Source organism: Crocuta crocuta, unplaced genomic scaffold (assembly GCF_008692635.1).
Source record: "Crocuta crocuta isolate KB4526 unplaced genomic scaffold, BGI_CrCroc_1.0 scaffold32, whole genome shotgun sequence".
Taxonomy (NCBI): domain Eukaryota; kingdom Metazoa; phylum Chordata; class Mammalia; order Carnivora; family Hyaenidae; genus Crocuta; species Crocuta crocuta.
The window spans coordinates 9,216,892-9,329,205 of NW_027529424.1; the positions used below are offsets into that span (position 1 = coordinate 9,216,892).

Here is a 112,314-nt window from a genome sequence, read left to right on the forward strand (position 1 = left end):
AAAAGAACGAATGAATGAACAAAATAATAAGAACGAAGGTCCAGTCTCTAGGAAGAGGCAACTTGGCTTCACTCACCGCGCTGTTGCCAACATGCCTTGAGAATTTCCATTCCCTCTTCCAGGTCACTGCAGCGAGCCCCCACCCTGGGAACATGAACACTCGAGGAGAATTTACCATTTTGTGGTGGGGCAGACAGTTCGCTACCAGTGCGCGCAGGGATTCAGGGCCGTGCGGAGGGGACCTGCTGAGAGCATCTGCAAAATCACCTGTGGGAGGACAAAGTGGACGCGGCCCCAGCTCAGGTGCATAAGCGAAAGGAAGGACAGCCGGTTTCCAGGTATGGTGGCACCTTTGTGGCTCCACCACCCCGTTTTTTCCATCAGGCTGATGGGGGTGGAATTCCTGACCAACCAGCCGTGTGACCTTGGGCAAGCTGCTTCGCCTCCTCGGGCCTCTGTTTTTGCTCATTCTAGAAAATAGACCAGATGAAGTAAGGTCTCTGTCACCTAAGGTTCCCTGTATGCTGAGCAGGAATAAATGGCCAAAGATGGAAGAGGAGGGAAGCCCTCTCCAGTGTCCCAAAGCATGCCAGATGCTACCTCACTGGTGATAATGCTGCCCCTTCATAGCTGATCCTGAAATTCAACTTCTTCTAAGCTACCAACTCTTCCTCCCGTTCAGAAGGCGGTTTCAGACCTGGACCTGCCACCCACGCATCTGACCTGAGTGTATGATGTAAACTCATTATTCGCACAGCAATCCACTGTCAGCCGGGCCCTTCTTTTGTAACCCCCACCTGCGCTTTGATAAAAAGTGCAAACGTGCCGGGAAGGGGCCTATTCAAACACACACGTGTGCATGCGTGCACGTGCACACACACGCTCTTTCACACATGCGTACAACCCACCTAGGCTGAGGTCTGCTATTTTCATTCTGAGAGCGCATTACTATTTTTACAACCAGAGCCGCTTACACGTAACCAGCCTTAAGTGTTACAGGTTTCTTAGCTCACCACCTGTCGGTTGGTAACCCTCCCGGGGAGTTTCCCTGGGTGAAATCTGAAACCGCCCCCATAAATGGAGTGCGGCAGGGAGAGACCCAAGAGAGAGGCAGTCCGCTGTTGGTAGGTGGCAGTTGTCACAAGCAAAGGAAACCTACACATGAGGCTTGTCCTGGGCAGCAGCGAGGGAGTGGATCGCCTCACTCACTGGTCAGATGTTACGAGTGTATGAAGACGCCTTCCCTGGGCTCAGTCACATGTACCACGCAGGTGGTTCAACACCACATCGCCTTCTCAAGGCTGTGCCCTTGGAGTAGCCTCTGGGAGCGGGAAGGGCAGGCGGAACCCATATCCCACACATGGCGGGGGTGGGGGGTAGGGGCGTCTGGGTGCCCGGGCCCAGCCCCCAGGTCAGTTGGCAGTCACATCTCTCTGATGATGTCCTTGAACACTGCCACTTCCCATACCCCGTGTCTTCCTCTTGGACTCATTGGGGATGCTGTGCTTTCTTCCTGCAGCGTGCCTCCACAGGGAGCCACACGCTGGCCAGGGTGTCTGTCGCTTCCGGTGTAAAAGGAAGACAAGGCGGGACAGTGTCCCGAGTAACCGGAACCACCCACAGGGAATGGGGACCCTGTCACAGAGAAGAGTTGTCCTGTGCATTTCCACTTCATTTGGTGTTTCAGGGGTACTTGTATGATGATGGCCAGTTTCCAAGCCACAGATGGAAACCAGGGCTCAGGAGAAAGCTTGGGGACACGGAGCTGCTAGAGCTTCTCGCAGCCAGGATCCTGGGCAAATTCCCTGTCACTGGCTGGGATGGCTTACCCCCTTGCTGGTGACTCTGATGGAGGGCTGCACGCGGTGGCTCCAGACAATGGGCCAAGAATGGAGATTCACACCTCGCTCCGGTTGTCTGGGGGTCAGCTGAGGGGGGCGGGGTGGGGTGTACGTGAGACCCCTGCCCTCTGCCTCCATCCCCTCCTCTCTCCTCCAGATGACGAAGAGCCTCAAGCCAGCACTGATGCTCCCCCTGGGAGTGACACTTCCTGTCCTTCAATGACAACAAGTACTACAGGTACATCTAGAATTTCTGGGAGGGTAAAAGCTTGACCCTGAAACTGTCATGCCCGAGAGGGGGAAGGCAGGCTGCCCAGAGCGGCCCCTCCAGTGGGCGGCTGAGGGATCGTGCACCCTGATCCCGCCCCTGAAATGTGTCAAACAAAGTGTCGGGATGAGGACAGAACAGGCGGAGGCTGGTATCTCGAGGCAGAAACGTGAAATGCTGGTCTTCCACAGCTCTTCTGTCAGCCTCCGGGGTTCCCACTCACTGAAAATCCTGACGCGCTCCAGCTCATGCCGTGTGATCACCAGCACAAACTGAGCATTTCCTCCTCTCTCTTCTGCACAGATTTCCAGAAACATACGGAAGTAGCTACAACCACGGAGTCCTTCGTATTCACTACCGAGTATCAGATAGCAGGTGGGTAGGGGCTGCTATTGACAAAATGTACCCCAAACAGAGACCATGGGATACGTTGGTTGATTGGTCTGGTGGGTTGGTTGGTTGGTTTAAAATGACCCCCTCCTTACCCTGTATAGTAGTTATACGAGTAAAAGACTAATCCAGATATTAACAACATCAACTCACAGTAATCAGTTAGAGTAAGCTGGGTGTGAAGTCCCAAACCAGCCCCCAGAAGTTCCTCTTGAATGGATCCTAAATGACAAAATACTCTGTGGCCTGTGGGTGGGACAGGGGGGAGGTGAGGGAGGTAAGGGGAAGAGATGCAGTATAAGCATGGAAAGAGACACACACACACACAAAGCTCCCATAAACAGTACAATTGTTTCCTGGTAGAAGAGAAAAACAGGCTTTGGGGGAGGAAAAAACACCCAAGCTCATAGAAACAGAGAGGGGACTGTGGCGAGGGTAGGGGTGACGGAAATGGAGAGACGTTGGTCAAGAAGCACAAACTTCCCGTTAGAAGATGAATGAGTTCTGGGGAACTAACGTACAGCATGGTGATTACCATGAACAATACTGTGTTGTATACTCGAAATTTGCTAAAAGGGTAAATCTTAAGTGTTCTCACCACAAAAAAGAAATGGTAATTATGAGGCCTGGTGGAGGTGGTAGTTGTTGCAACCATGATAATAATCTTGTAATATGGACTCACATCAGATCCATACTTTGTACACCTCATATGTAACAAGGTTACATGTCCATTATATACCAATAGAGTGTGGAGGAGAAAAAGAAAACTAGACCGTGTCAGGCACATCTAAGACAGATGGTTAGATGGGTAGGCAGGTAGATAGGTAGTAGGTAGGTAGATAGATAGGTGGTAGGTAAGTAGGTAGGTGGGTGGGTGCATAGATAGACAGACAGGTAGGTAGGTAGGTAGGTAGATAGACAGGTAGATAGATAGATAGATAGATAGATAGATAGATAGATAGATAGATAGATAGATAGATAGATAAGGTGAATGAAGGGATGGATGGATGGATGGATGGGTGGGTGGATGGATGGGTGGATGGGTGGATAGATGATAAGCAAGCAGGTAGAAAGGTAGGTAGGTAGACAGATAGGTAGGTAGGTAGATGGGTAGTTAGGTAGACAGGTAGTTAGGCAGGCAGGTAGGTAGGTAAATAAGTACATAGATAGGTAGGTAAGTAGATAGGTAAGTAGGAACATAGGTAGGTAAGTAGGTAGGTAGGTAGGTAGATAAGCAAGCAGGTAGGTAGGCAGGTAGACAGGTGGGCAGGTAAGTAGGTACATAGGTAGGTAAATAGATAGACAGCTCCAGTACCATAGGAAAGCAGCATTTGGGAAATATGAACACTTTCAAGAGATGCTTATGTGTTTATCATTTATCCTTGTATTTCGATGTTTCTTTTACCCATGGTAGCCCTCACTCATGGTCTCCTTAACTGAGACCTCTGAACCTTTCTGAAGAGAGTGCCTGTCCATTCACCCCACCCCCAGAAAGAGCCAGGCTCCTTGAGGCAAGGTGCCATGCCCTTTCCCAGCTCCCCACCGCTCCCGCCGGATCCCTGACCCCCCAGGATTCCACATCCGCAGGAGCTGCATTCTGACAGGAGAGGCTCTCCTCTTAGGGAAACCCTTGCTCATGGGGAGACCGTCAGCCTGCTCTGCCCCCTCACCCAGCACCGTGGCTGAATTGTTTCTCTGTTGACAGTGGCCGGCTGCATCCTCCTGCTGATCAGTGTCCTCCTTCTGAGCCTGCTCACCTGGCAGCGGAGATGGTGAGTCCCGTGCAGTCACGAAACCCCTGTCCCAGCTAGCAGGTGGGACGCACAGTGTGGGCAGCGCTCGTGGGCAGAGACCCCCCCCCCATTCTCCTACTAACCAGCAGCAGCTGGGGGAGGGGGCACTAGAGAGAGAACTGGCCAGTCCACATCCCTACACAGAGCCCATCAGCAAGAACGAAAGTGCAGGAAATGGGAAGGGAAATGGGAAAGCAAAGGGCGCTGGCGTGGGTTGAGCGCCTACTGTGTGCCAGGCTTCCTGCTTCTCCAATGAACGTTCCCATGATCCACCATCTCGGAACCTTCGAAATAGCTACAGGCCAAGCGATCAGGGAACACGAGCAGGGTTGCTGGGCAGAGGCCAGAACCACAACCTGAATCTAGAGCCTGACCCCTTTCTGCCCCATCCCTGGGACAGGAGACCGGTGGGCACATCCACCTGAGCTCTCCTGTCCCGGCTCCCCCTACGCCGAGGCAGACACTCGCGCCAGAGCCCCCTCCACCGGATGCGACCCACGTGTGCCTTAATTTTCAACTGTGGCTGCAGGTTAGAACACCCAGGAGAGATTTCGTGTTCAGATACCAGTGCTTGGTCTCCACCCAGAACCTCTAAGAGGGAGGCCCAGATATTAGTGCTTTTTGTGTTTTTTTTTTTCCATTTGAGATAAAATTCATCATCGTAACATCTTAAAGTGCACAATTCAGCGGGTTTTAGCAATGCTGTGTCTATGCCACCACTATCTCATTACATGTTAGAATATTTCCGTCACTCAAGGAGAAAGCTGTACCACACAATTCCCATTTCCCCCGTGCCCTGGAAACCACAAACCTACTTTCCAGCTCTGCAGATTTGCCTGAGCTACTGGCTCCATTTTAAAGCTCCTCAGATCCAATGAATACATATGCATCTAGTTTCTTTTAATGTTTATTACTTATTTTGAGAGAGGAGGAAAGAGCGCAAGCTGCAGAGGGGCCGAGGGGGAGGGAGAGAGAGAATCTCAGGCAGGCTCCACACTGTCAGTGCAGAGTCTGATGCAGGGCTCTATCCCACAACGCTGGGGTCATGACCTGAGCCAAAATCAAGATATGGATGCTTAATGGGCTGAGCCACCCCGGTGACCCTGCATCCAGTTTGAACAACTGTGTGCTGGGCCAGTGGTTCTCGAACTTGAGTGCACTTGTGAATCAGAATCTCCTGGAGGGCTTGTTAAAACATGGACTAGCNGAGGTGGAGCTGGAAAAGTGACATTTCTAAAATATTCCCAGGTAATATTGATGCTGCTCTTCCAGGCTCCCCGCTTGAGAACCATTGCACTAGACAGACAGTATCGAGGATCAAGAGAGCGAATTCATTTCACACACAAACTAAAGGGCCCGTCTCTCCCTCGCTTTAGACAGTGGAGTGTAGACCTACTCTGTAACTCACCCGACTACCCAGGGCATCCCTAAAGCATTCCCCCCTCCAGGGTGTAATGTAACCAACCTTGATATAAATTCCCCGGCAACAGCCTAAGAAGACACAGATTCACTCCCCAAAATGCAGAGTGCTCTTAGATCCTATAGTTAGCCCAGGCAGAGAAAGACCATCAGATTTCTTTTGCTGTTATGCTGGTCATCAGGCCCACAATGTACTCCTGATTTTCCTCGTGTGAATTAAAAGGTGCAAATTAAGCCAAGAATCCTCTATCCAGCAAGCCTGCCATTCAGAATAGAAGGAGAGATAAAAGTCTTTCCAAATAAACAAAAATTGAAAGAATTTGTCACCACTAAACCAGCCCTACAAGAAATCCTGAAGGGGGACTCTCTGAGGGAAATGTTGTAAGGAACGCAAGGTACCAGAGACATCACCACAAGCATGAATCCCACAAAGGACACGATGACTTTAAACCCATATTTTTCAATAATAACACTGAATGTAAATGGGCGGAATGCCCCAATCAAAAGACATAGGGTAGCAGAATGGACTTAAAAAAAACAAAATCCATCTACTTGCTGTCTACGAGAAACTCATTTTAGACGGGAGGACACCTTCAGATTGAAAGTAAGTGGTTGGAGAAATATGTATCATGCTACTGGAAGTCAAAAGAAAGCTGGAGTAGCCATATTCATATCAAACTGGACTTTAAAGTAAAGACAGTAAGAAGGGCATTATATAATAATTACAGGGTTTATCCATCAGGAAGAGCTAACAATTATAAATGTCTATGCACCGAATATGGGAGCACCTAAATAAATAAAACAATCACAAACAGAAACAATCTTATGGATAAGAATGTGCTAATAGCAGGGGACTTTAATACTCCACTTACAGCAATGGATAGATAAACCAGATAGAAAATCACTAAAGAAACAANCACCAGAAGCCTACTAGAACTGATCCATGAGTTCAGCAAAGTTGTAGGGTACAAAATCAACATACAGAAATCAGTTGCATTTTTATACACCAATAGTGAAGAACAGAAAGAGAAATCAAGAAATTGATCCCATTCACAATTGCACGTAGAAACATAAAATACCTAGGAATAAACCTAATCAAAGATGTAAGAGATCTGTATGATGAAAACTATAGAAAACTTATGAAGGAGATTGAAGAAGGCACAAAGAAATGGGAAAACATTCCGTGCTCATGAGTTGGAAGAATAAATATAGTTAAAATGTCATTACTACCCAAAGTAATCTACNCTGAATCTGAGACAGGAAACCATCAAAACCCTGGAAGAGAAAGCAGGAAAAAACCTCCTTGACCTCCACCGCAGCAACTTCTCACTTGACACATCCCCAAAAGCAAAAGAATCAAGAGCAATAATGAACTACTGGGACCTCATCAAGATAAAAGCTTCTGCACAGNATGCTGGCGAGGATGTGGAGACACGGGCACCCTCCTGCACTGTTGGTGGGAATGCAAACGGGTGCAGCCCCTCTGGAAAACAGTGTGGAAGCTCCTCATAAAGTTAACAACAGAACTCCCCTAGGACGCAGCAATAGCACTGCTAGGAATTGACCCAAGGGATACAGGGGTGCTGATGCACAGGGGCACATGTACCCCAATGCTCACAGCAGCACTCTCCACAAGAGCCAAAACATGGAAAGAGCCTAAGTGTCCATCAACAGACGAATGGATCAAGAAGATGTGGTTTATCTATACCATGGAATACTACATGGCAATGAGAAAGAATGAAATCTGGCCACGTGTAGCAACATGGATGGACCTTGAGGGTGTCATGCTGAGCGAAATAAGTCAGGCAGAGAAGGACAAATATCATATGTTTGCACGTATAGGTGGATTATGAGGAAGGTAACGGAGGACCGTGAGGGAGAAGAAGGGGAAAAATAGTTGGGGAGAGGGAGAGAGGCAAACCAAGAGAGACTCTGAATGCTGAGAACAAACTGAGGGGTGGGGGGGAGGGGAGGTGGGCATGGAGGAGGGCACTTGTGAGGATGAGCACTGGGTGTTATATGGAAACCAACCTGACAATAAACTATTTCAGAAAAATAAAATAAAAAATAAAAAGTGCAGATTACTGCGATACAGAGGGCAAGTCCCTGAGGGTTATGATATTGGGAGTTGGTCACGTACCTGGCCGTCTAGCAACTTCTCTATGGTATTAGCTGATTCCAAAGGCATTATTTTAGGATTATGTGGGATGAACATGTCAAGTAGCCAGTACATTGTAGGAACTCGACACGCATTAGATCCTCCCCTCCCTGTGCCGCCAAGACTTAATAACCTAACAAGGAACTTGAGGATTTACGACCTTGAGGGTTAAAAGCCTTCAGACACAAAGGGATGACGCTATTTGGGAATGGTAAAGGTTTGGAATTTATGTTGTAAAATAACAAACGGCCTGAATCTGTATGAATTCCCACAAGCTCTCCCAGAATTAGTTTTCCAGGAGACCCAAACTCATTTCTCAAACTGAGCCTCCTACCAGAGTTAGAGCAAAAAAAAAAAGAAAAAAAAATTCCTAGAATCTATGTCATCCGAGGGCGCCTTCTTGTGGCCACATGAAATCCTACATTTGACTGTTTTTTTGGATTAATTACTAGGAGCCAGAGATGAGCAAGATCTGGCTTACATTGTCTCCTGACAGCCAGAAGCTACATTTTCACGAGTTCTGTGAACTATCTTTAAATGTAGCCATTATCAAAAAGTGAGTACATAAACATAACTGAGTCAGTTATATTAAAAACAAAGTTAATAAGGACTCCTAGTTAACCACTTTCTAATTATTTTACTAGTTTATTTGTTCTCAGAGTTATTTGTGCCTATTGGGACTGTTTTGAGGAATTACGCAATATGATGGTGTGTTACTGCACCTCTCTTCCCAACTGTGTGTTCAGTTATGTCACATTGGTAGCTCGAAGCTGGGCGTGGTGGGAATATTTACACCATGGAGATAGACCAGTTTTTCAGAGAGCTGGGTATTAATCATTCACCAGCACGCCGTTCCCACATCCATGCCCCATGGGAGCTCTGAACAAGGTAGGAAGTAATCCGATGTTCCTGTGGACTCAGTAAAGGCTGGGGAAAGTCTAGGACCATACTGTCCTATATAGTAGCCACTAGCCGTATGTGGATACTTAAGTTGAGACATAAATAAAATAAATAAGATTAAGAATTCAGTTCATCAGTTACACTAGCCACATGTCAAGTGTTTAATTGTGTTTAATGTGGCTACTTTATTGGATCACATGGATGCAAAACATTTCCATTCTCATATGGAAATATAGTGCAATGCTGGCTAGAAACTAGGACTTTTCAATTCATGAAAATCACTTTGCACAGTTTGTTACTATTATTATCCCTTTTCTGCACCTACTGTCGTCTGTATAGTTCAAAAAATATTATAGAATATCTCTTATGTAGATATTGGTCAAAGGGCACAAACTTGCAGTGAGAAGATGAGTAAGTTCTGGGGATCAAATGCACAGCATGGAGATTACAGTCAAGAATCCTGTATTATATGCTTCAAAGTTGCTTAGAGGCTAGATCTTAAATGTTCTCACTGCAGAAAAGACATGCTAATTATGGGACATGAGAGAGGTGTTTCTAAGGCTATGGTGGTCATCATGTTGCAATATATAAATACAATATATTAAAAATATACAAACATGTCATGCACTGTAAACTTACACAATGTTACATGTCAATCCTATCTCAATTTTTTAAAAAAAACTATTATGGGAATATCTTCTGTGTGCCAAGCACTTCCCTCGGGGCCCGAGCGTGAATACAAATAGGAGCTCACAGACTAGTAGAGAAGAGGGGGGAAATCCAGATTTCAAGTACAATTTCTTAAAGATGTTATGGGAACAAAGACAAAGGACACTTAACCCTACATGGGGGTCCCAGCAAGGCTTTTAGAGTTGATGGTGCCTACGGCCAGATTAAGAAGGGCAGGAGATGGCTGCCAGGCAGGGGGAGCCGGGAGACAGGTAAGGTGAGGTGAAAGGCGACGACCGTGTCCGGGACAAGTCGAGCAGTTCTGAACACCAGGACGTGGGGTGCGTGGGCAGTGGTGACCGTGGTGCTGTACAGATGGACAGTGACCACATCATGGATGGCCAGGTCAGCCTGAGGGGCTCGGACCCTCTCCTGGGGCCAACAGAGAGACACAGTAGCTTTACCTATGGGACAAATGGGAGCATTGGCCTCTGTCTACAACAAAGGCTAGATTTAAGGGACCAAGTAATCATGGTGGCAGCTTGATTATGTTATGATGGGACAAGTTCACACGAGAGACAAGGTGAACATGAGCTAGGTCAGTGGGCACACATTAAAAAGAGAAAAAGAATCAAGAAATAATACATAAGGGGGTCAAATTAGCAGGATTTGCCAGCTGGTTGGAAATGAGGGTTAAGGAAGACAGATGGTCCAAGGTTGACCCCAGGTTTTCGAGTGTGACAGGGAGACCCCTCGGCCACTATACACCAGGACGAAATGCAAAGAGCAGGACACGCTTGGGGGTCAGCAGGAAAGCAGAGCCCATCCTGGAGTGCATTCCCCGAGACCCGCTCGGCCTCCACACCCGTTACTGGAAGGAAGTGGAAGAACTCCCTCAGGCTCTTTCTCAGACCCGCTCAGCAAACAATGACTGAACTATCCTGCTGTAAGGACCTCGGGGCAGCGTCGGGGCTCCCAGAGGCTTGGAGAGGCCTTGGGCCGGATTTCAGGATCTGAGATGTGGGAAGGGAAAGCGATCTGGAGCAGGGATTTTAAGTTAGCAGGTCGACGGGGGCTCCTGTTGAATGCTCGTACACGGCGGTGCAGGGAGGGGGTCACATTTTTCTTGGCACAGTATTGCACCTGTGACTGTGACTTCGCTGTCTCACACAGGAGGAAGAGTAGAAGGACAATCTAGAACGCCAGGAGTGGGAAGAAGCCAAGAACAGCTCACAGAAGTCGTGGAGCACAAGCAAAATCCAAGAAGTCGAACACTCACCCAGGTCGCGTCTCCTGTGAGAGCTCTTGGGTTTCGGAAAGCTCGGAAGTCACGTGCCAGAGCCCCAGGCACCTCATTACCAAAGCCAGCGCTCTAGTGTCAATGACTGAACGCGACCTGCTTCTGAGCAGCAACTCCAAGGCCACGGAGGAGTAGGGAGGGCCAACCAGAACTCCAGGTCTTATTTTCACGTCTACGTGATCATTAAAGCTGGGACAGCAGGGGACTCTCTCCACACCATATACAGGACAAAGAAAAGCAGCTTCATGTTCATTTCATCCTAACCTCCCAGTTTAGAAATCCCAAGGAAAGCCCTAGCATCGTATGTAAATAGACACACGCGCGCACACACACACGCACACACACACACACACTCCCTACCCTCCGTAATTGGACTCTCCACTGATTGATGCAGATCCCTTTCCCAGCTTCTGGCTGACTAGCCCATTCTCCTGGTCACATTCCATCATGAACACCTTCCAAGAACTCTGAATTGGTAACTCTGAATCCCTTTGTCCTTTGCTCCGTTCTCTAAACTAGCCTCTTTCCATGGAACTTCAGTTGTGAATTTCTAAACAGAAGCCGTGGCCGAGTAACCTTTGGGTAACCCCGGCAGAGAGCAACCAACCCTTGGGGTCACAGAGCTTCAGTATTTAAAGGGATTTTACTGGAGGTGAGCTGGGAAAAGAAGGGTAAACTAAGTGCCAAGTAATGAACTGTATCCATGAAAAAGCTCTACGTGTATATTACTAATACGCCCCTTGAAGAGTTAGTTTCTGTGGGATTGCTATAAATGAGTCTCTGAGTTTGGCCCGCATGAATGTGATGTGTAGAGACAGGCGCATACTGTGTGGATGTCTACGTTTCCAAATCAGCTCCATAAAAATGCTGACAAGGGATTAAAACGTTCGATGTTTATGGACGGAAGGAAAGAAAAGGGAAGTGGGGATCAGATAGGGAGACGACACTGACGGGATGTAATGCGGGAAAGGTCACCCCAGTCGTCCTCAGAGTGTTAGCAAGACGGTCAGCAAATCGGAATCACCTGGAGGTCATTGGACCCCAAGGCCCATGTCAGGGGTTCTGAGCCGCAGGTCTGGGGCCGGGCCCGGGTATTCCTCTTCTGACAAGTTCCAGGTGATGCTGCCGCTGCTGGTCCGGGGACCTCACTTTGAGAACCACTGGGTTATACGTCTCCATGCCCACCCGCTCTCAAAAATCACGCGTGTAAGGAGATTCATGAAAGGTTAAAAGCAGCCAGCTTCCGTTTCTGAAAGGCCAAAAAAAGTGTTATTTAAAAACATGGGCAGGCGGCAGCAGGTCCATTCCCGGATTAAAGAACCATTTTCTGCCCTTTCTGTGACTAACCAAGTACAATCCAGATTCCGGTGTTCACATCCCCCTGTCTCCCAAGTACATGTTTTCTGAATTGAGAGAAATCTCAGACCAGAAAAAAAACAAAAAAAACAAAGAAAAAAATGTTTAGTGTTATTTATCTTCAGTAAAATTGAATTATCATTATTCATTTGGGGGAGGGAGATCTAGGAGATCAAATTTTTTTTAATAATAATTAAGATGTTATTTACCTTTTTCACCCTCATTCTCTTAGAAGTGCATGGTGGAGTTTTCCAGAAGCTACATGATACGTGATGATGTCATTGCTCTGATGTTAACATATAATGAACTTATTACTATTGTTTATAAGAGAACTAATAAATAATATTTTTTAAATTTCTCGGTTTTAGTGTCTAAATATGGTATCACGAGCTCTAACTACACAGATTAAAGTTTGGGGGATCCTCAATAGTTTTTAATAACATACAGAGGTCCTGACAAATAATTAACCAGTGTGTCATCATTGGTCATTCCAGAAATGCAAATCAAAACCACACTGAGATACCACATCAGACCCATTAAGATGAGTCTTAATAAGACTTGTTGCTTAATAAGCAAGAAGGAAAATAACAAATGTCGACAAGGATGTGGAGAAGTAGGAATCCTTGTATTTGGCTGGCAGAAATGTAAAATGATGTGGCCACTGTGGGAAAAGGTTGGTAGTTCCTCAAAACTTTTAACATACTGTGACCACACTGACCCAGCAATTCCACTCCTTGGCGGATACCCACAAGAGATGAAAACCTATGTCCACACAGAAATTTGTACATGACTATAATAGCATGGTAGCCAAATAGCCAAGAGTTGGAAACAACCCAAGTGCCCATGAATAATAAATGGATAAGCAAACTGTGGTCTATCCATACACTGCAGTGTTACTCAGCCATAAAAAGGAATAGAGTATTGATCCATGGTACAGTGTCAGTGAGCTTCAGAAACATTGCAGTAAGAGGCACCGAGGTGGCTGAGTCAGTTGAGCATCTGACTCTTGATTTCAGCTCAGGTCATGATCTCACGGTTCATGGGATCGAGTCCTGCATTGGGCTTTGCACTGACATTGCAGAGCCTGCTTGGGATTCTGTCTCTCTCCCTCTCTCTCAGCCCCTCCCCCACTCACGCTGTCTCTGTCTCTCAAAATAAATACAATAAACTTTAACAACAAAAAAAGAGACATTATGCTACATGAAAGAAGCCTGACACAAAAGGTCACATGTTGCATGGCTCTTTTATGTAATATATCCAGACAAAGGAGGCAGATCAGGGCAACAGAAAGTACCAGGGTGACAGAAAGTACCAAGTCAGGGGTTAACTGTGGTTGGAGAGAGTGATTAGCTAATGTTCTACTCAACAATCTGTGAATACGCTAAAAGACACTCATGTGTACACTTTCTATGGTTATGTGAATTTCATTCACCTCAATTAAAAGAAACAAACAAACAAAAAAAAGAGATCCTGAGACCAGAATATTTTCTTCTAGCTGGTTCCATTCATGATTCTCAAAGAACAGTCCTCAGCTCACAATAGAGGGCCAGGGTCTACCTGAAGTTTTTACGGTGATTTACTTTCTAATATTCTATTAAGTGAGTTATTTATGAGACCCTGAATTTTTTAAACTAAAATTAATACATGACTGAAGTTTCCTGAAGACTCTTAGTATTCTACTGAGAATGTGAAATGTGCATTGCTCCCAGGAAGAATGCTGGGAGCATTCTAAGTTACTAGAACCATCTTGGGTTGGTTCCAGTGTTTGACTGGCATTCTCTCAGCTAAATTATAACTAGCTGTCAGTACTTTTCATATAGGAGCTGTGTTTGATGGCCCCCAAAATGGGCCCATCATAATCAATATAACTTGTAGGTTTTCTGACTTATTGATCATGCGCAGTGATAGTTCTTTGCATCAGTTGTGTTGTTGGCTTATAATTTTCAAATAACTTGGCTTTAAAGCATGAAAGTGGTCTCTTTTTGGGGGAGGGGGGAAGAGCACAGGTGGGGGAGGGTCAGGGAGAGAGAGAGGGAGAGAGAATCCCAAGCAGTCAGCACAGAGCCCAGTGCAAGGCTCCGACTCCCAAACCATGAGATCACAACCTGAGCTGAAATCAAGAGTCGGACATTTAACCAACTGACGCACCCAGGCATCCCTAAAGCACAGATGTATTCTTATTTAAAAGTAATCGTTGGGGCACCTGGGTGGCTTAGTCGGTTAACGTCCGACTTCGGCTCAGGTTATGATCTCACAGTTCGTGGGTTCGAGCCCTGCATCAGGCTCTGTGCTGACAGCTAGCTAGAGCCTGGAGCCTGCTTCAGATTCTGTATCTCCATGTCGCTCTGACCCTTCCCTGCTCATGCAGTCTCTATCTCTTCCTCAAAAATAAATTAAAAAAAAAAAAAAGAAAGAAAGTAAGCATTACGGTTTCCAGTTTCCAGTCATAGACAGACATAGAAGGAACTTGGAAGCCATTGCTCCCTTCCTACCAAAAAGAAAAGCCCTGAACAAGGTGAAAATCAACAACTCTTCTTAGATTCATCAGACAGCTGACATCTGGCCAAACCTCTGCTTCCAAAATGAGGAGCGAGGCAGGCATAGTGAATCACAGTGTACCTGGAACAAAAGGCCAAGAGCAGATACTGGGCTGGTGCCAAATTGAAGGACCAGTGTGGACAAGTTCCCGGAGCCCTGCCCTTTCATGAGTTTTACCTCCAGAAGGCATCCGAGGTTCTCAGGTTGAAGATCAACCTGAGATCAACCTGCTTTTGGCAGGGGAGGAAGAAAGGAGCCATTTTGAAATACCTCATCAAGGCCTGTCCTCAAGAGAAAATATTCTCCCAACTATCTTGGGTTTTACTAGAACCTAACCCACCAGAGGGAACAGAAATACCCAACTCTGACCTGCTCTAGCCTTCCACATGGGAAAGGAAATTACGCAGCTCCAGCCCATCTGAGGGGGGCAAGAAAAGAAGCCAAGGGCTTCTCTGGCTTCAGTGGTTCAAATGAGGCCTCACATCTGCACCGTGGCCACAGGACATAAGATGACACTGATTCCCTTGGTCTGAGCCATGTACCCTACCTCTAGAACCAAGAGTAGAATCAATGTCCCTCATGAGTTGCTTGGAGTGGACAGAATAGTAAGACCTGAAAGAAAGTTGGTCATTACCAAGAGAAGGGAGAATGGATGTTGACCCTTTTCTTTGTGGCTTTGCTCATAGCAAGTGTTATTCTACTGAAGAGTGTCCTAAATGTTCACATCAGCCATACCATTAGAAAGCTTCAGAAGAGCCAGGTCAAAGCTCGGTCATGGGAATGGGAAAGAAAATGTGGACAACAGATTTGTGGCACTGGCACAAAGGAGTTTTTAAGGATGTAGAAAGGATTTTTGGGCACGGCAAAGGAAACAACCCACAAAACTAATAGGCAACCAACGGAATGGGAAAAGATAGTTACAAATGACATNATGTTCTTCCATTGACAATGGACAATGGCATCCAGAAGAAACTGGGACTCAGTATCTGAGCCGGAGCAGTAAGGGCTGGAAAGGAACTGCACGGGGCGGGTGGTGTTGAGCTGGGGCCGGGGGAGGTCACCGAGAAGACATGACTGCCAGCTGACTTGTGAATTGGCCCCAAGTGGCTGGAGGCTCCTCATTCTCTCCTTTGCCCTTGGAATGTGGATGCCACATGTCTTTCTGCCTCCCAGTAGCTGCTCCAAGGACACAGCCTTGAGATCGTGATGTGGTGGTAAAAACGTCTACACCCACTTCAGGCTCCTTTACAAACTCTTAAAATGTGGGGTGTGTGTGTGTGTGTGTGTGTGTGTGTGGAGATCCACCCGTCTTGCCCCTGCCCAGTCCAAGTCTCGTTTGTAAATTCTCCTGCCCATTCAAACCGCCACCTGACACCCTGGACCCAACAGCCTTTTGCTCTCCGGTCTCTCCCTGCCCTCCGCCAGCCTGGAGGCACGGTTCCCATTTCACTGGAGAAGCACCGGAGGAAGCTGCAAACCAGCAGCCGCTGAGCCGGCCAGGCAACAGGGTAAATGGTCTTAGGGATGAGGCATCGCAGGAACACCCTGGGGCGGCCAGTGAGCTCTGTGTGTGCCGGGTGCCCGTGCACTGCCGCGTGAGTCTGGGGTGCCCTGAAAACACCGGCTGCTTTAGGGGCTCGTCTGACAAACCGCACACAGTGCACTGGGCGGAGACTGGACATGCCAGGCTGTGCAGCGGGCTGGCGTCTGCCACGGAGAGTTCTGCTGGCCACCGGCGCCCGTCTCGAGTCGGGGAGCGAGAGCTGTCGGGGAAGGACGTGCAGGTGTCACAGGTGTCACTAGCCTATGGGTGTCCAGACAACGGCTTCGGAGAGGACAGACAAGTTGGGAGAGCAGGTAACAGGGGTCTCAGCGTGCCCCTTTACAAAGCTAGGAGGGCTCCAGGTGCTTTGGATTAAGGATCTGGGCACTTGGTGGGGCACCTGGGTGGCTCAGTCAGTTGAGCATCTGACTTCGGCTCAGGTCACGATCTCACAGTTGGTGGGTTCGAGCCCCACGTCGGGCTCTGTGCTGATAGCTCAGAGCCTGGAGCTGCTTCACATTCTGTGTCTCCCTCTCTCTCTGCCCCTCCCTCACTCATTCTCTGTCTCTCTCTCTCTCGAAAATAAATATTTTTTTAAATTATAAAAAAAAAATAGATCTGGGCACTTGTTGACAAAGACTGAGTCGGCCGCTGAGAGATGGAATCTGAGAGAAAGTGGTAAGAGTGAAGAGAAAGATGCTGTGGGAATTGATGAGAAACTGGATATAATGCCCCAAACCTCCTGACCCCCTAATATGAAATAAAATTAGTTTTAAATTGCAGTGACCCCAAAACGCCTAGGGGAAAATTTGCATTCTTTCACTGTCCCCTGAAGTTGTAAATCTTGACCTGTCTTTGAAATGTAAACAACCCAAGAGATACCAAAACATTGCTCACAGAGACTGAAGAAAAGAAAGGAGGGGGCTTAAGTATATTTATTTATTTTGAGAGAGAGAAAGAGCACACAAGCAGGGGAGGGGCAGAGAGAGGGAAAAAGAGAACCCCAAGTAGACTCTGCGCTCTCAGCCCAGAGCCCGGTGTGGGGCTCGACATAGGGCTCGAACTCAGGAGCTGTGCAATCACGACCTGAACTGAAATCAAGAGTCAGCTGCTTAACTGACTGAGCCACCCAGGTGCCCCAAGGGAGAGAGAGGCTTTTTCAAAATACAGATTGCTGCAGAGTTCCCAGAATCTAGTCCACAGCCCCCAAAAGGTCACAAATATCAGTAAAAGGCTTTAGCTGTGGATGTGGGTACCTGATTATTGGCTAGAGATAGGGAATGAAAGCTGAGTAGATATAGAAAGTTGAGATCTGTGGAAAAGTAATATTGAAAAAGAAATTTTATACGCAATTGAGCTATGATTAAAATAGACTTACATAAGTTAAAAAGAAAACAGTTATTCAATCAAAAGCACACTGGTACTAAATGAGAATTTACTTCTCTTTCTGTCGAAGGGATAAAGTTTTCTTAGATTATTGGTTTGCTTTTCATAAGAAATTGTAAACAAAGGCTTGTCTTTACCTTTGATATATGGAAAACAAAGACTCTGTGTTTTGTCTCTTATCAGGTCTTTGATTTCTTAAGAAACTAAGTCTTCTCTGTTAAAAAAGCCAAGTTGTTTACAACGATGTCACTTTTGATTATATGTTAAATTTCATGGGAAGTACTGTCAAATAGGAAGTGATACTAAACTTTCTTTAAGGTATATTTGTATGAAATTCCCCAAACTCTAATATGTCCTAGTATAACTATGATCTAGAACCATGTATAACCTAGCATAGCCATGACCTATAACCATGGCCATTTGTAAGACTTTTGTCATTTGCAGACACTTATTGTTTTTTCCGATGCTTTGGCAAAAAGCATTCCTGCAAAGCGTTCCCAACAGTTTTCTAATAACTAAGATCAATTTGCCTTCTTGTGGGAGGAATAATAATAAACCTTCCCAGCAATCCCCCAAGACTACCTGCACAGCCTAACCACATGTGATGGGATAGTACCGGGGTCCCTGGCCCTATTCTCGTCAGTGACATGGGCCATGACATGGATAATATAACGTTACTCTCTGCTGAAGGACACCCTCCAGGCTTTGCTGGAGCATCTCTGAGACAGAGGATGGGCAGTGAACCCACAGAAAATTCAAGGTCCACGGACTGCAGTAAGGTTTTAGGTGTTGTCTAGCCAGGTAAACACCTGTTGTCCCAAAAGCTGGGATTAATAAGGTGCAGGTTTATCCAACTTCTAAGAACATGAAAGAAGTGTAAGCCATGGTAGGGATTTGTGGTTAATGGGCTTTGCTTCCCCACCTGACACAGTGTTCCTGTCCCTTACACCACCTGGCAAAGAGAGGGCACCTGTGGGACAGGGGATCAGAGTAGCAAGCCACCTTGAGAAGGCGAAACTACTAGTAAAACAGATTAAAGTTCTGGGCAGCTCCTGAGCAGGACTGCTAAGTGAGTGAGATGTGTCCGTGACTCTGGAAGATACGATCAGGCGCCGTGACAGAGATAGGAGAGTGTGCCCCTAGGGCGTCGGTCCCAGCTCTGGAAGGGGACAGAAACTTGGTCTGCCCTATAGAACACAAGCTCCCCTCTCACACAGCAGCCAGTGCAGTGGCCAGGGGCCTGGGCTCAGAGTGGGCTGGCTGGCGGTCACACAGGAGCCCTGGCCCACTGCACCCATGGCCTGGTGCACTGACAGCGGGGTGGGATGCTCTAAAGGAACTGACCCTATGGTTTGGACAGTGGAAAGCAGGGGGTGGAAGATCATGAATAAGCCCTTGTGGGGCCAGGATGTATATGGAAAGACATTTGGGTCCATCTGCAAGAGTCTGAGGCATCTTGACTGGTTTTCATGTCCAAGTTCATAACAGACACCCCCTGGCAATCAGGAAGCTGACACCTTAGCTCAGGTATGAGCCCTAGTTACTGACTTGGGTGCATACTAAGTATGGCAACTGTAGCCCAAGTAATACGGCCTATTGCCAAAAATTTCAGAATGCCCATGGGGTGCCTGGGTGGCTCAGTCGGTTAAGTGTTCGACTTCGGCTCAGGTCATGATCTCATGGTTTGTGGATTTGAGCCCCGTGTCGAGATCTGTGCTGACAGCTAGCTTAGAGCCTGGAGCCTGTTTCAGGTTATGTCTCTCTCTCTCTCTCTGACCCTCCCCTGCTCACGCTGTCTCTCTCTCTCTCTCAGAAAGAAATAAAAAAGATTAAAAAAAAAAAAAGGCAGGGATCTTTGGGAGACTTCTCCAAGAACAAAAGAGCTAGGGGCACCTGGGTGGCTCAGTCCGTTAAGCATCTGACTTCAGCTCATTTCATGATGTCGTGGTTTGTGAGTTTGAGACTCACATCGGGCTTTGTGCTGACCACTCAGAACCTGGAGCCTGCTTTGGATTCTGTGTCTCCCTCTCTCGGCCCCTTCCCCGTTCACACTCTGTGTTTCTCTCTCTCTCTCTCTCTAAAAAAATAAAAATAAACATAAAAAAAAAAAAGAACAACAGAACTGGAGGGTGCCATTTCCATCCCCCACCCCCCCTAACCTAGATACAGGGACACCTGTGGGAAATAGCACAGTACAAACACTCTCCACTTGGCAATGGCTTGCCCCGCCCCCATAGTCTTCTGCAGACCTGCCCCCCCATCCCAGCCTGGGCAGGATTTTCCTGTGCCGCTGCAGGCCCCCTCCCACAGCAGACTAGATCTGTGAGGACCTTGCTGGCACCACATGCCCCAGCCCTGTGTTCCTCTGTGGATCCGCCCCCCCACACACACACACAACACGCCTTTGGCAGGAGTCCATCCAAAGTGGCACCACAAGCCTGGTGGTGTGCAAGCAGCCCGGACAGGGGCCAGCACCACTCCAATGTGATCCCAAAAGAGAGGGGAAGACAACCACCCCCACCAATTCAACTGCAGTCCCGGAAGCAGGCTGGAGGAAGACATCCGGTCCGACGACAAGCCCCACTTACCGATGAAAGCTTCTCAGGGACGACAGGGGAGAATGCCCGCAGCTCTGGCAAATGATGGTCTGACTTAACTCAAGTCCAAGGTCGCCCTAGACTGGCCCCCTGGCAACACAGGGACTGAACCCTGCCTGCAAAAAGGCAGAGAAAGCCATTGCAGACAACTGGACTGGAGGCAAACACGGCTCAGTCACGACAGTAGGACAGGGATGACACACGTGGGAGACACCCCTGAAGTCCCAGCTTCTGGGGAACAGGGGAGCCTGCACTGCCGGGCATAAAGGGACCTCTTCTTCATAAGGACACTCAGGAGCAAGACATACAGCTGACCTTCTAACACACAGACACAGGTATAGAAGGATATACAAAATAAGCAGAGAGGAAAATATGTCCCAAATGAAAGAACAGGACAAATATCACAGCAAGAAAGCTAAATGAAACACAGGTGAGTAATATGTTTGATACAGAATTTAAAGTAATTGATGAGGTTTTGGAGCGGTGGTAGGGGTTCGGAGCCAACGGCCAAGAAAGAATTTTTAAAGATGAAAAAAAAGATGATTTCATGAAAGCACGGGGACAGGACGGGTGGGCAGAAAAGGCTGCACGGGGGTTGTGAAGAGTGACTGCTTATATACTATGGAGTTGGGGGAGGTAAAGTCCAGAGAAGCTTCTTAAAGGGACTTCCATATGCTAAAGACTCACAGGCTACTGGAGGGTCAGCTATTGTCAAGCTAAGGTTGTTTTTCCCTCTAGCAAAGCATTATCATTAAGACAGTAGGGAGTTCCTGGAGGTTAGGCTATTGATAAGATATTTATAAACTGATGGAGACTATCAGTTTAGCCATTTGTTTTCTGTCCTTTCCTTTGTTCTTGGGCAACCAGGAGAGGCTGCGGAATATCACACATATCCCACCTGGGGTGGGGGGTAGTGGTTTGTGGGGTGTCAGCTTGACTTATGCTTCCTCTCAGTAATGATCATAAAGATGCTCACCAGACTTGAGAAAAGAGTGGAAGAGCTCCATGAGCCTCTTAACAAAGAGATGAAAAAGAACCAATCAAAAATGAAGAACACAGTAACTGAAATTATGGTGGGGGTGGGGTGCCTGGGTGGCTCAGTTGGTTCAGGATCTGACTTCGGTTCGGGTCATGATCTCACAGCTTGTGAGTTCGAGCCCCGCATCAGGCTCTGTGCTGACAGCTCAGAGCCTGGTGCCTGCTTCAGATTCTGTGTCTCCCTTTCTCTCTGCCCTCCCCCTCCCCCCCCTCACATCTGTCAATCTCTCTCTCAAAAATAAACATTTTAAAAAATAAGAAAAGAAACAGACTACAAGGAATAATAGTAGACTTGAATAAGCAGAAGAAAAGATCAATGATCTGAAGGAAAAAGTAATGAAAAGCTAAAAAGCTGAACAGGAGAAAAAATAATAATAGTAAATGAAAATAGATTAAGGGAACTCAGCAACACCATCAAGTGTAATAACATTCACATGGGTCCCATAAGGAGAAGAGAGAGAAAAAGAGGCAAATTTATTTGAAGAAATAACTGCTGAAAACTTCCCAAATCTGGGGAAGGAAACAGAAATCCAGATCTAGGAGGCAAAGAGAGCCCCCAACAAAATCCACCCAATGAGGTCCATACCAAGACACAATATTTAAAGTGGCAAAAAGTAGTTGATAAAGAGAGAATTTTGAAAGCAGCAAGAGAAAACAGTTATCTACACAGGAAACCCTATAAGGCTATCAGCAGATTTTTTTTTAAAGTTTATTTATTTTGAGAGACAGAGAGAAAGTAAACAGAGGAGGGGCAGAGAGAGAGAGAGAGAGAAGGAATCTCAAGCAGGCTCTGTGTCGTCAGTGCAGAGCCCTCAATCCCAGGAACCAGGAGATCATGACCTGAGCCAAAATCAAGAGTTAGAAGCTCAACTGACTGAGCCACCCAGATGCCCCTATCAGCAGATTCTTCAGCAGAAACTTTTCAGGCCCGAAGGGAATGGCATGATATATTCAAAGTGCTGAAAGCAAAAACCCTGAAATCAATAATGTTCTATCCAGTAAGCCTACCATTCAGAACAGATGGAGAGATAGAGTTTCCCAGACAAACAAAAGTTAAAGAATTCATCACAACTAAACCAGCCTCACAAGAAATGTTAAAGGGGATTCTGTGAGTGGTAAGGAAAGACCACAAGCAGGAAGCACAAAAGCAGTAAAATTAAATATATCTATAAATCAGTCAAGGATTTTATCATAGGTATATGATACCATACACCTAAAATGTAGAGATGGGGGAGTAAAAACTTAGTGCTTTTAGAATGGGTTCAAACTGCAGATACAAACTTTATATAGACTGATCTATGCATAGGATGTTGTATATAACCCTAATGGAAATCACAAATAAAAACCTGGTAATAGACATGCAAAAAATAAAGAAATCCAAGTATATCAGAAAGCCAGCAAACAAGGAGAGAAGAGAGCAAGAGAAGAAAGGAAAGGTAAGGAACTACAAAAACAACCTTAAAACAAGTATAACAATATGGCAATAAATACATAAATATCAATAATTACTTTGAATATACATGAACTATATGCCCCAATCAAAGGATATAGGGTGATGGAATGGATAAAAAAGCAAGACCCATTTATATGTTGCCTACAAGAGACTCATTTCAGACCTAAAGACACATACAGATGGAAAGTGAAGAGATGGAAAAGCATTTATCAGCAAATGGAAGTGAAAAGAAACATGGGGTAGCAATACTTATATCAGACAAAATAGACTTCAAAACAAAGACAATAATAAGAGACAAAGAAGAACACTATATATAATAATCATAAAGGGAACAGTCCAACAAGAAGATATAAAAATTAAAAACACTTATACACCCAACATGGAGCACCCAAAAACATAAAGCAGCTAATAACAAACATAAGGAGGTAATTGATAGTAATACAGTAATAATAGAGGACATGAACACACTACTTACATCAATGGATAGATCATCTAAACAGAAAACTAACAAGGAAATAGTGGCGTGGAATGGCACATTGGACCAGATGGATCTAACATATATTCAGAACACTCTATCCTAAAATAGCAGAATACATATGCTTTTCAAGTGTCCATGGAACATTCTCCAGAATATATCACATGTTAGGACACAAAACAAGCTTCAACAAATTAAAAAAGATTGAGGGGCACCTGGGTGGCTTGGTCAGTGTCCAACCCTTGGTTTCAGCTCAGGTCATGATCATGTGGTTCATTGGTTTGAGCCCTGCATTGGGCTCTGTGGTGGCAATGCAGAGCTTGCTTAGGATTCTCTCTCTTCCTCTTTCTCCACCTCTCCCCTACTTGCACTCTCTCTAAATAAATAAATAAACTTTTTAAAAAAATTTAAAAGATCAGGGGCGCCTGGGTGGCTCAGTCGGTTAAGCATCTGACTTCGGCTCAGGTCATGATCTTGCCATTTGTGGGTTTGAGCCCAGCATCGGGCTCTGTGCTGACAGCTCAGAGCCTGGAGCCTACTTCAGATTCTGTATCTCCTTCTCTCTCTACCCCTCCCCTGTTCATATTCTGTCTCTCTCTATCTCAAAACTAAATAAGCATTAAAATTTTTTTTTTAATTTAAAAGATTGAAGTCATACCATATACCTTTTCTGACCACAATGTATGAAACTAGAAATTAATCACACACACACACACACACACACACACAATCCGGAAAGAACACAAATACACAGAGGTTAAATAACATGCTACTAAATATGAAATGAGTCAACCAAGAAATCAAAGGGGAAATGAAAAAATATACATAGAGACAAATGAAAATGAAAACACAATAGCCCAAATTTTTGGGATATAGCAAAAGCTGTTCTAAGAGGGAAGTGTATAGCAATATAGGCCTACCTCAAGAAGCAAGGAAAATCTCAAATAAATAACCTAATCTTATGCCTATAGGATCTAGAAAAAGAATAACAAACAAAACCCAAAAACAGTAGGAAGGAGGAAATAACAATGATTAGAGCAGATATAAATAAAATAGAAACTAAAAATACAGTAGAACAGATCAATGAAACTAAGACTGGCTCTTTGAAAATATCAGCAAAATTGGCAAACCTTTAGCCAGACTCATCAAAAAAAAAAAAAAAAAGAGAGAGAGAGAGAGAACTACAGGCCAATATTTTTGAGATGTGAAAATCCTCAACGTACATTGGCAAATTTATTCCAAAAACACATTAAAAATATCATTCACTACAGTCAAGTGAGATTTATTCCTGGGATGCAAGTGTGGTTCAACATTTGCAAAGCCATCAACATGATATATCACGTTAACAAAAGAAAGGATTAAAAACATATGATCATCTCAATACATGCAGAAAAAGCATTTGACAAAACACAACAACCAGTCAGGAAAAAAAACACTCAAAAAAGTAGGTTTAGAGAGAACATACCTCAACATAATAAAGGCCATAGATAAAACACCCACAGCTAACATCATACTTAATGGTGAAAAACTTAGAACTATTCCCCTAAGGTCAGGAACAAAACAAGGGTGTCTACTCTCACCACTTTTCTTCAATATAATACTGGAAATCATAGCCACAGCAATCAGACAAGAAAGGGAATAAAAGGCATCCAAACTGGTAAGAACAAAAACTGTCATTATTTGCAGATGGCATGATATTATATATATATAACCCTAAATACTCCACCAAAAAACTACTAGCACTGACCAATGAATTCACCAAATGTGCAGGATTCAAAATCAATATACAGAAGTCTGTTGCATTCCTATACACTAATGACAAAGTAGCAGAAAGAGAAAGGAGGTGAAAGACCTGTACTCTGAAAACTACAAAAAACAAAAAACTGATGAAAGAAATTGAAAACAACACAAACAAATGGAAGGATATTTCATGCTCATGAATTGGAAGAACAAATAATTTTAAAATGTCTATACTAACCAAAGCAAACTGCTGATTTAATGCAATCCACCAAGTTACTAATAGCATTTTTATGGAAATAGAACAAAATTTACTAAAATTTGTGTTTTTTTAACATTTATTTATTCTTGAGAGACAGAGAGACTGAGAATGAGCAGGGGAGGGGCAGAGAGAGAGGAGACACAGAATCTGAAGCAGGTTCCAGGCTCGGAGCTGTCAGCACAGAGCCTGATATGGGGCTCGAACCCACAAACTGTGAGATCATGACCCGAGCTGAAGTCAGTTGCTTAACTGACTGAGACATCCAGGTGCCCCCAAATTTACTAAAATTTGTATGGAACCCCAAAAGACTCCAAATAGCCAAAGCGATCTTGTAAGAGAAAAACAAAACTGGAGGCATCAGAATCCCAGATTTCAAAATATACTACAAAGCTGCAGCAATCAAACCATATAGTACTGGCAAAAAAGCAGACACACAGATCAGTGGAACAGAATAGAGAGCATAGAAATAAACCCATGAGCATATATGGTCAGTTAATCTTCAACAAAGGAGGCAAGAATATGCACAATGGGAAAAGGACAGTGTCTTCAACAAATGGTGATGAGAAAACTGAAGAGCTACATGCAAAAGAATGAAACTGGACCACTTTCTTACACCATACACAAAAATAAACTTCAAAATGGATGAAGAACCTAAATGTAAGGCCTGAAACCATAAAAATCCTAGAAGAGAACACAGGCAGTAATTTCTCTGACATTGTCCATAGTAACGTTTTCTAGATATGTCTCCTGAGGCAAGAGAAACAAAAGCAAAAATAAACTATTGGGGGGGGGGGGGTATAAAAAAATAAAAAGCTTCTGTACGGTGAAGGAAACAATCAACAAAACTAAAAGACAACCTACCGAATGGGAGAAGATATTTGCAAATGACAAACTGGACAAAGTGTTAGTATCCAAAATGTATAAAGAACTCATACAACTCAACACCAAAAACCCACAAATAATTCACTTAAAAATGGGGAGAAGGCTTGAACAGACATTTCTCCAAAGAAGACATCCAGATGGCCAACAGACATATGAAAAGATGGTCAACATTGCTCATCATCAGGGAAATACAAATCCATCCACAATGAGATATCACCTCATACCTGCCAGAATGGCTAAAATCAAAACCACAAGAAACAAGTATTGAGGAGGTTGTGGAGAAAAAGGAACCCTCATGGGGCACCTGGGTGGCTCAGTAGGTTACGTGTCCAACTCTTGGTTTCAGCCCAGGTCATGATCTCAAGGATCATGAGTTTGAGCCCCACATTGGGCTCTATGCTGAAAGTGCATAGCCTGCTGGAGATTCTGTGTCTCCCTCTCCCTCTGCCCCTCCCCTGCTCACTTGCGCTCTCTTTTTTTCTCTCTCTCTCTCTCAAAATAAATAAATAAATTTTAAAAAGAAAAAAAAGAAAAGAAAAGAAAAAGGAACCCTCATGAACTGTCACTGGGAATGAAAACTGGTGCAGCCACAGTGGAAAACAATACGGAGGTTCCTCAAAAAATTAAAAATAGAACTACCCTATAATCCAGTAGTTCCACTACTGGGCATTTACCCAACGAGTAGAAAAACACTAATTAGAAAAGATATATGCACGTCTATGTTTATTGCAGCAAAATTATGGAAGCAGTCCAAGTGTCCATTGCTAGATGGACTGGATAAAGAAGATGTAATATATATATATACACATTTATATATATATTTATATATATATTTATATTTATACTTATAAATATATATATAATGGAATATTAGCCATAAAAAGAATAAAATCTTGCCATTTGCAACAATATAGATGGATCTAGAGGGTATTAGGCTAAGTGAAATAAATCAGAGAAAGAAAAATATCACATGATTTCACTCGTGTGGAATTTACAAAACAAAACCAATGAACAAAGAAGATAGAAGACAATCGAAAAACAGACCCTTTAACATAGCGAACAAACAGAGGGTTACCAGAGGGGAGGGAGGCAGGGAGATGCGTCAGATAGGTGAAGGGGATTGGGAGTAAACTTAGAATGAGGTGTCACTGAGAATGTCCGCAATTGTTGAATCACTGAAACGAAGGTAACACTGTATGTTAACTGGAATTTTTAAAAAATGTGATGTGCCTGAAGAGACAGCACGTATCTTGCCACAGCAAGTTTCCAGGTAGAGGATTTTCTGTGAGCCTGGATACAGCGAAATCCCAGAGCCGAGTCTTAGGCAAACTTGGATAAGTGTAGCTTGAATAAGAAACAAACCTGGGTTGTTACAAGCCCCTAATACGTAATGGCTGTTTGTACTGAAGCCGAACCTGCCTGATTCTGATTGATACACTACCATTCAGAGATATACAGGAATTGTAGCTTCTGTATTTTTTTCGTTTGTTTGCTTGTTTTTTTGAGAGAGACAGAGTGAGTAGGGGAGTCACAGAGAGAGGGGACAGAGGATCCAAAGTGGGTTCTGTGCTGACAGCGGCCAGCCCAATGCGGGGCTCGGACTCATGAACCGTGAGACCGTGACCTGAGCCACCCAGGTGCCTCTGCATTTAATCCATAACAAATCAGGCCTCACCCACTAGTTGGCAGGAAAATTAAAACAAAGTAAACAAAATATCCTATCCAATTTAAACAATTCGGCGAGGTTCAGCCTCTCTTTAATAAAAAGGCTCAGTGTCTCAAATACCCTCTCTCTGCTCTTTGCCCAAAGATGGCTTGCAGGCTCATTCAATTCCATCACCATGGGAAAGAGTCAGGGTCCCCAGAATCTACCCTCTGCTTCCTCCAGACCCCAATACTGATGGCCCAGCCGGAAGTTTCAGCTGCAGCCGCGCCGGTCATAAATTGTGCCCCTAACTTTCTGGGGGTGAGCACCGCCCTGATATCTCCTCCCTGTGACCCAGACTTACCTGTGTTCCAGCAGGCTTTGAGACGATTCTTGCGGGTCTGAGACCCGCCTAAGCCGTTTAGGCTTCCCTCACGACACCCAGCCAGACTGCAATGATTTTCTGGGCCCCGACTACAGTCTCTTTCCTCCTCAACACACTGACAGCCCGGGGTGGGGGGACACATGGCTGTGCCTCATGCTGCTGCGGGGATAGATCAAGAAGCACATCTTACGCAAGCCCCAACTGCGGAGAGCAGCCAGCCTTCTTTCTCAGAATCCCCACATCTGACCCCATCCTGCACCTCCCTCCCTCTCTGGCCTGTCTCACCATGTCCTGGGGCAAGAAAGGGGCAGACACCCGCCCCCCACACTCCAATGCCAGTTCCTGGTGTCTGTACTTCACATATAAAACTCTAAAAAACTAGCCACCAAACCTAACAATATGCTAGACAGGCCACAGATGGTGATTCTTTCTCAAGAACATAACCTGGCCAAACCCCGTGTAATCTTTTGCTCCAAAATCTTATCTGGGGATAGTTTTTGGAGCACACAAGAAAAAGTGTTTAATGCCATGCAGGGAAGGCTCACACCTACTCTGTCACCAACTAGCCAATGACCTTGGAAAATTGATGTAAGTTCCCTGATATTCAGTGTCTTTATTTGTAAAGTGTGGGTATTAATCTTGTTGATGCCTGAATGAAATGTCTGTATGCAAAAAATTTAGTATCCTTGACATCTAGAAAGTACTTAATAAATGGTGGCTATGAAAATTATCATCAATAGTGGTGACAATAATGAATCAAGATCAGCTATTTAAAAGCTTGAATGCGCTCCTACCATATAACTCAGAACTTTTACTCTTAGAATACTTTTAAGAGAAATTTATATATACATAAATATATATGTTTATATAAATTTATAGACAGAGACAAAAACATACATATGTATACACATATGTAATATATATAGGTATGCATATATAATTTATATAAAGATACATTATACATATGTATACAATATACACACTTATATGTATGCATATATAAATATATGTACACACACATACACAAAGTGTTTGTACAAAATGTTCATAGCAGCTTATTCATTATGACCAAAAACTGGGAACAACTCAATGGCCACCAATAGGAAAGAGATGAAAAGACTGTATATTACAGCAATAAATCCAACCCCTCAATAAAAAGAAACAAATTACTGCTTTACACAAGATAAACTACAAAAAACACTATGCGGAGCAAAAGAGGCCAGACGTGAAAGACCACACATTATAGATTATATTTAGATGATTTTAGAACAGGCAAACTAATGTATTATACAGGGAATCAGAACGGTGTCACCTGGGAAGGGACTCCAGGGATCTTTCTTGGGTATTGAAAATGCCCTATGACCTGAAAGAGATTTGGGTGTGTGCTTTTCTCAAAATTCATTATATAAAGTATATATCAACTAAAAATGTTAATCTTATTTTGGATATCAGAAGATATCACCATTTTTCACTAAATCCAAGATGCTATCAATTGTAAGATTCATCATTATTTTATGTATCTGAAAGAAAGAGGGAGAGAGAGAGAGAGAGAGAGAGAGAGAAAGGGAGGAAGGAAGGGAGGAAAGAAGGGAGGAAGGAAGGGAGGGAGGGAGGAAGGAAAGGAAGGAAGGAAGGGAGGAAGGAAGGGAGGAAGGAAAGGAAGGAAGGAAGGAAGGAAGGGAAGACATTACCACTAAAATAACAACACACTGTAGGCTGTAAAATGTATCTACTTTAGAAATGTGGAAAACGTGGGGCATAATGTATATTTTAGAATCAATGACCTTTGGTCACTTTATCTTTTCTTTGCATTTCTCCTATAACAATCCCAAACTCTCATTTCCCCACTCCCCGTGAAACACGTGGATACCCCAGGCCAACAAAGGTAAAGATCGTGGTCTCAGAAAGACAACAGAAAAACCCATTAATTATTTTCTAAATACTATTCCTCTCAAAAGGCACATTATTGATCCATAGGTCTTAACTTGTCGAGGTTCAAAGTCCTTAATGGTTAAATGATGTGGCCTTTTCTTCTTTCTCTTCCTCTTTCTTTCTTTCTTTCTTTCTTTCTTTCTTCCTTCCTTCCTTCCTTCCTTCCTTCCTTCCTTTTTTTCTTCCTTCCTTCCTTTCTTCCTTTTTTCCTTTCTTCCTTTCTTCTGTTTTTTTGTTTTCTTTTGTTTTTTGTTAAAGAGGCAAGAACACACTTTAGTCTTGACTTTTAAGTCAAACTTGTTGTACTCACTGCAAACTGAACTCCATAATGATGACACTTAGATTCCTCCTGTGGAAATCTCCTTAATGGGTTTCCTTTCTGTGAGAGGTAAGGGAGGTGATTCATTTTCAGAAATACCAAATAAAAGCTGTGCTGTCTAATTAGCANCACGATTCTTTACCTCAATACTTGGGGTTCTTTGTCTCACTGCTTGGAAGAATGAAGAGGTGAACACAGAATAAAGTAAGCAGCAAGCAAGAATTTTATTAGAATATAAAATCAGAAAGTAAGAAGAGCACGGTAGCTCTCTTTACAGAGAGGGGACTTAGGCAAGGGACGTCGTTATATAGGGTTTGGGTCGGCCTCTTTCCTTCTCCCGGTTCCTTCTCAGGTTCTGCCCGTGTTGGCGAGCTGACTCTAAATGCCTACTCATTCGTTTTTGATTGGCCCGTTTCCATTGTAGGGGCGGTGGTCTGGGGCCATACCAGTCCTGGTGGGTCATACCTTTTATGGCCTACTTATTTTTAGTCAGGTCTTTTGTCCAATTCCTGAGAAAAACCTGAGGGGGTCTAAGTGGTGTCTGTTACATTCTCAAGAGAACTTTAAGCCTGAGGGAGTCTGCTCCAGGTCAGATGCTCCCCAGAAGAAGCCTCTTAAAATATGTGCTTTCCCCACTCAGGGACCTTCAAGTAGCCTCTCCCTTTCTGCCCACCGAATCCTATCTTTCCCTATCATAATAGTTTATGAAGAATTTGTGCATCGACTTGGTGAAAACCATTTTCTTTTCTTGTGATGCTTTTGCTCCTGTGGTATCGGGGTAAAAGTAGAACTTTACAGAAGCCACCAGTGCCTGGAGTTTTCTTCGTGGGGAGGTGCTTAACTAACTTCCTTTAATAAATATAGGCATATTCAGGCTATATATTTCTTCTTGGGGTAACTTTCAGCAGTTTTTGTCTTTCATTGAATTTATTCATTTTATCTTAGTTACCAAATTGTTGCTCTTAATATTTCTAATTATCCTCTTAATGTCTGTGGCATCTGTATGACATGTTATTTTTTAATTCGTATTACCAGTAATTTGTGTATTTTGTCACTTTAAAAAATCAGTCTGGCTATAGGTTTATCAAATTTACTCCTTGTTTTCAAAAACTACCTATTAGTGTCCCTGATTTTCTCTACTGGTTTTCTGCTTCAATTTCAATGGTTTGCTGATGTCTTTATTATTTCCTTGATCCTGCTTCCTTGATATAATCAATTTGAGATCTTTCTCTTTTTTTTAATGTTTATTTATTTTTGAGAGAGAGAAAGACAGAGCATGAGCAGGGGAGGGGCAGAGAGAGAGGGAGACACAGAAACCAAAGCAGGCTCCAGGCTCTGAGCTGTCAGCACAGAGCCCGATGTAGGGCTTGAACCCACAAACTGTGAGATCATGACCTGAGCTAAGTCTGGTGCTTAACCAACTGAGCCACCCAGGCACCCTTCTTTCTTTCTCTCTAATACAGGCACTCTGTGTGATAAATTCCCCTCTAAGCTCCTCATTAGGTGCATCTCACACATTTTGAAAAGCTGTATTTTCATATCCTTTAGTTACAAATATTTATCTCATCTTGTGTCTTCTTCCTTGACCCATAGATCATTTGGAAATATTTTGTTGAATTTCCAAATATTTCAGACTTTTCCAGGTATCTTTCTGTTAATGATTTCCACTTAAATCATGCTGTGATCAGAGAATATAGTTTGTGTGGTACGAATCCTTTTACATTTATTGAGGTTAAGAATAAAATATTTTTTTCTGACCCAGAAAAGGACCTGTCTTGGTGGAATATCCCATGTGCATTTGTTAACCATGTGTATTATCCTCTTTGGATGGAGCATTCTATCAATAGTGATTAGGTCTAGTTGGCTGCTAGTCTTTTCAATCTTCTATTGTCTTAATATCGATTTTTTGGTCTCATCGTTCTATCAGTTACAGAGAGAGGAGGCACTCAATCATTGTAGGTTTCTTTCTCCTTCCAGTTGCTAATGTGTTCTGAAGCTGTTATTAATTACTTTCTCATTTAAGACTGCAGGGTCTTCTAGGGGCCCTGGCTGGCTCCGTTGGTTAAGTGGCAACTTTGGCTCAGTTCATGATCTCATAGATCATGGGTTCAAACCCCGTGTCCGGCTCTGTGCTGACACATCAGAGCCTGGAGCCTGCTTCAGATTCTGTCTCCCTCTCTCTCTGCCCCTCCTCTGTTCACGCTCTGTCTCTCTGTCACTCAAAAATAAATAAACATTAAAAAAAATTTAAGACTGCAGTATCTTCTTGAATAATTTATCCTGTCAGTATATAATGCCCTTCTTTATCTCTTATAATATTCTTTGTTCAAAACAGACTTTGTCTGATATTAATTAATTAATATAGCTCCAGTTTTCTTTTTTTTTATTTAAATGTTTTATTTATTTCTAGGAGAGAGAGAGAGAGAGAGAGAGAGACGGAGTCACAGACTGAAACAGGCTCCAGGCTCCGAGCTGGCAGTCAGCACAGAGCCCGATGCGGGGCTCGAACCCATGAACCGCGAGATCATGACCTAAGCGAAAGTCGGACGCTTAACCGACTAAGCCACCCAGGCGCCCCGCTCCAGTTTTCTTTGATTAGTGTTATGATGTTATGCCTTTTTCCATTGTTTAAACCCATTTGTATCTTTCTATTTAAACTGAGTTTCTAATATTGATAATATAGTTGGGTTTTGCTTTTTAAATCCAATCTAACAATCTCTTCTAATTTCTTGGATTGCTTAAATCATTTATATTTAACTATAGATATGGTTGAGTTTAAATTTATCCACTTGCCGTGTGTTTTCTATTTATTCCATGTACTCTTAGTTGCTTTTTTTCTCATTTCCTGCCTTTTTTAATTAATTTTTAATGATTGTATTTTATCTCCACTATTGGTTTGTTAGCTACACTTTTTTTCTTTTTTAGTGGTTGCTCTAAGTTTTATAAAATAAATCTTATTTTACTTGTCACAGTCCATCTACAAATAACATTGTAGCTGGCTCTCTTGTTAGGGGCTAGTGAAGCTGGTGACAAGCTGGTGCCCATTTGCCATTCTAAAAATTGTAAGACCCTTAAGAATTATGCTAAATCTAGTCTGCCTGTGCTCTATAAATGACAGCACTTCTGTTTATAACATATTTACTGTATGTTTTAAGCCCACTATTGAGACCTACTGTTCCAAAAAAAGGAATCTTTTCAATATATGACTGCTCATTGACAACGTACCTAATCACTCAAGAGCTCTGATGAAGATGGTACAATGAGATTAATGTTTTCATGCCTGCTAACACAATACTCATTATGCAGCCCATGGATCAAGGAGTTATTTCAACTTTCAAGTCTTATTATTTAAGAAATACATTCATAAGCCTATGGCTGGCTCTGATGGATCTGAGCAAAGTAAATTGACAACTTTCTGGAAGGGATTCACCATTCCCAGATCCCATTAAGAACACTAATGATTCATGGGAAGAGGTTGAAATATCAACATTCACAGGAGTTTGGGAGAAGTTGGTCCCAGCCCTCGTGGATGACTGTGAGGGACTCACAGCCTCGGTGGAGGGAGTCGCTGCAGATGGGGTGGAAACAGCCAGAGGCCCAGGATCAGAAGCGGGGCCTGAAGATGGGACTGAACGGCTGCAATGTCAGGATAAAAGTTGAACAGATGAGGAGCTGCTTCTCATGGATGAGCAAAGAAAGTGATTTCTTGAGATTGAATCTACTCCTGGTGAAGACACTATGAAGGCTGTTGAAATGACAACAAAGTATTTGGAATATTACATACACTGACTTTGATAAAGCAATGGCAGGGTTTGAGAGGACTAATTCCAATTTTGAAAGAAGCTCTACTGTGGGTGAAATGCTATCAAACAGCACTGCATGCCACAGAGAAATCCCTCATGAAAGGAAGAGTCAATCAATGAGGCAAGCTTCATTGTTGTATGAGTGCATCTGAGTTACAGAGTACAATTGAGTGAGCAAGTAGATCCTGCTAACAAGATAGTGGTCTGCAACAGCCACTCAGATCTCATCTAGAAATGGAACATTATAGGCTACTGATAGAACCAGATGTTGCCTCAAAGACCTCTCTCAGGTCATAGGGCATTTTCAATACCCTAGAAAGATCCCTGGTGTCCCTTGCCAGTCCCTTCCCAGGTGACACCGTTCTGATTCCCTGTATAATACATTAGTTTGCCTGTTCTAAAATCATCTAAATATAATCTACAATGTGTGATGCTTCAATGTATACCTTTATTTTTACCTTTTCCCGCGTTTTTTTCCTTGAAGCAAAATTGACGTACAAGATCCTACTTGTTTCTGGTGTACATCATAGTGATTTGATATGGTATTCTTTTGTATGCATGTTACATAATTCATCCAAACATTTCCCTATTGATGGACATTTGGATTATTTCCACTCTTCACAAATTATTAAGATGCTTTTTAATATATTCTTTATGACATAGCTGGAGAAATCACTTGGGGAAAGAGAAAGAGAGAGAGAGATTACTCTAACCACAACACTAAATAAAATAAATAGAATAATTTTAGTACTAGGTGTTGTATGTAAGCCAATATGACAATAAATTATATTCACAAAAAGAATAATAACTTTAGGCTCACAAATAGCTTATGTTTCAACTCAAATATACAGACTTGAGTAAGTTTGTTTTTTAAATTTGTTATATTTAAGAAATGCAAATTTGTTACATTTGTTATTTGTAAATTTATGTTTAAGAAACTATAATATCTATTACACATTATAGACATTTTATTCCTAACAGGTTCAGTCAAGGATTCTTTTGAAAAAGTTGATGAAAATTATGGGTCCTTTCAGCAAAAAAAAAAGTGCATGCTTGCTCATAAAAACTTCCGCAAAATGTTCCAAAAGGTTGTGGTTTACCTGTTGTGATTGGTCATAGATCTAAGGTTTTAAAATTCATGACTCAAACTCATTCCAGGAAATTACTATTCCCGATTTCTAGCATGGTGAAAGAAGAGAAACATTTTAACAGCTGTCTGAATAAAAATATTACTAGATGGTAGGTGTCGCAAAGCCAATGGAAGGTCTTTGTTTGGCTTGTAAGTTGTCTTGATTCTTCCCCCCAAAACAACAGTCACTTTGTATGCTGAAAGATTTCCCATGAGGACCTCTATTTTCAAAGTTTCTTCAAAAATTGAAAATCTGGTGTCACTGGCCACACCTTGCTCCCTTACAGTCTGCAAGCACTTTCTCCCCATGCCCTCTGGTCTCCTACCCACCAACCCAGCTTTCTGGCTCTTTTATGGGCATTTGGGTTTGAGACTCCCAGATGAATCTTGGGCTTGCAATCTTTAAAGCCTCAGGTTCTATCCCTTTCTTCCTTGGCTTTATCCTGAGTTATTTAGGGATGAACCAAAAAAGAGTGCTGAAAGCAGGAATTTCTTTAAAGGTTGTGCTCTTCTTCCAAGTTCTCCTCAGCAGGAGATGAGATAAAGTGGGCTTGGGGCTGGAAGAGAAGGGCAGACAATCTTCTGTAAAGAGGAAGACATAATCCCATGGGTGAAGGACAAGCTGGGCTCCTGGGTAGACCAGGGGATATGCATGGTGCTTGGAGTCGAACACGAAGCCGCTTCATCTTGGCCAGTTCACTGTACGAGGCCTTAGTTGGGTGTGGTCTCGCTGTGGGAAGTGATAGCAGAATTGGGAACATGGGTTCCAGCTGTTGGAACTCACACAGGGTGGGGTGTCTGTCCTCACCATCTGTTTGCAGGCCCTCCCCAAGGATCTTCTTGGTGCTCTGGCATCTTGCCTTGACAGATGGCTCTGGCTTCATATCACAGATAATTTCATGGACAACTTTCTCTGCAGTCATCTTAGGCAGCTTACAAAGAATAACATATGCCATCGGTGTGTATTGGAGTTGGGATAAGAAAAACAAGTCTAGGTCCATAGAGTGCAAAAGCCAGCAGTAAAAAAAAAAACACAGTAAGCAAAGAGATCATTACAACACAGTGCAATACATAGTATACACTGAGAGGGGCCGACCCCAGATGGGGAAAGGGGGTCAAGGATTGTCTTCGGAAGGAGATTCTTGAGCTGTATCTTAAAGGATAGGCAAACTACAGTAGATGTGGAGTAAAATATTGCCAACAAAAGAAATAGCACAAAGGCTCAACATCCGTGTGACAAGAGGAACGAGTGGAGTAGTAATAAGATATACTATGTGAGGAAGATACAGGGATCGGATCAGGAAGCTTCCACTCATCACCACATTCAGAAGCTTTGATTTTATACTGAAGTCAGTGGGGAGCCACTGAAGCATGGGGAAGTGATGAAATTTAATTTTGTTTTTTAAATTAAAAAATTTTTTTAATGTTTTTTTTTTTAGTTTTGAGAGAGAGAGAGAGGGAAGCAGAGTGTGAGTGGGGGAGGGGCAGAGAGAGAGAGGGAGACACAGAATGCAAAGCAGGTTCCAGGCTCTGAGCTCTCAGCACAGAGCCCGACACGGGGCTGGAACTCAAAAACTGTGAGATCATGACCTAAGCCAAAGTCAGTCCTTAACCGACTGAGCCACTCAGGTGCTCCAAGAGATCCTTTAAAGACATAAGTCCAAGTGCATTGCTCCTCTTCTTAAACCCATACAGAGTTTCCCCATCTCACACAAGGCAAAAGCCAAAGTCTACAGCAGCCCCACGTGGCTGTGTTCCATGATACCTCTGGTCTTTGTCCTAGTACTCTCCCCGCACTCACTGTGCTCCAGTCAGCCTCTGGAATTCACCAAGCACACCACTTCTGCCTTAGGACCTCTGCATAGGCTGCCACTCTACCTGGAGATCCCCCACCCCCATCCCTACTCCATTATCCACATGGCTAAACACCCTTGTCTCCATGTCTTGGCTCAAATGTCATCTTCGCAAGGCGAACATATTTAAAGTTGTGCCTTCCCCCTAAAAGATTCTTGATCCACCTTACCCTATTCTTCTTTTTCTTTCTATGTAGTATTTTACAATGTCATATATAATTTACTTATTTTTTATTCAAAATAATCTATTTTTACGAATGTACACTAAAATGTTCTGCATAGTTATAAGCAACCACTTTGTCTTAAAAATACTATTTATATCCCATTTTTCTTCTATAATGTTATTTCATACAAATAATAATATTGTTTTATATCCATCATGATAGGCCACAGGGCTGTGGTCTCAAATAGTGTTTTTGTGGGCACCTGGGGGGCTCAGTCAGTTGAGCGTCCAACTTCTGCTCAGGTCATGATCTTGCAGTTCGTGAGTTCAAATCCTGTGACAGGCTCTGTGCTGACAGCTCAGAGCCTGGAACCTGCTTCGGATTCTGTGTCTCCCTCTCTCTCTGCCCCTCCCCCACCCCCCAAGTCTGAATGAATGTTGCGGGGAGATCCAACATGATGGAAAAGTAGGGGAACCCAAAGTTCCCTCATCCCTCAAATACTGCAGTGTTAAGTACAAAGGACTTTGAATTCCAAGAGTCCAAGCTGCAGACTGACAGAGAGTCTCCGGGGGCCCACGGGACAACCTGGTGGGCCATAGGTGCATGATTGTGAACTGGGAGACATAAAATGGGTGGTGTAGGCACGGAGGGGAGGGTTCCCCTTCTGCAGAGAGACAAAGGGAAGAGAAAGAGAGGCTGGGGAAGTGTATGACTGTATTTGGACAAGAGAGAAACCATGGACTAGGATGAAGAAAGATCCAATCCCTAAGTGTGGGGCTTTCTCTGGACTGGGGCTGGCTGCCCTGTTCGCACACCTGGGGAGGAGGGGAGCCAGCCTTGGGTTTGGTAACTAGTTCAGAGGTGCGGCCCACAGTGGGAGAAAGCAATCCCCTCCCTGGAATGCTGTGGGAAGAAGGTGTATAACCTTTCAAAGGACAAAGACTACCTGTGTCCTCCAGCCAGAGGACATACATCACGGGGGCTGAGTGGCACTTCCCCAGAACCAGGGCATGTGGAGCAGGACCCTTTAAGACATTTGAGTTTGAATCCCAGACAAGCCCCAGGGAGGCACAGAGACTGTGGAGCAGGTGGGGGAAGGAGGCCCACTCGGGCCTGTGCAGCACTGTGAGGACGGCCTGAGCAGAATGGTTTGGGACGCCAGGTCTGGGGCGGAGAGACTGGAGTGTTGCCATTTTTCTCCCCATCACCAACAAAGTGGGGCTTCAGGGAACGACAGCGGGCCCACGGTGGAGGAGGGACCCGCCCACACCAAACCATGCCCTTCCACACCTGGTGATACCAGAGCGGGACTGACACGGAGGAACCAGAACAGCACTGCCACTGGCTCCAAGGCACCCAGCGGTTTTGCATTTTCTGATTTAATTCTTGGACAATTCTTATTAAATATATATTTATTATATTACTATATTATACATATTATATTATGTGTTATGTATCTATTATATCATATCATATCATATCATATCATATCATATCATATTCTCCTTCTTATTTCTTCCCTCCTCTAGCCTGGTTTTTCCGCTTATTGGTTTGTTTAAGCAGACGTATTTAATCTATTGTCTTTATACCTGTTCTACAGCTCCTTCTTTATTTTCCGCTCTTGATTAAGTGGTATAGTTTCTCTGCCTGGTCAATTTTCTTTTCTTTTTCCCCACCACTCTAATTTCTCTTTGTATGGGAGAAGGCCTCTTCCACCAACACCACCCCCCACCCCAGTGTTTTTATTTGTTGTTGTTTTTGTTATTTTTTCCCCCCACAGGGCTACTTTAATGAACAAATCAAAGCAACCTGGTGGAGTGTCCAAAACATCACTATGAGTAGGGAGATTAAGCATCCAAAGTCACAACAACAGAGAACAAGTAACACACTCCAAAAAAACGCCTCCCGAAGGGCCAGGCTATGAACAGTGTATGAACCCTTTTTAATATAGTAGTGCTTGCAGGTACAGATGACATAACAAACTTTTAAAACACATAAGAGACAGAAAAGTAGACAGAATGATGAAACAGAAGAAAGAGAGATAAAAAATTCTAGACTATGAGGGGAGAATTAGAGAACGAAGTGATTCAATGAAACATAATAAAATCAGTATCATAGGAGTTCCAGAAGAAGAAGAGAAAGGGGCAGAAGGTTTACTTGAACAAATCATAGCTGAGAACTTCCCCAATTTGGGGAAAGAAACAGACATTGAAATCCACGAGGCACAGAGAACTCACTTCAGACAAAACTTGAATCCATCTTCTGCACGACATATCATAGTGAAACTGGCAAAATACAAAGATAAAGAGAGGATTCTGAGAGTAGCTAGGGACAAACAGGCCTCAACTTACAAGGGTAGACACTTAAGAGCAGTAGCAGACTATCTACTGAAACTTGGCAGGCCAGAAGGGAATGGCAGGAAATATTCAATGTGCTTAACAGGAAAAATATGCAGCCAAGAATCCTTTATCCAGCAAGGCTGTCATTCAGAATAGAAGGAAAGATAAAGGTTTCCCCAGACAAAGAAAAACTGAAGGAGTTCATCACCACTAAGGAGGCCCTACAACAGATCCTAGGGGGACTCTGTGAGTGGAATGTTGCAAAGACCACAAAGGACCAGAGATGTCACTACAAGCGTGAAACCTATAGATAACACAATGACACTAAATCCATATCTTTCAATAATAACACTGAATGTAAATGGACTAAATGCTCCAATCAAAGACACAGGGTATCAAAATAGATTTAAAAACAAGACCATCTATTTTCTGTCTATAAGAGACCCATTTTAGACCTGAGGACACCTTCATATTGAAAGCAAGGGAATGGAGAACCATCTATCATGCTACTAGAAGTCAAAAGAAAGCCAGAATAGCCATACTTTTATCAGACAAACTAGATTTTAAACTAAAGGCTATAACGAGAGATGAAGAAGGGCATTATATCATAATTATGGAGTCTATCCATCTAGAAGGGTTAACAATTATAAATGTTTACGCACCCAGTTTGGAGGCCCCAAATACATAAAACAATCACAAACATAAGTAATCTTATTGATAAGAATGTGCTAATTGCAGAGGACTTTAACACTCCACTTATAGCAATGGACAGATCATCTAGGCAGAAAATCAATAAACAATGGCCCTTAATAATACACTGGATCAGATGGACCTGGCAGATGTATTCAGAACTTTATGTCCAAAAGCAGCAGAATACACATTATTCTCGAGTGAACATGGAACATTCTCTAAGATAGAGAATACTCTCTCACATACTGGGTCACAAAACAGCCCTCAATAAATATAAAAGAATTGAGATCATACCATGCACATTTTCAGATCACAATGCTATGAAACTTGAAATCAACCACAGGAAAAAGTTTGGAAACCCTCCAAATGCATGGAGGTTAAAGAACATCCCACTAAAGAATGAATGGGTCAACCAGGCAATTAAAGAATAAATTTTAAAAATATATAGAAACAAATGAAAATGAAAATACAACAGTCCAAACCCTCTGGGATACAGCAAAGGCAGTTCTAAGAGGAAAATACATTGCAATCCAGGCCTATCTCAAGAAATAAGAAAAATCCCAAATACAAAATCTAATAGCAAACCTAAAGGAACTAGAAGCAGAACAGCAAAGAAACCCCAAGGCCAGCAGAAGAGAAATAATAAAGATTAGAGCATAAATACACAATATAGAAGCCACACACACACACACACACACACACACACACACACACACACNGGAGGTTAAAGAACATCCCACTAAAGAATGAATGGGTCAACCAGGCAATTAAAGAATAAATTTTAAAAATATATAGAAACAAATGAAAATGAAAATACAACAGTCCAAACCCTCTGGGATACAGCAAAGGCAGTTCTAAGAGGAAAATACATTGCAATCCAGGCCTATCTCAAGAAATAAGAAAANATCCCAACAAGTAAGAGTCCTGGGCCCGATGGCTTCCCAGGGAAATTCTACCAGACATTTAAAGCAGAGTTAATATCTATCCTTCTCAAGCTGTTCCAACAAAAAAAAACAAAAAACAACCAACCAAACAAACATAAGGAAAGCTTCCAGACTCATTCTATGAANGAACAAATCAATGAAACTAAGAGCTGGTTTTTGAAAAATCAAACAAAATTAATAAACCCCTAGCCAGACTTCTCAAAAAGAAAAAGAGGACCCAAATAGATAAAATCACAAATGAAACTGGACTTATCACAACCAACCCCTCAGATATACAAATGTCAGAGAATACTATGAAAAATTATATGTCAACAAACTGGACGGAAGAAATGGACAAATTCCTAGACACCCACACACTACCAAAACTCAAATGGGAAGAAATAGAAAATTTGAACAGACCCATAACTAGTAAAGAAATTGAATCAGTTATCAAAAATATCCCAACAAGTAAGAGTCCTGGGCCCGATGGCTTCCCAGGGAAATTCTACCAGACATTTAAAGCAGAGTTAATATCTATCCTTCTCAAGCTGTTCCAACAAAAAAAAACAAAAAACAACCAACCAAACAAACATAAGGAAAGCTTCCAGACTCATTCTATGAAGCCAGCATTACCTTGATTCCTAAACCAGACAGAGACCCCACAAAAAAAAAGGAGAATTACAAGCCAATATCCTTGATGAACATGGATGCAAAATTTCTCAATAAGATACTAGGAAATCGAATTCAACAGCATATAAAAAGAATTATTCACCATGATCAAGTGGGATTCATTCCTGGGCTGCAGGACTGGTTCAATATTTGCAAATCAATCAGTGTGATACATCATATTAGCAAAAGAAAGAATAAGAACCATATGAGCCTGTCAATAGATGAAAAAAAAAGCATTTGACAAAATACAGCATCCTTTCTTAATAAAAACCCTCAAGAAAGTCGGGATAGAAGGAACATACCTAAACATCATAAAAGCCATTTATGAAAAGCCCACAGCTAATATCATCTTCAATGGGGAAAAACTGAGAGCTTTCCCCCTGAGAGCAGGAACACGACAGGGATGTCCACTCTCACCATTGTTGTTTAACATAGTGCTGGAAGTCCTACCATCAGCCATCAGACAACAAAGTGAAATAAAAGCCATCAAAATTGGCAAAGAAGTCAAACTTTCACTTTTAGAAGATGACATGATACTCTACATGGAAAGCCCGAAATACTCCACCAAAAAGCTGCTAGAACTGATACATGAATTCAGCAAATTCACAGTATACAAAATTAGTGTATAGAAATTGGTTGCATTTCTGTACACCAATAATGAAACAACAGAAAGAGAAATCAAGAAATCGATCCCATTTACAATTGCACCAACAACTATAAAATACCTAGGAATCAACCTAGCCAAAGAGGTAAAAGATTTGTACGCTCAAAACTATAGAAAACTTATGAAAGAAATTGAAGAAGACACAAAGAAATGGAAAAACATTCCACACTCATGGATTGGAAGAAAAAATATTGTTAAGATGTTGATACTACCCAAAGTAGTATACATTCAATGGAATCCCAATCAAAATTGCACTGGCATTCTTCTCAAAGCTAGAAAAAACCATCCCAAAATTTGTATGGAACCGCAAAAGACCATGTATAGCCAAAGTAATGTTGAAAAAGAAAAGCAAAGTGGGAGGCATCACAATCTCAGACTTTAGCCTCTACTACAAAGATGTAATCATCAAGACAGTATGGTATTGGCACAAAAACAGACACATAGACAATGGAATAGAACAGAGAACCCAGAATTGGACCCAGAAATGTATGGCCAACTAATCTGTGACAAAGCAGGAAAGAGTATCCAATGGAAAAAAGACAGTCTCTTTAGCAAATCGTGCTGGGAAAACTGGACAGCAACATGCAGAAGAATGAACTAGACCACTTTCTTACACCATACACAAAAATAAACCTAAAATGGATGAAAGATCTCAACGTGAGACAGGAAACCATCAAAACCCTAGAGAAGAAAACAGGCAACAACCTCTTTGACCTCAGCCACAGAAGTTTCTGGTTCAATATGCCTCCAAAGGCAAGGGAATTAAAAGCAAAAATGAACTATTGGGACCTCATCGAGACAAAAAGCCTCTGTACTGCAAAGGAGACAATTAACAAAACTAAAAGGCAACTGACGGAATGGGAAAAGATATTTGCACATGGCATACTGGATAAAGGGTTAGTATCCAAAATCTATAAAGAACTTACCAAACTCAACACCAAAAAAACAAATAATCCAATAAAGAAATGGGCAGAAGACATGATTAGACACTTCTCCAAAGAAGACATCCAGATGGCCAACAGGCACATGAAAAGATGCTCAAGGTCACTCATCATGAGGGAAATACAAACCAAAACCACACTGAGATACCACCTCACAACAGTCAGAGTGGCTAAAATGAACAACTCAGGAAACAACAGACGCCGGCATGGATGTGGAGAAACGGGAACCCTCTTGAACTATTGGTGGGAATTCAAACTGGTGCAGCCCCTCTGGAAAACAGTATGGAGGTTCCTCAAACAATTAAAAATAGAACTCCCCTACAACCCAGCAATAGCACTACTAGAAATTTATCCAAAGGAGACAGGAGTGCTGATGCATAAGGGCACATGCACCCCAGTGTTTATAGCAGCGCTTTCAACAATAGCCAAATTATGGAAGGAGCCTAAATGTCCATCAACTGATGAATGGATAAAGAAGATGTGGTTTCCCTATACCATGGAATAGTACTTGGCAATGAGAAAGAATGAGATCCTGCCATTTGCAGCAAAAAATGGAACTGGAGGGTATTATGCTGAGTGAAATAAGTCAGTCAGAGAAAGACATTTGTCATATGTCTTCACTCTTATGTGAAACCTGAAAACCTTAACAGAAGACCATGGTGGAAGGGAAGGGGAAAAATAGTTACAAACAGAGAAGGAGGGAGGCAAACCATAAGAGACTCTTAAATACAGAGAACAAACTGAGGGGGGATGGGAGATAGGAGAAAATGAGTGACGGGCACTGAGGAGGGCACTTGTTGGAATGAGCACTCGGTGTTGTGTGTAAGCGATGAATCACGGGAATCTACCCCCCAAAACCAAGAGCACACTGTATACACTGTATGTTTGCCATTTTATTTTAAAAAATGAACAAATGTTAAAAACATTTTTAAATAGTGTTTTTGTATTGAATTTCTTTTCTTTCTATTCCATATATAAGAGAGATCATACATTATTTGTCTTTCTCTGTATTATTTCGCTAAGCATAATGCCCCTGAGGTCCATCCATGTTGTCACAAACAGCAAGATTTCATTCTTTTTTGTGGCTCAATAGTATTCCAGGGTGTGTGTGTGTGTGTGTGTGTGTGTGTGTGTGTGAAATACATAATATATACTGTACATACATACATATATATGTATGTTATACATATAACAATTTCCTATCCATTCATTCACTGATGGACACTTAGGTTGTTTACATATCTTGGCTATTATAAATAATGCTGCAGTGAACATGAGGGTGCAGGTATCTTTTCCAGTTAGTGGTTTTTTTCCTTTGGATAAATTACCCAGAAGTGAAACAGTTGGTGACCTTGGGGTATGTCTATTTTTAATTTTTAAAAGAAACTCCATACTGTTCTCCATACTGACCAATTTACATTCCCCCCAACATGAGGGTTCCTACTGTTTCACATCCTCACCAACACTTGTTATTTCTTGTCTTTTGATAATAGCTGTTCTAGAGAGAAAAAAAAAAGCTATTCTGACAGGTGTTAGCTGATACCACATTGCAGTTTTGAGATTTTATATAAACACACCAGACTCTTCAGCATCATAATTCTCACCCATAAAATTTTGTGCTCAAAAACAGATAGCCATAGGAGTCCCGCGGGAGAAGTGCAAACAAGGCATTACCAAAATAACAGGTGGCAAAGAGTGGCTTTTAACAAGTAGACGAGGATGTAACTCAGTTTTTCTAGAAGACTCAGAAGACATTTGAGAATTACTCAATGCTGCTGCTTTATCTGCATGACATCTGTTCGCTGTTGTCTTTTTGTGTGTGTGTAAGTGCTATGAAAAGAGATATCTGGCCAATAAAATGCAGAACTGGAGGGAATATGGCTTCAAAGTCAATTAAAAAGTAAAATATCAAAGCAACTTTGAGTTCAAAAACGGAACAGTTTTAAATAGTTGTTAAACTCACTCTACTCTGACATGTTTAAATATTTAAAATTCAAAGTCCATTTCAGGGCATATTTTTTTCAACTACAAAGTGATTAAAATTACGGTTATGAGGCTCCAGATTAATATAACTGGGTGAGTTATCAAGAAATGAATTGGCCTCTTAGGGATTTTTGCTCCCAAGACTAATCATAGGGAAGAAGGTAAGGGGTGATTTCCCCCAAGACCAGGCAAAGTTTAGTATTCTAGACTCTGGGGCTTTCCCTCCCAGGGATGCAATTTACTGACTGTTTATTTTCTTGCCTTTTTTTTTTTTTCAATTTGATTAGGAAACTAACCCAAAGAGGTCTTTTCTGGAGGAAGACCTAGGCTAATTGAGATAACAGGCCTAGATTGTGAGGATAACTGGATGCACAAAAAGTGTTTTGAGGGGGGTGGGTGGGCTATGAGAACGGGGGTCAGGGAGGTTTGCTGAGACCAGAGGCCAGGGGGTGGGTCTGGACAATGACCCTCGGGAGTGACCAAGAAGACACAGGACACAGTCCTCTCCCTATTTTTCCTGGATCCTGGTGAAACCCAAGGGAAAGGAAAACAGGACCATTTGCCATTGTGGGGGGAGGGGGCAGGAGAACACTATCAGATTTTGATTCCTCTTGGCAAGCGGAAGCTTAGAGACAGAGAGATGACATGACTCACAAAAATAAGGAGATAGGATTCTTTTATACTTTGAGTACCAATAAGTACTTCTTTCCTCTTCCATCTGTTGTTTTTGTGTCTTTGGTTTTTTCTGCTCTTTCCTTCTACAAGTAGAGTAGTGTTCTTTCATTCCCTCCGCCTAACTTTCACTGCCTTGGTTTCCTCAGGGTAGCTGTAGGAGCTAGATGCCTTTATGCTGGTCCCTTGGGTCCTAAGTCAGTATCTCCCCAAACCAAGTACATTTTCATTTGGTGAGCACTAGAAAGCATCACCCGCCAGTCTGATGGGACACCAATTGTCCCTGCTTCCTAAGCGGCTCCATGAGTCTCCTTGATGTCCTTCAAGAATCGGAATTATCGCATGACCCAACGATTCCACTCCTAGGTACACACCTCCCAGAAATGAAAACATGTTTATGCAAAATCTTGTGCACAAATGTTCACATGTATGACAAAACTGCATGGAACTATATGTGTAACACACACACGAATACACAGAAAACTGACAAAATTTGAATACGGTATATGCATCACACTGATGTCCATTTCCTGGTTGTACTACTGTATGATAGCTATTCATGTTAGCCCCCAAATGAAAATAACTCGAATCATGAGCCAGTGAATGAAGAAACAAAATGTGTAATACCTATTTGGTAGAGTATTATTCGGTCATAAAAAGGGATGAAGTACTAATCCATGCTACTTTGAAACATTGTGCTGAGACCAACCAGACCCAAAAGGACATCTTTTATGGTTACATTTATAGGAATTATTCAGAATAGGCAATTCTACAGAGACAGAAGCAGGTTAGAGGTTCCCAGGGGCTGGAAGAACAGAAATTGGGAGTGACTAATAATAGGCACTGGGTTTTGTTTTGAGGCGATGTAGATGTTCTGGAATTAGATGATGGTGATGGTTGGGCAGTATCATGAATCTACTAAAAACTACCAAATTATACACTAACAAATGGTGAATTTCGTGTTATATGAATTTAAAAGTTTAAGATAAGAAAGAAAGAGAGAGAGAAGAAAGAGAAGCAGAAAGAAGAGTCCATTAGCCTTCAGGCAGAGCCCTCCCCTTCCTGGTGACACAATCTGACATCGTACCCACAGCGACAGCCTGTGACTGAGGACCCTGCCGCCAGCATTGTGTGTTCTGACCCCACAGCACTGCTCCCAACACCAGCTCTGCTCTGAGTGGTGGCTGCTGGCCAAGCTCCCCACCTCTGTATGGGCGTGCTGATTTGGAGCCATCAAAGGAACCGCCACTCGCATCGCTCCTGCAGTGTAGACACTGCACCTCAGAAACTCAGCTGCTCTGCAGTCAGTTCAATGTCCTTTGGCCAGAGAAAATGGGCCTTGGACTTTGTTGGCAGAAACAAAGCTACCACGTTGCCAAGGGCGGAAGTGGGCCAACCCCCAAAGTTACGGTCATCAAGTTAAAATGAGGTTATTAGGATTCGGGTGGGTGGGTCCTAATTCAATATGGCTACAAAAAGGAGAAATTCGGACACTGCACACAGAGAAGGAAGACAGCGTGAAGATATACAGGAGTGGGTGGCCATGTGCCTGGAGGGACGCATCTACAGGCCCAGGGACACCAAGAATTGCCAGCAAACACCAGAATCTGGAAGAGGCAGTGGAGGACGTGCCCGGAGAGGCTTCCAAGAGACAGGGCCCAGCCAACACTCCTGGCCTCAGAACTGTGAGAGAATCAACGTGTTGTTTTAAACCACCTGGTTTTGGTACTTTGTTACACCAGCCCCAGGAAAGCAATGCATGAGTGATGGCACAGGGCTGTTGCATGCTGGAGCTCCTACATTCAAAAAAAGAAACCGTCGGGGAACCTGGGTGGCTCAGTCCGTTGAGCGGGTGGAGCGTGTGATCTCTCTGTTTGTGACTTCACAGCTCAGGTCATGATCTCACAGTTTGTGAGTTCGAGCCCCACATCAGTCTCGCTGTTGTCAGCACAAAGCTCACTTCAGATCCTCTGCCCCCTCTCTCTCTGCCTCTGCCCCTCCTCTGCTCCCTCTCTCTCTCTCTCAAAAATAAATTTAGGAAGGAAGGAAGGAAGGAAGGAAGGAAGGAAGGAAGGAAGGAAGGAAGGAAGGAAGGGAGGAAGGAAGGAGCGCGCCATCATGAGTGCTATTCAGAAATGAACTACTCATAGGGCACCTTGAAGGGATCTCAAGGGGCTCGTACTGAGTGGGAAAAGTCCACCTCTTACAAGCAGTCNAAGGAAGGAAGGAAGGAAGGGAGGAAGGAAGGAGCGCGCCATCATGAGTGCTATTCAGAAATGAACTACTCATAGGGCACCTTGAAGGGATCTCAAGGGGCTCGTACTGAGTGGGAAAAGTCCACCTCTTACAAGCAGTCTTCAAATGACAAAATCACCGAGATGGAGCAGAGATCGGTGGTTGCCAGGACTTAGGGAGGGGGTGTGAGAGCACGGTGGCTCTGGCTATAAAAGCAACGAGGACAGTCCCCTCCTGTGACCCGCGCGGCTCTGTGTCACACCTGCACAGAAGCAAACCCACTCACGAAGGGATGCGTGGAAACCTGACCGAATGTGACTACGGCCTCGGGATCACGTCAAGGTCACCTTCCTGGCTGGGATACTGTGCTTCAGCCGCTGGAGGTGTTCCCACCGCCCAAGGGACTGCAGCCCAGAGTCGTCCCTCCCGCAATGACACCCCTGTCACCGGCACTTTCGGGGCTTTCTCATTACAGACCGGTTCTACACGTCAGGCTCCACTCGAGATCCCAAGAAAGGGGAGACCCCGCCCGCCAGGAGGGCAGACGGCAGGTTGGGAGAACCTGTCAGAGGCGAACCCGGAGCCCTCCCGGCCCCCTCACGTGTCTGGGGCGTCCCCGGAGGAGACGGACGCAGCGGGATGCGGACGGAGCGCAGGGGCCCCGGAGGCAGGTGAGCTCGGGGCCCGCGCCCGCAGCGACGCCGGGGAAGCCGAAGTCGCAGCGCCAGGCGGGGCCGCGCGGCAGGACGCAGGTGCGAGCGCCCAGCGGCCGCGCTCGCGGGTAAGGGTGCGCCTCCTGGGGCTGTGCCGACCCCCGGCCAGGGGACCCGGGAGCCGGCGNCGGGGGGGCTCCGGGTCTGAGGTTCCCGGCCGTTGGGGGAAATCTGTGACGCTGGTTGTCCGAGCCCCCCAGGGAAAACCCAGCCGTCTACACCGCAGGCGGAGCCCGCGGGGGCCCGGGNACGGTACCGGAGCGCGGCCGCAGGACAGGGTAAAACCGCGTCCCGGGGCAGAGAAAACGTGTGGTGCCGGCTGCATTCCCGAGGGACCTTGGAAACGAGTCCAAGTTCTTAAGCTCAGGAAACCGCGAAGGGCGCGGGAGCGGCGGCGCAGCCCGGAGTTCGCGCGCCCGGGCCGGGGAGGGGGCAGACACCAAGTCGGCGATGGCTCGGTGTGTTCCAGACGATCGCAGGTCGTTAGATGTAATCTCAGCAGGAAGCACCGGGGGAGTGACTCATGGGTTTTCATCCCGGGAGCCAGAGAGGAGGGAGGGAAAAGGATCCATGGCTCTGACTTTGTCCTTGTTGAGGCTTCTTCATCCTTTGACGGTCCGGAAGCGACCTGAGGCTCTGATGAAGCCTCCGGACCCTCTCCCCAGAAAAATGCATCGATGCGCCCGCATAGAATTGGGGGGCCAGGGATTCACTGAAGGCCATCCATCATAGACTCTCCGAGTGTTGGTTAACTCCATGATGCGTGTGTGAGAGGTGAGACTCCCCATCATTCACACCCAGGACGTAATCCGGGCTCTCGGCTGTGGCTCTGCGGGGTTTCATGAAGTTTTATTTTCTTCACACTATTGGTTTTCCCCACATCTGAGCGTCTGACTTAGGCTGGTGACCTCTCAGTTCCTCTCACCCCGCTAGCCAGGGTGCCACGCGGCCAGCAGGCCGGGGCAACTTTACCCGCACGACGTGAACGTGACGCAGGCCGCTGAGTCAGAGCCCAGCCAGGCTGTGCGCGTCCAAGTGCGGACGACGCTGAGGCAAAGGTCCCCAAAGCTCACCCACCACAGCGGGGTCGTTGGCCTCACCAAGGTATTGCTGCCACTCAGCAGCTCCTGATGTTTCCTCCTATTTTCTGCACCGTTTTTACTGAAACGCAATACATAATAAGCTTCATACATTTAATTGCACGATCCGATAAGTTTAGAGGTAAATGTATACAGTCAGGAAACCATCATGATCAAGAAGGGCAATATAATCATCGCCACCAAAAGTTTCCTCTTGCCCTCTGTGATGCTTACCTCCCAACCAGCCTATCCCCCAGGCCACCATCGTGGGCTTTCAGTCACCGGACTTGCTGCGATTTCTAGAATTCTCTGTATATGGAGTCATCCAACGTGTACACTTTCTTGTCTGGTACTTTCACTCAGAGTAATTATTCTGAGAATTCTCCCTCCATCTTGTCATTTGTATTAACAGTTCACTCCTTTTTATTGCTGAGTAGTATTTCATTTCATGGGTATCACATCGTTTGTTGATCCGTTCAGTTCTTACTGGACGTCTGGGTCGTTTCTGGTCTGAAGGTGCTACATTTAAAGCTGTGATGAGCATTCATCTGGAGGTTTTGTGTGGACATGGGCTTTCCTTTCTCTTGGGTAGAGAAGGTGGGAGTGGAGTCGCTCGATCACATCAGCAAGGGTCTGAGTTCCAATTCCTCCACATCTTTGTCAGCACTTGGTGTGGTCAGTTTTTTTTTCCTTTAAAAATTTTTCCCAGCCTTATTGATATTATTGACATATAACATTGTGTAAATTTAAAGTGTACAACACAATGATTTACTATATGTACTTCTTAGGAAGTAATTACCACCATAAGGTTAACACTTTCATCACCTCATATATTTACCAAATTGTGTGTGTGTGTGTGTGTGTGTTTCATCAGTCTCTTTAGTTGTACCCATTCTAATAAGGTGGGTAGTGGACCCTTGTAATTTTAATTTGTGTTTTTCTAATAACTAATGATGTTGAGCATCTTTACATGTGCTTATTCACCATCAATGTATCTTCTTTGGTAAAGCATCCGGTTAAAACTTTTGTCCTTTTAAAAACTGAGTTGCTGAATTACTATTGAGTTTCCAGAGTTCTTTATATATTTTGGATACAAGACCTTTATCAGATATGATTTGCAAATATTTTCTGAGTCTGTGGCTTGTCTTTTCATTCCCTTAACAGTGTCTGATGAAGAACAGAAATTTTTAATTTTGATAAAGTTCAATTTATTAATTTTTCTTTTATGTATAATAGCTTTCAGTGTCATCTCTAAGAAATCTTTGTCAAACTCAAGGTCACAAAGATTTTCTTCTAGAGATTTTATAGCTTTAAGGTTTTACATTTATGTCTGTGATTTGTTTTTGAGTTAATTTTCTATATAATATAAAGTATGGATTGAAGGTTCCATATTGCCTTGGTTTCAGGTTTTGTTTTGTGTATGGATATACGATTGTTCTAGCACTATTTGTTGAAAAGATGATCTGATCTGAACTGCGCTTATACTTATTTTGAACATCTGCTGTTCACATAAGTGTTGGTTGCTGTTGACAAAACATCAGTCCGTGAAAATTATTTACATTTCTATACATTAGGAATGAGCAAATGGAAATTGAAATTTAAAAAATATGTATCATTTTTCAATATCATCAAAAAGTATGAACCACTTATGGATAAATCTGGCAAAAGGTAAGAAAGACCTGTACACTAAAACCCACAAACCACTGCTGAGAGAAATGAAAGCAGACCGAAATAAACGGAGATATATACCATGCTCATGGAATAGACAAACCAATATTGTTAAGGTAACAATCCCCTCCCCCAACCCCAAGTCAAAATTTCAGCAGGCTTTTTGCAGAAATCGACAAACTGATGGCAAAATTCACATGGAAATGCATAAGACACAGCGTAGCCAAAACGAATTTGAAAAACAACTGAGTTGGAGAATAACCCTTCTGACTTTGAGACTTATTAATAAGGTTACAATAATCAAGACAACAGAGTATTAGGGTAAAGATGAACAGAGAACTAAGAGACTAGACTGTGGCTAATGTTTTTAAATGATCTAGGAAGGGAATTGGATACAAATTATTAAATTTGCTACTTGGTACTAGGATCCTGGTCAGAAATTATAGAGAGAAGCCCATTCCTTATCACCAGCTAAGCAAATAATACAGTCTCAGATATGTTCCTACTAGTTTACAGTGCTAACAGACACCGCAAGGGGCTGTTATCTGTTCTTATTCAAAAGGCATGATTTGGAGGGGAAACCCATCATTTTGGCAAGAAGTCATTTACTTCTTAAAGATCCTCACAACCTGAAATGTTGCAGGTGATTTGCCAAAAGCAGCTGGAGAAAATGATGATTTGTTTGAAGATAAATATATCTCACCAACTTGGGTTTTGACTTTGGGGTGGTTTTACAATTTATGTGTGTTTAAACATTTTTAAACCATTTTTCAGAATTCTAGGGAGTTTTGCTCAAAGCTTTCATTTTTTAAATTTCAAATCCATCTTCTCTAGCTATTATTGCTTTGTACTGCTACTCATAGCCAAAACAGTGATAAAAACTTTAATGCACAAAATGTGGGGTTTATTGAAATCAGCCTAAATGTTCAACAGTGGAGGACTGCATAAGTAAAGGGAAGTTGCTTCCAAATAATATGCATCATACTATTCAGTTTTTACTAGAAGATCTACAAGTAGTTGTCATTGAGCAGGGAGATATTATGGGTCGTGTGTGTGAGTGTGTAACTGCATTTTCTAATTTTTCTGTCATAATTCAAATTGCCTTTGTAAAAAAGAAAATCAAACTACAAAAAGAGTAGCACAAAAACGATATAGAATTTGGGGATTTTCTCAGATTCATTTTTAATCAATTATAGCTGATCTTGCTTGGCAGTGTTTTCATGACTTTATAAATTTTGCAAATTGGTTTTATAAAGTCACCATATATAACATTTGTTCATAGTTTTATATATATTATAATATTTTATACATACATTTTATAATATTTTAGTTTGTTTAAACAGTTCCTTCTTTCTAGAGATGTGTGTTGGCTGGATATTTAGGTCATTTCAAAATGTTTCATGTTCCAAGGCACCTGGGTCAGTCAAGCAGCCGACTCTTGATTTCAGCTTAGGTCATGATCCAGGATCGTGGGATCGAGCCCTGTGTCAGGTGCTGAGCATGGAGCCCTCTTACGATTCTCTCTCTCTCTCTCTCTCTCTCTCTCTTTTTTCTCTCCCTCCCTCCCTCTGTCTCTTTCCTCCTCTCTCTCTCTCTCTACACACACACACACACACACACGTATGTATATATATAATAAAAGTTTTTTTTAATGTTTGATGTTCTAAAAAGCACACAGTGGGAATAACTGGATGAAAATGGATGAAAATAAGCTATACAGAGCAAAACAGGCAGGGAAAATACCTCAGCATCTAAAAAGAAAGTGAAAGAAATGCTTCTGGGGATATTCTTTTTCAATCGAATCATCACTTCAAAACTAACTTGTTTTGGGCTAAATCACCTGTGCCAAATTGATTCTACCAAAAAGCGTGTAACTCAGTGAATCCATGTATAAAATCCCCCATTATACACACTGGGAAGTGATATCCAGGTTACTCATTAAACATGGCTGATGTTATTTGAATGTCTTCTATTAGGAAAGACTTGATCTTCTGAGCAGTAGGAAGCCACTGAAGGTCTCTGGGCAGGAGGGACATATTGGACCTACACAGTAGAAAGACTGCTCTTGTAAAGAATGTGAAGAGTCAACTCTAGTCAGGAGGGTCTGGAGGAAGGAAGCTAAGTTGAAGACTTTTGTAATAGTTCCAGTAAGTGGTGATGAAATCCTGAACCAAGACAGTGTCAATAAGGAATAGAGGAGGCGGCAGATTTCCACTTGAGTCTTACATGTATAGAGTCTATTTCATTCTTTTTGTTTTTAATTTTTAATGATTTATTTATTTCTGAGACAGAGAGACAGCATGAGCAGGGGAGGGTCAGAGAGAGAGGAAGACACAGAATCTGAAGCAGGCTCCAGGCCCTGAGCCAGCTGTCAGCACAGAGCCCGATGTGGGGCTCAAACCCACAGTGAGATCATGACCTGAGCCAAAGTCAGATGCCCAACCAACTGAGCCACTTAGGAGCCCCCATTTCATTCTTTTCCTTTTGTTTGCTCTTTACCTTATAGCCACTCAACTATTCTCATCCCTCAAAAATCAATATTTTTGGACTTGAACTATGATGAATTCATCTACCACACAAACAGTGGATTGGGAATTTCAGTTAGTGAGCCTTAGAGAAAAAGAAAAGAATTGATGAGGGGCACCTGGGAGGCTCAGTGGTAAAGCATCCGACTTCAGCTCAGGTCATGATCTCACGGTTCATGGGTTCGAGCCCCACGTAGGGCTCTGTGCTGACAGCTGGCTCAGAGCCTGGAGCCTGTTTCAGATTCTGTGTGTGTGTCTCTCTCTCTGGCCCTCCCCTGTTCACGCTGTATCTCTCTCTCTCAGAAATAAACAAAACATTTAAAAAAGAAAAAAAAGTATTGATGAGTTAAAGATAATGACCTGGGTAGAGTGTGTACGTACAGTGAGTGCCTAAAGGAAATGAATGTGTTGGCTTGGCTGGCATTTCAGCTAGAAAAATAGTGAAAGAAAATGGATTACTGTGAACATGAGGCCTTTATGCTTTTGTTGTGTCCGCATCACAGTGAGCTTCTTGAGGGGAGAAATCACATCTTATTCTTCTTTGTATCTTAACGCACTTAGCATGCCATACATATATACATAGTAGAATAAGAGGGAAAAAACGGGAATGGATTCTGACTCTCCTTAATGAATGGACAGAGCATGCTAACAGGATACCTTTTAAACTCTGAATATGAGACTGGCCCAAGGATACTTAATATATTAGACTGTGTAAGTCAACTTGATAAAGAAGTCTGATTCACAAGTTCTGTGAAGTAGAGAGAGGTGTGGCTGACACACCATTTTGGTGACTTCATTTGTGATCACTAAGACTTGTATGTTTTTTTGGCTACTTAAGAGTTTTTAAAATCCCAGAACCTTAAGTTTACTGCTATTTTCATTACTTCATCTGTTCCTCTCTGTGTATACATAAGCCACTAACCCCATAAGACACCTATCACCTACCAGGCCTCATACTGTGGGAGAAGCAGAGAATTGTGAAATCCTTTCACCACCTCCAAGGAGCTCACAATATTGTAATTGAGGCAAGACTTGCTTACATGGAATATCTAACAGAAAATGTTCTGAGAGAATATATACAGAAATTATAACTGAAGTATCAAAAGATGTGATTAAGGCCTCTAGAAAGAAAGGTTATTGATACAATCAAATGTATTATCTTTAGTATATTTATGAGAGAGTCTAGCTTTATAAACTGGTCATTGTGTGGCTGACTGGGCTGGCTTCAGTATCTTGATACCCTTGTGCATTCATATATCAATTATTATCTTTCTATGAGGCCTGTTCACAATGGAAAAACCACTAGTAGGTTTCCTTTTTCAGCAAAATGACGGAGTAGTTATTCCAAAAACAAAAAACAAAACACTCAGAAATGATGAATAATACAGGGCAAGTATCTATTAAAATCTATAGCCAATAAACTAACCAACTGTTCAAAGCAAAAATATTACTCTATTGTGATGTTTATAATATACGTGAAGGTAAAACGTATGAGAACAATAGCACAAAGACTAGAAGAGAAATGGAAGTATATTGCTTAAGGTTCATAAGAGCCTTATGTAAAGCAGTATAATGTCACATGAAGGTGCACTGTGATGAGATAAAGACACTATAAACCCTAAAGCAACCACCAAAATAATGCAAGAAAGAATTATAGTTAGTAAGCAAATGGAGTAGATAAAATGAAATCATGAAATACACTCAGATAATCTCATAACATGATCATCTCCACAGAGAGTCCTATGGAATCTACAAAAATGCTCTTAGAATAAGTGAATTTAGCAAAGTTTCAGAGTACACAATTAACTCACAAATAGCAATATATAAAATACTAGCAATAAGAAGTTAGTAATTGAAAAAAATCATTTGTGTTGACATACAAATAGGAAATATTTAGGAATACATCTGACCAAAAAATATGCAAAATTGGTAACCAAAAACTATGTAAGATTTCTGAGATAAATTACTGAAGATTTAAATAAATTGAGAGATACTATTTATAGATACTGAGGAGACTCAATATTATTACGATGTCATTTCTTCCCCAACTTGATCTATAGATTTAATACCATTTCAATCTGACTTTCAAAAGGATTTCTTTTGGCAGGGGCGCCTGAGTGGCTTAGTCGGTTAAGCGTCCGACTTTCGCTTAGGTCATGATCTCGCGGTTCGTGGGTTCGAGCCCCGTGTCGGGCTCTCTGCTGACTGCCAGCTCGGAGCCTGGAGCCTGTTTCAGAGTCTGTGACTCCCTCTCTCTCTGACCCTCCCCTGCTCACGCTGTCTCTCTCTCTCTCTCCTAGAAATAAATAAAGCATTAAAAAAAAAAAAAAAAAGGATTTCTTTTGGCAGAAACTGATGTACTGATTCTAAAATTCATTAAAGGACCAAATTCAACTTTGAAAATGATTAACAAAGTTGTAGGATTTATACTACCTGACTTCAAGATTTATTATAAAGCTACAATAATAATCAAGACACAGCAGTACTGATGTCAAGATTAACAGACAAATATATTGATTGATGGAACAGAAGACCACGTCCAGAAACAAACCCACACATACTTGGTCCTGGCTCAGGATCCTATCCCAATTCCACTGGAGGCCCACTACTGTGGGACAAAGGGGAGGAAGCTTTTTTTTCCCTACCAAAACCCATTAAAGATACAAGGAAGAAGTTGTCTGCCATGACCCGACCCTGAGAGCCAGATACACAGGGCATCGTAAGACTGGGACAGGACTGGGACAACAGCAAGCTTCTCCAGATCCCACCACCTCCAGCAAGAGAGCACCAAGCACCAAGCACAGCAGTCAGTCACTGAGGGTGTGGTGGGCAAGGGTGTGGAGATGTCCTCTTATAGCTTAGATACAAAGAGGACAAAAGATGAGGGAGCATTAGGGACACAGAAAAATCCTCTAGCACTCCAGCCCCACCCTAAACACAAAATAACACTCGAGGAATTTGAAGCCAGTGGTGTTCTGAAGGTAACCATAAAACAATAAAATCCAACCCAACTCAAAAACTGACTAGACTGACTAATTTAGTTTATATTAGTTTAGTTTATATTTAGCTTGTTTAGTTTAATTATAATTTATAATTTAGTTCCAAATCCGAACTATGAGACTGAAAGTTAAAATAAGTATCATCCACACGTCAAAGGCTCAATGGAAAGGATGGATGGTATTTCTGAACAAATGTGAAATTTCAGCTGAGAGGTGGAAACCATATGAAAGTGCCAATAGGAAATGTTAGAAATTAAAACCAGTAATAGAGATGAAGAAAGATTTTGACAGACTTGACACAGCCAAAGAAAGAATCAGTAAACTTGAATATAGGTCAGTAGAAATTACTCTAACAGAAACACAAAGAGAAAAAATGAGAGAGAAAAAAATGGAACAAAGTATCCAAGAGCTGTAGGACAATAGAAAGCAGGCTAATATACGTATGATCAGAATTCCAGAAACAAGAGAGAATGGAGCAGAAGAGATCATAGTTGAGAATGTCCCCAAATTTATAAAAGATATTAAATCATAGATCCAGGAAGTTCAGAGAACACCAAGCAGGATAAATGTCCACCCCCCTCTCCCACCCAAAAACCCTCATCCATAAACAAATCATACTCAAACGACTGACAAGCAAAGGTAAAAAAAATTATGATAAAGTGGATAAATAACAAAGATAAGAATTTTAGCAGATTTCTTATCAGAAATTATGCAAGGCATAAGAAAATGGAAAAACATCTTGAAAGTCCTAAAACAAAACAAAACAAAAAAATCTGTCACTCCAGAATTCTATAACCAGAAAAATTATCTTTCAAAAATAAAAGCAAAATAAAGACTTTCTCTGAGAAACAAAAAGTAGAAGGATTCATCACCAGCAGACTTATGCCAAAAGAAACACTTTAAAAAGTTCTTTGGGCAAAAGAAACATAATTCTAAGCAGAAACTTGGAACTCTAAAAAGAAAAGCTCTAGAAATGGTTAAAATGGATATAAATAAAATATATTATTTCTTTTAAATCACTCTAAAAATATTTGGCTGTTTAAAACAAAAATAGTAGCAAAGTACTACATTTATAGAATATATAAAAGTACAATGTATGACAGCAAAAAATGGGGGGGGAGAAATTATAAGTATGCATTGGTAGAATTTTTAACTATATGTGAGGTGCTATAATATTATTTGAAGGTAACATCTGATAAAATAAAGACGTATATTCTTTACCTTAGCAAAACCACTAAAAATAATTTAAAGTGGTACATATAATAAGCCAATGATGAAGATAAAGTGGCATAATAGATAATAATCCAAAAAAAGGCAGTTAAGAGGAAAAATGAATGATGATCAGATGGAACAAACAGGAAACATCTAGCAAAATGGTAGGCTTAAATCCAGCCACACCAAACATTACATTAAATATAAGTGATCTAGCCACACCAATTAAAAAACAGATTGTTCTATTAAAGTTAAAAAAACCAAACATTCAACTATATGCTGACTACAAAATAGCCACCTTGGATATACAGGGAAAGATAGGTGAGAAGAAAAAGGATGGAAAAAGATATACCATGCAACAATAATCAGAAGAAATGTGGAGTATTTGTATTAATAGCAAACCAAGTAGACGTCATAACGAGGAATATTACAAGAGGGACATTACATAGTAAGGGGCTAAATTCACCAGGAAAACATAGAAAGCCTAGTTGTGTTTGCACCTACATTATGAAGCTTCAAAATTCATAAAGCAAATGTGATAGAACTGAAAGAAGTAAAATACAAATCCAGGATTATAGTTAGAGACTTTAACACTATTCCTCCAGTTAAAAAAAAAAAAATAGGAAAAGAAGCAGTAAACATATAGAAGATCAAAATGTTAATCTAATCGGCACTTACAGAAGACACCCCCATCCAACAACCAGAATATACATTCTTTTCAAATACGTATGGAACATTCACCGAGACCATGCTGCGGACTCTCAGTAAAGTAAACCTTAACAAAATTCCAAATCATTGAAATTACCAAAATATGTCTTGTAACCACATGGAATTAAAGTAGAATGCATTAACAGAAAAATATCTGGAAAATCCTCTGGAATGTCAAAATTCAACAAATTATTATATTAGTAATTTTATTATATTATTATAAATAATCTGCAGATCAAAAAAGAAATTAGAAGGAGAAGACAGAAAGTATTTTTAGTTGAATGATAATAAAAATACATTTAAATAACTTTTAATTTGTGGAACTCAACTAAAAGAGATCGTAATCAGAAATTAATCACATTAAGTGCTTATATTAGAAAAGAAGAAAAGTCTCCAATCAATGAGCTAAACTTCCGCCTTAAGGAACCAGACAACAATAAACAAATTAAACCCAAAGTAAGCATAAGGAAGGGAATATAATGATAAGAGCAGAAATCAATGAAATTGAATGCAGAAAACAACAGAGACTATCAACTAAACTAAAAGCTAGAATTTCAACAGATCAATAGAATCCTAAACCTCTAGCCAGACTGATCAAGAAGAAAAGTGAATAAACATTGATTCTCAACATTAGGAATGAAAAGGAACATCACTGCAGATCCTACAGATATCCAGGGGGTCATAAAGTTTTATTATGAATAACTTTATGCCTGTAAATATGACAACTTAGATAAAATGGACAAATTCGTTGAAACACAAATACCAAAGCCCATTCAGGAATAGATAACCTGAGTTGTCTTTCATTTTAAAGAATTAAAATTGTAGTTTAAAACAACTCCAACAAAAAATTCCAGACCCACATGCCTTCACTGCTAATTCTTTTTTTTTTTTTAAGTTTATTTATTTATTTTGAGAGAGAGAGAGACAGTGTGAGCTGAGAAAGGACAGAGAGAGAGAGAGAGAGAGAGAGAGAAGAGAGAGAATCCCAAGCAGGCTCTATGCTACTAGTGCAGAGCCTGATATGGGGCTTGAACTCACAAACTGTGAGATCACCACCTGGGCTGAAACCAAGAGTTGGACACTTAACTGACTGAGTCACCAGGCACCCCTTCACTGCTAATTCTTAAAAAAAAAAAAAAAAAATCAACAAAAGCATGCAAATTTGAGTACTGGCTGAATCCTCAACAACAGCAATGAAATACGGAAGACAGGTAATGATAACTACCCGCTACTGCAGAATTCTATGCTGCACAAAACTGTCATTTAAGAAAGATGGTGAAATAAAGACTTATTCAAACCAAAAGAAACTGGTAACGGGTGATGACATGAAAGCATCTCTAAGGTTCTTGTATTGCTGGGGAGGAGGCTATGGCTATCAACTAACTTTTACACATTAAGGATGCATGTTAAAGAGGTTAGTGTAATCACTAAATGGAGACAGATCACTCAACACAGAATGGTAACAGTTCTAAACCTGTGTACTTGTAAAGCATAGCCTCAAAATATATTAGGCAAAAATGATCAGAACTATTTTAAAAAATTAACAAATACACAATCGTGGAAGCTTTTAACATACCTCTCCAAGTATTCGATGGTCAAATGTGGAAATAAACCAGTAAGAACATAAAACTTTTGAAAACAGTTAACAAGCTTGATCAAATATGGAATACTATGTCTAACAACTGAAACACACAGAGAAACATTTATAAAATCTGACTATGTGTTGCCAAGTCATTTCATGCCTCAATTCATTTCAAATGATAGGGATCATATAAACCAACTTCTCTCATCACAAGGAATGTAAGTCAGAAAAACAATAACACAAAATATTAGGACAAGACAAAACAAAAACAGTATCTTTTGAAAACTTAGAACCATAAATACTTACATTAGAAAATAAGGAAAGTTTCACATTACAAGCAACGGATCCGACTATAAACATTACAAAAAGGCAGAAATAGGTCCAATAGAAGAAGGAAGAAAATAATAAACATAAAATCAGGTGTAAATAATACTGAAAACAGATGTACATTAGAGAGATACAACAAATCCAAAACTTGGTTCTTCGAAAAATCTACCAAAATGAACAAACCTCTAGCAGAATTAATCAAGAATAAAAGACAAAGCATACACAATAATATTAGGCATGTAAAAGAGGAGATAAATAAAACATTTAAAATACCTTCATGCTCATAAGTTTGAAAGTATAGGTAACAAGTCCTTATTTTTAAAAAATTACCAAAACTAACTTAGGAAGAAATAGATAAACCTGAATATTCCCTTTCAAAATAAGAACAAAGTTTCACAGTATAAAGCCTACTCTTCAGCCTCCTACAAGAAGTCCTAACGAAAATAGTAAGACAAGAAAAGCAAACATTATACAGATTGGAAGTGTACTTTTAAAGCTCATTTTTCTCAGATATATGATTGTTATTTTATCATAATAATATACAGATAAATTATTAAGGATGGAGCTGAACTGCTGAATTAAAAGCCAATATTCAAGAGTCAATATTCTTTCTGTGTACCTGCAAAAAACATTTTGATAATACAGATTTTTAAAAGATAACATTTAGGAAGCACACCTCTTCTCCCAAAGTTAAGTCACTAGGAATAAATCAACCAAAGATATGTCACTCCTTTAGATAGAAAATTCTAAAACTTTTTGAAAGAAACTTAAATAAGTAGAGAGCTATACATTGTTTTTGGATAAGAAGACTCAATATCTTCAAGATGTCATTTCTCCTCAAATCTTTCCTTGGACTCAATTTAAAAGTTTTAAAAATTAAGACAGACAAATGTTAGTGGGGTTGTGAAAAAGCAATTCACCTACTGCTGGTGGAAGTGTAAATGGTGCAGTCACTTTGGAAAACAGTTTGGTATTATCTCACGAAATTGGGAATATGCGTGTGCTATACACCAGCAATGCCATTGCTAAGAAAATATCATAAAGAACCTCTTTCCCATGTGTATTAAGAGACATGTGCAAAATATTCCTAGCATTATTATTTGTAATAGCGAAACACTAGAAACAATCCAAATGTCTAACAACAGTAAAATGGATAAACTGGCATATCCACCAATACTTGAATACCAAAAGGGATGAACTCTAGCTACATGCATCAACATAAATAAAAAACATAACACTGTGTGAGAAGCATAATAAAGAAGAATACATGTAATATATTCAAAAACATAAAAAGTAGATATTATATTATTAGGGAATACTTACTTATACAGTAAAACCATAAATAAAATCAAAGGAATGATTATTACAAACATCAGCATAGTGCTTGTTTCTTGAGGAGATAAAGGGGAGACACGCATCTGGGGAAGACACTCAAGTGGCCTCTAAGTTACCGGTAATACTCTATTTCTTAAGCTGATTGGCATATACACGAGTCTTCATTTTATGATTAATCTTTAAGCTGCACATAAACATTTTATATACTTTTGTATGTGTGATTTTCACAACAAAAAGTGTTTTAGGTATGTGCAGAAGGGGAAGAGGGTACTGAGTAGGAAGGTGCTCTGAAGCAACCATTCTTCTCAAATACAAATTCTGTAACTGATTATTGACTCACTCTGGTAAATACTTGTTAACAATAAATGAATTTAATCAACTACAAATATTCAACATTCAAACATGTATTCAAAAAGTCAATGGGGAAGTTAAAGTTCAAATTACAGCCTGCTAAGGAGAATTTAGTGAACTAAAAGATGAGCCTGAAGCTATTACTCAGAGTATAGCACAGAGAAATGGATGGTGAATCAGAGATTAAAGATATAAAGGACAGAGCTATGAAATGACTGTTTGCATACTCTCAACTTCAAATGTTGAAATCCTAATCCTGAGGGTGATGATATTCAGAGGTGGGGCATTTGGAAAGTAATTCCATTTAGATGAGGTCATAAGGGTGTACCCATAAAGGAATTAGTGTCCTTATAAAAAGAGGTAAAGGCCAGAGCTCTCTTTTTCTCAACGATGCGATGATAAGGCAAGAAGGCAGTAGTCTGTAAACCATGAAGTGGGCTCTCACCAAACCCATTCATGCCGGCACCTTATCTTGGATTTCCAATATCTAGAACTGTGAGAAATAAATGTTTGTTGTCACCCAGTTTTATGGTATTTCATTATACATAGCAACCCGGACTTAGACAGATAGAACAAGGACCATGATTGGAGTTCCAGAAGATGATAATAAGGACACTGATAAAGAAGTAATAAGGAGATAATGGCTGAGTACTTCCCAGAAGGGATCAAGGGCCAAATTTGGGGAATGACACCAGGCAAGAAAAACAAAAACAAACCCATTCCAAAAATCATTGTGATAAATCTGCAGAGCACCAAAGCAAAGATATTAAGTATCCTGAGAGACAAGATAAATGTCTGGTAAAGAAACAAGAATTAGACACACAGTGGGCTTTTCAATAGAACACCAACATTAAAAGCTAGAACACTTTGGGGAACCTCAATCGTTCAGTCAGTTAAGCAGCTGACTTTCATGATCTCAGCGTCCATGGTTTGTTGTTGTTGTTGTTTTTTAATTTTTTAATGCTTTTTATTTATTTCTGAGAGAGAGAGAGAGCATGAGCAGGGGAGGGTCAGAGAGAGAGGGAGACACAGAATGTGAAACAGGCTCCAGGCTCAGAGCTAGCTGTCAGCACAGAGCTCGAACCCACAAACTGTGAGATCATGACCTGAGCCGAAGTCGGATGCTTAACAGACTGAGCCACCCAGGCGCCCCTCAGGGTCTATGGGTATAAGCCCCACATCAGGTTCTGTGCTGACAGTGCAGAGCCTGCTTGGGATTCGCTCTATCTGCCCTTCTCTCTCTCTCTCAAAAGAAATAAATAAACTTAAAACAAAAATTCTAGAAAGCTTCAAAATGCTAAGGAGAAAATCATGTGCCTAGAATTGTATGCCCAGGGAAACATTTCTTCAAAAAGGATTCTGGGAAGATGGTAGAGTAGGAAGCATCAGGAATCTATTTATTCACCTGGACAATACTTGCCCTGGAAGAATCTACCTGATAGAACTATTTTGGAATCTGGAATCTATTGAAAGTTTGCTTCTTCCAGGGGAGACTGGGAAGGTAAACTGTGGTCAGTTTCAGCTCTTTACACAGGATCAGCTACCCATCCCTCACCTCCAGCCCCATGGCAGGCAGCTGTGCATGTGTTCCTGGAGCAGCCTGCACACAGCTTGCAGGAGCCAGGGTAGGGCAAAAAGGACCCTGTCCTATAAATATGAGGGATCTATGCTGCAATTGCCGATTAGTGGTTCTGATCACAGATGTGCTGCCAAAGAGGTGGAAGGCATAGTTCTATCTCTCCCTCCTGTTGCAAGCCCCTCTCAGACAGTTGAATGACTTCCAGGGAATTTAGAGAGCTAGTATCCTTCTTCCCCTTCTCCCCTTCTTTTTTCCCATTTCCTCCTTTTTGGAGCCAGACATTAAAGACTAGGACATTCACAACAATCTTACATTTAGGGAAAAATAGAAGGTGACCATGCAAGCCCAGAGTAAAGTTTAAAAAAGCCCTGAGAAACCTTAAGTTATACCACAGGCTGACCCATGGCACAGTGACAGCCTGCAACAATGAAAAAATAAATAGGGTGCCTGGGTGACTCAGTCACTTAAGCGTCCAACTCTTGGTTTCAGCTCAGGTGATGATCTCATGATTCATGAGATTGAAACCCACATCAGGCTGTGTGCTGACAGTATGGAGCCTGCTTGAGATGTTCTGTCTCCCTCCCTTTCTGCCCCTCCTCCACTCACGCATGCACTCTCTCTCAAAATAAATAAACAAAACTTATAAATAAATAAATAACAGCAAGCTATGAGAGATGAGCTTCTAGATGGTTTCTAGAGTTACCACATTATAGGTTCAAATGTCCCATTTTCAACAAAAAAAATCACAAGTCATAGAAACAAGAACGTATAACCCAGTCAAAAGGAAAAAAATAAATCAACAGAAATTATCCCTGAAGAAAGACTGGATGGCAGATATACTAGACAAAGACTTTAAAAGAATGATCATAAATATGCTCAAAAAACTAGGAAAATGTGGAGAAAGTCAAAGAAAACAATGTACAAAACAATGGAAATATCAATAAGGAGAGAGAAAATCGAAAAAGAAACCAAAAAGAAATTCTAGAGCTGAAAAGTACAATAACCTAAATGAAAAATTCAACTAGACAGGTTCAAAGACAGATTTGAACAGGTAGAAGAAAGAATTAACAAATTTGAAGATGGAAACCATAAAAATGATCAAGTCTGAGAAATAGAAAAAATACTGAAGAAAGGTAAACAGAGCTTAAGGAGTCTTTGGGACACCATCAAGAGACCAACATTATGTGAGCCTCAAAAGGAGAAGTAAGAGAGAAAGGAGCAGAGAGAATATTTCAAGAAATAATGGCTGTAAATTTTCCAAATTTGATGAAAGACATGAATATAAACCGCGTGAAGGAGCTCAATTAACTCCAAGTGAGATGAACTCAAAGAGGCTTTCCCCAAGACACAACAGAATCAAACTTTCAAAAGTCAGAGCCAAAGAGAGAATCTTGAAAACAGTGAGAGAGAAGGAAATCATCACATATAAGGGATTCTCCAATAAGATTATCAGCATATTTCTCATCAAAAACTTTGGAGACCAGAAGGCAGTGGGCCAATATATTCAGAATGCTAAAAAGAAAAGAACTGTCAACCGAGAATCCAGAAAAACTGGATTCAAAAGTCAGGGGGAAATTAAGAAATTCTCAGATAAGCAAAAGCTTATTACCTGACCTGCAACATATGCTCAAAGAGTCCTGCAACATGAGACAGAAGGACACTAGACCATAGCTTGAAGCTGGATGGGGAAAAAAAGAGCTCAATAAAGGAAAATAATTCATGGGCAATCATAAAGCTAGTATTACTGAATAATGATTTGTAACATCACTTTTTGTTTTCTACATGATTTAAGAGACTCATGTATATAAAGGAAAAAAATACTAGTATAAATGGTAATATTATGGTAACTTTGGTTTGTAACTCCAAATCTTGTTTTCTACATAATTTAAGAGACGAATACATTTCAAAGAATCATTAGATTGTGTTTTGGGGCACACAATGTATAAAGATGTAATTTTGAGACATCAACAACAGAGATAGAGCTGTAAAAAAGGAGTTCTTATATCTCATTGAAGTTATACTAGTATGAATTCAAATTAGAGTGTTATAACTTTAGGATGTTAAGTGCAATCCCCATTTAATCTATTTAAATTTAAAGGAATTACTGAACATCACAAATAAAATAACTTTAGAATATACACAAAAGAAATGGAGAAATTTGTTTCACGACATAAAATTGACTAAACATTTAAAAAAAGACAGTGATGCAAAAAATGAAGGACAAAAAAGCTATAAGGCATGTAGAAAACAAGGATCAAAGTGATGGAAGTCCCTCCTTATCAGTAATTTCTTTAAATGTAAATAGATTAAACTGTTTAATGGAAAGACAGATTGGCAAAATGAATAAAACACTTGATCTGATTATATGCTGTCCATAGGAGACTCATTTAAGGTCCTAAGTCACAAATAGACTAAAAGTGAAAAGATGCAAAAAGATATTCCATGCAAATAGTAACCAAAAGAGAGCAGGGTGGCTGTGCTAATATCGGACAAAACAGACTTTAAATCAAAAAGGTTTAGAGACAGAAGCACCTAGGTGGCTCAGTTGGTTGAGCTCAGGTCTTGATTTCAACTCAGGTCATGATCTCACTCTTTGTGACTTTGAGCCCTGTATCCGGCCCTGTGCTGAAAGCGTGGAGCCTGCTTGGGATTCTCTCTCTCTACCCTGACTCCGCTCACATGCATGCACATGTGTACTCTTTCCCTCTCAAAATAAGTAAATGTTTTAAAAAATTTAAAAAATCATTTACTAAGGGGCGCCTGGGTGGCTCAGTCGGTTAAGTGTCTGACTTCGGCTCAGGTCATGATCTCACAGTTCGTGGGTTTGAGCCCCGCATCGGGCTCTGTGCTGACAGCTCAGAGCCTGGAGCCTGCTTCAGATTCTGTGTCTCCCTCTCTCTCTGACCCTCCCCTGCTCATGCTGTCTCTCTCTCTCTCTCAGAAGTAAATTTTTAAAAAATCATTTAATAAAAAAGTTTAGAGACAAAGGACAGTATATATTAATAAAATGTTCAATATGGCAAGAAATATAACCGTTATGAGCATTTATGTACCAAATAACAGACCACCAGAATACACATCCTTCTCAATCCACATGCGACATTTTCTAGGATGGACCATACATTAGGCCACAAGTTAAATCTCAGTAGATTTAAAAAGATAGATATCATGCAAAATGTCTAATCTGTTCATAGCAGGGTGAAGTTAGAAATCAATAACATAAATAAAACTAGAAAATTCACAAAATTGTGGAAATTAGACAACACACTTAAATGACAAAGAAATCAAAGAAGAAATCATGAGGGAAATTCAAAAAGACCTAGAGATGAATAAAAGTGGGAATACACATACTGAAACTTATGGAACACAGTGAAAATGGAGTTAAGGGGGAAATTTATAGCTATACATGCTTACATTAAAAAATAAGAAAGATCTAAAGTCAACAACCTAATTTTATACCTCAGGGAACTAGAAAAAGAGCAAACTAAACCCAAAGCTAGCAGAAGGAAGGAAATAATAAAGGTTAAACCAGAGATAAATGAAATAGAGAAAAGAAAATCAATGAAACCAAAGGTAGGTTCTTCAAAAAGATCAACAAAATTGACTAACCTATAGCTAGATGAACTAAGAAAACAAGAGAGGTGACTTAAATTACTAAAACCAGAAGTGAAAGTGGGGACATTACTACCAATTCTACAGAACTAAAAGGATTATAAGAGAATACTATGGACAATAGTACACAAATAAACTGGATAACCTGGATGAAATGGACAAATCCCTAGAATACCAAAGCCTGTCAAGAAGGTAGAAAAACTTAAAGAGGAGGGAACATTTCCTAATAGTCTGTGAGACCTGTATTACCCTGATACCAAGGCCAGACAAAAACACTGTAAGAACAGAAAATTACAGACAAATATCCTTTATGAATAAATATCCTTTTAAAAATGCTAGCAAACTAAATTCAGCAGCATATTAAAAGGATCATACACCATAACCAAGTGGGGCTTAGTCCTGGAATGCAAAGATGGTTTGCATATGAAAACTGATCAGTGTAATGCACCACATTAACAAAAGGAAGGGGGAACAACACATGAGCATCTCTATTGATGCAGAAAAAGCATTTGACAAAATTCAGCATCCTTTCATGATGAAAAACACTCAAAATACTAGGAATAGAAGGAAATTTCATAAAAACCCACGGTGAACATTATACTGTATGGTGAAACACTGAAAGCTTTTCTTCTAAGATCAGGAACAAGGCAAGGATGCCTCCTTTCACTATTTCTATTCAACATAGCACTGGAAGTTCTACCACAGCATTAGGCAAGGAAAGATATAAAAACCACCCAAATTGGAAAGGAAGAAGTAAAATTATCTCTGTTTGCAGATGGTATGATCTTATATGCAGAAAACTTTAAAATTCCACCCCCCCAAAAATCTTTTAGAATTAATACATGAATTCAGTGAAATAGCAGGATACAAAGTCGACATACAAAAAAAAAATCAGTTGCATTTCTATACACTAACAATGAACAATCTGAAAGAAGATTACAAAAACAATTCAATTTTCAAAAGCATCAAAAATAATAAAATACTTAGGAGTAAAATAAAGTATTTTATTATTACACTTATTCCAAGGAGCTAAATGACATATACGATGAAAACTATAAAATATTGCTGAAAGAAATGAAAGAAATTACAAATAAATGGAAATACATCCCATGTTCATGGATTGAAAGACTTAATATTGTTAAAATATCAATAGTACCTAAAGTAATCTACAGACTGAATGCAATTTCTATCAAAATCCCAATGATGTCTTTTGCAAAAAGAGAAAAACCCATCCTGAAATTCATATGGAATCTCAAGTTATCCCAAATAGCCAAAACAATCTTGAAAAACAAGACTGGAGGACCCCTGCTTACTGATGGGTCAAGACTTACTCCACAGCTACAGTAATCACAACAGTGTGGTACCGGCATCAAGAGAGACATACAAATGAATGAAATAGAGAGCCCAGAAATAAACACCACATATATGGCAAAATGATTTTTTACAAGGATGCCCAAACCATCCAATTGGGAAAGGACAGTCTTTTTAACAAATGATGCTAGGGAAACAGGACATCCTACATGCAAAATAATGAAGTTGGAAGCTTACATAACACCAAATGCAAAAGTTACCACAAAATGGGTAAAAGACCTAAGTGTAAGACATAAAACAATAAAACTCTTAGAAGAAAACATAAGAAAAAAAAACTTCATGACATTGGATTTGGCATTATGACACCAAAGGCATAGGAAACAACAACAAAAATAAACAAATTTTTACAATTTTGTGCATCAAAAAACCCTATCCACAGGGTAAAACTCAAGCCACAGAATGGGAGAAAATATTTTCAAATCATATATCTGATAAAGGATTAATTTCTAGAATATATAGAGAACTCCTAAAATTCAACAACAACGAAATTCAACAACAATAACGAAAACAAATGGCCCAATTAAAAAATGAGCAAAGAACTGGATTAGGTATTTCTCCAAAGAAGATACCAAAATAATGTTCAGTTAGCACATGAAAATGTTCTCAACATCACTAATCACTAAGGAGATAAAATCAAAACTTTAATAAGATATATCTCCTACCCATGAAGATGAAAAAACAAGAGCATGTAGAGAAAAGGAACCCTGTGCACTGTTGGTGGGAATGTAAGATGGTGTAGTCCACCATGGAAAACAGTATAGCAGTCCCTCAAAAATTAAAATCAGAATTACCATATGATCTAGCAATTCTACCTCTGGGTTTACACCACAAAGACTTAAAAGTAGGGTCTCAGAGAGGCATTTGTACATCCATGTTCATAGCAGCCTATTCACAATAGCTAAAAAATGTTATCAACCCAAGTGTCCATCAACAAATGAATGATGGACAATCAAAATATGGTATATACATACCAATGGAATATTATCCAACCTTAAAAAGAAAGGAAATTGTGTAAGGGCAATATTCTAAAGTAAAATAAGCCAGCTACAAAAGGATAAATACAATTTTGTGCAAGACATCTTTGCAATCCCCCCAAAATGGACTGGTCTTGAAAGTAACTGTGGGTGTGGTGTTTGGAGTGAGATAGGGTTTCTTAGGCCCTCCTTCCCTTCCGAAGTTTCAGAATAACCCATGGAAGGGGTCATGAGTCCTCCAAGAGATTGACTCTATGATCTCACAAGTTCCTCTGGCCCAAGATAACAATGCTGTTGGCATCAAACAGCAAACTTGGCTTAAAGAAGGAAAGGGGTAAGTGAGGAAAAACCAGTTAAATACACTCCTACTAGCTAAATCCAGTCTTTGCCTAGCCTTTCCCTCTGGGGACTTCTTGTCTCTCATGTCCTCTGGCGTCACTGATTCATGGCTTAATGGAGACTGTCCAGTCACCAATGATGTAAAATTACTTGAGACATCCAAAGGTATACAATCAATTCAGGCTCCCTCAGAAGGAAGGAACATTTTATTATAGACCGGAGTCTAGTATTTTTATGGGAGTATCCCTTCTGGTCTACTGTTAAATATTTCTAGACTGGAGTGTTTTATGATCATTCCTCCCCATTCCACCCCACCCTCCATCTCTAAGTATTTTCCCATATATGTTAACATACAGCAAAGCACCACAAGCACAGATTTAAGATTTTGGTAGCATGGAACTAAACCCACGGTACTACCAAGCTAAACACACACACACACACACACACACACACACACACACACAGGCATGTACACGGGGAGTAGGTACATTTTTTAGGTGGAGGTAGGGGGATTGGGTCTAATTAAAAACTGTTAGAAGAGAAATTCGGAGGTGCACAATCAGGAGGAACCGTAAAAGAAATCTTCACTGATGCAATAACACCATGGGAAGTTATTAATAACTTCAAGAGAAACTTTAAACGCATGCAAGAAAGTAACTTGCGGTGATGCCGAGAGACCTTGCACCTGTAAAGACCATGTAGCATGGTTCTTGGATGAGCAGTATCACCATCACCTGGAACTTGCTAGAAATGCAGATTCTCCAGCCCTGCCCCAGACCAACGACTCAGGAGCTCAGAGAGGAGGGGCCAGCACGCTGGGTTTTAATAACCCTTTGAGGTAGCTGTCCTGTACACTCACATTTAGGAATCAGTGACAGGGAGCGCCCAGTAAGACAGTAGAGGAGCAGAACTGATGTAGCAGAATGAGGACTCCAACATGGCAACGATAAACCTGAACGACCAACCAAAGCCACGGTCAAAATACTGAACGCAGAAAGAGTGGAAATGCTACTCTTAGGCCCTGGAAATGGAATAAGGAACTCTAAAAGGTGAGATTAGGGGACACGACGAGAGGGAAAGGCAGCACCATGAAAACCACAGGTAGGGAAATACATAAAGAACATTTTTCTAACCAGATTATAATCAAGGGCTCTTAGAGTTTCCTTCAAGAGCAATCCTTAAAGAAAGGGACCCGGGCGCCATTCTCCAAGTGGGTTTTTGTTGTTGTTGTTTACTTACTTTGCTTATTTTTTACCTTATTTATTTGGACACAATCTCAAACTTAATAGTAAAACTGCAAGAACAGGAAAAAAGACCTTCTGAATACCCTTTACCCAGATTCACCAACTGTTTACATTCTGCCCCATGGCTTTATCACCCCTCGTTTCCAACCACATTGATTTATTACACATGTGCGTTTTCCTTTAAAGTATTGGAAAGTAAGTCGGAGACACTAAGCCCCTTTATACCTAAGCACTTCAGTATATATTTCCTAAGAATATGTTCTCTTAATACCTTCCTAAAATACAACACTCTTGCATAATCACAGAACACTTATCAAAAATCAGGAAGTTTAACCTGGACACAATACTATTACCTAATACTCGGGTCATGTTCAAATTTTGTCAATTGTCCCAGGAATGCCCTTGTTAGCCATTTCCTCCCTAATTCCAGATCTAATCCAGGACCACACATTGCATTTTGTTGCCATGTCTCTTTAGGCTCTTGCAGTCTGGAACATTTCCTCTGCCTTTCTCTATCCTTCTTGATCTTGAATACAGGCCAGCTACTTTTTAGAATGTCCATCGGGATGCCTGGGTGGCTCAGTCAGTTAAGCATCCAACTTCGGCTCTGGTCATGATCTCATGGTTTGTGGGTTCAAGGCCTGCATCAGGCTCTGTGCTGACAGCTCAGAGCCTGGAGCCTCCTTCAGATTCTGTGTCTCCCTCTCTCTCTGACCCTCCCCTGCTCGCTCTGTCTCTCTCTCTCAGAAATAAATTAAAAAAACAAAAAAAAAGAATGTCCCTCGATTTAGGCTCAACTAGTGTTTCCTCATGATGAGATTAAGATTATGGATCTGGGGGAGAAATGCCACAGGTGTGATGTTGTTTCCTTCTCAGTGAACTGTATCAGGAGGCACATGAAACTGATTTGTCCCAAGACTGGTGATTGTGCCACAGGCTAACTGGTCACCATGCAGATTTGAGGAATGTGTGTCCTGCTTAGCTAAACTGACAGAGTGGAATCTACCACACCACATAAATATCCTGTCCCTTATCAAACTTCATTCCACTCATTCTAGCATTATTTCTTCCCTTATGCCATCATTCTTTCTCTATTAGAATTATACTGTGAAGAGGCCTTTCTCTTCTCCCCCTAATTACTTATTTATTCATTGATTTATTTATATTAGTACAGACTTATGGAATTTTGTTTTATTTTGTTCCATAATCTGTTACTGTCTTTGTTTCGATACTCAAATGGTCCCCTATGTGGCCAGTGAGAGCCAGTTCAGCCTTCACCCTATATCCTTGTGACATGTTGCCATCATTTGTTGAGTATTTCCTTACTTTCTGATACAAGATATTCCAGGTTCATCTGGAATGCCTTCTCCATCCTAGCCCTGGGATCAGCCTTTTCCCCAAGTAGCCGTGGTTTTTTCTGATGGAAACCAAGATCTGGGCACCAAGTACATTCAGTGCTAAAATGTCATTGCTTCTAGGCATTGTAAGAAGACAGAGCTGGAACACACACACACACACACACACACACACACACACACCTGCACATATACATTCCCATGTACAGACACACATACACATGCATGAACACACATACAATGGTTATATATTGATATCTCTGATCCCAATTCTCTTTAACATCATAGGGTATTTTCTAGTCATCCTCTTCCCCTTTTCCATAGTTATAACTTCTTCCTCCAACAATGGGAAACCTGGGCTATGTTTGTCTTCCTCATTGATGATAACTGGTTCCCATAGATTATCAAGAAGAAAAGGAGCATTGACAGTGTCTCTAGACCTTTGCCCTATGATTTAATAGCAGCAATGAGCTTCCAAGGAAAATCTGTAGAGGCTCTAAATCTGTCACTGTTTACACAGCATCTGTCCTTGTTTGCTTTTCCTTTCAAAGAAGTGGTTCTCAACTGTGTGCATAGCATGCTTCCTGTGAACCCTGTCCTAGTTGCTGTGTCTGAGTCATTGCTGCTAAACTGAATACACCTGTAATAACACCAGTATTTGGCAGAAAGGGTGTATTGAGCTGAGAGAGGTACTATGTGGCATGAATCTAAGATAAGGGGAAGAAGTCAAGCTACCACAGAGAAGACTGTATATTTGTTGAAATCTGTAAGAACTTTGAGTTCCCATATATTCAATAAACTGCCCACACACATAGCAGCCAGCTCCAAGGGGCCACCAAATGAGCCACACGTCAGCACTGATGCCTTTCTACTGTAGCACTGATTCTTTGTAACTCTTACTGATATGGTCACCAATGCCTTCACCTTTTAAATCCCCCTGAGTGACAGGTCACATATGTTTCATTTCAAAGTGTGCCACAAATGCTAAAAGTTGAAAACCACCTACATGGAGGAGAATATTTTAAGACGTAGAGGATGTAGAGTAATCTGGTGAGAAAAGAGATCTGGAAACAACACAGAAAACAGCAGAGACTGAAAAGAGATGAGAGAGGGAAGATCAATAGATTTGGAATATTACTTGAAATTAAAAATGGAACTTGAGGACTACCTGGTGAATAAAAATATTTTGGAAGGACTCAGGTGAACAAGATACAATCCAAAGACCAGATGGGAGAGAGAGAGAGAAAGACAGGGGATGGTAAAAGAAGTAAATCTAAACGGATACATTTCTTCTCTCTATTAACTTTGTTTATAGAAATGAGTAAGAAAATAATATCTTAGAAAACTGTTAAGTTTAAATCAAGATTATCTTATATCCTCACTGAAAAGGAAAAGAAAATGTTTGAGTCCACTCTAGAAGCCACATAAATGAAGGGTGAGCATTGAGACTACCAGCACGGAGGGATAAAGAACAGTACAGAGGTATATTCTATTGTACAAAATCTTAGATTCTCAGTGGGATTTTAAAAGAAAAGTTGGTGGCTAGATTGAGAATGAAAATCAAACAATCCATTTCCTCTCCTGAGACTAGGAAGACCAAACTAAGGCCTGTGCTTTACTGATTCATAGGGCTGTCACAGCTCAGGTGGGCTCAGGTGTGAGGCATGCTGGAGCCTCGGCCGGGAGAACCTACTTCCTGAAGGAGGAGGGGAGAACCCAACAGCTCATCCACCGGCGGGCTGTTCTATCTGCAGGCTGCCAGGCATTTACAGTAGATTGTTCTGACCACATTCTAAATTGAGAGGTGCATCTCTCCGATTCTAATGTCTAAGGAAGCCCAGCTGCAGGGGTACATGGCAAAAGGGGCCCGGGCGGTGAGTTCAAGGCCAGGTGATTCTGGCAGTTGTTCTTGGATGTCCAAACCTAAGCCAGCAGCTGGGGACTGTGGCAGTCCAGGGATGGCTCTCTGGAGGAAAATACAGGCAAGACCTGGACAGAGGGATTAGGGATCTGGTCCCGAAAGCTAGGGTTCCTGGGAAGAGACAGGCCAGCCCACAGGAAACAGGTGAAAAGGAAGGAGAAAGCTCCCATTTGGGGGCCTGTGGCTAGTCAAAGCTGACCCCAGATCCTGCCCAACCAAAACAAGGCTCAGATTGCTGGAAAACAGACACACACGCTATGTGGGCAAATCAAATGAGACTGGCTGATTTGAAGGATGCAGAAGGAAGCCAGCAACAGTTAGAACACCAGGTTAAGATCAGAGACACATTACACTTTCTGGGATGGAGGGGCACTCATGTTCCAGAATCCAGAATCCTCACTATGACATGGAGAGCTGCACAAGATGGTTGTATTTTCCAGACTCTGTCCCTCTCAGACCTGGCACCAAAGTCTACTATGGACAGGTGACTGAACTCACCTCATTTATTTAGGATTTAGACCATTTACAGTATTTTCAAGTAGTTAAATCATCAGACTTGCAGACTAGAACTGTCTGTTCCTGGCATATATCCAGATATGAGGATCAAGAACTTTGGTAGGTATCATGCCCACAAGCCATTAGACTAGGTCTGGGGCTTACCCTGCATATCTACTGAGCACCTCTCCGTAGAGGTGCCCAAAAATGGAATCAACGTACATGATCCGGCCAGTCCCAGGACATTGGTTTTAGCTAGCAAATTTCATACCTGAGAAAATCTTAGGGTCTAAACCTTGCTCAAATCTTTCAACTTCTAATTAGAAAGGAAGGGGGCATTTTTAACACAGTAGCTCAGATTAGAGAAAACTTGAGTCAGTCTAGCTCTGGCTCTTACCTTCTTTTGGTATCATTCTTCTGATGAAAGGCATGTTAGTTTGCACTGGGCAGGCACTCTGTCACATCCACAGTCTGCTGGGAGTGACTGGGGGGCTGTCTCCCAAAAGGGGGTCCAGAATCCTCCCAGATGGCCTTTCAAGACTTCTTGGCTTCAATTTTACCCCAAGCTGCCTTAACTTGCTCAGAGGAAGCCAAAAATTCCTAATTCTAGAATCTTCTGCTTTTCTCACATTTATTTAGCAGGCAACATCTTACAATAGAAGCACCAAACACTCACATTGGCATGATTTACCCCTCTCTTGCCCTAGGCTCAACTGAGGTCTGAGTTCCATGGCAGGGTACCCCCAAATCCCTCACCCTGACTTTTTTATTACAAACAATTTCATGTATTTTAAACTATATAACATTTAGGCACAACTAATATTCTGCCAGCCCTCATCAGAGTGGCCTTCCCTCTGTGGCCAGGGGTCAGCCGCCTGGCCCCCATGATTGCCAGCAGCTATCCTGACCGTTCAGCATCCGAGTGGCACTGGTTATTAACTATTTCAGTTTTTACCCCGGCATCGATGTAATCTATGAAAAGGAAAAACATCAATTTACAAAACAACTGAAGAAACAGAGCATTACAAAAACTTTCCGAAGCATTTTTAACAGGTAAAACATTTGTACTACTAAAAATTCAGAAATTATGAAAATGAAAAAAGGAAAAAGGAAGGAAGGAGGAAGGAAGGCATTCAGTAAAAAGCCTCTATCTCTTCCAGCTGTCTCTCCTCCAATGTTAATAGTGTCTTGCATCCGTTCAGAGATTTTATGTACAGACAAAAATTGTGGATAGGTACCATTTCTTCTTTTTTCACTGATGGCAGCATATGACATGCAGGGTTCTGCTCCTCTTGTTCCTAACCTAACAGTGTATCTGGGACATCTTTCCACTTCAGCAGAAAAGAGCACCCTTTTGTCTATTACAGAGAGCTGACTAGCACTTCTTCAGGGAGTAGCTCTGAGTAGCTTCATGGAGTAGCTTTAGTAAGTTACTAAATTAGTCTCCTGCTGACCCCATACGAGGTAATTCACACAGATACTGGCTATTATAATCAATAGTTCTGTACATGTTCACATCATAAACATGCCAGTATATCTGACAGGAAAATTCTTAGAAGCGAAATTGCTTGGGTAAAGGGCATGTGCATAAAAAAGGTCATTCTCTGAACAGCTGTTTCTTGAACACCTTCTCTCGCCAGCTATTGTACTGGGCTCAGGGAAGGCGGAGTCGGGCAAAACAGATGTGGCCCCCACCCTCTACAGCTCACAGTGCACATTATGAGACATACAGTCATTATAACATCTCAACGTCTTCCACACAACCATGAAGGCGGCTGACTGTGCAGGGAAAGAACACGGAACTATGGGGCCTGGCTGCTTTGAGGGGGGAGCGGCAGGGAGGGAGGGCCTTCCTGAGAAAGTCATGTTCAAGTGAGGAAGGACGGCAGGAGATGGGCTGGGGAGAGCGGTGGGGGTGGTCAGTGGCATGAGGAGACCGAAGGCCAGTATGGCCAGGGGGCAAGAATAGCTGGGGAGGAGGTGGGGGCCAGGTCCAGCAGAGGCTTGAAGACTTCTTGAGGATGTTCGTTTTTATTCTAAGAGCAGTGGGCAACCAGGAAAGAGTGAAGCCATCAAATGCGCTTCTGAAGATGACTGGCTGTGTTACAGAAATGGCTGACAGGCCTTCAGGGAGAACAAGCAGAGAGAGCTATCGCAGGGCTCTTGCTGTTTTCCGGCAAGAGAGCTCAGAGGCTGGGGCAGTGCAGGCCAGGAAGGCTGATGGGAAGGGGAAGGCAGGGAGAAGGGTTTCCATGGATGGCTCCCCAGTCCCTGGCCGTGCTGGACGGCGAGCATCTAAGGCAAGGTTGCTGGGAGCCCTCTAAATGATGAGAGCTCTTACTGAACGTTTTCCACATGCTTGGAATATGGGGTGTATCCTAAGGGGTCCCCAAGAGAGCCAGCCCCTGGCTCCGAAGGTGCTGAGTGCCACCCGAGTGACCCCGGGAGCCCCTCTGAGCCAGCTGAAGTGTGTTCGCCTCTCCTCTCTCATCTGCACCTCTGCAGGTGTGACGTGCCCTCCCCCGACGTCTGTCAAACATGCAGACATCCGGGTCAAGAGTTACGACCTGAACTCCACGGAGCGGTACACTTGTAACGCTGGCTTCAAGCGGAAAGCCGGGACGTCCAGCCTGACGGAGTGTGTACTTAACATGACCACAAACACTGCCCACTGGACAATTCCCAATCTCAAGTGCATCAGTAAGTAGCCGGCCCTGCATTGTCTCTCTGTCCCCCTCGCCAAGGCTGTACAGAGAGCAGAACCGCAGTGTAGAAGGCTGAAGGGGCCCATCTGGGGTGGAGGGGGGCGGTGGGGGGCAAGACATTAGTGGGAGGTCTGAGGCTAACTGAACCATTGGGCTTCTAAACAACACCTCGGGGGGTGAGAAATATACAGGATTTAGGGCCACACAATTCTGAGTTCAAACCCTGGCTCTGCCCCGCACCACCTTGAGCAAGGGCCTTCCTACCTTGGAACTTTGTTCCTCAGCTGGAAAATGAACCTGATGTCAACACTGTGAGTTGTAGCGATGTTAAGTGAGGCCCAGTCAACATCAACTACAGCCACATCTCACTGTGGTGCGCTTTGCTGTATTGCCATTACACATAATTGTGTGTTTTGGGTTTTTGTTTTTGTTTTTGTTTTTTTTTTTTTTACAAACTGAAGGTTTGTGGCAATGCTGCCTCAAGTGAGTCAGTCTATTGATGCCATTTTTCCAACAGTAATTGCTTACTTTGTGTCTCTGTATCACATTTTAATAATCCCCGCCATATTTCAAACTTTCTTGCATTTGCTACGGTGATCTGCGATCAATAGACTTGGGTGTTCCTACTGTAATCGTTTTGGGGTTTGACAACCCACATGCACGGAAGACAGTTAACTTCATCAACCGATGTTGTACATGTATCCTGAGTGCTTCCATCGGCTGGCCATTCCCCTATCTCTCTCCCCCTCCTCGGACCTCCCTATTGCCTAAGACAGAACAATGCTGAAATTAGGCTAATTAATAACTCTGCGCTGGCCTCTAAATGTTCATGTGAAAGGAAGAATCACTTCTCTCTTTAAATCAAAAACTAGGAATGAGCAAGCTTAGTGGAAAAAAAGCATGTCAAAAGTCAAGACAGGCCAAAGGCCAGGCTCCTGGTGCCCAACAGTCAGCTAAGTTGTGAATGCAAAGGCAGCGGAATGCTAAAAGGAAACTGAAAGTGCTACTCCAGAGGTGTTTCTTTCTGGAGAAAGTGTGAGTGGTCTGGACAGAAGGTCAAACCAGCCACAACATTCCCTGAAGCCAGAGCCTCATGCTGAGCAAGGCCTGGCCTCTCTTCAGTTCTGTGAAGGCCGAGAGCAGTGGGGAAGCTGTAGAAGAAATGCCTGAGGCTGGCAGAGGTTGGCTCAGGAGATTTGAGGAAAGAAGTTGTCTCTCTAACATAAAAGCGCGGGTGAAGTAGCAAGTTATCTGGATGATCAATGCAGAGGAAACAGCCTGAGAGTGAGAGAAGACGCCATCTAGGACTTTCATAGGTGGAGAGAAGTCAATGCCTGACTTCAAAGCTTCAAAGGAGAGGCTGACTCTCACATTACGGGCTAATGCAGCTGGTGACTTGAAGTTGAAACCAGTGCTCACTGACCTTCCAAAAATCCTAGCATCCTTCAGAACTAAGCTAAGTCTGTTCTGCCTGCGCTCTGTGAATGAAACAACAGAGGCTGGATGATAGCACATTGGTTTACAACATGGTTTACTGAGGGCTTTTTTTTTTATGTTTATTTATTTTGAGAGAGAGAGAGAGCACGAGAGAGCACAAGCAGGGGAGGGGCAGAGAAAGAAGGAGCGAGAGAAAATCCCAAGCAGGCTCCACACTGTCAGCATAGAGCCCACCATGAGGCTCGACTCATGAACTTCAAGATCATGACCTGGGCGGAAACCAAGAGTCGGTCACTCAACTGACCAAGCCACCCAGGTGCCCCATAGTTTGCTGAATATTTTAAGCCCACTGCTGAGACCTAGTGCTCAAGAAGACCCCTTTCAAAATATGACCACTCACTGACAACGCACCTGGTCACCCAAGAGCTCCGATGGAAATGGGTAATGAAATTAATAGTTTTCAACCTAGCACAACACCCATGCTGCAGCCTATGGATCAAGGAATCATTTCAACTTTCAAGTCTTATTATTTAAGACATACATTCCAGGGACACCTGGGTGGCTCAGTTGGTTAAGCATCCAACTTAAGCATTCATCTCAGGTCATGATCTCACAGTCTGTGGGACCCACAGCAGGCTCTGTGCTGACAGCTCAGAGCCTGGAGCCTGCTTCAGATTCTGTGTCTCCCTCCTTCTCTGCCCCTCTACCACTCGTGCTTTCTCTGTCTCAAAATAAATATACATTAAAAAATGAAAAGAAGAAGAAAGAAGACAACGACGATGACAACGAAGCAGGAGGAGGAGGAGGAGAAGAAAATACATTCCATAAGGCTGTTGTTGCCATAGACAGTGATTTCTCTGATGGATCTGGGCAAAGTAAATTGAAAACCTTCTGAGAAGGATTCTCCATTCCAGATGCTATTAACACTCAAGATTCATGGGAAGAAGTCAGAATATCCACATTCATAGGAGAACAGGAGTTGGGAGAAGTAGGTTCCAGCCCTCATGGATGAATGTGAGGGGCTCACGGCCTCAGTGGAGGAAGTCGCTGCAGATGAGGTGGAAATAGCCAGAGGATCAGAATCAGAAGCGGGGCCTTTAGATGGGATTAAATGGCTGCAATGTCAGGATAAAACTTGAACGGATGACGAGATGCTTCTCCTGGGTTCCTGAGATGGAATCTATTCCTGGTGAAGATGCCGTAAAAATTGTTGAAATGACAACAGAGGATTTAGAATATGACATAAACTCAGTCGTGAAGCAGCAGCAGGTTTGAGAGCACTGAACTCAATTTTGAAAGTTCTACTGTGGGTCAGATGCCATCAAACAGCACCACCTGCTACAGAGGGGAAGAGTCAGTCACTGCAGTAAACTTCACTGGGGTCTTTTTTTATATTTATTTATTTACTTTGAGAGAGAAAGAGCTCAAGCAGGGGAGGGGCAGAGAGGGAGGGAGTGAGCGAGAAAGAATTCTGAGCAGGCCCCACATTGAGCCTGATATGGGGCTCAAACCCATGGACCGTGAGACTGTGACCTGAACCAAAACCAAGCGTCAGATGTTTCACCAACTGAGCCACCCAGGTGCCCCCACTGGTCACTTATCTTAAGGAATCGCCACAACCACCCCAACCTTCGGCAACCACCACCCTGATAGTCAGCAGCCATCACCATCGAGGCAGAACCCTCCACCAGCAAAGAGATTATGACTCACTGAAAGCTCAAATGATGCTTAGCATTTTTTAGCAGGAAAGTACTTTTAAATTAAGGTATGTATATTGATTTTTTTAGACACGATGCTATTGCCCATTTAATAAAGCAAAGTATAGTGTAAACAACTTTTCTCTGGTTCAGGTTGTGCACATTGTTGTGTTAATCCTCAGATCAGTTTTCCAGGTGTGCAGGATGGTTTAGTGTTGATCTGGCTGCATTTCAGGGAGAGAGACGCAAAAACCACTTCCATGCTGTTCCGCCATCTTGGCCCTTCCCTAAACATAACTTTTCTATGCACGGGAAACCAAAATATTCATCTGACTTGCTTTATTGCTACATTCACTTTATTGTGGTGGTCTGGGACTGAACCCACAATATCTCTGAGTTGTGCCTATATTATCACTATCACTGCTTTAAGATTATGATAGCAAGAATTTGGCTACAGAAAAGGTTGTGCGCTCACAGCATGCTTACTTTCCAGAGATCTTTCCCAATTTCCTCCTAGAAGATAGCCTGCAGGGAAATGATTACTGTCCTCTGTTGTTACCCACCCAGGAGAATGGGGGTGCCCAGCCAGCAGATTCCCTTAGCCTGGTCACCCAAGGCTGGTGTCCAGCCAGCACTCCAGAGCACATGTGAGGGAAGGGTGTCAGAACCAGTTATTTTTAACCATCCACAACTGGATAACTATGCCAGAAGAAGCCAACAACCTTGGAGTGGAAGCCAACAGTGCTATTTCCAGGAATACTAAGCCCCTTACTTTGGAAAGATAAAGATTAGCTCACGGTTTATTGCATATTGGGTGCGTGTCCAGCTGCAAGCTAGATGTTTTCTCATATAACATTTGTGACCATTCTCAACTGCTCTCTGGGGAAGGGGACCAAAGGGGTTGCTCTAGAGCAAACTCCCTCTGCTGTAAGATTCCTTGAAGAGTCAGACTTCCTCATTGAATTTGCATTCCTTCTTTCTCCCCCTGAACGTCCGTCTCACAGACATCAGGGCAAGGTGGAAGCCTTCTATTTGTTTCAAGGGAATCACTGAGCTAGGGAACATAGTACCACATGACATGAAATGCCACTCAAATGATGAGCTGGGTGAGGACAGGTATGAGCAATAACACTGTGGCGAAAACACAGAGTACACATCTTACTCTGTCCAGTCCAGGCACCCGCTGGTACCTGTAATCCAGGGGCAAAAATAAGGGCTTTCCACTGCAGGGAAAGTGACTATTTCTTCGAAGTTCCAATTCATTTGGATGAACGAATCCAGGATGGAGAAGAGTTATAGGCTCTGAACCGGCTGGTGGGGGGTGGAGGGAGCAGAGGAAGGGTGCTGGAATTACATACTTTTAGAACCTACCAACCAGAGGACCTTTAGGCTTCACTAGCACATAGACATCTCAGGCTCTACCACTAACAACTCCCTCCATTACTTTTCCTAACCTCCTGTGCTGGCAATGCTTTTTTTTTTTCCTTCCTTACAAAACAACTAAAGATACTGAGTAGTCATGTATTTTCCCATGTAAAAGACCATATTATAAAACTGACTTGATCTCACAGATACCCTTCTACCCACCAATAAAAGACTTTTGATACCTGTGCAGTTTTGTGGAAAGGCTAGAAAAATAGTTGACAGTCTGTTTGCATTTGCATGGGAGGGGCAGACTGGGAGACATTGCTTGTCATCTATTTCTTGTGCTTCTGATCTCTCCCAGGAAGCCAGATATCTCCATTTTAAATTTAGATTATTTTTTTATTTATAGCCAGTTCTGAAGCAAGGCTCTGCCATTAGGCTTATAAATGCCATGTGGTTATGCTCTCTCTAGGAGACCCCTCCCTGACTCATCTAAAGCCATCCTCCACAGAAGTGCCGACAAGGGTGACCCCAGAGCCAGAGGGCACCTCCCTTTCTGGAAAAGGTAGGGACATTGGAAACATTTTAAGGGCTCCCATTGTCTGCCACCATTCAGGTCCCCACAAATCCATCAGATTCTCGGGGCCCTGGTGGAGGCCCACTGCAGACTCCGCCAGCAGAACACACTTTTTATTCGAGTCAAAATTAAATTTTATAGTAGCTTCATTTTCTCTTTCAAATCAAAGGTGCTTGATATCCAGGTTTCATTGGACTTACAGTAAAACCTTGGTTTGCAAGCATAATTCATTCCAGAAATGTGCTTGTAATCCAAAGCATGTGTATATCAAAGCAAATTTCAAGAACCGTTGGCCCAGTTCTGATCACGTGACGTTCAACATCACCTATGACTCGTATCGCAAGACATCATTCCTTTATCGAGTTGCATTTTATTAGAAATCTTTGCTCATCTTGCGGAACACTCACAGAACAGGTTACTTGCAATCCAAGGTTTTACTGTGATTAATAATGGTTCCAAATCCACTCTTCATATCCCGCATCAGACTTAGTTGCAGACGTATTTCCTCATCAAGAATTGGGGAGGATCTGAGGTTTTTGCCTGCCTGGTCTGTTAGCCCCTCCAAAACCTCCAGGGTGCTCCCCACTTCAGAGACCAAGGACTCTCTCACAGGGCTCAGCAGTCAGCGGAAGCACTGGCATGTTTGTGTCAATTCCCTCCTCCCTGTGTTGCACGGGGGCCACAGGGATGGGTCTAGAAGATGCCTGTACATCCAGCGGGCTGCCCCACAGGAGAGGAGGCCTGAGTTCAAGAAACGGGAGTCTTTTATAACTGCTGACCATGTCTGGCCTTCGCTCCAGAGGGAGACACGGTCTCCCCCTTCCAAGACTACATGAGCATCCTTGAAAAGTTAGTCCCGAGAAAGGGCTGTCGGGGCCTCCGCTGACAAGGCATGCGGAAACAGGAGGGACCCCTGCAGAACTGTCCCCCAACCATCCCAACTCGCTCTAGTAAGGAGCTGCCAACATCCTGCACTTCCCGGGTCTGTCTTAGGTGAACTTCTTTCTAACCCAATTTCCTCGGCACGGTCCTGATGTTAAGAACATTGGAGATCTTAGCTGCTGGGGACAATGTGCTCTGTATCCTGGGAAAGCCTTACTTGACACTTAACTCTTGAGTTTTCATGTGCAGCCATCCAGTGTGGCTTTTCCCAGCCCTTGTCTCCCCCTTTCGGGCCCAGGCGTAGTCTATGTGCTGCCGTTGGCTGCTCTGAGCTAGAACATGGCTTCTTAGCTGCGGATGCACATTGGAATCTCCTCTGAACCCTGGTGGTCTGGGACCAGTCTGGGAATTAGGGTTCTAGAAGCTCCCCCAGGTGATTCTTAGAGAGCCAAGGCTGAGAACCAGTGCTGAAGGGAAGACTGACCACAAGGAGGTTTCCTCCTAGTTAGTTGATTACAAACAGAAGGATATAGTGGAGTACTGGCTACATTTAAGTAAGTTTGGGGTAATTCCAAGACCCCTTTGACCCAAGTCATACCTAGAACACCAATTGATGAGAATAATCAAGGGGTCTCTTGCCTTCGTGCATCAAACACATGGTCAGATGAAACCGTGCCTTCAAACTCTCAGACACGAGAGTGTACTGGAAGACCCATTTTTCAGGGAAAGAGAATGGTGAAGTTTGCCACCTTGCCTCACAGTTTGGGAGCAGCCATGTGCCAGGTCCCACAGGGAGGGTGAACAGGGGGGCTGCCTTCCTTTAGGTCAGGGCAAAACCAGGACACTTTCTTCAAATACTGTAAAATTCAGTCAGGCTGAATCTCAGGCTTCCCCTTATTTCAAAGTTGTGTGCAAACATGCAGAAAAGAAACTAGAATCAGTATCCCAGGTATCTTTGGCAAAAACAGTTACTTTTTTTTTTTTTTGAGATTGGTCTCTCACGGCACCTTCCATACCTTCTCAAGTAAACAAGCCAGGAACGACTCAGATCCTCAGATCTTTAGTTTACATGCACTGTGATAACTGGCTGTAGATCCTCTCCTGTTCTCAAATGTCCCTTGGCCATTCCGGATGGAGGAATAAACTACCCACTTAAGGGATTTCGCCCCCAGAGCCCTGGAGGAGGGCGCTGGGGGAGGGCCGGCCCAGGGTGGGCTCACTAGAGCAAGTATTAAGTCCAGTCTCTTCCAGAGCCGCACAGAGACACTCTTCAAAGTATTTATGTTCTCCATATCTTGCGCTTTCCTACAGAGCCAGCTTTCACTTCCAAGTCAGACAGCACAGTGGCCACAAAGGCAACTACTGAGCCAGGCTCCAGGCCGATACCGTCCGAGCCTCCTGCCGCAGAAACCACAGGGGTAATCAGTAATGAACTCTCCCAAGCCCCAGCTCAGACAACAGCAAAAGCCTTGGAACACACTACCTCTGCCTCGCAGGAGACGCCAGGTTAGCACTGGCTTTGCCTACTGTAGGAGAGGTCAGCAGTCCACGTGCTTCTGAGATGTGGGTGGAGACCTCGAGTGAGCTGGCTGCATAGCATTATACCGTCCAGTCCAAAGTCCACACCACTCAGCAAGCCTCTGCCTCCCGCTCTGTGCCACAGCCTCCTTGCTCCTCTAACCTCTGTGCTCTCTCTTGGCTCCGTCCAGCTGGAAAAGAAAGTCCATCACCCAGATGTGATAAGGCTCTGCGTACTGACCTGCATGGCAGAGGCTTTGCCAATCTGAATGGTATCTGCCCTCTCCCAACGTGGGAGGGTGGTGGAAGCTTCCTGCAGTCTGGAGTCACAATCAGTGGGATGAAAGAGCTCTTGGTAATCTGCATCTTCCGTAAAAGCGTATCTGATCCTTTGTGGGGTTTTTCCTTGCTACTACAATACCATTGACTACTCCCCAAACTGCACCTTTCATCCGCATCACTTACACAGCCCGTCACTGGAAGCCAGTATCTCCTGCTCCTCTTCACCCATCTTGCCTATCCCTCCACACTCCTCCCCTCTGGCAACCATCAGTTTGTTCTCTGTATTTATGCCTGTTTCTGCTTTTGTCTGTTTGTTCATTTGCTTTGTTTTTTGGATTCCATGTCTAAGCGAAATCATATGGTGTTTGTTTTTCTCTGTTTGATTTATTTCACTTAGGACGATACTGTCTAGGTCCATTCGTGTTTTTGCAAATGACAAGACCTCGTTCTTTTCCATGGCTGAGTAACATTCCATTGTGATTATGTACACCACCTCTTCTTTATCCATTCATCTATTGATGGACACTTGGCCTGCTTCCATATCTCAGCTATTGTAAATAATGCTGCAATAAACATACGAGTGTATATATCTTTTCAAATTAGTATTTGTGCTTTCTTTGGGTAAATACCCAGTAGAATTACTGGGTCCTAGGGTAGCTCTATTTTTAATCTTTTTGATTAAAGATTAAAGATTAAAGGAACCTCCTGTCTTCCACGGCAGCTGCACCAGTTCGCATTCCCTCCAACAGTGCACAAGATTCCCTTTTCTCCACACCCTCCGTAACACTTGTTATGTCTTCTTTTTGGTTCTAATCATCCTCACAGGTCTAAGGTACTATCTCATTGTGGTTTTACACTTGCATTTCCCTGATGATCACTGATGTTGAGCATCTTTTCACGTGCCTGTTGGTCATCTGTGTGTCTTCTTTGGAAAAATGTCTTTTCAAGTCCTCTGCTCATTTTTAACTGCATTATTTGGGGTGGGGATGTTGAGTTGCATAAGTTCTTTATATATTTTGGATATTAACCCCTCATCAGTTATGTCACTTGCAAATAGCTTCTTCAATTTAGCCTTTTTATTTTGTTGATTGTTTCCTTTGCTGTGCAAAAGGGCACATGTGATTCTTAAGCATGGCCCAGCATCTAATAAACTACCCTTGTTCTTTGCTAAAGAAAATTTGGTTTTGCCAGCCATGACTCTCTCGGGCTTTAAGATGGGAGCCAAAATGTCCAGAATTTGTCCTGCTTAATGAGAAATGAGTGCCTTTAGGACTACAGCAATAACTGAACTGCAATCTCTTCTCTACAGGTACATATTCATACAGTTCCAGAACCGTGACTGTGACTGGTAAGTTTTTTGGTTTCTGTTTTTTTGGTCCTACCAGTGCTTCTGCCCCAAGGATCTCGGTCTCAGGGTCCCAACAATCCTGACTTAGGCCCGCTGCCCCCAGCACAGCCACTAGCAGCAGCCCTTTCGCTCTCAAAAGTGGCTCAGTGTAGAGAATAAGGGATAGGATCACCCTACTTAGGGGATTCTACCATGACTGTTTATCTCAATACTGGTAGCTTCTCTCTGTCAGGCTACCAGTGTGGGAGCCAGAGAGCCGACACATCACAAAAGGGCCTCCTCATTCAGCTACTCAGTTCCACCAGGCCGGGCTAGACTTTCATCCCAGATTTAGCAGAAAACCACAAGCATGTGTGCAGCTGTCATTAACATGATGTTCTTCATCCGTCGGCTGTACTAATCTCTCACGGGGAGTTAGCCCCATGCCCTTTACAGCAAGTCTCACTCATCTCAGTATAAAAGGCGGCTGTTTACAGAAGACGCACACAACACTCAGTCTAGGAGAGGAAGAGACCGTCCCGGTGAACGTTAAGGAGAGTGGAAAGGTGTTTGCAAGGATGAAAGAAAAAGAGGAAGGGAGCAGAGGAGGGAGAAGACAAGAGAAAGAAGGCAGAGAGAAATGCAAGTAGTAAGAAAGACTAAGACTTTTGTCTGTACAAGTTTTCAATAAGCCAAAAAAAAAAAAAAAGCAATGCAATTTATACACACAAAACACAACTTATTTCTACTTTTTTTTTTTTTTAAACGTTTTATTTATTTCTAAGAGAGAGACAATGTGAGCAGGGGAGGGTCAGAGAGAGAGGGAGACACAGAATCTGAAACAGGCTCCAGGTTCTGAGCCGTCAGCACAGAGCCTGACCTGGGGCTCGAACCCACGAACTGCAAGATCATGACCCGAGCCGAAGTTGGCCGCCCAACCGACTGAGCCACCCAGGCACCCCTTATTTCTACTTTGCATTTGCGAGTTATCAGCTTAGAGAATGACCCATATTTTTGTGATTATATTTTATCTGCATTAAGTGTCATCTTGAAAAATTAAAAAAAAAAAACGAGCGGCTTTGGCCATTCCAGCAGCTTATATGCAAAGGCAAGACACCAACACTAAAATATGTGTAGCACGTAAGAGGAGGCGACCAGTAAGTAAAGTCATCAGCTGAGTTTTTCTCCTTGTGTCACATACTACGTTCACCTTTCCACAAAGTTTAAAACTTTTTATTCATTTTTTTTTGAATTGGTAATATTTGCACGGGGCTTTTAAATGACAAATTACAAAACCATGTACAGCAAAAAGCCCCGTCTCGGACTGAAAACCCCTTTGTAGAAGGAAACACTCCTGCTACCAGTTTTCTGGCATCTTTTCAGAGAGTCGACCTCAAAGTAGCTCATAGAGGATCGATGCATAATGCCAATTAGGTATTTTATGTTCACTGTTTTGCACCTGTGTTCGTTTTCAACTAATGGGATCTTGTGGAAACCCTTCCATATCAACACATAAAAACCACCTCAGTCTTTAAAACAGCTTCAAAATATTCCACTGTATACATCTGCCACGATTTGTGTAGCCAACCCGCTATGGGCATGTGACTGTTTACATTCTTGGCTACATTACAAACAGTGATTAGTTGGAAAGCCTCTTATCACTTGGCCCTGTGCAAATAAATCCATAGGAAAAAAAATCCTACAGATAGAATTTGGGGGCCATATTTTCTATGTAGATTTTCAAACAACCACTTTACTATGGGATATCATCTTATGATGCATTTTTCCAGTTTGTGACTTTCACTGGACTAAAACATCAGAAACTCTCTCCCAGATTCTGAAGTGTCCTGTAATACACATTAACTCAACACCTGCAAAGATCGGTCCGTGCAAGAAACTGTGGATATATAGAGAATTAAAAAAAAAAAAAAACACTTTAAATCTTTGCTGTGATATGAATAATGTTTCTTTCTTCGAGGGCAGTTAAACATAAACGTGTTAGCAACTAACTTACAAGACAGATCCAAAAATTGTCAGCAAAGAAATAAAAACAAGTTATATTTCACTGGGTGTTAAGTCTTACCTGCTAAGACGGTGGAAGCTAAAATGAAAATCATGCTAGTTTTCTAAAGACACTCAGTGATGGTGACTTTGACTGTGTCATATATACCCCAGCACCTGTGGACCAAGAATATACCCATCAGATTCAAATAGCAGAGACGCTCACTGGCTCCCAGGGCATCAGTAAGTGTTGCTATTTCTGCATGAATAAGCAATCAGTCTATCATGTTTGTAAGGAAATATAAACGCTTTACTGTAGTAGTTGCTCAGCAAATGTTAACATTTTAATCAGCCCACTGATAACTACTGACATCACAATTTTTTAACTTAGCTATATAAATGATTATCACAGCTTCTAAAAATGATTAAGTTCAACAGAATATGGTAAATGGAAGATGCCTAATAAATAGCAAATGAATAAGTGAGGTTGAGGACTTGAACATTTATTAATAAATGCTTAGGAAGTGTGACTCATCATTTCATTGTCTTAAATATCTACAGTCTCACTTGGCAGCCTTTTTAATCAATAATTCCATTCAATTATTCTAATATCTGGTCTCTGATCGTCAGCTAGGGTATTCCTGAGGACTCCTGATTATAAAAGAAAAGGCTAGAATATCACCTAGGACACTGTTCACTGGCCATGTCCCTTTAATATGCTGGGAGGGAGAGTTAATTTTTCAAACTGTTTAATCTCTTGTCTTTCAGAAATAAATTTGGTTCACTTGATATGCTCAGCCTTTAATACAAGCTATCTCTCTATCATTCATCTGTTTATTCAATATAAATTGAGTTCTACTCTGTGCCACATTGGTCCTAAGTTGCAATAAAATGCAGATTTCTCACTGAGAAGCAAATGGAAGGTCAGAAGGACTTCAATTTATGGACCCTTAAGGGTTTAACCCAATCAGTTATGTGTTTATTGAGTTCCTACTCTGAACCCAACACTTAATAAGAGACAGCACAGAAACACTGCCCAGGAATAATGAATTGATATTCTTACTTCAAAACTGCCTTCCTCAGACACAGGCACACCAGCACTCTGGTCATGGCCACATGGCAAATAGCACCCCTTGGCTAACCTAGTTTGCAGCTACTACTAAGGAATGGTGAGTCCCCATACTCTCAAAGGACATTTTCATCATCCACATTGAACAGTGGCCCCTGGCTGCCAAGGCCACCTTCTTCACCTTAGACCCAGCATGCACTGTAGGTTGAAGCGAGGGCCGGGAGTTACTGGCCCTTCTTGGCCTCCAGAGCAATAATTCACTTGTTCTCCTTCCTCCCCCAGACCCAAATCCTCCTCTGTGGTCCTCCAGCTCACCAAATCTCTCTCTCTCTCTCTCCCTTCCTTTTTCTCCAATCCATGCACCCCCTAGGAAATACCAAAGGTGGGGAACTTGCCAGTTGATGTGTTTACCTGTCATTTTAGTGATTTTGGTTTCAGTTTCTTAACTCAGTTTGCCTGGATATAATTGAGGAAGAAGCCAAGCGTCTGAGTTTGTCACTGAATTCAAACTGCTCGGTCGTATCATTGGCTCGAGAGCCCTCCGCTCACTGGACTTGGAGTCTGCAGATTCTATTCTCATTCAGAAGAAACAGGAAGCAGCATTATGACAGTAGAAACATAGTTAACATCAACTGGCCTCTTCCAATAAATCCCTCTGTGGACAGTAAATGCATGCCAAGCTGATTAGTCAGTGTGAAGAAATAGTTTACCCTAGGGTATACCATCTCTGCTTAGAAATTTATTTCTGGCTCTTAGTCATAATGATGATTAATGTTAAGTCTGAAAACTCAGAACATCCCTCACTGATTGACCGTGGTTCCCATTATTTCCTTTGGGACTTTTCTATTCTAGTTTGATTTCCTTAAGCACAGGTAGTTTTATTTTTACAACTTTACTAGTTCTTCTGATAACAGCGTCATTCATGTCAAAACATCAGGAAAAAAGCAACTTAAAAAAAAAGAAAATAAAGATTACCTACAATCCCACCATTACTTAATACTTTGGTATAGAGTCTTCAAGGCTGTCCTGTGCACGTGGGCACACACATGGCCTACTGGCGATCCTTTTTTGGTTCATTTTTATCTCAACCAGCTTTTTTCACTAAAGATATTGTAGACATCTTTCCATGTTAATAAATATAGATTCATTTCATAATTTTTTAAAACCTGAATGATGTTCCATTGTATGGATATAACATAGTTTATTTAACTAATCTTCAATTAATAAGTGATTGAGATTAATTTTAAAATTGTTTTAAACAATACTCCGGGGGCACCCGGAGCTGAGCTGTACTGATAGCTCAGAGCCTGGAGCCTCCTTCAGGTTCTGTGTCTCCCTCTCTCTCTGCCCTTACACTGCTCGCTCTCAAAAAATAAATAAACATTAAAAATAAAACAATACTCCAGTGAATACTCCTGGATATATTTGCCCATTTCCTTGGAATCAATTCTAGAAGTCGGATTAGAGAGTCAATGGGTATGGGTCTTCTCTAAAGGTTTTGTTATATGTTGCCGATCGCCCTTGAGAAAAACTGTCCCACCAACACCCCTACCCAGCGGAGAATCTGGGTGTTTCTCCAACCCTTGTACTTCACGGGTTTTCAATAGAGCTGTATTTTGAAGCCCAAGCCATGGAAGATTTATCCTTGCACACAAGGTCATGCGCTGGTGGTGCAGGCGCAGGTCCAAAGTGCTTAAGAGTGTAGGAGATGTGACTCGTAGTCCACAGTCAGACTACTGGCTCTCCAGATGTTCAGTGATCATCTTTCATGGAGGACAAGGAGGTGTTTCTTTGCAGGGAGATTTCACAATATGAAGGCAAATTGGCCAACACTGCCAGGAGCTTATTACTGATGCGTTTTAAAAACAGGTTTCCATTTAATTACCTTTCGTTCGTAGCATTAATTCATGTTTTGTGATGCATTTTCTACAAAATGTATCACAGCTTTGCCAAAGGGATGTTCAGATGACACCATTCTATTTTTTTAATTCTATTTTTAATAAAAAATCCAGATCCTCTTTTTCGCTCGATAGCACAATAGATTTGTGTATATTGATCTTAAGTCTAGAAAACTTGCTGTACTTCCTTTTTAATTGTAATAATTTGCCTGAATTTTCCGTGCCTTAATCAATATTATTTTTTTATTTTTGGAACTTGTTTCTTTAACTTTTTATGATTAGCCAGTTATTGCACTGTTGCATGTATTTCATAATAAAAGGGTTTCTTTTTTTAAAAAAAACAGGATCAAAAAAATAAAATTAAAATAAAATAAAATAATAAAATAAAATAAAAATAGTTAGGATCACTGTGTCCTCGGGCTAAGCCGTCTTGCTTCCAGTTGAACCCGCTGTTCCTATCTTGTCTAATAAACCTCAAATGCCCAAGGCCTCCTGGTCTCTCACCACTCCGGACCGTGCCTTCCAACTCGCCCAAAACAGAATCTTTCCCTTCTCTTCAGCCTTTACCTTATTCTCTTCTTACCCATAACACCTCTCTTAGAACACTGCCTGGTTCTCCTTGCCATCTTCCTCCGCCATAAAGAGTTGCCAATAAAAAACAACAATACAGGCAAATAAAAAGACAATATGGGTGAAAGCAGAAGATACACAGCATGGTTTCCAAATCAGGATTCTGTGAAGCTGACGAAAAGGGAGAGGTTGTCCCCGAGACAACTGAATAGGACCCTCGCCCTGTCCACATTCCGGCTGTGGCTTCCACAGCAGATATGGCTTCTCGGCCGCAGAGTCCCACCCCAGCCTTTGAACTCTGAGACCTCTGCTTTCCCCTCTCATCCCATCACCATGTCTCTCTCATCTGGATTGGGAGCCGGGGAAGGGGACAACACGAGCAGATACAGTTCACACTGGTGGTGGTGGTGGTGGGAAAAGAATGAACTTTTGGCCCAGAAGTAGAGTGCATTGGGCCGTGCGGACCTTGAGAAATGTTAACAGTAAGCTGGCTGGGAAGGCATCCAGTCCTCCCTGCCTGCAATGTGAACTGTACATCGTCAGATTTGTAGAAGTGGGTCTGCTCCCGGGACTTTGAGCGTGACAGCTCGCTTCTGCTCTCTTACAGCGGCCATCTTCACGCCTGTCGCTGTGCTCTGCATCGTAGGTGTGGGACTTCTGGTGTGTCACAAACGATCCAGGTGAGTAGAGCAAGAGAGTCATGCTGGATGGGACTCTGCCCTTCCTCCCAGAAAAGAGCAGTGCCGTAAAGACTCCGGGTCAGCCCTCACAAAGGAAGGATCATTCCCTTTCTGGGCCACTGAGGAAGGCTCTCCCATGCGCCCCTTCTGTACTGCCCCAAAGGGGAGCCACCCCTGGGACGCCCTTTATTTTTTCCAAGGCAGTTCGCAGGCCCACAGTCAGGAACAGAAAAGTTTTTTTTCCTCTCTGGAAAGAAAGCGTGCCAAGTAACCAATTTGATGGGGATGAAGTTGTTACACTACATTCCTGAGTATATTTTCTTGCAATATATCCATTTCATGGGTAGTGTATACCTTCTGCCACTTGCTGAAATTTAAGTTATTATTTTTCTCTTTTGAATGTTTATCCAGTTTTGAGAGAGAGAGAGAACGCGCGCACACGTGCATGAGTAAGTGAGGGGCAGAGAGGGAGGGAGACAGAATCCAAAGCAGGCTCCAGGCTCTGAGCTGTCAGCACAGAGCCCCATGCAGGGCTGGAACCCATGAACTGTGAGATCGTGCCCTGAGCCAAAATTGGATGCTCACCCAACTGAGCCACCCAGGTGCCCCAAAGTTTTTATTATTTTTCTAATCTTTAGGCACTTTTGCCATTTTCGTTAAAGCCTCAAATGGCACATTAGCCTTAATTTTACACTTCTATCAATTAATAACCAGTGTTTCAGCATTCCATATTGCTATGGCTGTCTGGATCCTTCCTCAGCATTACACAACAAACAATGGAAATCAGATTTGCTGAAACTAATTTTTTAGTTACTACTCATAAAATATTCTTTGCTAAATATATCAGTATAAAGATTATACCATCCTTCAAGCCTGACTTTGGCAAAATGAATGTTCCATGAAATGCTACTATAAAGCCACAATGAAAAAGTCACCTAAATATTCACATCAATCTTCAATATCTGGTAATACCACCTGAACCAAAAGAAGTGCCATAAACCTCACAGATCATTTAGAAATTAACTAAATTTGATGTGTTGCTCAAAAATCTGTTAAAACAATCCCCCAAGTGCTTAAATGTTGGCAAAATCAAAAATGACATGGGGCGCCTGGGTGGCTCAGTCAGTTAAGCGACCAACTTCGGCTCAGGTCATGATCTCATGGTTTGTGGGTTCAAGCCCCGCATCTGGCTCTGTGCTGATAGCTTGGAGCCTGGAGCCTGCTTCAGATTCTGTGTCTCCCTCTCCCTCTGACCCTCCCCTGCTCACACTGTCTCTCTCTCTCTCTCTCAGAAATAAATAAAACGTTAAAAAATTTTTTTAAATGAGTTTTAAAGGATTTTCAGAATATCACTATCACTAAATTTCCACACAAGATGTTGTATTTGGAGATACATTCTTAAGAGATTATAATAACGGACTATGATCAATGACTTAAAAAATGTACACAATCTTTTTTAAGAATACACTAAAAATAGGATCTTAAAAGAATTTGTATATTTGGTATATATGGCCACATGCTTATAAGATGAAAATATCAATATTCACTGACTATGGTGAAGAAATATTCATAAATACATCTTTAAGAAGAATTGGTAAACCTGAAAAGCCTAATAACTAGTTGGTCATTTGGTGAATCAATTCGTTGCCATAAACTTATTTTTTGCAAGTGGGTTATTAGGTAGATATCACTCAACAAATTGGCTTTTAGCAAATTATTTTGAGTACATTGGCCTAGAGTCTTGGTCCACAGTCTAGCTCTCACTCCAAGGAACTCAAAGTGCTTATGTACTGTATTGTTTTTTTATTGAAGTATGATTGACATGCAATATCCAATTAGTTTCAGGTGTGCATGATAGTGATTCAATATTTTTATGTATTACGAAACAATCTCCATGCTAAGTCTAGTTACTACCTGACACCGTACAAAGTTCCTACAATATTATTGACTACCTTCCTCGTGCTATATATGACATCACGATGATTTATTTAATTTGTAACTGGAAGTCTGTCCCTCTTAATCCCCTTCACCTATTTCATCTGCCAACCACTATCCCCTACCTCTAGCAACCACCAGTTTGTTCTCTGTATCCACAAGTGTGTTTGTTTTGTTTGTTCGTTTTTGTCTTTTAGATCCCACATATAAGTGAAATCATACGGTTTTTGTCTTTCTCTGTCTGACTTATTTTACTTAGCGTAATGCCCTCTAGGTCCATCCAAGTTGTTGCAAATGGCAGGATGTCATTATTTGTATGGCTGAGTAATATTCCATTGTATATACAGAGCACTTCTTTATCCATTCATCAGTCAACGGACACTTCGGCTGCTTCTATATCTTGGCTATTGTAAGCAATGCTGCAGTGAACTCAGGGTGGAAATATCTCTTCAAATTTGTGTTTTTGTTTTGTTTGGATTCAAAGAGTTTACTTTGAAATGCCCTAAAGAGTTGCCTGTCCTCAAGAGGTAGATGATACAATCCATGGATGAAAACTGCTGACCTAGAAACTCAGGGCCTTAAAAAAATGAGTTGTTCAATGACAGGGAAACATGTGTCATCAAGACTCTGCCTCCCTGTACTCTGGCTTACTCAGGAACTGATTAATGTATTTGTTTCTTTAACACATACAAAGTGCCAAGAACTGTTTTTAAAAACTTTATAAATTATCACATCATTTTTTTCAAGATGATCTTGTCTGGCTTTGCCGGGCTCCCAGGACTCTCCATTTTGTTCTGCCATTGGGACTCCCGCTTTTTTAGCAGCGGGAAAAGAGGGGGTGAGTTGCTCCAACAGTATGGTGAATCTTTAGTGGATGAGGGGGTTTAAATACCAAAGTAAGGCTTAAATTCCATCTGTGAATGGAAGCAGTCTAGGCCTCCTCCATCTGAGTGTTCAATAGGAACTATCTGTTGACTCGATTTGCAGGCAACCTTCCCCTCTTTTCAAAACCTGTGAATTACCTGCTTTACAGGCAAACTTCGCAGACACCCGGTGTTGAAATGGAGAACATGGAAGAGATGCCAATGACGGGGGGAACCAACGGCGGAGAGGAGGATGCAGCGGCCGAGGCTGAAACAAGGGCACCACCCCTGCCCTAGCCGAAAAGGACTGAGGAAAGACTCAGGTGCTGGGTGCCAGCAAAGAGCCCATCAGGATGATAAAACAAACATGTTGGCATCATTTTATCGACAGTGGCCAGCCAAGACACGTCCGGTATTTGTAGGCTCTCCAATCTCAGGATGCCCTGTTTGAGGCCCAGGGCTGACTTCCCAAAGTCCTGGTACTTGAAGCTTTCCTGGGAGTGGCTGAACACCTCGGCTTTCCTTTTCTTTCATTATGACATTTTTTCAGGAGAACTCATCAGCCTGACTTGCAGTTCACAACGAAATAAATACACCTGTGGCTGGAAGAGAATTATGACGCTTCTCCTGGGTTAAGAGATGTCTGAGAGGATGACAATGTTATTGTAGCTCCAAACCACTGTCTCTCAGGTTAGGTGCTCTGTGTGCACTGAAAAGGACCAAAGAGCTACTGTGCCCAATGAATCCTCTTAATTTAAGGATTCAGAAAGAAGGAACTGAACTCTGTGCCATTTTCCAGATATACATATTTCTATTTATACTCCTTGTCTATTATATCTACATATTTTATATGTTATTTTGAAACTGTGCCTTGTATAAACAAAATGTCTATTTTCAATACAAAAAATAGTGCATTGAAAGAATCATGGAGGAGAAATGTACCACAAAGAGGGAAAAAAAAGAGAAGAAAGTGGGGGAATACAGAGTGCCAAATGGTAGAGCTTGGCCTTTCTTTCTAAAAGTACGGGGGAAAAAAATCTTGCCTAGAGCTGGAGCTGATCTCAGTTCTGGAAAATCCCTAAGATTTCCGTGAGAGAAGCAACAGGTCGTGGCCCAGGTGCGCCTGGCGCACACACTGTCTCTTCCCCTGCATTGGTCTCTTTCTCTCCTTTAGAATATGTATTTATAAAATCATGGGCCCCAATGTCACCTCCTCATTTTATCGATGAGAAAACTGAGGCCTATAGAAGTTGACTTGCCCAAGGTCACATGGCTCCACTGATGCTAGCTTGAATGAAGTTTAGGAAGGGCAGTGGGGTAGGGGTGGAGCCGTCCCCACTATAAATGGAACATCAGCCGCCTCACACACAGCAGGGCAGCCAGGCAGCCATCGCCAGCATCCGGGATTCAGGCCACGGATTAGTAGCCACCGTGTGCCGCCAGGAGCTCTCAAAGTGCCCATTCCTTACCAACTTCTTCCCACCCCCACTTTAGATGGACTCATCAAAAGTGAAGGAAGCGAAGGAATTTCAAATGGCCAGTGTCGGGATTTTAGAGCCACTCGCTGAGATTCTCCTTTTGAACGAGAGGAAACTCATCGTCACACACGAGCTGAACCATGCTCGTTGCTGTTCGCCTTCACACTTGATTATCCTGAACCTGCCTGCCTGTTTCAACTTTTTGCTTCTCTCTTCAGCCCTACATTTCTAGAGTTTACCATTGACTGGATCTGTTTTGTTCTTTATAAGAAGTTTTAAGAGCTTGGCCCATGTTGTTTTGGAAACCAATTTGACAGAAGACACGACTTGCACACAAACGAGCAGAGGTTCAGTAGAACCAGAATTTTGAAAGGTTTCTGTGGGTGTTCGAGGGTTAAGTCACACGGCTACTTCATGGGTCTGTGGTTCCACTGCACTCTCATCTATAGGAAACTAATATGATGACCTCTGAGGGCCCACTTCTAAGCTATAGAATCACCTGGCTCAGATCCATCACAGAAAAAGTCTGTGGTCCATCAGATACCAACCAAGTTCAAGCTGGGGAAATTACATGACAAAAAAATAGATCTAGAAAAGTAGATCTAGACCCAGAAGCAAGTGGGGTCGGATGGAGCTGAGGTCTGGAAGGACTGAGGCCCAGTGGGGTGAGGATGAATAAATATATCAAGTGCTTTATTTATTTTTTTTAAGTGAAGAGATAAAATGAATTCTCTTACTAGGTGGTGTGGTCCTCCTAAGGACATGTTCAAGTAACCTTTACGATGCCAAAACATACCACAGCCCCAGAATTGACCCAATGAGCAGTGATGAACATTTTGAAATTAAGAACTGTTTTCATCTTTGAATTTTCAGGGATGGATGCAGTGCCCTGAAGGTGATTATCAGATGCTGGATAAATAAATTAAAATGTTCTGAACTGAAGTATGGCAAAATTTTCTGACACAGGGTAGCCTGCTCTCAGGCACAGCTCTAAAGGACGTGATGTTTGGGGACACTCAGCCTCTTATCTTTCTGCATCCAGTCTCCCCACCCTGCCTTGACAGTGCCAAGCACTGCCTCAGAGTTCTATCCCCATTTTACACATAAATAGAACTTGACCGATAGCTAGAGGGTCGGGTTTGGGAGTGCACGGGGGACCTGGAAGTGAGCAGGAGTGCCCGGAGGGTAGTGACAACCTACGGAGAGCAGGTGTGAGTTCTGCAGGCAAGTAAGTAGTACATGGTCAGGGTCTGAGGCGTGCCTCTTCTCTTGCATCAGGGCTCCTTCCTAATCCCTCCCACCTCCCCCCTACCAGTAGGCTGCACCCCGGAGTTCTCCAGAATCACCACTTTCCCCTACGCTACCCGAAAGCCTCAGATTCCTTCCACCTGGGAAGGGTCCTGCCAATTGACCTGGTATGATGCTACTTGCTCCACTCATCTGTTGCTGCAAAACAGACCATGCAAAACAGCAGCTTTCAACTACCACCATTTGTTATCTGTGGGAGCCAACTGGGCTCAGCCAGTGCTTATGTGGTATCACTGGGCTGCATTTGTTGTGGCTGGGTGGGGCTGGAAGGTCTAAGAAGGCTTCACTGGCTCACTGGGTGCCCCAGCACTCCTCTGAGCTGGCTAGGGCTTCCTCGCAGCATGGTGGCCATGGGGTGGTCAGACGTTTACATGGTGACTGAAAGAAGAAACTGTCAGACCCCTTAAAGGCAAGGTAGGATAGGGATTGCCATGTGTCACTTCTGGTGCATTTTATTGGCCAAAGCATGCCACGGGGCAGCCAGACCCAAGGGGTTGGGGAGGGTGGACAACTAAAGGAATCGATGGAAGCCATCTTTGGAGACTATCTACCACAACACCTCCCACAGCCACCGGAGAAATGCAATTTGCCTTTCAATCTTTGGCACTCAGTAAATGCCAATAAATGTCAGATGCGAGAATTAACAAAATAACACTAAGGTACTAAGAAGAATCAAACTTTAAATATATATAGGTTAGTGGAAAAAGTATATAGGACTCAAAAGGATTTGAAAGTGATACAAATGGTAAGCCTTTAGTCCAGACGACATCTGCCAGTTGGCTGCAAATCTGCATCATTCACATTTTCTCCTCTCTCATTTCCTGTCTTCCACAACATCTGCCACTGAAGAAAACGGATTGCCCTTCATCTTTTTTAGTTTGTCTTGCTTTTCCTTGATCAATAAATAAGACTCTTACTCTCTTCTTTTCAAATCTTCTTCTAGACATTAGGAAGTAAGAGGACAGGGACCAAAACGGGACATTTAAAGATCTCTCCATGTTTCTAACCGCCCAATCCGTTTTCTTCACCAAGGAACGAACTTTTACTGTTAGCTGAGACTGCCACATCTTGGCCTCAGAATATCAAGAATGTTACAGAGAATCTTGTTTCCTTGTTTTCCCACAAGCCTGTGCTCCCTGAAGACCAGATCAGCTGGATTCAACACATCACGCTGCCTGGGCTGTATCAGGAATTCGATGTGTGACTGTTTTCCTAGAATTTATGAATGTACAACACTTTATGCATGTGAAAGTCTGGTTCATGCTCTTCTCCCCTCGGGGCCTGTCTGTAACCACCCGTTCCACTTTTACCGTTTAGCTACCTGGGATGTAACTCCTTCTCCAAGTTTGGGGGCTCACCACTGTGTTGGAGTGCCTTACTGCCCACTAACCTAGAGAGGCCGATATGCTCTCTCCTGTCCCCACCATGGTGTGGGGCCCCAACCCAGGCCCACCAGATACCTCCACCCAGCTAGCACTAAGGAGCTGTTGAATATGGAATGAATGAGCACAGCAAAGTGTACAGAGCAGCACCCAGCGATGCCTCAAAACCATCAGATGGTTGGCTCGGCAGATTTGGGCTTTAGTCCCGATCCATTTTCCAAACCTAATCCTCCAACTTCCCACAGTTCTATGAGCCCCCGACGTTCGTTCTCTTTTTCCCTTAGAACAGATTCCATTTTCATTACCTGCCACTGTAAAGTTCCTAACTGGTAGGGAACTTGGTGCCAGGAGAGCACACTGCAAATCACCGAGGAGTAGGGAAATGAGGACTATCTGCCATAGGGATGGTAGAAAGTAGTGGAAGTCCTGCTGATATTCTGAGATGGGAACCTAGCAGCCCGTGGCATGCCGCGAATAGGTTCTCCAGAAGTTCCCTGGAATGGCATGCCCCAGAAGGCCCAGCTCTGGGAGACTGCCTTGCTGCCATCCTGAAACATTATGGGTAAGAAACCCAAGGCCGCCGATGGTGGCCACTATCAGTGGCAGTGAATAATTTAGAAAAGAGAGTTAACAAGCTCAAAACCTCAAAGTCTCAATTCAAGCCATAGGCTGAAACCTAGAGACTTCTAGAACCAGGCTGAATGTCATCCTTCAGAGATCAAGGCCAAGAGGGCTGGAGACCCAACTTACGATTCTGAGTCCTCACGCCGTTAAATAACAGTAGCTGAGCTTACAGGCCTGCCCAGGTTTCCCAGCTGGAAGGCAGAGCACTGATGGAGGAGCACTGGAATGAAGATACGGGGGAAAATTCAGAGGGCTCACGGTATCCCCACTCCCCACTTTCCTCACCTTGTCCTCAGAGGCAGCCCCCGGTTCTGTCCGGTAATGGCGTTCCTCACTTGCTTCAAGGCAGCACTACTTCCTTGGCTGAGGAGTCCTCTTGCAAGAGGACCCTCATTCTCCTAATGACCCGCCCCCCACCCCTGGTCTGGCAGGAGACGACTCAGCTCCCACAAAGGCCATCCAGAGCCCTGCTCCGTGCTGCCTCCCTCGCTGCGCCTCCCAGTGCTTCCCAGGAGCTGTCTTACTGTGTCCTCACAAGCCAGGCACATTGCTCACGGTCTCAACTCTTCTGTTAGTCATTTGCCATCTTCTCTATGTCCAACCTACCGTTCAAGAGGCAGCTCGATTTCTACCTTCGCCAGGGGCCCTTCATGAACTACTCAAATGTACAAGATCATCTACCTCTGAGCTCCTGTGACATTATGGGGCCTATATACATGGCATTTGCTTCATACTGTCTTTGTGCAGCAGAAGGAGCACAGGACTTAGAAAGCCTGAGGACCAAGCTGTCCTACCACTGCTGGCCTCGTCACCTTGAAAGAATCCCTTAGGTTACACAGACTGACATTCCGTCTTTGAAGTGGAGACGATACACATACTGTCCTTCTCACGAACGTGAGGATCAAAAGAGACATTTGAAGGGGCTTTGTAAAGGGCCTGTTTCTCTCCTCCCTACCTCTAGACACTAGAGATCTGAAAATGAAGATCTGGTACTTATCCTTAAGGTGCTTACAGCCTGGCCAAAAAAAAAAAAATCTATCAAAACTAAACAAAACAAGGGCACCTGGGTGGCTCAGTAGGTTAAACATCTGACTTTGGCTTAGGTCATGATCTCCTGGTCCGAGAGTTCAAGCCTGCGCCAGACTCTGCGCTAACAGCTCAGAGCCTGGAGCCTACTTCAGATCCTGTGTCTCCCCCACTCTCTCTGCCCCTCCCCTGCTAATGTGTACATGCTCTCTCTCACAAATAAATGAACATTTTAAAAAAACAACAAAAACCTCACACCACAAGTTCAGTCGCTATAAATGCCACGTGAGTCCTGAACATAGTAACATTGCGGAAGTTCAGGGAAGGAAGAAATTACTAAAAGGGCTGGATGTCCCTCTGGAAAACAGTGTGGAGGTTCCTCAGGAAACTAACACTAGAACNGCTGGATGTTTGAGAAGCATTTTAGATGTAATGGGACTTCTGGTGAAGGATGGGTGAGATTTAAATAAATAGAAACAAGCAGGGAGGGTCCTAAACAGGGAATGGATCCTGGCGAAGACGGGGAAGCCTGGGACACTTTGAGAAAAGGAAGGATGAGGCGGTTGGTGGATGGACTACCTGAGGGACCGACAGGAGAGAGTCAGACTCCCAGCTGCAGTTCCGGGAAGACTGCTCAGCAAACTACATGTTCCACAAACGGAAACAAAAGGAGCCTTTAAGAGCAAAGGTCTCACGAGGCCTGAATGCAGTCAGAACCCTGGGGTCTTCTCCCGCGTCACTGGTTCTACTCAACAGCCCCTCTCTGGTAGACACCATCACCACGAACTCAGATGGTTAACTTTCCAGGGTTGTTTTCTTCAATTCTCTGGGCAGAGAGCCAAAAGCACCAAGTACAAAATAAGTGTGTAATCTTCAAAATCTCTTTTGAGGAAAGGTGACCTCGAAGGCATGTGAGCTGCTCTAATTCCCAGTGGTCAAGGGCCACCTGGCTGCAAGTAGTTGATATCTCATCATGTTCCAAGAAGCCTTAGTTTCCAGAAGCACCATGGGTGCTACTGGGGGGAGGAAGCTTAGAAAACATTCCAGTTGCCACCCTGAGTCCTGTCTAATTGCAGCTGCTACACTCTTTAACTAGGAGTCAAACTGGAAGAATGCCATGGCCAAGAATATCTGAAAGCCTTCTGTGCACTTGGCTTTAAAGAAACGTAGTTGATTTTTGTTTTGCTTTTTTGAAGAGCTGCCCTTCCAACTGTTCTCATGGCGGTAGCGGAAATACCATGGGTCTGGACGCGCCACCAGAGTTTGAGCCCAAGCTCTCGCCTACGTGCCACTGAGCGCCGCAGCCTGGGCCCCCACTCCAGAGCCTGTTCCACCACCTGGTCCTCCAGCTTAGTAGTGGGGACCTCATGGAATAAGGCACATGAGGTCCTACCTACATGTTTCTACCACATAGAAGGCATTTCATACTGAGGTCTGTTTATATACTGGACAGCCAGGGACTGGGGCTGCCTACCCCTCTGCCCCTCTCCTTCCTTCTCAAGCATGTAGGTCTTTAGTCTCTTCCACACAGCTGTGCATATCAGAAGAAGCTCCAGAAAAGGAACTGCTGATTACATTAAGCCACCCCCCTCGCTAGTGACTGGTTTAGGAACGGGCAGGTGACCTAATTCTGACCACTGAGGTATGAGGTCTGCTGGGGAAGCTTCTGGGAAAGGCTTCCCCACTCCTAAGAGACACAGAAGACACGGGCTTTCTTCTCACTGCCTCTGCTGCATCAGGACGCACTGACTCAAACTTCTGCACACAGCAGAGAAGTCATTTGGGGCAACGCAGACATGAAGAATGGCAGAGACAAAAGACCCTGTCCCCTGACTCCCAGGGAAAATCATATCATTTTTTGTTCGATGCCTTTTAGTCTCTGTTTCGGGTTACAGCCCAAAAAGAGATACAAAATCTGGTACTGAATTTGGTAATAGCAAATGGAGATATTCTAACAGACCCTAAAATGGGGAACTGGCTGAACAGAGGAAGTAGAACAGAGGGTAGGGAGTAAAGTCTCCACGACTTCAGGCTAGGAAGCTGGTGTCCCTGTCATGTGGTTGTGAAACAACAGATTAAAATGTTACTGCTTTACCACGGGTCCGGATTAGGAAAACGGACCATCAGGGAATGATCTCTTAAAAAGATCCACCACCATCGTACCAGATGTTTAAAAAAGGAAAACAAAACCAAGGTGTTGATATCGTGTTGGCTACTTCTTGGGCCGTCGGTAAGGCCTGTGACAGATGAGCCGGGTGAAGGTGGACGGGAAATATGGATTTGCCAAGAGGTCTTCTCTGCCTGGAGTGCAAGTCAGACTGACATTCTAGCTGCAGCAAGAAGCCCCTGGAGGGTTTTAAGCAGGACAGTGACACAATTTAGCCTTCATTTTAAGACCTCCTGTCCTTTCACATGGCGAGTAGAAGCGATGAGCCAGGGCAAGGCGCGGAGCCACTGCTGGATGTGGTCATGGGCCCGCAGAGACAAGAGCATGCGCTGGCCGAAGAGGTGGGATAATGGAGAGAAATGAGCGGATTCAAGATACATTTGAGGTTAAGGTCAAAAGGATCTGGGTGATGGTGCTTTGCTGATGTGGGGAAGGCTGAGGGGAGGAACAAGTTGAGCTGCATTTTGGACGTGTTGGAGATGTTGCTAAAACAGCAAATAGAAGGAACAAGCAAAGGCATTTAAGGTTCAAACTCCTCTTTCTCCATCTACCTCTTCGTCTAAACCACTAGGAAGAGAAACCATATAAAATCACCGGTGGTGAGGACGTGAAGGACAACACTGCTGGGTTCTCTTGGAGATTCCGTAACCACGCAGCCCAGGGAGGAAGGGAGGCCCCTTCCCAATGCTCTGAACCCCTCACAGCCTAAGGCCAAGGCCTTTCGTGAAAGAGACCTCAGAAAGGGGCATGTGTGGGGTCTTCACCTGTCAGGCGGCGGTGTCTGGAGGGACTCCTGGCTGCCTGTCTTGGGCCAGCTTTCCCACACCCATTCACTGGCCATCCAGTGATGGACAGTCGGCTTTCGGTCCCTCGATGGGCACATCCCTCAAACCCAGAGGTGCAGAGGACTAGGGAGGGCTTGTGAAAAAGCATGAAACCACAAGGGGTTTGACCTTGAGAGGGGTCACGTCCCCTTTTAGTCCAGGTGGCTGGCCCAGAGGCAGACCTGGCACCATCGTAGGGGCAGAGCAGGGCCTGGGGACATGCCTGCACATGGGGCTCCCCGGCCGCACCACCTCCCTCCAGTGCCCTTGTACTTCTGTGTTCAGTGCTTAGTAAATTGTGTGTGAGTCTAACCAGATGCCTTCTTGCTCCCGCACCAAGGTAGCTGGAGGGAAAAGCATGACCCCACTGTAAGCATGGCGGTGACATCGAGCGGTTCATGCTGCCCAGCGAGCCTGTGCTATCCGCTTCTAGGCATGTCCTCTACCCCAGCCTCAAACTTCCGACAATCTCTGCGTGACCTGAACTGTGCCTTCACTAAAAATACACGAAAATTAATAAATGCCCGCTAACTAAACTTCCCCCTTAGCCATTTATACGTGCTTCCCTTTACATCTCACATCCCAGCCCTCACCCTAATCATCCACCAATCACCCCTCGCCCACGCCCTCCATCAGGCCCCTCTGCTAGTTCTACTGGGCATGACGTGCGCTCACATTTTTTACACTCTAAAAACAAACTCCCCTCCCTGAAGCCCCAACGTTCCCCATCCATCTTACCTCTTCCCAGCCTCACTTGAGACTCGTCTCCATGGATCGTGTCCATTTTCCACTTCTCATCCATATTCTAAAGGTCTGCCATATAGGCAGGATTCAGGCCAACACTGATATAAGATACTTTACTGGAAAAGCACTCCGCCTCTCTACCTCCCCCCTCCCAAAAGGAAACTGGTTTAAAGATCTTTTAGCTGGGGGCATCTGGGTGACAAAAATCAGTTAGGCATCCGATTCTTGATTTCAGCTCAGGTCATGATCTCACAAGTCATGGGTTTGAGCCCCACGTTGGGCTCTGTGCTGACAGTGTGGAGCCTACTTGGGATTCCCTCTTTCCCTCTCTCTCTGCCCCTCCCCTGCTCATTCTCTCTCTCTCTCAAAAATTAATAAACTTAAAAACAAATCCTTTGGCTGTTTTGGTATCCATGTCTGTACCTCTAAGCTCCTATTGACTTCTACTTCCATTTTTCAGTTTCAGGCCTTGTAGCCGACTTCCTACTGTGGAAGCTGAAGACTGAACACGCTCCCGCCAATCACATGTCCACATGTTTCCCTGCCTCAGCGCACACACGGACATTAGTAAGCCTACCAAAGCATAGTCAGGTGCAGCCGAGTGAGTTCACGATCTCTGCTTTTTCTCCTCTACACAATTGTTGCTTTAATTATTGAAGAATTCACAATTTCCTTGTTGCCCCACTCCATTTCCTTAGTTTTTTGGGTGTTTATCACCACCTCCAGCCTGAACATTCTCCCTGTTATGTAAATAGCCTCCCAAGGTGTTGAGGAGGAAGACTTGGTATGCCCTCCACTTCTTCTGCACTGGAGATCTTATTTCTTAGAGGAACATCCTCCTCCTCCTTGCTTTGCTCTTGACTTCACTGTAACTCAACCCTCTGGCAGCGTCTTGGTCGATAAAATTTTTGTGTGAAAGTGCCTTTATTCTCTGGTGAGGTGTAGATAGTTCTAAGTTGAAAATCCTTTCCCCCCAGTTTTGAAGGTACAGCTCCACGGTGCTGTTGCTGTGGAATCTGAAGACATGTTGATTCGTAGAGGACTTCTTTCTGGGAACTTGTAGCATCTTTGTCTCTGGTGTTTCTAAAATTTCACAATATTTTCACTGTAGGTCTATTTTAAACCATTTTGTTGAGCATTTGAACCTGGAAACTCATATATTCGGATGTGGGTAATTTTCATGATTTTTAAAAACAATTTCCCAGCCTCCATCTTTCTCTTCCTGAAACTTCTACAGATGCTCAACTTCTTGTATTGGTTCTACTTATTTCCTTTTGTTTTTCAATCTTTGTTTTTGCTCTACTTTCCAGATTATTTTCTCCACCTATCCTTCCGACAATTCTAGTGGTTTTTTTTTCTATTTCTTTCACACTTTTGTCTCCAAATATTCATATAGGTGTGTGTATGTATATATACACATATATATATTGATCCTGTTATTTCCTGGATATACTACTATCTTCTCTTATTCTCTGAATATGTTTAATAAATGTAGATGTTTTCTTCTCCCTGCATAGACCATTTGCTCCAAGTTGACTGTTTTGATGTCCAATCTTCATCCTGGAGATTCTTTTCAGAAGCCTGGCAATCCTTGGTTTATTGCCACTATTTAAGAGCAGAGCACGAAAAATGTGTTTGAAAGTCTGAGCACTTGGGTGGGGTTTGAAGACTGTTAGCTCTTGGCACAGAGTGATTTGGCTGGCCAATTTCCTTATGAACCCCTAACACCGCTGTGTTTCTGCTAAAGCTGGTTACACAGTCCAAACAAGGAGCGGGCAATCTCCCACCTATGGTATGTGTGCCACCATGTGCATGTTTCTGCGTGTGTACGACGTCTGTGTGCTGAAATTCTAATCCCCGAGGGGATGGTATTAGGAGGTGGGTCCTTTGGGAGATCATTAGGTCACAATGGGGGAGCCCTAATGAATGGGTTAGTGTCATAAAAGAGACCCCAGAGAGCTCCCTTAAGCCTCCAGCCATGTGAGGGCACAGCAAGGTGTCTGTCTCACCAGACACCGAATCTGTAGACACCCTGACCTTGGACTTCCAGCCTCCAGACTGTGAAGAATGCCCATCTGTTATTCATAAGCCACCCAGTCTCTGACATTCTGTTAGAGCAGCCTGGGCTCACTAAAAAAACAGCCTTGTTTTTACTATGGCCCTGCCCTCAGCCATGCCTAGTCTCTTATGTGACATGTTCCTCTCCAGAGATTTGACCTCTGGCTTCTGCTATGGCTGAGGATGAAAAGCTGCCCAGTTACACAGAATAGGACAAGAAATCTGAGGATTGAAATGGTTTTTAAATAAACTGTCTACCAATCTTTCTGGGTTTTGCTTCACCTTTACACCCTCCTTCCAAAGAACCCACTGCCATCAATTCCCACATCTTTTGAGAGTTCTTAGGCTTAGGACTCAGTTTACTCAGATGAGCTGAGTCAGTTACCACTCACTTATCTGCTTTCCAACTTGCAAAATTTTGTGACTATTACCACCTTTTTGTTTTCTTTGCCCTTGTAGGTTTATGCCATGTCTCTATGGTTTCAGAAGACATGTTTAGTCCACCAAATTCCCTGAAGCCCCCCATCCACAGCCCGCTGCCCACCAGCTTCTAGTCTCACTGATACTGACCGTGTTAATGCCGCCACTGACTTCCGAGTGCCAGTCAGACAAACAGCTTTCCACCTTCACTTGACTCAGATGCTGGTGACACTTTTGTCTAAGCTCCTTCCTCCCTTAAATTCAGTAGCAACTCTCTCTCCTGGAATCAGTTATCACTCTCTTCACAAAATCCTCTTCTTTTCTTTACCCCAAGCCTGGTGTTCCTCTGGCTTCTTAGACCCCTGCTCTTTTCATTCTTGATATTCTGCCGGAATAAACACAAGATCCTTACACTGAACCATCTTAACTACCACTGACACACTGACAACCTTAAAGTCTCTAGCTGCAGCCCAAGGCCATCTGCTGAAGCACAGACCCACTTCCCCAACAACTTCCTGGACGACTCTACTAGGATTTCTCAAAGCACCCCAGATTCAACATGTCCAAATCTAAAGTCATCATTGTGTTCACAAACCTATTACACCTCCCATGTTCTGTCATAATGGGGGGTGATGTTATCTACCTGCAAAAAGCCAGAGGACCGGAAGTCCCCCTGAGATCCTGTGGCCGCCAAGCCTGGTGACCGGAAGTCCCCCCAGAATCCTGTGGCTGACAAGCCAGATGATCGGAACTCCCCCTGAGATCCTGTGGCTGCCAAGCTTGATGAGTGGAAGTCCCCCCGAGATCCTGTGGCTGACAAGCTGGACAAGAGGAAATCCTCCTGAGACCCTGTGACAGTCCATCCCCATTTAAACACTCTCAGGGTCCTACTGGTTTTACCTTCTTAATATCTAGAATAGTTCTCAAAATTCTGTGTGCAACAGCATCGCCCATGGGGCTTGTTAAATATTAAGTGCTAAGCCTCAATGTGACAGTTTCTGATCCAGACCACGAATCTGTATTTCCAACTAGTTCCCAGGTGATGCAGATGCTGCACATCTGGGGACTACACTTTGAGAACCGCTAATCCAGTAACCAGCACTCCTCACCTGTCCACTTCAGTCCCTTAGCACAGCCCTGTGCTGAGATGGTAACATCTTAACTTAGCTGACCTTTGTAAAACGTCCTCCAATCTACGACTGGAACATCCTTCCTAAAAAAAAAAGAACAATCTGCAGTCTTGAAATTTTCAGTGATTCCTCATAATTTTTCCAAATAACACTCAGACTCCCTGGCCTGCCGTTCAGGGCCCTTGGCCACCTGCCCCTCACCCCCCACCCTGCCCGGCTAGCCAGCTACTACCGTGCACACACTCTACTCCTCTACTCTCACTAACACACACACACACACACACCCCTCTTATTTGCTCAAACATTCCCTACAGCTTCACATCATCCGTGACCACACTCTCAGCTACTGGTATTCTGTGATATTTTACAGTATCTATCAAGGAATATTTTAAATTGTCCTAATACCAATCATCTCTATCTTCTTAGAAATCTAAAATCTGAGGGGCACCTGGCTGGCTCAGACAGGTTAAGTGTCTAAACTTCGGCTCAGATGATCATCCCACAGTCTGTGGGTTCGAGCCCCGCGTTGGGCTCTGTGCTGACAGGTCAGAGCCTGGAGCCTGTTTCAGATTCTGTGTCTCCCTCTCTCTCTGCCCCTCCCCCACTTGTGCGCGCTCTCTCTCTCTCTCTCTCTCAAAAATAATTTAAAAAAAGTTTTTAATGAAAGAAATCTAAATCTGATACACGTATTAAGAATAATCACATGAAAGGACAAACCAATGCATAGGCCTATGATACACGGTGGTATTTTAATACATTTTAAATACCTTCTAAATGTAAAGCATTCATTTTTATACAGATAACTGCATCAGATTTTCTACATATATGATAACATCAAAGAAGATGAAATCAGAAATGGTTTCTTTGAAATGAGCTGGCTATCAACAGATTGAAAATTCTTAAAAGAATTCACAAAGGTCTCCTCTACATTATCAAATAAATCAATAAAAAATTAATGAACCAAAGAAAAATACCTGAACTGACTTATATCTATTTTCCATATTTTTTCCCCAGTTAATCTGGTTTAAAAACAAAACAACAAAACTAGAGAAATTCCTGCACAAAAAAACCATTCCCAACTAAATAAAATGATGAAAGCCTCTTAAAGACTCTACTTTTAAAAGTAGATTCAGATTCTGTGTCTCCCTCTCTCTGACCCTCCCCTCCTCATGTTCTCTCTCTCTCAGAAATAAATAAAAATTTTTAAAATTAAAAAAAAATAGAACTGCCTTTAAAAAAATTTAACAGATTTTCACTTTCATGTAATGTTTATGTTTTTGAATAATGAGTTTATTTTTCTCATCTAGTCACATATTAAAAAGACAATGGGGGACACCTGGGCAGCTCAGTCGGCTCAGGTCATGATCTCATGGTTCATGAGTTCAAGACCTGCGTAAGGCTCTGTGCTGACAGCTCAGAGCCTGGAGCCTGCTTGGGATTCTGTGTCTCCCTCTCTCTCCGGTCCTCCCTCGCTCACACACGCACTCATTCTCCCTCTCAAAAAAAAAAAAAACAAAAAAAAAACTCCCTCTCATTCTCCTTTTCAAAACATTTTTAAAAATGTAATAAAAATGACAACGGATATTTAATACTTCAAAACTAGTCCCAAATGCCAGTACTGACGTCTTGCTCCGGCAGTGCTATTACCACATACGCCCTTTTGTCCTTCCTGCTGCTCCTTCTGCCTAGAAAATTCTTCCATTCTTTAAAAGTGGACTACCTGTCCCATTAGCTGGGCAGCCATCTGATAAGGACGAGGGCCGGTCCCCGAGCACCTGTGCGGCCCCCCCTCTAAGGCTGGTCCACCCCAAACTCAGACCACCCTGGTGTCAGTCTCTGGGAGTCGGGGACCGCACCAGGAGTGTGACCCCACTAACACAGCGCCTGCCATGCAGCAGGTGCTCAGGGAAGGTTCGGTGAGCTAATTACTGCTCGACAGATAAGCTGCTTCCTCTCTGACCGGCACAACCTGATTTCCAGAAAACACGCTCTGGACCTCCCCAAACCCCTCCGTTGAAGGACAGTGAAAACTGTGACCCGTCCAAATATTCCTTTCACTGGCTCTTTTGTTCCGAGTCATCCACGGGGCATTCATTAGCGCCAGGCCGGGGATACTGGGAGCCCACCAAACAGCCCCTTCCCTGCAAAGTCTCCCGCGTGTGTTCAGGTCCCCACAGGTCCCATTCCGCTTGGCGGCCACCCTTCCAGGGCACCCCGGGCCCCACCCGACAGCACGCATGCTCTACTCACCGGGCCGCACTCCAGGCGCCACCAGGCTGACAGGGGAGGCTACAGGGAGGCTACGGGGAGGCCGTGCCAAGTGAAGCTACGAGGCCCGCTCCGGGACGCCGCTGGGTGGGCTCAGAGGCTGGGAGCGGCGAGCTCTCTGGGCCACGCCGCGCCAGCTCCCCCACCTGCCATCTGCATCCCTGAAGTGCTGTGTGGCAAAAACGTAACACCAGACCCATGTACATCTAGATGGTGTGAGTTCTGTCACCGGTTTCTGTCAGAACAGCGTTCTTACACATCCACCCGGCAGCCCCAGGCAGTGAACCAGCCACCGAGGACCCCCACCCCGTCCCCCATGGTGGCCAGCCCACGGCTGTC

General features: G+C 42.9%; 2 protein-coding genes across 2 annotated transcripts in view; both read left to right on the plus strand.

Moving 5' to 3' along the window:
- Window positions 1-10,867, plus strand: part of IL2RA (interleukin 2 receptor subunit alpha) — a 54,785-nt gene extending 43,918 nt beyond the window's left edge. The window contains exons 4-8 of the mRNA XM_077758420.1: window positions 123-338; window positions 1,999-2,079; window positions 2,413-2,484; window positions 4,205-4,271; window positions 10,612-10,867. Of these exons, the coding sequence (XP_077614546.1) occupies window positions 123-338; window positions 1,999-2,079; window positions 2,413-2,484; window positions 4,205-4,271; window positions 10,612-10,636 (461 nt within the window). The 3' untranslated portion in view covers window positions 10,637-10,867. The remainder of the gene's footprint in view (window positions 1-122; window positions 339-1,998; window positions 2,080-2,412; window positions 2,485-4,204; window positions 4,272-10,611) is intronic.
- Window positions 10,868-48,643: 37,776 nt separating this feature from the next.
- Window positions 48,644-98,931, plus strand: IL15RA (interleukin 15 receptor subunit alpha). The gene is made up of 8 exons (XM_077758409.1): window positions 48,644-48,952; window positions 49,048-49,132; window positions 78,246-78,440; window positions 83,417-83,509; window positions 85,715-85,909; window positions 87,513-87,551; window positions 93,676-93,748; window positions 96,717-98,931. The coding sequence occupies exons 1-8, from the start codon at window positions 48,644-48,646 to the stop codon at window positions 96,841-96,843; spliced, it is 1,116 nt and encodes a 371-aa protein (XP_077614535.1). The 3' UTR covers window positions 96,844-98,931.
- The last annotated feature ends 13,383 nt before the right edge of the window (window positions 98,932-112,314 follow it).

What these genes read in the sequence shown, in the direction of transcription:
- IL15RA (XM_077758409.1), top strand. Translation starts at nt 48,644, where the DNA reads ATGCGTGGAAACCTGACCGAATGTGACTACGGCCTCGGGATCACGTCA. An exon ending in CAGAACCGTGACTGTGACTG is followed by an intron (nt 87,552 to 93,675) that starts GTAAGTTTTTTG and finishes GCTCTCTTACAG; the next exon opens with CGGCCATCTTCACGCCTGTC. An exon ending in GTGTGTCACAAACGATCCAG is followed by an intron (nt 93,749 to 96,716) that starts GTGAGTAGAGCA and finishes CCTGCTTTACAG; the next exon opens with GCAAACTTCGCAGACACCCG.